This window comes from Sciurus carolinensis, chromosome 2, assembly GCF_902686445.1.
Source record: "Sciurus carolinensis chromosome 2, mSciCar1.2, whole genome shotgun sequence".
Classification (NCBI taxonomy): domain Eukaryota; kingdom Metazoa; phylum Chordata; class Mammalia; order Rodentia; family Sciuridae; genus Sciurus; species Sciurus carolinensis.
This window is the reverse complement of record NC_062214.1, coordinates 191,550,277-191,693,908: the sequence shown is the minus strand read 5'-3', so window position 1 is coordinate 191,693,908 and position 143,632 is coordinate 191,550,277. Positions and strand designations below refer to the sequence as shown.

Below are 143,632 nucleotides of genomic sequence, written 5' to 3'. Positions count from 1 at the left end.
GGTTGGTGGGGTGGGGTGAACTCTCTCACCCTCTCCATAGGCCTCAGATGGCCGAAAATGCTCCTCTGCAGGCTTGTTTTCTGGGCCTTAGTTTCCCTTGCAGACCTCTTGGCTGTGGCAGCCACCAGAGGCAGCACTGAGCGTCCCTGGTTCTTAGGCTGGTCCTGTTCTGAACCTCTCAGCTGGATCAGGGCTCAGGCCCATCAAGCTGCCAAGCCACAACCACCTACTCTCTGGCTTCAAGGAGGGTTAGCCAGGCCACAGCATTGCCCCGAGCAGTGGGCACACCTAGCAGGTAAGAGACAGAGGGGCGCAGGTGGGGTGATGAGGAGGAACTCACAGGGCGCTGGAGGAGGAGGAGGGCGCCATACGGGACCTGGGTCTCCAGAGCAGGCAACACAGCTCCCTTGACCACAGTAGCTTGGGGAGCTGTGGGGTGACCCTGCCTGGGGGAGATTAAGAGGGAGTAAGTGGGGAGGAACCTAGTGTGCTGTTATTGGGTGATGGGGCACTTTCGATGTGCTATTATCTGGGTGGGGAGCCCGGTGTCAGCTGCAGAGCGGGCTCTGAGCAAGAGAGAGGAAGGGGGCTTCGCTCAGTGGGTCCATTCAAGGGTCTCGCCCGCTGCCCGTGTGTGGTTGGATCCATACATCCCTGGCATGTCCCAGCTGCAGAGGGCCTCGCAGACCGCGCAGGGTGATGGTTGACTTGCCTGCTGGGCTCCAGGACTCAGCAGTCAAACGCCATCCAGTGGAGGGCTGCGGAGGAGGAATTTGGAGACGTGGGAAAGGAGGTGAGCCTCCATAACGCAGCTCTGCCTCATCCAGTCTGCTGAAGGCTGCAGAGCAGGAACTGAAGTTCCCAGAGGAGAAATTCTGCTTGAAGACAGCAGCATCAGCCCGGCCTGAGCTGTCTGCCTGCTGGCTTACCTTACTGAGCTCAGCCTGCTCAGCCTGGCAGTGACGTGAACCAGTTCCTTAAAATAAACTCCACCCCCTGTGTCTTCTGTATATACCTCTCTACACACACACACACACACACACACACACACACATGTATATGAAATGTTGTCAGCTCTCTGTGGATTCTGCATCTAAAGATGCAGGAGATCACTGATGGAAAGTGTTTGAAAAACCCTGCACCTGCCCTGAATGTGTACAGACCTTTTTTCTTGTCATTATTCCCTAAACAGCATAGTAGGACAATTATTTGCACAGCATTTGCACTGGATTAGATATCACGAGTAATCTAGAGACCATTTAAAGTATGTGGGAGGATGTGTGTAGGCTACATGCAAAGAGTTTGGTACTTAGCGGGTCTCGGGACGGACCCCCCACAGACATGGATGTACATGTACATCAACTCACACAGGTAAGATGTCTGCATCTCTGCGTAGCTGCATAAGGGTACGCAGGGCTGTCTTTGAGGGAGGCATGTGAGCCCAGTACATACCGGTGAGGTGCAGAGTCGCTCTTACTGGCCGGCTATTCTGCAGAGCTCCGACTATCACACCTGGTCTAAAGCCTTCACTGGACCCATGAGAAGACAGATGAGCCAGTGAGGACAAAGGACACGCCCAGTCACACTGAGCTGGGAGCTGGATTTGGCCTCTCGGCTGTCCTTCACACGGTGCCTTCTTGGAGACCTGTAGCAGCCAGAACCCCGCCAGCCGCAGGGCCCTGCTCCCGCCTTCCACCTCCTCAGGTTCAGCCCTGTCATCGCCTGCGGAGCTGATGATGCCTGTGTTACAGTGGATTGGTTTTCCGTGTCTCGGAACTCCAGCCCCCCAGGGAAGGAGGTGGCACTGCATGCAAGACATTGTCCCTGATTCCTGTTTCCTTGAGATTGTGCATAATTTTGATCATTAACTTTGGGGCACTTTCTCAGACCATCCAGTCCCCTGGGGGACAGTAATGACATCTGCCATGCATGAAATGTGTTTCCAGGTAGAAAACTCCAGGCGAAAGGGTGTCCAGTGTTGGGAGCTGACCCAGATTTTCAAAGAGCCCGAGAGGATTTGCTGCACTTAAAACCCTGCATTTGGCATTTCCATCCTCTCTTGTCAGGGAAATTTTCCTCCTTGTTCCCTCTCTGTCCTCACCCTGGAAAGCACATCCTGTCCCAGGAGCCTCCACAGTACCCATCAGGCCCAAGGCAGGAGCCAGGTCTCTCCTTCTGCTGGTACAGCCAGAGCACTGGACTGGTGTCCACTCCCCACCCTTAGCTGGGGAATTTGTAGGAGTTAATCACCCTCTCGGCCTCCATGACTCATTGCCCTCTCCTTGGTCTCCTCATGGGCCTGGGTTTACCCTGCGATTATAGTTGTCACATGTTTTGACAAGTTACCTCTTGAAGAAATCAGGCACATGGTGGTAGAGAGCTCAGATCTGGCCAGAGGTTTTGGTCTGAATCCAGCCTGACCCTTATTAACCAAGGGACCTTGGACTGGTTCCTGAGCCTCAGTGTCCTCACCTAGAAAATGGGCAAATCACATGTGCTACCTCTGAAGGCTTTGCAAGAACCATGTGACTAATGTGCTGGCGACCAGTGAGAGCTCTTGTCAGCCTGCACAAGCAGGGCGTCTCTGTCTCCGTGAATCGTGGTCCTACACAGGGGGACTCAGTATTCACATTTGCATGTTTGGTGTCCAGCCTGATGCAAAACGATCTTTTAAAAATGCTGAGCAAATCATTAAAGGAATGAAAATACCCATCAGTATGCATTAACAAACAAAGGGAGCTGGATAGAAATCTTCCTAGGGGTAATTTTTGGGGGTGCTAGAGATGGAACCCGGGGTGTTCTGAGCTACATCCCAAGTTCTTTTTATTTTTTTGTTTAGAGACAGGCTCTTGCTAAGTTGCTAAGGCTATCCTCAAACTAGCAATCCTCCTGCCTCTGCTGCCCGAGAGGCTAGAACCGCAGGCACGTGCCGCTGTGCTCAGCTCTTAGGGATGATCCTGACCTGAGGGTCAGACACCTGCTCGGCAGAGCCACTCAGTCTGGCCTGCAGAGGTCCATCTAAGCCCGGCTCCCCGTGGGGCTCTCCAGGGGTTCCACAAAGCTGCAATTTCTAGATCGAAGCTTTAGCCCAACCTCTCCCAACCAGCCGCCTGCCAATCCCTCCTTTGAGCCTGAGGAAATACTCCTAAACAGCAGAGTCCCTCTGCAGGAAAACCTTCTCTGTACTGTTCCTTATGGGGGCGAATACTTGCAGACAACTAAAAAATACAACTAGACACTTCACACAATGCAGCAAATGAGGAGATGGCCACAGCTGGTTTAGAACACCAGGAACCCGGAAAAATAACGTCGCACCATCGGAAAGGCTGGACGCTCAAGAGAACCAATCTTTGTCAGCCTGAGACAGCCCAGGGCGTGGAGTGCAGGGGCTCGGCGTGGCAGGACTGGGGGATTCTGGGCATGGTTCTCCTGCCTCTCTCATCTTCTTTATTGCTGGCACAGAGCTGCGTGTGCACTGTGTACAAATCAAGAGTAAAAAAGACACACGTTTGTTTTTAAGTACGAAGGGTATCAGCTGGAAGAGTGGTGTTCTTTGCTCCAACGCCAAGGCTGGGGAGGTATTGGCCTGCAGTGTGTGTGTGCGTGTGTGTCTGCGAGGCGTGCACGTGTGTGTGGTACAAGATATCTGTGCACGTACATACGTGTATGTGTAGACTGGTGTGTGAATATGCATGTGGTATGTCCCATGAGGGAATCGTGTACGTGTGGTGTGTACGTCTGGGTGTATGTGCCTGCCCACGTGTGTGTTGTGTGTCTCTGTGTATTTTCTGTGGCATAGGTGTGTGTATGATGTTTGGTGTGTATGTATATGTGCGCTGTGTGTGGTGTGTGTATTGTGTGTGTGTGGCATGTGTGTATGTGCATATGTGATGAGTGTGGATGTGGTGTGTGTGATGCATGCATTATAGTACTTGTGTGCATGTGTCTTGTACCTTGCATGTATGTGCGAATGTGTGTGGCAAGTGTGATGTGTATATTACACTGTGCGTGTGTTGTGTGTATGTGTGTGATGAGTGTGTATGTGTGGGTGGTGTGGGTGGTGTGTGCATATCCATGTGATCACACGTGTCCCTCACCTCTGCCAGCCAGGTGCCCTGGTCCTTAGTCTGCCTGGGCGTGGAGGCTGCAGCCCTCTCCGCTCCTCCCTGGTCTCATCCACTCTCCCAGGTGACGCCTCCCAGGCTGCTGCTGCGACGGTGTCGTCATTAAACACACAGAGCGTCCTGCCTATTCTTAGCTCTGCAGAGTCTAGAGGAGGAAACTATTCTGCCCCTGCTCAGGAAGAGCAAGCTCACGCAAGAGAGTCCCCACAGGAGACACGGGTGTTACAGAGCCCTGTGAAGCACCAGGCACCAGGCATCCTGCACAGAGGTCAAGAGGTCAGGCTCGCTCTCTCTCTCTCTCTCTCTCTCTCTCTCTCTCTCTCTTTCTCTCTCTCTCTCCCCCCTTTGCTCAGCCTGGAGGAGTACCAAGATCACGACCCTTACAATAAAAGACCTAGACTTGAATCTCATCTCTGCCACTTCTAACTTGCCCTGACGCCTTGAGGCTAGGGGCCAGTGCCTGCCACTGACCTAGGCCAGCTCCACCTGTGGGCCCTGCTGCTTACAATGCCTGGGCACTCGAACACCTGAGCCCAGAGAGGCGAAAGGGAAACACGCTAGTCAGGGCCAAAGCCAGAGCGAGGGAGGAAGTCCTGAGTGTGGTGACAAGGTGCCTGGGTGTGAGCGAGTGGCACCAAGCTCTCCAGAGAGTCTCTTTCAGTTGGTCTAATGCCCCCAGACCCGGGGAGAAGTAACTCAGGCATGAAAAGTGAGCACTTTGCCTCTGCTCCTAGACGGTAGGCAGAGCAAGCAGAGTTTTTCCATCCGTCCTTCCTTCCTTCCTTCCTTCCTTCCTTCCTTCCTTCCTTCCTTCCTTCCTTCCTTCCTTTCTTCTTTCCTTCCCTCCCTCCCTCCCTCCTTCCTTCCTTCCTTCCCTCCCTCCCTCCCTCCCTCCTTCCTTCCTTCCTTCCTTCCTTCCTTCCTTCCTTCCTTCCCTCCCTCCCTCCCTCCCTCCCTCCTTCCTTCCTTCCTTCCTTCCTTCTTTCCTTCCTTCCTTCCTTCCTTCCTTCCTTCCCTCCCTCCCTCCCTCCTTCCCTCCCTCCCTCCTTCCTTTCTTCCTTCCTTCCCTCCCTCCCTCCCTCCCTCCTTCCTTCCTTCCTTTCTTTCTGGTACTATGGATTGAACTCAGGGGCACTTAACCACTGAGTCACATTCCCAGCCCTGTTTGTGTTTTATTTAGAAACAGGGTCTTGCTACGTTGTCCAGGGCCTCTCTAAGTTACTGAGGCTGGCTGAGAACTCACTGTCCTCCTGCCTCAGCCTCCCGAGCCACTGGAATCACAGGTAGGCGCCGTCATGCCCGGCTGAGCAAGTCGATTTTGAGGTGTCTGTCAGTGTGGAACAGTCAAGCCTGGGTCAGAGTGCACAGCAGGTGGGCACAGCCAGCACCTTGAGATGCTGCACTCGAGCAAAGAGGGCCGCAGGGAGGGAGGCCCTGAGGTACAGACCTGAGCAGACCCGCAGCTGTAACTCAGAACGCCCCGTCTGCTGTCCACAGCAGTGCTTGGCGCCTCTCCAGCTCCAGCCTCAGAAGCCCCGGGAGCTGAGTTCCCAGGGACTCGGGTCTTTTATCCCCCTTGCCCCTCCTTCCACGAGCTCTGCTCTCATAAGTGCTGTGTGCTTCCTGATTTCTACCTGCTCGTGTCTCAATAATTTGTATATATGTGTATGTGCGTGTGTACATAAGTTACTATGGGAATATCGTGTATCACTTACCACATGGATGACAACTTAGGCACTGTCGTCTTTGTGTTTTTTGCTGGTTGAAATCTTGCTGAAGGCTATGCAGATGTGGACGCTGTTTTCTCCTCCATTCCCCCAGAGGTGGAAGCCCAGGTTACTCCTGGTCCTTTGCTGCTGTAAGCTACAGGGTAAGCTACATCTCCACGGTGTCTCCTTGGGTGCTGCGGGTGCTTCTCTGGGGGTTGAGGTGAGGGTGGAGTTGCTGGTCCCTGGCACACCCATTCTCCACCATCTGCTCTCCAAGTGGGGGTTCCCAGGCCACCAGAGCACTACCGCGTAAGCACCCCTTTGCTCACATCTGTGCCTGTGCTTACCATCAGACTTCCTCATGCTGCCAGTCTGAGCAGCGATCAGAGTTGTCTTGTGTCAATTTACGCTTCCTGGAATATTGAACACTAGCTTTCTGATCCAGAACTAGTAACTTAATTTTTTGTGCCTTGGTTTCCTTTTCTGAGGGGGTTGTGAAGATTCCCTAAACTGACTTGCACAGTACTTACGTTGTGAAGGGCACATAGTAAATGCTCAGTGAATGTCAGCTAAGCACGGCCAGTCCATGTTTATTGGCCTGAAGTCATTGTGACAGGGAGCTCACTTCCGAGGCACCTTACCCACGGACAGGTAGCAGTGGGTGGCAGAGTCAAGTTCAAATCCGGTAGGCCTGCCTTTGAAGGCAACCTGCTTTTAAATGGAGTTTTACAATGTACAAAGTAATTTTCTGTCATGTAATAAAAGAGCTGGAGGGTGAGGAGGGGGATGGTGTCTTCCCTCCCGCAGTGTCCCCTTCTGTGGCCATTACCCTGTCCTCAATCCTGACTCAGGAGACAGAACCGATGTGTGGGTTGGCAGCACAAGTCACACTCCCCTCCCACAGAGGAACACGGTCTCCTGAGAATTTCAGCCCAGGTCAATTTGTGCTGGGAGACAGAGAGGCAGAGAGAGAGAGAGAAAGAGATAGAGAGGCAGAGGCAGAGAGAAGGAGAAAGAAAGGTAGAGGCAGAGAGAAAAAGAGAGAGAGGCAGAGGCAGAGAGGAGACAGAGGCAGAGGCAGAGAGGAGACAGAGGCAGAGGCAGAGAGGAGACAGAGAGGCAGAGGCAGAGAGGAGACAGAGAGGCAGAGGCAGAGAGGAGACAGAGGCAGAGGCAGAGAGGAGACAGAGAGGCAGAGGCAGAGAGAAAGAGACAGAGAGGCAGAGGCAGAGAGAAAGAGACAGAGAAAGACAGAGGCAGAGAGAAAGAGACAGTGAGGCAGAGGCACAGAGAAAGACAGAGAGGCAGATGCAGAGCAAATAGAAAGAAAATGTGGAGCTGGTTCCTAGCCGCTCTCCTGACGCCCGACCCCGTCTTGGTTCCCGGATGTCTTGCTCACCCCACACAGACGCCTCCTCCACCCAGGCCGGCTTGAGTGACTTTCAGTCCCTTGCAAATCTATGCACTTGCTCGAAACTGGAGGTGGCAGGGATCTGTGGCCCCTAGTCCTCACTCTGCCCACGGGCAGTGGGGACCTCCAGGCAGGGGCAGCTCTGTGTGGACAGCTGGGCTAGTCCAGTGACCACTCCAGTGACAAACCCGAGGAACTGCAGAATGAAGCTATTGCCGTGGTGGAGTGCGGAACAGACATTTAAACGCTCAACTACTAAGATAAAGGAGTTTCATATTTTCATGTGATGCTGACATACAAAGAAGGATATAAAACGATATTACCTGGGCTCATGTTAAAACATACCTTGAAAGCATTTCCTGTAGAGACCTTGACTATGGAACACACGATGCCTCCGATAATGCCCCCTTGGTGTCAGGGCCACTGGGAAGGATGGGGTAGAGATGACCAGGCTCTCAGAGCCAGGGAGACGCAGGTGGCTCTGCTGTGGAGTCTGCATGAGGTGGTGGTTGTCGCCTGCCCTGGATCCACGCCACCCCAGCCGCTGATGTTTCGGCTGCACTCAGCCAGTTTATCTCCTCACCCTCATCCGTTCCTTTCCTACCAGCAACAGAAATCGAGCACCCGCTGGCAGTCTCATTTTTGCGTGTCTGACATGTTTCTCGCAGGGTTCTGGGCAGTGGATATAAAGGTGACTGAGACCGAGTGTACCAGTTCAGTCCTCGAGGAGGACGCACGTGACTCAGACTTGCTTACCTTGGAGAGGCATTGCTAGCAGAAGTGGACACCCAGAGGGTGTTTGAGGACCCAGAGGCTCCGTGGCGTCACACTCACGCTTCTAAGGTCCACAGTAATTCTGGACACACACTGAGGCCTGCTCAAGGCTTGCACACTTCTCTTGCTCAAGGAACCTTTGGACCAGCGTGGACCAGCTAGTGGGTGGGTGTGGGGAGAGTTTGTTCTTTCCCACCTACTCTACTGGCAGAGCCCTTGTCCAGCTGGACAGGCTCCCAGGCCCTATTACCCCTACCAGTAGGCACCTTCTGGGCTGCTCTGGGTTCACTACCCATGACCCCTGAGAAGGATGAGGTGAGCACAGTGGATTGGACCCATGTGTGCCTGTCCTCAGACCTGGAATCCATTTCTCAAAGCTCATCCTGCTACGTGGTGGGGACACAAGGATGGCAGTATGCCGAGCCAGTGTCCATCCTACCAGCTGGGGGAGGACACATGAACCCCACTCTTGGGCCACCAAGACTTGTCCTGGGGTTCTGAAAGATGGCTGGGAGTCTTGGGCTATTGAGGAGCTGGTGAGAGGCAGGCAGGATCAGGTGGGCAGGCTTTCCTAGGACCCTCATGGGCTGGAGTTAGGGGTGTGGATTAGGATGGGATAGAGGGCAAGTTCAAAGTCACAGGATGACCCAGAACTTGGTGCTCTCCATTCTGGCTAAGCAGAGTCAGGATGGTCCTCAATAGCACCCTCATGTGATGAGGTCTGTATAGTTACAAAACCATGCTTCATCTTTGGAGCCAGAAGATCCTCACTTGACCACCTAGACGGGGTCCCATGCAGGTGGGAGAAGGCCCAAGCCCCCAACTTCACTTGCTCCTTTGCATGAGGAGCATCTGCAACCGAGGCCCAGGGCTGGTCTGTGACTCATGCTGCCGCTTTGCAAATCTGATGCAAAGCTTCCTGTTGTGAAGCTCTTCTTAGCAGCGTGCTCCTTCGCTCTGGGGAAATGACAGCCAGTGACTAATGTGTGGATGCAAAGGTGTTGCCTGGAGCGTGCTCCGGGGGGAAGATTAATAGAATCAATATTTGTCCTATTGCTGGGTTTGGGGATGGGGAGCTGATTTGAAGCCAACCATGAGTCACACTGTTTACTTCTCTTAATCAGACGAAGGAAGCGTGGTCTTGACTCTGACCAGCGAGCCCCACCAGGGAAGGTTCCCCTTTGGTCTGAGGACTGCTGAACAATAGGAGTGTCTCAGTGATGGATTGTGCTCCTGCCCTTTTTCCCCATCCTCTCTCCCTCTTTCTCTCTGCTGAGGCAGCATTTCATGTGGACACCCTACAAATACCTGTGCTAGGCATTATTAAGGATACGAGCAATATGGATTCATTATTCCCATTAAGAAGAACATTTACCTCACTGGGAAAGGCTGCAATGGCACAGGGGAGGTTTGCTCATGGGAGATGGTGATGCCAGCTCTGAGCTGCAGGTGCCTTTCAACCACGGCTGGGTAATCTTGCCAGGGGAAGCAATCCTTGGCCTTGGCCCATGGGAATAGGCCTGGGAAGACTCGGGTTGACGGATATGTGGAAATGGTGTGAGCTGAGCACATTCTCTGTTGCTGACCCATGTTGGGTGCTGGTGACGTGGATGAGTTAGGTCAGCTTCAAGGAACCCAAGCAGGAGGGCAGTGTCCCAGGTACCACACACAGTGGGAGCAGGCAGGTCCTGCTCATCCTGAGCACAGGGACTCACCTTGTTTCTGGAAAACACACTCTGATCTCTGGTTCTTAGAGTCCTCATCTGTAAGGGGATAGATTGGACTTTGTGACCTGTCAGACTCAGTCTGGTAAGTTTAAATCCTTGAGTTCTGTTTTCAGGAACCAATGGTTGCTGTCCAAGGTGCTGACCGGTAAAGGCCAGCCAAAATCAGGGTAGGGTTTCTGGCAATTTGAGACCCCTGAGATCTGTTCTGGGCTCCCCTCTACTCCTCACCCAATTCATTGACCTCCTCCTGCCAGGCAGGCAGTGGAGGCTGAAGGCTGGGCATGAGCCTGTGGTTTTCCTTGTCCATCACAAGCCATCACAAGAGGAAAGCAGGTCAGAACTTGGTTCTCTCTTTTTGGTCAAGAAAAGCTGGGGTCCAGGTCCATGAGACCTGGGCATGGATGAGGGCATTGGCTCAGGAAGACCCAGGATTTCTCAGTCTAGCTCTGTTCCTCAGATTCTTTTTCTGTTCTCAATGTGCCAATGCTAGATCTAGAACCTGGGTCTCCTGGTGGCACTGTGGTTAAGGTACTGCCTCACCCTAAAGTCACACCTACCCCATAGATTTCCTACTGAGAGACAATATTGCTTTCCAGCTCTGTGTCATATGCTTCCCATGTTACTCAACAAATCAGTGCAATATACAAGATGGAAGCCTCAGATTGGCAGTTCACATGTGGGATACCTTCTGGAACACCACGGGTCAGCCCTGCCACCATGTGTCTGTGCTTTAGGAATTTCTGTTTATTCCCATGTCATGCAAGTCTTACCTGGGGGAGCATGGAGATGTTACATGTAATTATGGTGAATCATTTAGCAAACAATTAGGGACCAAGAATAAACAAGTCCCTGTTTCCAGAAACCCTCTTTAATCACTTTGTGCCTCCTTATGACCCAGAGCAAATATTAAGATAATTAATCACTGCCAATCTGTCAGTCATAAGGACTTCATTTCCAATTAATTATGTGCAGTTGCTGCTCAGTCCAGGAGCAGATTGAAGTTTCGTTCAAGGTCACCTCTGAATTCTGATTCCTCTTTCTGTGGGCAGAGATTCAAAGTAGTGCAGATTCCCGCACCAGGACTCCCTATCCTAGGCTGTGCTGTCATTGGCTAGGAATTCTTCACCATCTTGCTATTTCATCAGAACATCTCTCACATTACTTTTGTGTAGGCTTCATGCCTGGAGGAGGAGAGATTGCCTAGTGATTTCCAAGAGACCAGGTTGAGGTGCTTTGGGTACATCCAGGCTTCTTGGCCAGTTGGAGGAGTCTGGGAGAGTCATAAATATTTAAAAGAAGAGTGAGGTGATGCCACACCATGGAAAGCAGGTGACTTCTGGGCAGGGAAGTTTCCAAGAGCTGAGGATACAAGGGGAGACCCCAGGACTGGCTTGATGTGCTGGAGACTCACTGGCACTTACACAGTGCCTGGTACCTGGGGGAGTTACTCAACATTACTCTGGGTGGCTGTACAGCAAATGAACCAAACAGCATGGAACAGGTGCAGATAAAGCTCTTGCTTCTGCTTCACGGTTTAGAGCACGTGTCACCTCCTGGGGAGCTTTCAGTGATGCCCTTTTCTGCACTTGGTGTCCTCCCTGAACTTCCACATGCCTTCACCTCCTCCCAAACTCAGATCCCCATCTTTAATAGTAAAATTTAAATTAAACTGTGCATATTAAAGCCCCACTTATGAAATGTGGAAGTTTGAGCACGGATATTTAGCTTTAATCCCTTTGGAAGTACCATAAAAATGACAATAAAGGGATTTTTAATAGGGTCACAGAGAGAAAGAGATGAAATAACAGCAGATTTTGGATCCAGTTAGATCTAGGTGGGAAGGCGGGTGGATGAGAGATAACTGACAGGGCAGATTGGAGACGCAGGATCTAATCCAGGTACCCTGAGAAACAATGGGTAAGCATCACAGAATTCCCCAGAGCCTCTGGAAGTGGTGGCACTGTCCTTTTAGAAGTGTGTGTGTGTGTGTGTGTGTGAGTGTGTGTGTGTGTCTGTGATTTAAGTCTAGAAATGGGAAGATTGGTTGAAAGTTCAAGAGGCATTTAGACATCCAGTTTTCTCTTGCCATTTCTGTTGCTGGGCCTGCTCCTTTCCCAGGCTGGTGGGAGAAGAAAAACGTATTCTCTGGAGAGGGTGAAGACTTGGGAGGGACTTGGGAGTCCAAGTCCAAGTCCAGACTTGGGAGGCCCAGGGTGCCATGCTGAAAAGTGGATGGACTTGGTGGCTGCCACATGCTGGAGAAGTATCAAGGGGGCTGGGGGAGGGTCTGTCCACTGTCTGTAAAGAATTTGACAAAAGATATAAAACTGATTAAAAGTCAGTCTGCTGCTTTGCACCCATTAAATGACTATTATTATTATTTCTTAAAAAGTTAATGTTGGTGAGGATGTGAAGAAATCAGAATGCTTTTCATTGCTGGTGGGAAAGAGTGTAGCGATTCCTCAGAAATCAAACAGAATTATCACAGGTGCCAGCAACTTGATTCTGGGGATATGCCCAAAAGAATTGAAACTGGGGACTCCGTGAGATCTTGGTACACCCGCATCCACAGTGGCACCATTGACAGTTGTTGGAGGTGGAGGCAACGCAAGTGTCCACAGAAGTGCCAAAAGTGTTCCATAAAACACTGGGAAGGCCACTCGGCATTACAAAGGCATGGCATTCTGACAGCGTCACTACATGAAGACACCCTGCTACATGAGCTAAACCAATCACGAAGGGACAAGGATTGTAAGATTCCACTTCCAGGAAGCACAGAGAGCAGCAGGGACACAAATTAGCATGGTCACCAGGGGCAGATGCCACGACTAGGAAGCCACCGTTTCAACGGGTGCAGAGTTCCAGTTTGGAAAGAGGGAAAGGTTTTGGAGATGGATGGTAGAGATGGTTTTCCAATGATGGGGATGGATGTATTTAATGCCACTGAACTGTTCCTGCAAAAATGGCTCAAATGGTGGGTTTTGTGTAGTGTGTACTTTACCACAATAAAAATAGTCTGATTTTTATTATCATCATGCGCTGGCAATTCTAAACAATGTCTGTGATAAAATAGTCTTCCCTGAAAATACCTTTTGTTGCTCTGTGGTTTAAACAACTCTGTGATTACTGCTGAGTTTCAATGATATAGTTGCAAGCCTCGAAACAGCACAGCTTTATTATTTGCTCCATAATAAGCATTTTATTCTATATGGAAGTTAACCGGAAGAGGCCCCGGCTGTGTGCGTTCCCCTGAGGGTAAGCTGCTAACTCTCAGTTGTGATCCTGCTTCTTTGGGTGTGGCATGGGTCCCTGTCCTCGGTGCTGCCTGACCTGCATCTCTAGAGGTGACACAATGAACAAAGAGAGCACTGAGACTACAAAGAGGCAGAATTCAGTCATTTCCCTGTTGCTGTTCTGTGCCACCTGCAATACAATTAACCCTTAAAATCGAAATCAGTAAATCAGAGTGTGAACCGAATGCAATATTTTGGTAAATGTAGATTTCAGTTCTTTTATGAAATATTCTACTGAATTTGCACAATATATTTAAAGTGAAAATTTATTTGTTTGTTCTTACCATTTTATTTGTTTGAAAACTTAGGCGAGGACTGAATTTGTAGTTCAGTGGTAGAACACTTGCTGAGCATGTGTGAGGTCTTGAGTTCAGACCCCAGTACCACACACACACACACACACACACACACACACACACAACAAATTAAAAATGATTAATGCTAATCCTTACATGATTATTCCTGAAAATAATCTCTTCCTATTGAGAAGGGAGTGATAAATCTGATCTGTGCTGGAGGAGGGCTGGGTATAGCTCTGGTTGAAAATGCCAATCATCTGACTCCTTAGGTATCCAAGAAGAGATTAGGAGAGTCAGGAAATTCAACCATCCCAGGAACAAAGAACCAAAGACACTAAGAGCTGGGATTTCCCAGGGAAATTTCATAACCCACTGTCTCCAACTGTCTCCAACCACAGCAACAGCCTTCCAGTTAGCTTTTCAATGACTGTATGAATCCTACCCATCAGTGAAGAAATTTGGGGAGTGCATTCCATATTAAAGTTAACAGACAAACCAATAGCCACGGAAGAAGCAGAAGCTTTGGAGAGGGGGATAACCTTCAAATCAATTTTCTTTACTCTTAACAAAATCATTGCTATCTTCTCTCATAAAGAGAGAAGTGCCTGAAAGAGGAGCTTACTGCAAGAAGGACTGTTCTATAACCCAAGGGCGGAGCGGACAGAAGGCAGAAAGCTTGGCTGAACTCCGGGAAGACGAGAGGCCAGGGAAGACGGTGTGGGGAGAGCCCGGGTTGCAGCGCAGTGTCCAGGAAGGAGCAGCTGGGCCATGGAGGAGTTCTCCAGCCACAGAGGACCTCCGCGTCTTGCAGGAAGGTGCCCACACTCAGTCACTGGCCGCAAGAATGAGGCCTCGGAGTGAACGTGCAGATGGACTTAGAGGGGTAGCCACTGGGCCAACAGCCAATTGTGCTCCCCACAGCAAGACACCGGAGGGGAGCTTTTGTGTGGCCACCACACTGAGGAAAACAAATGCACACACATGGCTCATTTCAGCATAGCTTTCCTATAGTCGCCATCATGCCAAAGAACTGCTGATCTAAATAAAATGACCACACAATCAAGCTGTGAGCATGCGGGCAGGAAGTGTGTGCATGGTGGGCACAGGGGCTGGCCTAAGAGGCTTCCGTTCCGTAGGAGAAAGTCAACAGATGAAACCCCAAGTCAGACACCATGAGTATGTTATTAACATGAAGGTGAATGTAGAAAGAATAAGTCCAAATAACTGAAAGTGATCACCCCTGAGGAAAAGGAAAATGAGAGAAGGGAGCAGAGGGTGGAGATGCCACAGTATGTCTAACAAAAAGCTAGATTTAGTGAGTCTAGTCAGGCGCCTGACGGAGAGTGAGTACAGAGCAAATGGTGGTGATGATGATGGAGATGGAGATGATAATGATGAGGGTGATGATGATGGTGATGGAGGCTGTATTAGTCAGGGTTCTCTAGAGGAACAGAATCAACAGGAGGTATGATTATAAAAAGGGGATTTATTAGATGAGCTTAAATTTATTAGATTTATTAGATTGACTGTCTACAGGCTGTAGAGCTGGAAGAACAAGTACCTACGCAGTCCAAGAGGAGAAAAAGAGGGATCAACAGTGCTACTCTAGTCCAAGACCAAGGTTTCTGGAAACTCCCTGGAGAATCACTGACAGAGCCCGCTTTGGAGGAGTGAAGAAGTGAATCCAATGTCCTTAGACAATCGAAGCAGCGATCAAGAACCCGTTCAAGAAGAGCCGAGCTTTTGTCTGCTCTGCTTCCTTGTTCTCCCAGTTTTTATTCCATCCTATTGGGCAGTGCCGCCCACACTTAGGGAGGGGCTCCACTCCAGTTCGCTATTCCACATGCCAGTCATTCCTAGACACGCCCTCATGGACACACCCAGAGGCCTCTTAATCATCAGCATCTCTTAATCCAATCAAGTTGACAATTTAAATTAACCATTACAGAGAGGATAAGGATGACGATGGTGGTGATGGTGGCGATGATGGTGACCATGAGGGTGATGATGATGGTATGGAGATGATGGTGATGGTGGTGATGGTGGTGATGGTGGTGAAGAGATGGTGGAAGAGTCAAGTCACCTGGTGCTTGACCTGCAGTATTCACCCCATTTCTCCTTTCAAGGGTGAGCCACTAGCAGTGGGTGCTCATTTTTAAGGATTCCTGATGGAGTGATCAGAGACCTTTAGTATCCATCTGCCTCTCAGACCAGCCACCTTGCCGGGTGCCAGATCTGATGTTTCTTTCCACATTAATTTTACAGCGTGTGAACTCCTGCCTCCTTCCCTCCCTTTCCTGAGCAGGTGGAGTCTGGGCTGCTGAGCAAACCTCTTAATGGTGCAGGTGCATTTTCATAAGCAGAAAACACCGGGGGACAGAGAGGCTGGCTCAGGTGATGTCAGCTCACAGATGGGGCTGGCAGGTAAGTGGAGCAGAGCTGGCTGCAGCGTGACTGCTCCAGCCGTGCCCGAGGTAAGGAGCCTGGATGGGGGGGTGCAGAAGAGGCTCCAGGCACACCTGGACGTCTGAGCGGAGGGAAGGCCTGCCCTGAGTAGGTCTGGGCCCTAACTCCCCCAGCCCCCAGCTGCAGCCAGACTCAGGGGGAAACTTGGGAAAACTGATCAGTTCTGTCCATCACTATGGCTTCAAGCTTCGACCACAATTGCCCATGGAAAGCTTGAGCCTGCATGTGATGTGACTGACTGTGGGCAAAGGCTAATGACGACAAAGTGCATCTGTCACCTGGAGAGCAGGACACGGGTTCTAAGACCGGCTCTGCTGCCGGCTGTGAGTCCTGGAGTCTCCTTCCCTCTCCAGGCCTCGGCTTCCCTATCTGTAAAATGGTGGGTTACCTCCATCAGTTACAGCTCTGACGAATTTCTGTGGCACGGTGCCCACCTGCAGCAGACCTGCCACAAACAGCTTGGTGTGCATGAATGGATGCAGTGGGGCAGCCGCTGGCATAGCTTTGGATTGGTCCTTTCTGCCTCTTGAGTGTAAGAGACAGAGAACGCAGGAAGGACCGAGAGCTGACTGGGAAATTCAAGAATAAACAGAGGAACCCTGAGCAGGGCTTCCTGGGGGTTGGGAAAGACCAGCTAGCAGGCAGGGTGTAGGGAGGAGGCACAGCCGAAAGGGGAAGGCAAATGGCTTTGGGTTACCATGGTAACCGCAGCAGGCAGGAAAGGGACGGAGAAGATGCCAAGGGTGGCATTTTTTCCTTCTTTTTTTAGACTGGCTTTCCATGAGGGAGACAGAGGAGGAGGTAGTAAGACAGAAGGCCTGAGAGAGGGGAGATTTGGAGGCACGATTCACCTTTAAAACGGGGGAAATCCATCCCTTTTTAATTCAGCTGGCGATCCTGTTTAGTGATGGGCAGGCAGAAGCTCCGGGCAGACTGAGCGCAGCAGGCACCAGCTCAGTCCTTTGCACACATGGGGGTTACTCTCCACTGTGGCTGCCACCAGGAATGGCGGTCAAGACCCACTTTGCAGACAGGGAAACTGAACCTTCCATGGGACAAGCGCCTACATCCAAGGGCAACGTGGTGACAGGTTGTGTGGACGTTGGGTCTATCTGGCTCCATGGTCTTGGCACTGAAGTCCTCTGCCAAACAACCATGGTGAGACCTGGTGCCAGGATGGTTATTCTCATTTCCTTCCTGAACACTTTCAGGTGGGTCCCTGGGTGGTGCCACATGAAGACACAGCTCCATGAGGTTGGAGGGAACTGGGTGTTGTCACTAGTGTTCTCCCTGTTCCCTGTGGGGGCGGGGAGGCCGGCACCATGGGGCCACCAACACATCGGCTCCCGAGTGCCACTCAGCAGTTGTGCCCCCTGGGGCAGTGCCTCAGTTTCTTCTCCTGACAATGGGGACAACTGTGGGGCCTTTTCGCAGGGCTGCAACAATGACTGAGGTGCTGTTGTCATAGAGCCCGCTGGCCGAGGCACAGCCCGTGTGCAACACACCTCAGCCCGTCAGAGAAGGACGGGGCCCAGAGAGAAGGGCCTGCCCCGGAGCCCCCGGGTGAGGGCTGCACGGTGGCCAGGGCTGGCCTCCAGTTCTCAGTGGCTGTGTGCCACGCTGCACCGTGGGCTGCTGACGCCTGCACCAGACGCAGGACCTCAGCCGCCTGCGCCAGCTTCAGGTCACAGACTGAACAGGACACTCTGGGAGCTCCTGACCATGTGTGTGTGTGTGTGTGTGCGTGTGTGTGATCACAGGCCCCATGGGTCCCGTGGGTGGGGACCCACAGCCCACCTCCCTTGAGTTGAGATTTCATCTCTGCAAGTTCCCAGACCTTCTCTACACCGTCACTCTGCCCTAATTCGGTCATTGTCTCTGACTGCCTACTTAGCTCATTGAAGAAAGTAGCTGCTCTGGTCACAAACAGGGCAGGGGTCCTGAGGGGTTAGAATCAAGGACAGAATTCCTGGCAACCTGAGGACTCCAGGAGATAGGTCTGAAGGGAGGAGGAGGGTCACTCAGAGGGACCCTGGAAGACGGGCATACAGGTTGAAGAGGGCATTGAAATAGGGGAGAGTTACGGTTCCTGAGCACATCCTGTGTCCAGCCTCAGGTCTGGGGCTTCTGCACACGTCCACTTGCTGATTCTTTGTGGTGGTACTTTTTATCCCCATTTTGCAGGATGGGAAAACGGAGGCCCAGAAAGAAAGACGAGCTTGTCAGTCAGCAGGCTTGCGCATACTGACACCTGTGCTCCAGCCGCCAGATAGACTTGGAGGGTCTTGACTGCGCTGTCCTCCTGAATGTGGAATGGAGGCATCGGTCTTTGTGACATGTTTATGGAAGACCAGGGGTTGGATTCTCCCCAGAAACAGACTGCTGTTTGTAGCCATGGGTTGCCTGGGGTGAAAGGTGAGGAAGCCCCCTTCTCCCTCCGAGTCAGCGTGGAGAGCATCTCCCGACGCACTGGAGGGGAGCAGAGCGTGGTGCACAGCTGCAGAGGCTCCACGCAAGGCCCAGCGGTCATCTTCTGTGGGTGGATGAGTCAGCGGGCGGCCGGCTGCAGCAGCTTGGTGGCCCCTCTTTGGGGTAAGAGTGTCATATTACAGGAAGGTGTCAAGCTCTGTCTGCAAAACTCGCCTTGGTCACTTGTAGTTTGGAAAATATTTGGTGCAATTAAACTAGAGTCTGAGCATCAAATTTCTTGGGGAAGTTGATTTGAGGGGGGTGCTGTTTTGTTTTTTGGCAATTTCTGCAGAAAGGAACGACAGTTAAAGGGGGAATTGTTGAGAGAGAAACCAGAGATGTTCCGAAGAGTCTTCGGTGTGACATCATTTCAGGGATGAGAAACATGAAGACACCATCTGGTCCAAGCTGCCACCTAGAAAGTGTGGAGACTGAGGCCCAAGGAAATCCAGGACCTTCTCAAGGTCACTCAGCCACTTAGCGACCAAGGCAAGCCTTGGGTCAGCCTCCCTGACTCTGAGCCCTTGACAGAAGGTTTGAGAGTCTGGGGTTCCAGGCAAAGAAGACAGACTCTTTTGAGTCTTCTGGGGTCACCAGATCACCATTAATGACCAGGGAGTTACTTGGACCCAGCTGGTCAGTAGCAAGACAAGAACCTGGGTCTCCAGGTGTCCAGTTAGGTGTCCTGACCATTACTGCTCCAAACTTGGCACATAAGCCACCAGCCCAATCTGTCAGCTTGTCCAAAAGGAGTTTTCTAGCTCATAGCGCTGGATAGGTGGCAGGATGGACTTCTGTCACTCACACTTTCCCCCCTTTTGAGTTGACCAGATGCCAGCTTCTCAGCTGTTAGTGGAATTATGACTGTTGCCCAGATTCAGTCACCAGGGGCACCCATGCAGGGCTTGATTTCTAAGAAACATAAAGAAGCAGGCCCGCGTGGAGTCCTTTCCCGTGAGGACTGTGAGGCCTGAGCCCCAGGGTGCTGCAGCTGCGTCCTGCCCTCGCCATCTGCAGTCTGCACATGGAGCCCGTGAGGCCGGGGTGAGCTGCGAGCTGTGCAGGAGAGCATCTGGCCCCATTGCTGGGCTCGCAGTCTCCACGCCTGGTCTTTGTCCCTCTTGGAGATTCTGCGAGCTCCTGAAAATCTTCAGTAAGTTTCTCTTTCTTTCATTTAAACTCGATAGGGCAGCCCTGTTGTCTGAACTGAAGATTCTGATGGACACAAATGTCCATCATCATCGCCATGGCTGTGTCTTATACCTCGGATTTCAAGTGGCTTGAGAAGAAAATTTCCCGCGTGTTCTATTTTGTTTTATTTTCTCACTTTATATGACATTGCCGACACTCAAGATCTTGAGCTATGCATGAAGAGCAGACGCTCCTCGTTGATTTCCTGGTTTCTGGCTGACCAGGGAGAGGGAGAGATGAAATTCCCTTGATAGATGATGTCACAAGTAAGATTTCTCACCCTTGGTGAGTGTTCCTATTGGGCTAATTTCAACTGCATGCAGTAAATGACTCATTAAGAACTGACTTCAGCAAGCAAGGGCATTAATTAGTTCACAGGGATCCAGAAACAGGGTGGTCAACAGAGGCACTCAATGGTGTCACATAGAGGTCCCAGGTCCTTTCTGTCTTTCTGCTCTGTCATCTTTGTGAGGTTGCTTTTGTTCTCAGGCTTGTCATGAGATGGCCGCGGCTCCTGCAGACACCACAGTTGGACACCAACATTCAGTGGTACCAAATACGGAGTCCATTTATGTCCTTCCTTTTGAGATGCCCCTTTTGGAACTGATGACACATTTTCCAGCAGCTCCTCAACAGACTTTTCTCTCCTGTTCCATTGATCAATAAATTGTGTCCTACATCCTTTCTTGAATCCATCATGGAAGGTGAGTGGGTTTACTGCAATGGTCTGCATCATTCTGGATTTGTGCCCCAGGACTGGATAGGCTGTACCTCCTTTTTTATTCATGACCCCCCCCAGAGCTGGAGAAACACAGAGGCTCATTTACAGGGGTGGCCAATTGCCTCAGTGTGCTGGCCCTTGAGCTAGAAGCCAGCTATTGCTATCCCCATGTTCTTGACCTTGAAACTCAGGAAGTCAAGAAGTGATTTGCAGAAGACATCAGCGCTATTTCATGGGAGAGTCGGGATTTCAATCTGACCGATTGCACATTTGGAACACTCCATGGTGCCCTGTGGGGAGGGCCTTCTACCTACAGGTCATGCAGAGGTTTTGCTAAAGCAAGAAAAACTTCAGCATTGAAATAACTGGCTAATTGGAGAGGGAGGTGGAAAAATTCCCTTGCTGGGTTTAACTTTGTATTTTAATAAACAGTTTAAAGGAAAGAGAAACAGCTTCCTGTTGGCTGTTGAGGAGCTTCGTCTGTGCTGCTGAAATATTTAGTCTCCTGTAATTGCCCACCATCCCTCAGGCTCGGGCACACCGCTGTGCAGGAGGGAAGCACTCAGCCGTGAGTCAATGGCTGTGTTTGCAGGAAGAAAGGCCCGCCAGTGGGTGAGTGGCTCACTAATGGCCTCCTTGGGAGGCTCATTGGGGATTTATTTCTGGGTGGAGTTAATTTTTCTTTAGAGGGAGGAATCTTAGTCGCTTCTTCTGGAAGGTGGGATGGGTTTGCTAATTTTCTTCCTCTGTAGTTGTTTTCCCCAGGCACATGGGCTAGGCTTGCAAATTGCTTTGGATTTGAAGGCAGTTTATTATTTCTCTAATTCAGAAAAACTCCATTTATTTGAACTCCTGTGTTCTGAAAGTATCCACTGTGTGTTCATTTCTATCAGTCCCAAGGCTCCACTGTCAGAAGGAGAAGATGCTGATAATGTAGCCCAGGCCAGTCACAGTACCACGTGGATGAGGGACTGCAGGAGTCCACAGGGGGCCCTGCTCTTACCAGGGGAGGCACAGGGGAAGGAAGGGAAGGCTTTCTGGAAGAGGTGATGCCCGAACCAAGTCAAGCAAAGGAAAAGTATTTCAGTCCCTTTTTCTTTGTTGCAGTGCTGGGAATTGAACCCAGGGCCCTGTGCACACTCAGCAAGCACTCTGCCACTAAGCTCCATCTCTAGCCAAAGGAAAAGCATTTCAGAGATAGGGAATAATGTGGAGAAAAATCATGAAGGCTACTCTAGTCCTGCTCCACCCCAACCCCAGGCATGCTAGGTATAATGGTAACAAGAGCAAATACGAACCCTTTTATAGGCTTTGAACTGTCCTGAGTGTTTAACCTTTGGACACTTATCAATTCTCACATCAACCCTGAGAGAGAGGCATTTAGTATGCCATTTTATGAAATAAAACACCACCACCAGCACAGAGAGGCGAAACCAAGAGCTAAGTTAGATCTGTAGCAAAGGTGGCTGGAGCTCAGTCCCGGTGCTGTGCTCCCATGTCCCAGGTGTGTTTCTGCAGTCTGTCTTTGCTACTGCAGCAATGTTTACATCCTTGATATGAGTACATAACATTTAATTTCAAAAGACAGGGATTTACATTTTCTTCCAAACTCTCCATGGGTTGGTTTAGGCATCTAAATTTTGAGACCAGACTCTCAAGATTAGGACTCATACAAACTCATACAAAGATTTGGAGAGAAAGGATCCACAATTGAAGGTGATCAGAGCAAACTGACTGGGGACCAAGTGGCTTCTGAGTTGGGGAAAGATCTTCGCTGCTATGGATCTCAATACATGCTGCAAAGGACTTTCTGATAATCCTTTGGTTCTCTCTGCTGCTGGGGAGAATAACAATAATGTTAACTAGGAGAGAAACTTCCAGTTCACCAGAACACCCCCAAGGTCTCTTTGGCTTCTGACTAACAATGGCAATGGTCATAATCACCAAGTCAAAGAAGAGGAAGGAGGCTCAGAGAGAGGAAATGATGTAGGGGAAGTCACAGGGCAAGCAAGTGGCAGAGTCAGCCCAAGAAGCAGGACCAGGGAGTCAGGAGCTTCTCAGAATGGAGGAGAGGCTATGCATGGGGAGTGTTGGGCGCCAGGGGGAGGCTGAGTGGTCCAGGAACTCTCAACACTTCCCTTTTGGATGCCAAACAGTTTGTGTAAGATGGGGCCATCTTGTGTTGGGTCTGTTTCCTTCCAGGGCTGTGGAACTGTCTCCAAAGATAGGAGATCAGAAGACCATGGAGATGAAGGCCTGAGAGCTTCTAAACCCATAGCTGGCAGAGCCTAGAATTGAAAGGAATTGAGAGGCATCAGTTCTTTTTTGAATGGTGATAGCTTCATCCAAAATATTCAAGCAGAGAAGCTCAGGAGTCAGGCAGGTTTGGATTCAAAATCATGTACTTGTTCTCTGTGAGGTTCATTTGTGAAATGAAGATAAAAGAAAATCTATTGTACATATTAATCAAAGTGGTACATGTGAGGGGTAGGACAATGTCCAGTGCAAGTAAGCACAGATTATGTTAAGTGACTAGTTGCCACGTGTTGTCTGGTGCATCTGAGTCGCCTCACCCTGTGTTGCCTGACAATTGTGCTGAGAGGTGCTTTCCACCATGCTAAGAGCTCGTGAACACAGAAGGGTTCCTATTCTAGATGCCATTCTACCCACCTCTAGTATATACTGAACAGTTTTTAAAATAACAGGTAGTTACTGTTGATCAATTACCATGAAACAATGGTAATTGATTTAATAATCACAACAACAGTATTAGATAGGTACCACTTTGACTCTGTTTATGGATCAAGAAGTCCAGAGAATTTGAGTAGCTCTCTCAGGGTCTATAGAGCTAGAATTTGAAGTCAGGTGGTGCGCTGTTTCCTATCACAATGATGGGTTTTTAAGAAGAGTTTTGTTGTAACTGACATTCATACAAGTTTCCTTCTTGTAGCTGTGATTTACCATGCGGACATTAAGCAAGGGGAAAGGCCCTTGGTGGAGTGTCTGATTGGGGACACACTGTGCTTCTTCCAGTTCCTTCTCTTGACCTAGGATGGAGGCTCTGAGTAGGCATGAAACAGATCAGCACCCTGGAGAGCTCCCCATGGTTTCCCAGAACGATTGGCGTGCTTGTGCTGATGGACACCCTGGATCTATGATGACAAGACGGCAGTGTGTGGAGGGACTTTGCATGCTCAATTTTGTTTAATCCACACAACTACAGAACTATAGGCATGTGGTTATCCTCTTTTGCCCAAGCAAAGACTGAATCTCAGAGGCGAAGCCGCCTCTTCTTTGTCACGTAGATAGTAAGTAGGGAAGTCAGGGTTGAATTAAATCTTGACTTCAAATTCCATGCCTCCTATCCTAACACATGATGCTTCAGATTGCCCTGGGAGACAGGTGTACCTTTCACCCTGGCCCCCAACCAAGAGCCCCACAGGAACCCACTCCTATCTGTCAGAGCAGAAGGTAGGTCTGCACTGCTTTTCCTGGTCCTCTTTTCTGTCACTGTGACCACACCCCAGAGATTTTCCTCTTGGACATGACCCTCCACCAAAATGAGGGACTTGGCTCTCATATATATATATATATATACATATATATATTATAGATATTTATATATATAGAGAGAATATTTATATATAGAGAGAGGTAGAGAGAAAGAGAGAGAGAGAGAGAGAGAGAGAGAGAGAGAGAGAGAGAGAGAGAGAGAGAGAGAGAGAGAGAGATTGTTTTTGTTTTGTTTTGGTTTTTTGGTGCAGCCCTGCCAGGCACAAGTACTTGCTAAATGAATGACTGACTTAGAGAATGGATGAATAAATGACTTGCCTTCAAAGGCTCTTTCTTGGATGCTTAGGTGTCTCTTTTTTCTGTCCTTCTCCTACTTCCTGAGCTGCTGAGAACTTGCTGTTTTGTTTCTGACATTCTGATAAAGGCAACGTGGTGAGTGGGTGGGAAGGAAGGGTTCCCCAAGGGGTTTAGGTTCAGTTGACCTGTGGGAAGAGCAGTTGGAGAACATTGTAACTGGAGACTAGTCTGTGTCTTGTGTGCGTATTAGGATACTCGTGTCCCTTCATTAACTGTTGAGCACCTATTGTATACCACGGATTGACCTAGGGACCAAGGTGATGCTGCAGGTACCCTTGGCTTCTTCAATTTCCTTATATACATGCTGCTCTCCTCTGGAATACTGTGCCCTCCATTACCTGGGCCCTGTGCCTGGGTGATTCCTGCTCCTCCTTTGGGTCAGAAAACAGACGGCTCCTTCTGAGGACTTCATCCACTAACTCCCCAATCTGGAGTCAGTGCCCACTGGGTCCTCATCACTGGATTTCCCCAGCATTGCATTTCTTGACATCTGCATTGTAATTCTCAGTTCCTTGTCAGGAGTTGGGGGTTGGGAAAAGAGGGTGCTGGATGTTGGGAAAAGAGGGTGCCTGGCGACCCTATGGTAGGCATTCAATAGATTTTTAACTGAATGGCTCAAATAGAATACATGGATGAACTGTTGAAGTCTCCAGCTGCACAAATGTACAGTGGAAAGTGCAGAGGACCTCCTTTCCTTCCTGCCTAGACAGTAGACCCTCACTCCATTACGTCCATTATCCTGCCTCTTCTATCTCAAGTGGATAAACATTCCCTTCCCAATGTCTACTGAGAATATATTACTTGCTAGGTATTATTCTATTTCCTCCATGCACCTTAGCTTATCTGACCCTAAGAACATCTCTCTGAAGTAGATTCCATCACTCTCTTATAGATGAGGAAACAGGTACAGAAAGGTTAGGTAAGTAGCTCAAGGTCACACACCTTCTATGTCAGTCAAGGTCATGGTAGGAAATTGCACACAAAAAATTGAGGAAGTTTTGATAGAACGACTTATTAGATTGAATCTTTGAAATTTATAGTATCTGATCATTTTGACCTTAAAAAATGGGAATTTTATAAGCTTCAACCTCATATAACTGCAGGGATGGGGTTTAGGGAGAGCTTCCATGCCCTGGGACAACCACCCCAGGAAGTTGCACCCACCACTGGGTCTGAAGGGTGAGAAGAGGGAATGGTCCCAGGGCTGGAAGAGAGGTCCACATGGAGAGGTCACCTAAGAGAAGTCAAAGGATTTGACTGAGCCCACAGTCGTCAGCAGGAGGGAGGAGGCCGGGGAAGTCCTGAAGTCTGCACGGGCTTTCCTTTGGGTGAACCCACCTGGAATCCAGAGGTCCAGGGCCTTAGCTGGTGGAGTTCAGTGGGTTGGGGCACAGAACAGTGGGGAGGGATGGCGAGCCATCTCAAGAGGCAGACAGGAGGCATCTCAGAGCAAGTAAGTGCAGAGCTGGGTTCCAGGCAGCCTGGCCCCAAGGCCCATGCTCTGGACCACCACCTTTCACTTAGACGTTGGTGGGAAGAGCTGTGTCTTAGAGTCACTGATTCACCACAATCTCCTCTTGAGGATATCCTCTGAGCTTCTCAATGAATTATTCACCCTTTATATTAATATTTGATTTCTTACAAAAGAGCTGGTTTGGGGAGTACCGCTGTGCAGAGCAGAGCCAGCCTGAGCCAGACCACAGCCTGCTCCCGGCAGGTCTGGTTCACCTTTGGCAGCTAAATACTTCAGAAGGTAAATGAGGGCCGATGCCACGCTGCCTAAATATTTTAGAAGTTGAGGTTCTGAGCAAGAGGACGACACACTCATCAACCATTATAGCATCCAACCATTTGAAGGCAGGTCACTCACACCAAAAATACCAACTCTGGTAAGAATTATGTGCGCCTGAAACTTAACAGTACCTAAGGTGAGAAAACTATGAAGTTAAAAACCTGAAAACAGCAGGTTCTGAGGCAACACGGTGTTACCAGATAGCGCAGGAAAGAGACAAGAGTGTTCATCCTGGCCCTTACACCACAGGTCTGCCTGGGACTGGGAACTGCCTCACTCTCTCCCTCTTTGGTTCCAAAGCTTAGGACAGCTGCCTCCTTTAATCCCATGACCCAATCCTACCCATTCTCCAAGCGTCATCTCTTTGAGGAGGCCTCCTACAACCTTCCATCTTATCCCAGGCACCGTGAAGCTTCGGGGATAATAGGACAGTTCCATGTCTGTCTCCCCAACTACACTGTGAATTAGCTCCTCCCCTGGGAGGTGTGCACGTTGCAGCCATCTCTGGAGCCTCATAGCCCAGCATAGTGCCCGGGGCATTGGGCATGAATGAGTGAATGAGTCACAGAACCTGTGGTCCCAGAGGAAGACTCACTGAGAGTCTGTAAGAAATTCCATGGAATCTGGCCCCTCATCCTAAGGATTCTGCCACCTCCCACCAGTACCACAGGCTGCAACCAAGCCTTGAATACATGGGCCTTGGGTGGACACTTAACCGAATCACAGTGACTCCTTCTGGGGCAACCTGCTGATGTCCATTCCGCATGTGGTCTTGGCTCCTCCTGTTGCTCCTGTTTCCTCCTGTCTTCCACCAGATGTGGTGGAGGCTGTTACCTACTCGTCATAACCCATTTCTCTTTCCTCTTGGTCTCACCTCCAGTTGTCTCCTCCCAGCCTCAGTTGGTGCTGGGTGTGACCTCGGGGCTGTGTTTTAGCCAGTGGGCTGGGGATGGATTGACATAGTGATACATAGAGCTGGCTCACACTGGCTTCAAGAGTTGGTTGTCAAATTTCAGGAATGTCGTGAGTTGGTTGTGACCTTGTGTCAGCTGGAACATGCTGGGGCAGGTTACATCAAGGAAATTGGTAAAGGCCAGCTTGACCACATTTTTCCCCCTACAGGAGAGCCGGGTGTTCACCATTGGCCAGCACAGCACCACACATAGCTCCCCCCAAGACTGACTCATAAAGCCCTCCCACATATGATCTGGGCTCTTTCCCTTTCTCCTGAGGGATGGAGGGAGCCATCAGGACTGAAAGGAGTCCAAAGTTGCGAGACACAAGGAGCCTGGGACCCAGAGAGCTCATGTGGAAGTCCTCTTGACCAGGAACAACCACTCCGAACTAGGATGCAGGAAATGAGCTGCACGGTGGTCAGCGCACAGGAACTCAGGTCTGGTCTGTTGCTGTGGTCGCATTCCTAGCCTGGACAGCCTGCCGGCGTGTGGGTGGGAGAGCACAGTATGCATTCTGGCTCTGCTTTGTTAAGTTATATGGCCTTGGTGAAGTTGCATGATCCAGTTTTCCTTTTCCCCTCCCTGAAATGGGGATGGTGCTTGTGGCTGCAGAGGAGATTGAGCAGGATGCGCTTAGCCCAGGGGCTGACACAGGGCCAGAGAAGGCTGAGGGCAGGTGTCCATGTTACCCTCTGCAGAGGGTTTAGCATCTCAAAGTTGGTTTTGCTTCCCATCTGGCTTTGCTCCTTGTGTCCGTCTCCTTGGGGAGACTCAGGGTGGGGAGGCTGCAGCTGGGGGCTGGTTCTGGGTGTCTCCCAGGTCCCTGGTTGTGACCTGGTAGTGTCCCCATCCTGCCGTCATTTCTTATGACTGGCATAGTAAGACATGGCGCCATCCAACAGTGGAGAAGGCAGAACTGACTTTCCCAGAGGAAGAGGGGTTCCCCAAGTGACTCACCATTGAGATGAGGTGGGCCCTGGGATTTAACATGCTGCAAACCTGATTTCTGACTCTCAGGCTTTGAGTCTGAGCCTCCCCAAGTGAAATTAGGTTCAACAGGAGGGCACTGTTGTACAGCATCACGGGTTACGTCCTTGTTGGACCCTCAGCAGGAGACCTCTGATGGCTCTGGACAGGGCATTTCTGCCTCGCCTCCAACAAAAGGCTGATCACGAGCAGAAAAAGGAAATCAATCAATGCGCAGGGGTAGCAGAGAGTTTCCTTCAGGCACTCTTTCAAATCAGTTAGTTTCAATAAACGTTTACTGACCACCTACTATGTGGTGGGTGCCATCCTGGGCACTGAGGGTACCACAGGAAACCTGGGCTGGGTGTGCCACAGGGATCTCACCGTCAAACCAAGAGACCAGGTGAGCCCGCAAGTCCCGAAAAGCCAAGGCCAAAGGGCTGCTGCCCCCAGGATGCAGAGACAGAGCACAGAGGGGCTCCGGGAGGAAAGGTCGGGAAGGTGGACTGGATCCAGCACAGAGGATCACGAATGCTGGACCCAGGGTTTTAAAATCACAGACAGTTTTGAAGCAGATTAAAGAGCTCGGTGGGAGATGGTTGTCGAGGGCAGCCTGGGGTGAGGCTGAGCAGGGACAGCGGGGAGGAACAGGAAGCAGCAAGGTCGGGCTACCGCTGGGAAGCAGGTGACGTGGCTACCAGATGCTCCAGTGGGCTCCAGATTCTTGTGCTGGTCTCACGGAGAGTTAGCAGGGGGTCCCCAGCCTTCCTGTGCCTCAGCCTCTCTCTGTTAAGATCCATTTTATAACACTGTTGTACGGGTCAAATGAACACTGGTCCTGAAAGCCCAGGCTCGTCTGCCAGCTGGGGCTCCCATGTGACAATCTGCTTAGTGCATGTTTCGTGGCAGGCCCTCTTCTAGGCACTGGGCTAAAGCTATGAAAAGGCAAGTATGGTCACTGGCCTCTCTCCTGATAGGGACAGACCATTAGCCTCATCTGGATAGCATCTGTCCAGTGCTGATCACTTCCTGTTCAAGAAACCTGACATGCTTTATCTCAGCATCCTCATCTGCATATTCAAATGAGGAAACTGAGGCACAGAGAGGTTAAGCAACTTGACAAAGGTCACAGAGGAAAGAGCAGAGGCAAATTTAATCTCAGGCCTGTTCTGATTCAAAGTCAAACACTACATTAGCACAGTGGGCAGTGACAGCACATAAGAAGGCCCCCCATAAGGAGTTGGGGGACAGGGGAGGCTTCTCAGAGGACACAGTGTGAGCTAGGATCCGAGGGCTATTGTCTATGATCTGTTCTAAGTGGCTCATGTCCCTACATCATAACCCCTCTGAGCTTGGGAACGCATCCTGCATGCCGTGAGTCATGGGTAATGCTTTGTCTCTCTGAGACACAAACAAAATAATGCATTCTAGAATAAGTCTTAGCAGGCGGGAGAGCAGGAGGAGGAGAGGGAGATGTGCTTCTGAGGCAGGAGAGGGGTTTCAGGCAGCTCTTTTGCTACGATAACCGAAAGACCTGAGAAGAACCCTTTTAGAGGAGGAAAAGTTTATTTGGGGCTCATGATTTCAGAGGTCTCGGTACATAAAAGGACAACTCCAATGCTCTGGGCTCAAGGCGAGGCAGAAGGTCGTGGTGGAAGGGCGTGTTGGGGGAGGCAGCTCCTCGTGACAATCAGGAAGCAGAGAGACAGCTCTCGCTCACCAGGGACAAAATATAAACCCCAAAGCCAGGACCCTGTGACCCACCTCCTCCGGTCACATCTACCTGCCTACAGATGCCACCAGTCATTATCAGGGACTAACGCGTGGATTAGGTTAAGGATCTCATCACCCAGCCACTGCACCTCTGAACTTCCTTGTTTTGTCTCACACATGAGTTTTCGGGAAAACCTCATATCTAAACCATAACAGGGGCATATGCAAAGGTACTGAGGCAGGGGACGCCTGGTCCCCTGGGTGGGCTCTCCTCACAGTGGGCGGCTCCCCTTGTGGTTAGAGATTAACATGATGGGGACGGATGTGGCAGCTTGGCAGCCAGTGGGGCTCCAGGCCCAGGAAGTTCTGTGTGCTGAAATCTCCCACTGGTCCCTAAGATCCACGCTCTACTATCCCCCTTGCTGACCTGCATGGACCATCAACTGGGGCTCTTGTCCCCTGGCTTCCAGGTGGTCCACCCACGGGAAGTTCCAGCAGATGACGGAGCCGGAGGGGAGGCGAGTCTCGCCCCGCCGCTCCCACTGGCAGTGCGGTGGCTGGCTGAGCCCCCACGGCTCCTGTGTGGCAGTCCTCACCGCAGAGACTCTGCCCGTCAGGGTGTCGCTTCCTCTTGCCCCTTCAGCCCTGGCAGTGACACCACTAGGACCTTGGGGTGCTGCATCCTTCTGTCCTGTTTTCCTTGATTGGCCCAGACCTTCCAAACAGACCCCTTTGTCTGCAACCAGCTCTGCAAGGCACACAGAGCTCAACGGGCTTGGAAAGGAGGGGAAGGAGGACGGAGGCGTCATGACCTCGGCCCCTCCCCATCCGCCCCATCCGACTGGACCACATCACAGCCAGCAAGGAAGCAGGCCCCAGCACCAGGAGGAGGCTGCGAGGAGCTCACCACGGACGACAGAAGGTCCAGCCCCGGCTGCTGGAGTCGGGCTGTGTTACCCAGGAACTGTGGGACCCCAGCAGGTCAGGAATACCCCACCCTCTCCCAGCTCCTATCCAGCTCTCTGGCCTGGGCGGAAGTCCAAGGAAGAGCCCGGCTAAACCGCTTCCCTCCCAGGGGGCACTTGCCTATGTTCTTCAGAGACTCCACCCCATCCTAGTGTGGAGGTCAGAGGATCTCGGACCAGAGTACCTGCCTTTTTCTCTGGCTGTCCCCAGCCTCCACGGATAGCAGTCAGTGCCACGAGGTCTTTATGGGGACGCCACTGTCTCCATGGTGGTCTTTTTGCACAGGACATGGGCTTGTGTGGACTGTCATTCCAGGGCTGCTCACACAGCTTGTAGTAGACACGTTTCCTGCGTCCTGACAAGCCGAGGCCATCTGCTCCCCATGGCCACCTTCTCTGGCTCATGCTGACCGTCAGTCAGCTTGACCCTTGTCCTCTGGACACTGGTTTCTTTTTCACTTACTTCCAGCCTGCAAGAGACCCTGTGACACCCCGAGTCATCTCCTCAGGATCCCTCTTTGTCGACACCCCTGCCTCCTGGGAGACTCAGTCTCGTCAGGTCCTTCCCAAAGAAACGCTCCCTGTGAACCTCATTCCGAGGCTCTGTCCTCCTCAGCATGACTCTGAAGGCACCTCCCTGGCTCTGATGAAGTTTCAAGGAAGCAGCCTATCATGCAAGGCCATGGGGGGCCTTGACCTTGAGAGAGTCACTGTTCTTGGTTATTCAGAGTAAAGACTGTTCACTTGTCACAAGCCTCTCAAGTGGGCCCATTGCCAACACTCCCATTCACAAGGCGGATATTCAAATCCACAGAGGCTGAGCACCTGGCCAAGGGCTTCTGGTCAGTAAGTAGTAAAGATGGGATCTGGAGCTGGAGAGGAACTGGGGGCCTGGCTCCTGGCACTACACCACCTGTGGCGGCGCCTTCCTCCTGCCCTCTGAGTTCCACACGGCTGGCTTTGCTCCAGCCCATCCTCCACGCACTCCACCCTCAGCTCCGTCCTCACTGTGGCTCTTAAGTTCCCATTGCCGTGGGATAGACTGGGCCAAAATTTTGGAATTATAACTCACGGATGGACACTTGCAGGAGTTGGCACCAACGTGGGTTTGGGAACAAATCTGCTTTTTTTTTTTTCTATACCCGGAAGTCAGCAGGCCAAACTTAAAAGCCAGTATGACCTCTCCACTTGGACAAGGAGTCCCAGAGCATAAAACCCAGTGGCCAGCTGTTAATAAAAAAAAAATACATCATGTTACTTGGCAGGCAAGCGTGACATGCTTCCAAGTGACGTCGGAAAAATGGGCTGCGTCCTCTTCCTCCTAGCTGGCAGCTGTGTCCTTTACAGAGGTATCCAGCCTGTGGCCTACCTGTTAGGCATCGGGTCTGCCACCTTCCACCTGTCCTCGGTGTGGCTGGTGTTTCTCATCAGGTGGTCCTTTGGGGGTCCTAGTCACCATTGCTGCCTGAGCCTATTCCCCAGCTACAAAATGCAAAGGGTGGGCTAGAGAATGCGGAAGGTGTCCCTGGCCATCACAGACCGCTAAATCATGGATTTGTGCATGCCGGACCCGAGGGGTTCAGATGCTGATGTAGGTCCACAGGCCACCAAGCAATATGGAAGCCAGGATCTGCAACCAGATGTGGAGAGTTTGGGTTCTTGGGATGTCCCCACATTCCAACGCACACAGACCCTGACGGTGTCAGAAGAGATCCTGTGCAGATGTCTCAAGGCTGATCTCCTTCAAGTGCAAGTGATTTAATGACAACTCTTTTGTTTTTTAAGTTCCCAGGACCACAGCCCAGGAAGGGAGAGGTGCAGCTGGGCCTCCACGGACTCCTACCCCTCTGCACCTTCTCAGGTGTGAGAGCTTCACTCTCTCAGACGGGCTTCCTCCCGCAGCCAGGAATCAAACGATAGGATGGAGAACAGAGTGAGCACAGGGCCTTTCATGGAGCTCCCTGGCATCAAATTACATTCTTTCTACCTGTCAGCTCTGTTCCATTAGCAGATCTGTTAGCCTCTCTGAGTCTCAGTATTCCCACCTGTAAAATAGGAACAACATCAGTACCTACCTCACAAGCTTTTCTTAGATCCTCTTGAGGGTTGTTGTTCTAGCTCTGTGATGGTGGTGGTGTCTGCTGGCTTTTCACAACTTTGCAGTTCAAGGGACTCTTTCTAATCCTTATTTCTAATAGCTCAGCTTGGATTGGGTGATGAACCCTGGACCATTCATCTCTGGACCTGTGGGAGAATATTCTGATCAACTCCTCTGTGAGCCAATCAAAAGTAAGGGTTTTTTTTTTTTTTTTTGGTTTTCTTTTTGTTTTGTTTTTTGGTGGGGAGAGGTAGGATCTGGAAGATGGCAGATCCTGCTGGTCTCATCAAAAAGGAGAAAAATATCATGCCTAGAGGAGTCCTGGTTTTGCAAACAAGATTCTGGAGGCCACTATCCGACATAGTAGCAGATCGCCAGGTACTAATGGGACAACTTGCTGAACACCCTTTACAAGGTAATGGGCGGAGCTCTGGCAGCGTGTTCATGGGGTCGGGTTTTCGTAAAAGTGAAATATTTTACCCCCTGCTGTTAATACTGCTGTGTCTTTCTCATGTGATTTCCCCTCCACCACACATCCCTCTGTAGCTGGTGACTCGAGCATCTGTGAGCATTTTTGGTATCTGGATAGATACTGAGATAGGAACATGTTTATTTTGAGTTTCGTGAAATACATTTATGTCATTTACAGTCGTTTTCATATGTAGTTAAGCTGTTGCCAGCAGAAAGAGGCTTCAGGAGAATTGCCACTCATTTAATGAGTCACACAGCATCACAGGCCATAATCACAAGGCCAGAGATGGGTTCTTTTCAGTTACATGTGACAGTAGAATGTATTTTGACAAATTATACATACATAGAGTATAGCCTGTTCTATTCAGGACCCCACTTTTGTGGTTGTACATGATGTGGAGTTACCCTGGTCATTATGCTGAGATTCCATCTCACTCCAATCAGAATGGCAATTATAAAGAATACAAGTAATAATAAATGTTGGTGAGGATGTGGGGAGAAAGGTACTCTCATACATTGCTGGTGGGAGTGCAGATTGGTGCAACCACTTTGAAAAGAAGTAGGGAGATCCCAAAAAGCTTGGAATGGACCCACCATTTGATCCAACTATCCTACTCCAAGGTTTTTACCCAAAGGACTTAAAAATCAGCATACTACGGTAACGCAGCCACATCAATGTTCATAGCGGCTCAACTCACATTAGCCAAGCTGAGATGGGTTTTTAACAGGAACATTATCAATTACACCCAGTGCCAGAGGCATGTGATGATGGAGGAGAAACAGGTTTTGAAATAAATACACAAGAAAGAAGTTTATCAGGAAAATTTCTAGAGTCTCACAGTTGGAAGATCTTAAATACTCATGAAAACTTGACTTTTACTTTTAAAAGACTAGGTGTAAAGGGAAGAACTCCACATTGCATTTTAAAGATGGTCAAGTGCTGCATTATGGGTGACCTCTTAGAGACCCTAGTAAAGAATTTTAGAGATCCTGAAGATTCAACAAGAAGTAAAATCTACATTCAAAGTGTGGGTGTGCAGGTGGCATTTCCAGGGTGATGAATGACATCGTCAATCACATTGTTGGGCATTTGTTCAAGTCTTTGGCTTACTTAGAACAATTGGGATGTCTTTATTACTGAGTTGTATAACATCTTCACATATTTTGACGACAAGTCCTTTGTCGGATGAATATATTGCAGATACTTTCTTTCAGTTCATGTCTTATTGTACATTTTCTAAAGATGTCTTATGAATGGAAGTTGAAATGTACTGAAGTGTAATTTATCAATGTATTGTTTTACAGTGAGTGCTGCCTAGGAAATCTTCTCATCCCAAGTTTGGGCAGACATTCCCTTACATTTTTTTTTTTACAGAAGGTTTGCAGATTTAGCTTTGACATTTGTATTTGGCACAACTAACTATATACAAATTCATTTTTAGCGTGAGGTAGAAATTGGGGTTCATTTTTTCACGATAAAGATGCTCAATTGAGTGAGCACTATTTGTTGAAAAAACTAATTTTTCTATTAAACTGCATTGGTAACTGTGTCAAAAGTGAATTGGCCTATTAGATATGAATTTATTTCTGGATTTTCTGTTCTATTCCATTGACATCTTTGACTTTTTTTTACACCAAGACCACATTTTGTTCATTGTAGCTTTAAAGTGAGTCTTGAAATTAGGTGGTGTTAGACCCTCAGACTTTGTTCTTCTTTTAAAAAACTGCTTTGGGGGCTGGGGAGATAGCTCAGTTGGTAGAGTGCTTGTCTTGCAAGCACAAGGCCATGAGTTTGATCCCCAGCACCACAAAAAAAATTAAAAAAAAAAAACAAAAAAAAAAACTGCTTTGGCCATTATTGGTCCTTTGGGTTTCCATATGCATTTCAGAATCAGCTTCAGACCAGAAAGGCAGTTGAGATCTCATAGGAATTTTGTTGACTGCATGGATCAAACTCAGAGAAAACTGAAATCTTAACAATAGTAAGTCTTGTGATCCATAGAATGTGGACTATTATCCACATGTGCAGATCTTTTAGAATATTCTTAGCAAAGTTCTCTAGTTTTCATGCACAGGTCTTGTATATGTTTTTAAATTTCATTCTTAATTGCTTCATATATATATATATATATATATACATATATATATATATATATATATATATATATATATATATTTGCATTGGCATTTGGTTCCCAAATTTTGAGGCAAAGCATTTAGTTTTTGATCGTTAGGTATGATTTTTAGCTATATTTTTCCTTTTTAGACATCCTCCAGCATGTATAAACCATGCAACTATGAGAAAGTTCCCTTTATTTCTACTTTGCTAAGACATTTTTAAAAATCGTGAATGAGTATTAGATTTTGTTGAATGCTTTTTCTGCATCTATTATGATAATCTCATAATTTTCTTCCTTCAATTTGTTAATATGGAAAACTACACTGACTGATATCCAACTGTTAGATCAACCTTATATTTCTGGGCTAGACCAAACTTTGTCATAGTCTATTATTTCTCCTTACATATTCGTTAATTTTAATATGACTTGCATCTATGTCTATTATGGTTTAGATGTGAGGTGTCCCCCAAAAGCTCCTCTGTGAGATAATACAAGAAAGTTTAGAGGTGTGACATTGGGTTAGGAGAGCTGTCACCTCATCAGTACATTAATCCACTTGAGTGGATTAACTGGGTGGTAATTGTAGGCAGGTAGGGTGTCACTGGAGAAGGTGGGTCACTAGGGACATGCCTTTGGTGAGTGGATTCTCTGCTTCCTGATTGCCCCGTCCTGAGCCGCGTTCCTCTCCATATCCCTCTGCCATGATGTTCAACATCACCTCAGGCCCAGAGATTTGGAGTCAGCCATCTATGAACTGAGACCCTTGAAACAGCCCCAAATAAACTTTTCCTCCTCTATGTTGTTCTTGTTAGGCCTTTTGGTCTCAGGGATGGGAAAGCTGACTAAATGTCTGTGAGAGATATGGATGCATTTCTTTTCTGAAGTCTTGATCTGATTTTGTATCAGGGTGATGTTGGTCTCATAGGATGAGCTGGGAAGTGTTCCTGTCTACTTTGCACAGTTTGGGTATTATCATTGCTGGTGCAGAGACCCAGACCATGACATGAGCTCTTCTGGCTACTTCTGCAGAAATAAAGAGGAAGCCAGGGGGAGGTGAGCTTTGGCCAGTAGCTGAAGAAGGATGTGGCTAATTCCTGGAGAACAGTCTCCTGTTTCGTCCACTCCACAAAGATATACTGCTGAGGAGCACACGGAATGATGGTGTTGAAATATAGACAATGCCCAAAACTTCCCATCTTGCCACATTAGCCATGACACACACCTGTGCCATCTCAAAATCCTCTCCTCTGTTTGTTTTTCTTGTGATACAACACAGAGCTCAAATCTCTAATCTCTGAAGAGCTTGTTGAGCTGCGTTTTGACACATCTCTCCTCCTAACCTAATATTTAGCTTTTCAATTAGACAGACCTCTGCCACCATCCCAGGTGAAGTTACACTCAACTTTGACAGTAAAAGAATTTTGACATATTATTGAACCTGAATCTCATATCCTTACTATTATTCATTAGTAGAAAATATTAAGCACACATCTGTTTATCTGTTTTTCATCTATCTTTTTAATTACCATGGTTAATAGCTAATAGGAGCATAGAGTCAGTTCCCCCAATACTATTACACATAATGGTTCTCATCACCTCAAGGGACTAGAATTCATGACAAGAAGATGAAGGATCAGCAACACTCAGGATTTAGTCCAAGATCAATGGCAGTAAGTGGTAGAGTTGAGGCTTCCATGCAGGTTTTCTGGTTCCAAATCTCATCTGGATTTCTGGGTGACCTCCTGGTCCTCAGAAACAGAGGGGTGGAGTCCTTGGTGAGGAGCAAGAGCGGGTTTTCTGCCACATTAATGGCTCGCATTCCCACAGACAATGGAATTATCCCTGACTCTTCTGAAGGAAAAGGTGACCGGCACCTTCCGGGGGCCAAGCCAACATCAAACTAGAGCACCCCCTTGGAGATGAGTTCACACGACTCTTTCATTTGGAGGATCTCAGAACTTCAGAACCCAAAGTCCTATGGCAGAATCTTTAGAACTCAGAATACCAACATGGACTCTTTAGAACTGGGAACAAAGCTACCAAAGAAAGAACGGGCCAAACACTGTCAGAGACTGGCTGGGACAATGATAGCGAGAAGGGAAGGGGGTGACAGTGCCCGGGGGGAGGGGCGGCTGTTCTGACCGGGCTGCCTGGATGAGTCTCTTCCGGAACTGACCAAGGGGTCAGGCATGCCAACCACGTGTGGACTCCAGTGAGCTTCAGTGACCCACCAATGTCGATCCTGGGATATGCAGGTTTGTGCAGATATGCCCCAAGGCAGCCTTCAGGCTGGTGGTCTCAGAGGGAGAGAGGGACAGGACACATCTCAGCAGCTCTGATTTGTGGCTGGTCTGGGATGATGGGTCAGTCATGCCTTTGGTCTTCCACAGTAGAAGTGGTCACTTTCTGGTTGAGAGAAAGATGGTGGCTTGGGGATAAGGGAGAGAGGAAGAGCAGACCTTGGATCTTGCCAGAGTTAGGGCTGACTCGCTTCTCTGATTGTTCTTTGATTCCTTTAGTCCCAGTGAGACCAGATTAGCAAAACACACTGTCTTTTTACTTATCACCAAGTAAGTGCTGAGGACTACTCAGCCAATGCCCACACCTTCCTGCTCCTGGCTGGGAGGCGGCGGTCTCCATTGCCCGAACAGGATGTAGATGGGTGCTGTCCAACTGGTGAGTAGGGGCCACAACAGAGTCGGTCGCCAGCTTTGAAGCCAAGTCTCCAGGTCCCTGGCAGGCTGCTGACCCAACTGGTAGTGTGATGACCTGCAATGGCTCCTGGAGTCATCCAATCCAGACTCTGATCACATTCTGGAAGTTTTCCTATTGTTCTCTAATAGAAGTGGGAAAAGCGAAGAAGCCTACCTCTTAACCATCTTGGAGAAAATTGGTGGATATTACATGACCTTGTTTCTCATGGCAACAGGCGCTCATCTTCTGGAAGAGTGTTGTGGTTTTGTGTCATGTTTATGAACAAGAAAAAATATGAACAGTCTGTTCATGCCATCTGCTTCCCTTGGAAGGGAAGAATCGTCACGCAGTGGCGTCCGAGGGACTTCCAGCCCAGAGAGGCTTTCTGTAGGTGTGCCATCAAGGGTCCTGCCTTTAGGGAGGTGGAGTTGTGGGGTCTTCCAGGAGAGCTGGCTCAGAAGAGGATTCAGGACTTGGTCCCTGGACTTTTCGATTTCCAATGGGAGGCATTATCACTGCCAGTCTTGGCTGTAGAAATAGCTATTAGGAAAGTGCCTAGGTGGTTAACAGGGTTGATTCTGTGGAGAAGAGTGAGGGGAGGTGGGGGTCTTCCTGACGTCAGAGTGCAGTGGATGGAAAGACCCCTGGGCTAAGCATGGTGGTGGTGGTGTTCAAGGGAGAGAAAGAGGGCTGAGGCCCTGGGTTTAGAGGTGAGCAGAGGAGACAGGAGTGATAGAGGGAGGGGGGCCCAGGATCGGGAAGAAGAGAAAGGAGAGAGAGGGAGAAAGAGAGGCGGGAGGGAGAGGGAGAAGGAGAGGAGAGAGACAGTGAGCGACCAACTAGCGGGAGTCTTTTGCTCGATTTGACGCACCTGTCTGTCATGTGCACAGGGATGCCCCCAATAGCACCCGCAGGCTCCCGGGCACTCTGCTGGGAACTCCCTCTGTGTTGTCTCATTTCATTCTATCACGGCCCCTGACCCAGAGGGCCTCACCTTCCTAGAGATGAGGAAACCCAAGTGACAAAAGTGACCCATGCAACCACCAGAATGCTGGGGTCCAGAGTCAGTCTCCTGGCCCAGGTGGGCTCCCTGGGATCCATCTGGATCCATGGCTCCAAATATGCCCAAACATTTGGAGACTCCCAGCAGGTCCCACTCCAGGGCTGCCAGCCTGGGGTCGGATGGCCGGGATCACCCGGGTGTGTGTTGCCAAGGGGCACCCCAACTATGGGCTGAGTTTGGGAAACAGGGATCTACCAACCTTACAGCTTTTTGCAAATGACCCCTGAGACCACTTTAAGCAATCCTGGGGGAGGCCAGGGTAGTACTTGGGACACTTTAAAAAGCAAGACTGGATTATGGCAAAACACTGACAAGAAAGAACCACACGGCCCGACGGTAAGAAAGCAGGGAACTCTGAATGGCGTACCCAAAAGGAAGCCCAGGCAGACACTGCCATGGGCATGGGAGCATGCCCAGAACTGCTGACGAGAAAGCTACCTGGGAGCAGCGTCCGCAGCATCAGGCCACGATTGCAAATCACACTATGGGGTCAGGGTGTCCATTCAAGGATGTCATCTCGATTGCCTTTGGACTCCGCACTGACAGAAAATGGGGTGCTGTCTACTGTAAAATGACAGGGGCAGCGAAGGAAAGTGTGCCTGCCAAAAGTTTAAGATGTGGAGAATGGTCTCACCAAACAGATGCACAAGCCACACTCTGATTCACACACTGAGCAGTGGCTGCCTCTAGGTGGTGAGATCTTGGGATGAGCTTCGTTTTAAAAAAGGGTTTGTATAGAATTTTTTAAAAATTGCAATTTTTTTTTTTTTTTTTTGGAACCAGCAATTGAACCCAGGGGTACTTAACCACTGAGCCACATCTCCAGGCCTTTTTAAAAATTTTATTAAGAGATAAGGCCTTGCTAAATTGCTGAGGCTGGCTTTGAACTCGGAATCCCCCTGCCTCAACCTCCTGAGCCACTGGATTATATGCATGCACTACCATACCCAGCTTAAAATTATAATTCTCTTCCGCCTGTGATTAGGTGTGTGTGATTTACAGAAAGGCAAGTGTAGGACAGAGTTGGTCAACTTCCCCCTTTTGTGGCCACTGTGAGGTGTCCTCGACCTCCCTGCAGGAGAGGGCACCCTGCACGTTGGAGGAACCAGGCCAGAAGAGGCCCCAAGGCTTTGTGCCTCGGACTTGGGGACCACATGCCTGCAGGCTGAGGATTCTCGAGAAACATAGAAACAGTCAACAGGACAACCTTGCAGTCCATCATGAACTAGGAGCTTTATTTTTATTATTTTTTTAGACCTCAATAAAGCATGACTCTTGAGCTTTGTGTTTGGGACTTCATTCAGTTGGGTCCCAGTTGCCTTATGGGTTAAAACAAGAGAAAAAACGATCTTAGGAGAAGGGTATCTCTGCCCCACCCCCTCCCATCCTGTAGAAGCTGTGTGATCCTCAGACCCTGCTCTTCTTCACAGGGTCCCGATCCCTCGTGATGAACTTGAAAGTCCTTGGCATCCTCTCCCTGCCACTGAGCCTCAGGCCTGTGAGGCTCTTTCCCCGGGATTTAAATATCACTCTATGGCTGCAGAGGTGGAGGCCAGGGTACCTGCAACCCAGATGAGTCAACTCACCATTCTGGGTTGCACCTTCTGCATCAGTTAAATGAGATGGAAATACCTACAGAAGGGGATGTGGGGGCAAATAAATGAGATCAGGGACCTGAAAACTCCTGCAGCACCTTCCAGACAGTGTCCGACTGCCTTCACGTAGCTACTGGAGCTCACTGTTCCCCGGGCACTTACCGTGAGCCAGGCCAGGTGCCCGTAGCTCGGGATGCTCTGTCACCGTGAACCTCAAAGCTCTTCAAGGCTCTCCACGTTGGTATGGTGCCTGCAGTCACTTGAGTCTCAAGAGGCAGAGATGGGACCAGGATCAGATGGCTTCCGGCCACAGGACAACGCCCTGCTGGTCAAGGCCACTATACTGCATACACAGCCAGTCGCGTGCCCGCACTGTCCCCCCCACACACTGCAGGATCTGGGGCTTTCTGAGTGGCTTTCCTGGAGTTGAAGTGAGAGGCATCAGTTCAGCCACACTCCTTGGGTCAGCTGGACCGTGGTGAAGAAGTGGCAGGTTTGAGGGGAACTAAGTGTTGTGAGACCCAGCTAGCCAGCCCGCTCCAGCAGGTCAAAGCCACAGCTGTGGCCCGCGGGTACTGGCGTTTGCACCTGTAGGGAGCTCTTCCTCTGCTGTGCCAGCTGTGTGGCTGCAGGGAAGTCCATTCACCTCCCAGAGCCTTTTTCTTTATCTCACAACAGGAGAAAAAGTGCACAGGTCTGGTGGGATCGTCTTGTGCCCCACAGCAGCATGCTAGGCATGGGAATGGAGCCCAGGTTGCTACGTGTTGCCCTAGTTGGTCAAGGCCAGGCGGGGCTCAGGGAGAGGCTGCAGCTGGTGGCCAGCCCTTCCTGGGCAGCCTCTCTCTCCAACTCTCCTCACAAGGGCTTCAGATCTGAGGAGGCCGAGAGTCCTGCGTTCCTGCTCCCTGTGGAACGAGACCTGAAATAAGACCCATGCGTCAGGGGTAAGGCTGCCCCTGCTGGGCTTGGCACCGCACTGCGGGCCGTCTTTCCAGGCTGTGGATCAGGACCACCCGGAAGAACCACCAGGGAGCTATTCTGAGGATCGCAAAGGCAGTCGTTCCCCTCAATAAATTCCAAATTAGCACACTTGAAGAAAATCACTGGGGTTTCTACGTCCAAACCAAAGCACTGTGCTAACAGAATCACATTCAAGTTTTTTTTTTTTTTTTTTAAACTAAAATAAAAAATAGAACTAGGTAAAGGAAACTGGAAGCAAAGAAAAAGGACACTGGTAGTTTTTTCCATTGCACCTTTATTGTTTATCTGTTCACTGTTGGGAATCACATGGTCTTTCCAGAATCACACACCGGTCAGAGAGGCCCTCTCCCCGACAGTTCTGGTTTTTCTAACCAGCCTTGTGTCCTAATTTGTGGGATCCCAGGGGCTGTTTACTTTTACCGGGAGGGGAAGGGAGGTGTGCAGAGCTGGACCTCAGCGAAAGGATGGGCTTCCGAGCCTGACTCTCCTGGGCCCTCCTCTCCGCCATGTCCTATCCTCCAGCCGTCCGGCCCTCGCTGAGCTGAGGAACCAGACAGAGGGGGTCGGAGTCCTGACTGCTCCCTGGCCATGAAGTCTCGGGGACTTCTCCGGATCTCTCTCTTCCTCTATGACACGGGGGAAAGCCTACCTCTTTCACAGGGCTACTCCGAGGATTCCTCGACTCGTGTACAAAAGGCCTGGCAGACAGTATGGCCTATGTACACCTTAGCTTCCTTCCTTCTGGAGAAGACAAGATATATGGTCAATTAGTGTCAGGACCAGGGGCTCAGGGGCATTTGCTTTCCCTTAGCAGAGCCCAAGAAATGACTCTCTAAGGGTGGAATTTCAGGAAGGAGGGACAGATGGGAGGCAGAGACCTCCTTGGCATCATTTGAACCCAACCAGGCAGACTGCTGCTTCCCCTGCCCACCAGCAGAAAGCATTCTGACCCTCACTTTAAGGCCACACCACTGCAGGCAGGCAACGGCTCACCGCAGGGAACCAGGAGAGGGTTCTGTTACTGCACCCACCCCTGCCAGGGAGGAAGTGGCTTCGGTAGGCGTAAATCAAGAACTTCACACAGCAACCCCTTAGGGCAATCACTGAACCCCCTCCCACTGCCCTTGAAAGGTCGCTGTCACAAGGTGTCCTCGCAGTGGGTTAGGGTGGGTGTCATTTACACCCGCCAGCTTCGAAGAGGACCCCGGAGTCTCGCTAGGGCAAGACTCGTGGGCCCAATGTTGAGCCCCACCCCCGCTCTTCCCACCGCTCAGTCCCAGAAATCAAAACCTGGTAAACAAATGGTTACGAGGATGGAATAATAATGCTGCCAGTGAGGCACCGGAAGATTCTGTCCCATAGTTGATCTGCAATTATAGCCACACTCTTCTTGCTCAAGGGTAGTTCTTTAAAATCTCTTTACAGCTGATTGATCACTCGGCCAAGGTTCATGCATAATTCTCGGTACGGATAGGGTGCATCTATGGCCTGCATGCCCACGATCGTATTATATCTCCAGTACAACGAAAAGTCGCTCAACGGACACTCTTACGACATGCGCCAACAAAGACCATGGCTGGTAGTATGGAAAATGTCCTCCTGACCAGAGAGAGGGGTGGGGTGGGGCGGGGGCTGGTGAGTGCAAAGGTGAAAGACAACATGAGACAAGAGGACCCGAACGGAGACCGAAAAGAACGTTTGCAGTTGGGGAACAAAGCAGTTAAAAGCAAGGAAGCACTATGGATCCGGAAGTGCCTCTCCAAATATTTGGTTCATGCTAAAAAATAGAGCACATTTATTAAAAATATATATTTATAAACCTTGATATGAACAGATACACACATCAAGCCAATGAAAAAAAGAAAAATAAGTCATCTCCGCGGTATCAAATAGTTAGACCTCCTGATGAATGGGATGCCCGTCCGAGGCCTGCCCCTGTGGTCTACTGCACTCGACCGCTCATCGAGATCCAACGAAATGCTTGTCCAGGGAGACGCGCGGCTGAGCTGCGCCTGCCCCGCTCATCTTTCCCAACACGGCGTCGTCAGCGATCCGGGATGATGAATTTCCGCACCCATCCGCTCGCCGCCGGTACTGCAGGCTGGTCTTCCAAGCCTCCCTCTGGGCCCCCTGCCAAAGACGCTGAGTTCCTTGTGGCGTGAATGAGTTTTGTTGGGTTCATTGTGCTTTAGTGTCTGCTTCTTGCAGCAGGATCGGTTTATTTTGTGACCTTTTGTAAAGTCCAAGGGTGCATTTGATGGAGCGGTGAGTGTTGGACAAGCTTCCTGTCCTCACGGCCTCTGGTCACTGACCTGTGAACACACAGGGCTCCCGTCTCACGGCCATCCCGAGGCGCCGAGGGCACTCCAGAAAACTCACAGGGTGGTGTATATGTAGACGAAGATGATGACGATGAGGTTCAGGATGGTCCCGATGATGCCCAGCATGGCCAGGACGCTCTCCTCTTTACTCTCTTTCTCTTGGCCTCCTCTGTCTTCGTCATTTCCACTGGTGATTACCATCGTGGTTGCAAATGTCTTTATCTTCCGCGCCAGGCTAACCTGTATGTGGAGAAAGGCAGCACACAGGTTATCATTCCCCAGCACCCTCCACACGGCCGGGCGGGATGCAGGGCCGGCGAGCTCAGGCTGCCGGTGAGACCGGAGCAGGGCGACCGAGGGCACATCCACCGAGCCCAGCTTGGAGACCGTGCTCTTGGCCACTGAGAGACGGCAGAACGTGGCTTACGGACCTGGGGGTGAGTGTTCTGACACTGGGGTGACTGTGGAGCCTGTCTTGTTCCCTTTTCTCGACATGGAAACTGGAAAGCTACCCAGCAGTCAAACTGAAACTCAGGAGCTCCCCACTACAGCGAGAAGGTCACACACTCTCGCCTGCCGTGTCCCCGCCATGGAATGTGCTGTCTTGTGTGCTCAGGAAGGGTGCAGAGGTGTCCCTGTCACCCATTCTGGAATATGGCACGATATGGGCAGGGGCAGGCCAGACCCAAGGGAAGCGATCCATTGAGCCCAGAGAGGCTGTCAGAGGCCCAAGCGCAGCACAGAAGAGGCGGCTCCAGGAGAGACTCTCTCGGCCGCTGGTGGGATCAGGTACCGTCGTTCTGGAAAGTGTGCTGGCTCTCCCAAGAAGTGAAGAGATGCATGTGCTACACCCAAGAGGTGGCTTTGCTGCTGCACACCTGGAGACGTGGCGGGAAAGCTCCTCCCAGGTCACCTGCCATAGCAGAGGACCGGGAGCTACCCGGTGGGCACTCAGAGCTGAGCAGAAGCCACCTGGCTTTACCACGAGGGACTGTTCCACAACAGCGAGATGGATGAGCTGCGGCCACCCAGGACAGCGGGAGGAAGCCCAGACCCCAGGGCAAAAGCACCCCCAGCAGAGCCCGAGTCAACTCAGGAAGGCCCAGGGCAGAGCCAGGGCACACTGCGGTGGACTTTGAGCTTTGTGCAAATCAAAGGAGGATAAACACACAATCCGGGAGTGAGTGGCTTCCTCCAGGCAGAAGCTCAGGGGTGCTCTGGGGACACCAGTGGCCTTCAAAGACACCAGTCGCCTTCCACCTGCTAAGCTGGGTGAGGGCGCTTGGGTGCTCCTTGTTATTTTAAACTGCAAGCAGGCTTTGGCTTCTCTTTTGTGTGTCTGATATATTTTGCAATCACCAAAATTAGTTTTTATTTTTCAAGGTAGTTAATGTGTCCATCCAGGCTGTGTGGTGGGCAGTCGGAGCCTCTTTTTCTACCAATTACTAATCCAAACCACATTAAAAAGTACTCGAAGGGATGGGGTGGGAGAGGTCAGGGCCCCTGGCTGCATTTCCTCTGAGCCCATAGTCAGGGGGTTTTTCACCCTTCAAGGGTGAAATGGTTAATTTATGTGACAACTAGACTGGACCACAGGGTGCCCAGATAGGTGGTCAAACATTGTTCTCTGTGTGTGTGTGCGCCTGCACGCGTGTGGGACACTTCTGGATGCAACTGACATTTGAATGGGTGGGCTGGGAAAAGCAGATGGTACTTCCCAGTGTGGGTGGGCCTCATCCAATCAGGTGAGGGCCTGAAGAAAACAAAAGGTGGACATGCTGAGGGGAAAGAATCCCCCCTGCCTGGCTGCTTTTAAGGGGGGACATTGGCTTTTTCCTGTCTTTGGACTTGGACTTTTGAACTTCAGTCAGTTCTTCCTTTGAACTGGAAGGACCTTGAAGGAACTTGCCACTGGCTCTTCTGGGATTCCTGCAGCTGACTCAGCCTGCAGATCTGAGGGCTTGCTGCTCTCCCCAGTCACGGGTCAGTTGCTTATAACAAATGCCTCTGTACAAGCATGCACACACACGTCCGCCTGCACACACACTCAAACACACACGTACACCACCTGCGGGTTCTGTGTCTCTGGAGAACCCTGACTAGTACCGGGGCCAAGTGATATCTCAGGGAATGTCCAGGAAGGCCGGCGCATGGCTGGGAAAGGAAGCACCTGCGAGGGGGCTGGCCAGGCCCTGCACACAGCTCCGGACCTGGAACACTGCCCACGTGGACAGACACCTGTATGGACACACACACGCCCGTGAAGCCTGGGGAGCCGAGCAGACGGATGTGCGCAGGTGAGTGAGTGAGCATCCCCAAGGCAAGTTTCACGGCCCTCCCAACTTTAGTTTGCTAGACAGGCTCTGAGGGGCTGCCTGTTCTTGCAGCTCAGCTAAGATAAGCCTCTGCTCGGTTCTCTTTCTCTCTTTCTTTCCATTATCACCTTGGATAATTTTCACCATGCATAATGAACTCAGAGAAGGGCACAAACTTGAGATGTGCAGGCAGCTTGGTCCATCTGCTTAGCACCAGGATGGAGGAGCAGACCAGCTCAGCACCCCAGGGGCCTCCCCTGATGCCCCCGCTAGGCCTGTCCTCCCTCTTCTCCTCCTGAAGCCATCGCCTGGCTTCTAACACCAAAGGACAGTTTTGCCTGGCTTCTAACACCAGAGTACCGTTTGCCTGGCTTTAAATTTTGCATAAATGGAATTGCATGGTATGTTCTCTTAGGAACCTCATTTCTCTCCCCCAACGCTATTTTGTGAGACTCACCGAAGTTTCCGTGTGGAGCCGCACGCACTCGCTTTCTCTGATGAACACGAACAGGGTCGTTGTTTGGACATGCCCATCATTCACCCATCTATTCTACTGCTGATGGGCATCTGGGATGCTTCAAGTTTGGGACTTTTGAGTCATGCCACTGTGTGCATTCTCGTGCGTGTCTTCTGGTGAACAGTGTGTACGTTTGCCCAATAGGTTATGCAAAGATTTTTGACATAGCATCCTCCCACTCAGCCCCCGAGCTCCGCCACACCCACCGCTTGCATCTTCAGGGCTATACTTGCTTAGTCACGCACACGCCCCTCCTGGATCCATTCACCTTTTTTTTTTGGTGCATTTCAAAGTAAACTGCAGATAGTATTACCCTTCCCTTTAAATACTGCAGCATGCTCGCTTCAACTAGAGTCTAGTGTCCAGAGTTCCTTCTTTTGATGTAAAATTTAAACGTGTGCAATTTCCCATGGGTTTCACACACCCAGAGGAAGGGCTGGGGCAAACAGCACATGTGTTTGTAGCAGATACTACTAAGCAATTTTATTTTATTGTGGTGTTGGGGATACATGCCAGGGCTTTGTACATGTGGCAAGTGCTCTACCACTGAGCTTCATCCCCAACCTACTAAATAGTTTTGCAATTTAGTGGCACCTGCTATGGGTAAGTGCAGGTCTGATCACCACTCCACCCTTAATTTGGTGACTCTATGGTCCAGACTTTGCACAAAATCCTGAGAAGGTGTAAGTACTCTAGACATCCACTCCCTGTTCTGCCCCAAAGGTCTCTCCAAACACCAGTCACCTCTTTATCTGGGTCTCTGACCTCTCACCTGCCTTCTTAGAAAGACTGAGTCCTGAGGAGGGGAGTGTTGGAGTCCCCACCTCCTTGCAAAGTGCCAGTGTGGAGCAGGTGCCTGGGAGGCCGTGCTGAATGGGCAGTAGGTACTGCGAGGTCTCTGGCTTCTCCCTGTCTCTGCAGGGTAGGGAGTAGATGGCCAAGGTCAGTCTTAAGAGATGCAATTAGTGCTGCCCTTATAACCAAAGACCCATCATTGCAGTCACTCAAGCACAACAAAGTGCCTGTCACAGAAGCTGCTAGGTTTCAAGGCTTAATTTAGCTTCTTCCCTGAATTAACCTGAGATAACTCTGACTCAGGAGGAAGTCGCGGGATAATCAGGTCAGCCGTGTTTACATCCCGAGTCCTCTGCAGCAGACCAGAGGCCCGGAAGAGGCCTTCTCCAACTCACAGGAGAGCTGCAGCCCAGGAGCTGGCTTCCAGGTCACTGGGGTCATCAGCTGGCTTTCAGGTGGGTAGTGGCTGCAGGAAGTGGACATCGACAGTCGTGTGGGCAAGGCAGAGAGGATGGACGGGGATGGAGGAGACAGGCAGGGAGAGCAGCCTGGAGACCAGGGTAGCGACAGAGATGGGGGAGACAAGAACAGCACTAAACAAAGACCAAAGGCCAAGCAACATCTGCCGAAGAGCTTGCTATGGAGTAGAGATTCCTTGAGGCCCACTCTCATCCAATCATCCCTTCTTGCCAGGGGTTGGGTGAGAGATGAGAGGGGTGAGTGGTGAATGTCTGCAAAAGCTTTCCAGTTTGTTTTTAGAGTGACAAAAGTGTTCTAAACTTAGATTTTTTTGGTGATGATTACAGAACTCTGTCAGTATGCTACAATTGAATTGTATACTTTAAATGGATGAATTTTTTGGTCTGTGAATTACATCTCAATAAAGATGTTAATTTCTAAAAGAGCATTTGAAAAGGTATCTAAGCTATAAAGTGCCTAGAAATAAATCTAACAAGAATGTGTAAAATATTTATAAGGAATATTATAAGATTTTACTGAAAGATATAAAAGTAGACCTACATAAAAGGGAAGATACACCATTTTCATGGAATGCAAGATTCAATATCCTAAAAACTTTAGTTTTTTTTCCTTAAGTGATTTATAGGTTCATTGTAGTTCCAGTAAAAATTCCTGCAAGAATTTTGGTGATATTTGACAAGTAGCTTCTAAATGTATTATCAAAATGCAACATTCAACATATTTACTAAAGAATAAGGTGGGGGGGCTCGCTTTGTAAGACAGCAAGAATTATTAGACAAGTCTTAGACAAATAGGCTGAATAAAGTAGAACTATGCACACATGATTACATGGTCACTGTTGATCAATGGGGTAACAAGGGTCTTTTGATTAACAGTACTGGAGCAATTGAGTATCAATATCAAAAGTTAATAAAGTCAAATCAATAGCTCATCAATTCCAGATGGATTACAGACAACTGCAGGAGAAAACTTAAAAACTTTTAAAGATGATAGAAATGAATACCTTGGGGATAGAGAAGGATATCTTAATAAGACAACAATGTTCAAACTATATGGGAGACTATTAGTCAATTCAATAACACTAAGTTTAATATCTGTTTATCAAACAATGTCATAAAAAGTGAAGCATTAAGTCACAAACTGAGACATATGCATATACATACATATATACATGGTCTAGCGATAACTACATGATAGAGATATGTGATATGCTAAACAGCTTCTATATATCATGTTAGTAACATAGCCATAAGAAAATGATATATATCTAATATAAAGCTAAGCAAAACCACATCCCGGCACTTTTGTAAGAACTAAGTAGCCATAAAGAAGCTAAACCTCAGCCATCAGAGAAATGGAAACTAAAAGACAATGAGCAACCGCGAAACCACCAGATGGGCAAGAACTAAAAGTCCAACAAAACCGCAGAACACTGACAAAGGACGTAGAGTAACAGGACCCTCAGATAGGGCTGTCACCCAGGAAAACTGGATGACAGGATGTCGCAGAGCTGAGCACACTCAGTACCCGGTGACCCAGCTGTGGAATCTAGCACAAACCCTGGGCACACCTGCATGAGTGTGCCGGCGTGGAGGAGCGCTCACGAACAGCAGTGATGGTGTGAGTAAAATGCTGGACAGCTGCACACATGCCTTCAGGGTTCTGGGTCTACTCACGTAGATTCTCATGTTGGGACGATACACAGTGGGGCGAAGGAGTGGAGCCCTGGACCGCGCCTGGCCAGGGGGACCGCAGACACAATGCTGAAAGGGAAAGCACACTGCACAGCAGCGGAAGGGGCTTCTGTTCCCAAGGAGAAGCCAAAAGGTGTTTTCAGGTACAAGTCTGATGAAGCCACCAAGAAAACAAGATAACGATAAACCCGAAGCCGAAGTCCGGGCAGTGCTCCCTGCAGAGTGCTCGGCGGGGTTGGGGCGGTGGGTGGAGCGGGGATGCTCTGGGAACCGTCAAGGCACCGGGAATGTTTCCGAAGCCGGCAGGGGGCGTGTGGGCACTAATTATTTCTCTTGTATTTTCGAAAAATGCTCCTTTTTTCTATATGATAATTAATAAATCAATTAATAATTATAACAATTAAATGATTGGTTAACTAATAATAGAATGATACTGGCAACAAAAACAAAAAACTAATTAGTAGAAACAACTTTACAAACAACAACAGGTTCTAGGAACTGGCCTATTTAGTGTTTTGCTAACTGCCAAAAAAAGCGCGGTGGCACAGGCCTGTGATCCCAGCAGCTCGGGAGGCTGAGGCAGGACGATGGTGAGTTCAAAGCCAGCTTCAGCAACAGCGAGGCGCTAAGCAACGCAGTGTCTCCAAAAAAATATAAAATAGGGCTGGGGATGTGGCTCTGTGGTTGAGTGCCCCTGAGTTCAAGCCCTGGTTACCCCCACCCCCCGCAAAACAAAACAAAACAAAACAAAACCCTGCTTTGTAACCAGAGGAGTGCTACCCTCCAGCAGAGACAGCACCCCTTTTGCACCCGAAGTGTGGAGGTGAAGAAACGCCCACTTTCAAGCACAAATCTCTGCAAGCTGGTCTCCAGATAAGCTCACTGGGGAGTTTTTAGTGTTGGGCCTCTTTACAGGGTGCATCTTGGGAAATCAGGTGAGCACACAGTGATACACACTGGGGTGGAGCGCATGCCCAGCGCCCTGTGGGGCTCCTGGAACCGCCTCCGGTCAGGCTCACAGGCATGGAGGGTGCTGCGCACTGGCCAACCCAGCGTCCACGCTCTCCTTTGTTACCAGAGTCCCGATTTCCCTCTGGAAAGTGACCCTTGCCAACAATGCTGCCAGTCAGAGTGCCAGGGGCACGCCCTGGATCCTGCTACTCACCAGGCACGCTCTGGAGCTCAGTCCTGGGGATGGGGACACACGGTGGGGATCTGTGAATGCCGATTCATCCTAGCCAGGGTGCTCAGAGGATCCCAGGGCTGCCGCGCCTGGAGCCCGACTGTCTTTGCCCTTTTTAAAGCTCGTTCACCGTAGCCTTCTGCCCACGACTGCCCCATGTATATTCCTGCTATAAAAATAAGATTTCTGCCTAAGGCAGTCAAAATGCGACTGTCACCGATATCTGCCACATGAAACCAAAGAACTTTCACTCCTGCGGAAGGGTATCCACCTTTGTTTGATTCCTTGTTTGATATTTGAAGTCTCCCTACTAGAACCTCATTCAGTGCTAATGGAGCCTTCTGAATACTTTCCATCATTCTGGAATTCACCACCTCTCGGAACAGCTCATTCCTCCTGCTGACAGCTCCGTCAGAAGGTCCTTTCCTTTAAAACAAAATATCCTCCCCACAGCTTGCGCCCACTGGAAATATTCCTAAAACTAGGAACTAAAAATAAAAACAAGTTCTCATTATCTTCCAAAAGGCAAGGCTTCAAATAATTTATCTTGGGGAAATAACCAATTTGGCATAAGATAACATCTGGGATCCAATCTTGTCTCCATGGTTTACCAGCTGTGCCATTTGAGCAAGATCCCACTCTGAACCTCAGTTTCCTCATCTATAAAGTGGGGGCAATACTTAGCTTGTAGTATTAAAGATAATGGGACACGTGGCCTAGCTCCGTGAATGGCAGCAGCTGGGATTAAGTGATGGTGGAAGAGATGATGGTGACGATGATGAAGATGATGGAAGGTCCTTCTCACAGCCCCAGGAGCCCTTCTTTCTCCAGCTAAGCACTCCCTGCTCCCTGCTTGTCCAGAGAGTCCTCCTGCTCAGGACCCCTCTCCTGGGAAGGCCCATCCCAATACATGGCATGCATAAGGAAAGGTTTTTCAGCCCAAATGGGGCAGGATCCTCTCTTCCCTTCTTCTGGATGCACATCTGTGAATGCTGCCGGGAACCACATCCACTTTGGGGCCCACCGCATGGTGCCTTGGACTCATGATACAGCAAAGCCGCAGTGCCCCCTTCCTGTAGTGCGCGGTGGGTGTTCTGCACCCCAAAGCAGGACTTCGCATTTGCATTCCATTTCCAAGGGCTGACTCTGCCCCTGTCCCAGCCCGGAGAGATCATCTGCCCAGGCAGTTTTGTCCCTACACGGCCACTGTCCTCCCCACCGCAGACAGTCCACACGTGGGCTGTCCGCACCCTCCATGTTGTCTGACTGACTCATGTTCCTATTGTTTATTAGGTTTCCAGTTTAATACTAACTCATTAACTGGCACTCTTCTGATACGGTTTGCCTTCTCCAGTCCACCCTTGTCCATCCTTTCTCCCAGGATGCCAGGAAGTCCAGTTAGGACTCAGGTCTACCAGGTCGCAGCGCCCTGTGGGGCTCCTGGAACCGCCTCCGGTCAGGCTCACAGGCGTGGAGGGTGCTGCGCACTCACCAGCCCAGTGTCCACGCTCTCCTTTGTTACCAGTGGCCTGGGCGCTGTGCCCCCTCTCCTCGATTGTGGGGTCACCTCTTTACCCCTTCTTTACATCAGTGTCTCAGAGCTGCTTACTGCAAATCAGAGTCGGAGATCGTCCCTCACGAACCACTCAGTGGTCACCAATAAACCGAGATGGAAAAAAAATCATGGGATTACAACGCGGTGATACCTCACGCAGCAGGAAAAAATCCATGGAGACAAAGAATGTGTGGCCAAAGGAGAGAGGCCTGCTGTGGAGGGAAGACAGCATATTAAAATGCAAGTCCACTCGCGACTGCAAGTGGTGTTTTTAAAGCCTTACTTGTATGGGGACAAATGGCTGAGGGAAATTAGGAATCTTTTGCAACGAGGGTGATGATGTTATTTGACTTTTGTCACGTTCAAAGCAATCGATATGTAAGGAAGGGAAACTGGGAAGACTGTTTTCCTGCAGTCCTGAAGCACCCACCCCCGAGAGAGGGGAACAGGCATTGGGTGCTGGCATACGGGGAGAGATCTCTGTGTCCGTCTGTCTGCTGGAGATGCCGGAATTGAGCCAGAAGCAGGTCGTGGCTGTGTGCAAAAACAGGTCCGTGGCCCTTCTCTCACGCAGTAGTGCTGTTCAGGCTGAATGGGAGCCGATTTCAATGTCATTTAATTCTAGCACAAAGTTATGTTTTCAAAATAATGCCCATCTCGGAATGCCATCTTTGCTCCCCGAAGTGTTGAAAGGTTCCACATGTTCAAGAGAAGGAGGGAGGAGCCGTTCCAGCCAAGTCTTCCCATTGCCTGCTCTGCGGCTGCTCAGCTCAATTGCAATTCCAAGTGCTTCTCCATCTCGAGGACATTTTCATATGTGGGATGAGGCAAGTTCACTCTGATCCCATTTACAAGGACAAGCTTCTGCCTTGAAACCTGAATAGCTACTTAACAAATCCAGCGGGTGATGCTGGAGTCTTGAGGAAGCATCAACTTTTCCCCCAAGAGGAGACGCCAGTGACCACCAAAAACATAGCAGCTCCTGGGACCTGAGACCCAGGCCTCCAGTGGATGTTCTCTGAGCACTGCAATGAGCCAAGCCATCCACTGGGCGATGGCATATGCAAATGAAAGACAAGAACTTGAGGGTGATGCAAACGCAGCACTCCATCCACGTGAGCAGTGAGCAGGACACTGCAGGAACCCAGGCTGGGAGGTCTGACCTGCAGGGGGACAGCAGGGAACCACCCCTTGCAGACAGGTTTGGGCTGAGGTGGACAAGGGAGGAAGACTAGCTCAGTGGGTGGTGGGAGAAGGGATCGGGTGGGAGCCAGGCAGGTGCAAAGGACAGCAGGTGTGCGGGATGTCACAGCACATCTGGGCCATGTAGCATCATAGACAGGTGACTGAGGCAGGGCTGGGGCCGGAGGGGGAAGCCGGGATCAGAGCTCATAAGCCACAGGAAGCAATGCTGGCATTTATTCAGTGTATGCAACGGGCACACGGATGTTCACTTCCTATTTATTTTCTCAGTCACATGCATTCTATTCTTTTGTATGCATGAGAGACTCCATAATAAATTTTTAAAACTCAGTTCGCTTCTAAAATCAAACCATAGTAAGTAAAAGTTGCTGACTTGCTGTGCAGGACGAAGCATCTGGAAGGGTGGCCACTTGCCCTGCCAGTTCTGCACCACGAGGTCTTACTCGCTGCCCTCCAGGCTTTCAGGAAATGAGTGGGGAGCTTCTGTCCAGGCCACAGACTCCCAGTGCCCAGGAGAGTCTCCAGCAGGGGCTGGTGGAGAGTTTTCCAAAGCATACACTCCTCTACAAGGGTCTCACACAGCTCAGGTGGCCTCAGAATGGCATGGGTGTCAAGGGAGACCGCAGCCAGGTCATCCCTGGTGATTGACATACAGCAGCAATTTAAACAAAGAACTCTCCAAAAACTGAGCAAGGATGTGACCCCAGCAGCTGATGCTCCCCAGACGCTGCCCATCTTCTGCCTGGCACTGTCCCCTCTCCTCGGGGCACTTGCCCGCACACTCTGCCTGGCTTGCAGGACTGCTGTTATCCTCTAGGCTCATCTGTGGGCAGCTTCTCCAGGGATCCCTTCTTCAGCCACAGCCCAGCATCTCCTGCCCTGGTCAGCAAACACCCTTCCCTACTAACCCATAAGTCCTTCGGGAGGGACAAGCCTGGGCCTGAGACTGGTCTGGAGCAGCCACAATGTTCAGGTTACTGAGAGAGTGAAGGAGCTAAGTGGACGGTGGTCAGATAGGAGGGGGGAAGGGCAAGTGGACAGATGGTGGGATGGATGGGAGGAACTCAAGAGAGCTTGGGGAGAGTACTTCGCAGGTTAGAGGAGGGACAGCACAGGAAGAAGATGAGATGGGTGACAGGGACAGTCTACCGCCCCAGATGTGCCACTGTAAAGACAGAAAGGAGAACCTGTGTCACATAAACGTACCCTCTTTCCTGAGTCACTAGGCGGGGGCCAGCCGGGCGGGGAGGTGGCCCAGTTGTGTGTGTGCACTTGTGCACACTCAGGGGGGAAAGCAAGGGTCCTTGGCCTCCGGGCACAGTCGAAAAGACACTCTGACCACCTCTGACATCCTCCCTCTCTCACTGTGTGGCCCACTCCCGCAGGGCACTGGCCCAGGAGTTAGCAGAAGGGGGACAGAGCCCGACAGGTCTCCCTGGGCTCAGTCTGCCCATGCTTCAGTGCTGGTCCACATGAGGACCCCCAGGGCCCTCCCTCGGCAGGCTTACTTTCCTTCTCACTGTGAATTCTGACAAAAAGGAGGGTTAGTTGACTGTGTGGAGTAGGGAAAGTTTAAACACTGGTATAAAGAGAAGGAAGTGCTCCCAACGCCGACGCTTCAGGGCGAATCATCAGTACTGCTCTTGCTGAACACAGCACATGGTTTTCAGCCGCGGGAAATGTTAATTCTATTAGAGTAGACTTCCAGGGGGACACGCGTCATCAGCAGCTTTTGGACAAGACTGCTTGACCCAAATGAAGAGTGGACATGAGACCCAAGCCAGAGGTAATGTCCTCCCCTGATGGCAAAGCCACCCTGCCTGCTGGCTGCTTCCACTGGGCCATGGACCCCACTGGCCAACAAGTAGACTCCACCTCAGTGCCCAGGACCAGCAGGAAGTAGGGAAAAGAGCTGGGGACGTGGTTCCAGCTTGGCCCCAGTGAGCTATGCTGCCTTAAACACATCGACCCCCTCCTGGTCCTCATCAGGGACACAGAGACTCATGATGGACTCCCGCTGGAGAGCGGCAAGGTCTCTTCCCACTCCAACAGTGCAATGGAGAGGTGGGAAAAGCCACTCCTCTGAGAAGCAAGCCCAGCTTCTTCCTGAGGTTGTACAGGACCTGATGAGGTGGCACACATGCAGCTTCAGGGAGGAGTCAGCATCTGCCCTTCTGTGAGCCTAAGGGCCAAAGTGCTTGGTTCAACAGGTCACTGCCTGCAGGACCTGGAGAGTGTCCCCATCTGAGCAGCAGTGTCCCTACCTCACCCCTTGTGCCTTCAGCTGACTTTCAACAAGAAACAGGTGTTTCCAAGAACCGCCGGCAGGTCTGCTTGGGGAAGCCGGCAGAGATTGACGGAACCCCACGAGCACCAGCCTTCCCATCTGTCCATCTGTCCACCCTCCCTGGACTCTCCTGGCAGGTAACAACCAGTGAGAGGACAGGGCACGTGCAAGTGCGTTCACTGCAGCATCATCTGCAGTGCGAAGCCCCGGAGCAACGTCAATGCCAGATGGAGGAGAGGGAGGCGTAAACCAGGGCCAGCCACGGAGGCTGGTGCAGATGTGACTGACGGGGAAGGAAGAGCCCTCGGATGACCTGGAGAGTTCCAGGACACACTGCTACCCTCCGGGGGTAGGAAAGCATGCGTAGGTGTGTTGCCAGTACCACACTCTGAGCGGGGAGGGCTGGAGGATCAGGCGGGCTCGGTGGCCGTGCACTGCCCATCTCTGCACAAGAAAACCAAATTAAGACAGGAACTTTAAAAATACACACGTCCTCTCCTGAGTGCAAAGAAATCAGCCGTCAGCACGGGGCGAGGAGCGGGCGCTGCTCTCTGACAGGCAGCAACCTAAGGAGCAAGCTGGAAACAGACGGATGACCCAGAGGGAAAGGGGTGGGGTGAGGGGACAGGACGGGTAGCAGGAAGGAGGGAGTGTCGCTGCCCTCCTTGGGACTGTCTCCAGGAAAGCATGGCTCTTCACAGACCACACACCCACCCAGGAACCAGTGACAACCGGCCAAGATGTGGCTGAGCTCCCTGCTGGAACGTGAGCAGGAACAGGTAGATCGGCCAGGAGGCTCGTCAACACCACCACACTGCCGCGAACGGAAGGACAGGGCCGACCGAGGGACTCTGGGAACTGGCTCCGCTGGAAGGCGTCAGGCCCCAGAAACCAAACGGGGGCACATGGACTTTGCTGCCGACTTCTCGGCGAATGCGTCTTCACAGGGCGCAGGTGAGCAAACCTGAGGCTACCTTAGTGCGTCCTGGAATTAAATGACTACATGTCAGCTGACAAAGCTGGGTTTCTCCCTGTTGGAGAAGGAAATTGCAGAAAGGGAAAAGAAACGAGGCTTAAGCTGTCGGCCTGGAGTTAGAGACACCAGCATCAGCTCACAGGGTCTCTATCCCGGAAGGCGGGAGAGGGACACAGGCGAGCCCGCACACCTGCGCTGTGCCTGGCCTGCACTCTGGCGTTGCTTCATGAGGACGACTCCTCACACCCTTCACTGTTGTGCAGCCATCGCGGAGTGGCCTTGCACAGGTGAAGGGCTGGGGCACTGTGAGGCGACACCAGCTTCAGCCCCATGTGTGGCTCATCACTGATCAGAACGCCGTGATCGAGCCATGCAGGGTTGCAACTCCCAGCTCTGACCCTGGAAGCCCGCAGCAGTGACAGCCTGGGGGCAGTGTGAGCACCTGGCACCTGTGCTGGTTTTGTATTCCCTTCGCCAATGAAAGGAACCAGCGCTCCTGAGGGAAGCGGTGGATTCCAGGCTGAAGAGGGAAAAATACAAGATGAGCCTTGGAGATCTTGTGATGCCAGAAAGCAAGGACTGCTCAAGAAAAGAGGGGGGGAAGGGCTGGCTGGAAGCCCCAGCGCAAGCCTGAAGCAGCCCCTGGTGGCCGGAGCCGGGACAATGGGAACGGGAAATAGAGAACCTCAGTACTGGATCCTCCATCTTCACTGAGAGAAACAGTCACACAATAAATAAATGGGAGACGGGTCCACCCCTTCTTATAGTAGAATTCCAATTAATAAAGGCCGGAAATGAGGGAAATAGAAAATCACCAGCAAGTTAACACCACAGTGGTGTTTATGGCTCCCGTGACCTACTGGAGGATGCTAAACCAACGAGCGCAAGTGGAGGAGAAACAGGATTCACATGGTCTCCAGGGTCACCTCCAAGACGGTTATTAACAAGGGAAAGGTAGTCACTTCACAGTGAGGAAGCCTGGCGGATGCCTCCTTAGCCAGGCCATCAAGATCAACATCTCCCGAGATGACACGCTGATGCCATCGACTCTCCGTGAGACACTAGGAGGACACGGCAATCCCTGGGGAGGATTCTGTCCCCCTATGCTCAGCTGCAGTCCAGTCCTGACAGGACCTCAGACAAAACTAAGTGGAGGGACACTGTCTGCATTGGTCGACGGCACTGCAGGACGGTGGCCTTCGGTGTGTGCTGAGCACCAGGGATACATGAGATGCTAACCTGAGGGAAGTAGGGTGAGAAAACTCCGACTTCCGCACCTTTCCTATAAGTCCCAATCAGCCACCCACCCCAAAAGAGCTAGCGTTTAAGTTTAGCATTCAATTATTTCACGAACACTTCCTCCAAACCACCAGGGCCTTTGCTAGGCCCTATTCAAGACATGCTATGTGTAAATCCCTCCATGCTGAAGGGTGGGACAGATGCTGAGGAGTCCTGGGACTGAGTTGGCGCTTCCAGGGACCTTGAACGGGAGGGCTTGGATGTCCGTCATGGCTCTGAGTCAGCCCTTCATTCCGGGAACCCAGAACTGACGGGAACCTTGGCCTGTAGACTCCCAGCCACGGCAGCCGCTGCCCCTCCCTGGCTGCTCTCTGCAGAGCCTGCTGCCCTGTTTCCGGAGCTGATTGTAACCCGGGGCCTAGAGGCTGCTCCACCATCTCTCTGGGGCTCAGCCCCAAGAGCCTTGGCTCGTTACCCCAGAGCCCAAGGTTTTCTCCAGGACAGCCATGTAGACCACTTTTTAGGGCCAGGCCTCTGGCTTAGCTCCTGTCCCCAGCACCTGCTTGGTGACCCTGGGCTGACAACATTCATGCCTGTCCCCCACCTCCCAATATCAAGTATCCTGCTCATGAATCTGCCTGGCGGCTGCAGCTCTGCTCCTGGGCCTCAGGGTGTGGCTGGTGGCCTCCCAGAGTACTGCCTGTGCCCACCTCTCCTTTCCCATTGCTGTCCCCTTGCTCTGTCCATCTGCTGTTGTGTCCCCACTACATGGTGTCCTCACAGACCCCACATATCTGCTGCTTGCCCGACTACAGTCTGGCTGCCAGACTGACTTTCCCCAGCTCCCCAAAGAGGCATGTCTGGCCTAAGCCCACCACCCAGGCCACATGGCTTGTCTCCAGCAGCATCAGGCAGGGTCAGCAGAACCCACATTATGTGGGTCAAATGCATCTGGACCCCCAGGGTCTACAAAATCCGCCCTCTCACCAGCCTCAGGGAATCACAGATGGCCACAGGCCCTTGGACCTTCTCTCCCATCGAGAGACTGGGATCTTTCCCCTCCCCTTGGAGAGAGCTCCCTGTGGGTGTGGGCTTGCACAGGTTTCTCGGCCCCTTCTTAGAGCCGGTATCTTCCACTTCCTGTGTCTGGGAAAGCTCCCCTCTAGGGAAGCTGCTGCCCTCTAAGAAGTGCCAACTGCTTGCAGAAAGATGCCCAGCACTCCCAGGGGTGCCAGGGGGCCCAGCCCTGGTGCCAGATTGGCCAAGAAGGAGACTTCAATGGCTCCAGCCCCAGCCCGAGTTCATGGAAGACCCAGAGAGAGGGCCCCAGCCCATCCAGGCACCCAGCAGGGCAGAGCAGAGCTAGGAAGAGATGGACTTTGGTCAGCCCCTGTGCTGGAGGGTGCATCAGTGGGGGATGGGGACCTGGCTAGAAGAGCTTTTGGCTGCGACCCCTAGGGAAGTGTTTTCCCCTTCAGCAGCAGTAGGGCCTTGATAAAGAGGCAGATGGAGCCTTCTCAGGGAGGTGCAGATGATGAACATCCATTTTCTCACCAGCAAGGTGGAGAATGATTCTCTGGGCAATCGAACACGGACTGTGTGAGCTGATCTGTGCTCCAAGTCTGTCCCCGTGTATGGCGTGGTGGGGCGGGGGGGTGGCAAGAGCATTTATTCTGGGATCCTCATGCCCTTGGCTCTGAGTTCTGCAGATCGGAGGGTCACGCAGGGTCTCTGGGTGCCCAGTTTGGTTTTCCCTAACAAGAACAATCCCACTTGGCTGTGCTGACTTGTCACCTCTGGGACACACTAAACACAGTCCTCAGCCCCGCCCTGCCCCACGCTGCTGGGCACTTCCCAGGGGCCAGACGAAGTTCTGAGCATTTTCTAGCCACTGACAGTTTCATCCCTGCACGGACTGAGAACCCAGCGGCCTGAGAACCCAGCGGCCGTGCATTTTATAAGGAGGGAGGGAGCTGGTGGGGAGGAGGGCACCCCCTCGGATCTCACAGCTGGTCCCGCAGCTGGCAGGGTGTGAAAGCCACCATTCAGACCCACGCAGCCTGGTGACGAGGAGCGGGGGCTCTGAAGTGCCTTGCAGTGGTGCTTCCAGCCTCAGTTTCCCTGCCACAGGATGGGAGCACAATCCCTCCCCTCACTGCCATCTGGTTAAAGGAGAGGACGGTCACCGGGACCGCTGCCTCTTTCTCCTTTCCTCTCCCTGCCACGCTTAATGTATTTCTTGTTTTCCCCAAAATCCCATAAAGGAGAGGATGATGGCTTTGGAGGAAATTCAACCTGCGGTCTCTTCAGATCAGAAACAGGAGCTGAAGCGAGTGGGAGGGAGCGAAGACCCCTGGCCCTTGGCAAGGTGGAAGTGCCGCAGTCTCTGTTCTCAGTCCCCAAGGTCCATGCTGAGAGGTCTTAACAGAACGTGGAAGGGACTTGGCCAGGTGGTCCCACTCCATCTCATCGTGACCCGGCACTGAGTGTCCCATTTCTACAAGCCCCTGGGGAGGCCCAGGCTGAGCTTAGGGCACAGAGGAGGCCCACAGCAGAGGTGTCCCAGTGCTCAGGCCTTGCTGAGCACACAGCCTGGCCACACTGCCTGGCCGAGCCCCCGGTGGACCCCCAGCCTGTGTTTCCTGAATGGTTTTCTTTGGCGGGCGGTGCCCATCCGCAGCTCACCTACTCAAGAGCATTGGCATTTTAAAGGGATGCTTCCGACACAGCCAGACCGCTGGGTGGGTTCTGCCACCTCCTGAGATACGGAATCTCATCTTTGCCTATGAATGCCTCCACTGTTGCTGTGTCCAGGCTGGAAACAGCAGGATTCTCAGCTCCTGAGTGATAACTTTTGGAAGAAGCTGCTACTGGTGAAAAGAGAAGAGTCGGGCTTACTATTTGTATTTGTCCAGAACTAAGAAGGTAGGAAAAGGATTTTACTATAAGCCACCGTCACAGAAAAAAACACGAGAGGCCACCTCTGCCTACCCACCCAAACCACCTTCTCTCCTCTCAGCCACTCCTATATCAGCTCCACCAGCGCCCTTAGTCTTCTTTTAAAAAGACCACCCCAGGGCCTTTGCCCTTGCTGCTTCCTGACTTGGAAGACACCTTGCCCACTTTCCTACCCACTTCCTCCACATCTCCTAGGCAGCCTGCCTACAATGGCCCCTATTCCTCTCCTCCCCATCTACATCCTCCATTTTCTTCGAAGTGCTGAACACAGCTTGAAAGTAAGTTATTTTTTCGCCTCTCCCCCACTCTGAAGACGAGCTACCTGACAGCAGTCTTGCCCCTCGCTGCAGTCCCAGTGCGGAGAACGACGTCAAGCACGCTGGAGACCATCAGTAAGTTGTGCTTTGAACAAATGAATCTGGGTCCACTTTCCAGAAGACCAAGGGGTTGCTCCCTAGGGCTGAGGGATCTGTCCAGATGGCAGGGTCCTTAGCCTCTGGCCGTCAGGAGCCCAAGTCCCCTGGATTAATCCCAGTGTGCAATGCATGTTTCCTGGCTCTCTCCCTTGACGTCTTATCCTGACATCTACAGGGGTCCCGGCACCCTGAGAAGAGCATCCGAGGGCAGGAGCAGAATCCCCGGCCCTGATGCTCAGGGAAGGAAGGAAACTCTAAGCTTTTCCAATCTGACCTCACTGAGTCCTCCCGCCAGCCCTTAATAATCCCACACCAAGGCTCCCCGGCATCCTGTCTGAGTGTCGCAAGGGCTGCAGGGGCCGCCCCCTCCCAAAGCAGCTCCCAAGCACCTGTGGGCTCCGGTGGATGGAGAGGTCTTCTGCTGAGCCCAGCCACAACATTTTGTGTCTTGGCTAGCCTCCCCACTCCACCGAAGCTGATTCCTGGATGTCTCCTACCCATCCATCCCAGGCTTCCAGTTATAAAATAAAAGAGACAATGAATGATTCCCGGAAATAAAATGCAGGTGGAAATACACTGGAAAAGAAGGCAAATAAGTACATAAAAAGCAAAAAGCACCTAAAACATCGGACGTTTTCAATCTTGTCTCGTCACACATAAATGGCCATATTTTAACCTCGTTTGCTTGTGCATAAAATGAGGATGTGGATCAGGCGGTTTCCCCAAACTGAGGGTGTGCTGCCTCCTCCCGATTAATGCCAATAGCATTAACTTGCCCTCCAAAAGAATCACTTTGAGACTGCCTGGAATCATGGGTCACCTTGTCATGTGGTGTGAGTTTCCTGGATTAAGGCCTACTAGGCACCCAGCATGGAGCCTGCCGCCTGGCCAGCTGGTCAGCTCTTCCCCAGCACCGCCATGTGCACGCGCTAGGCACTGTGTCCTCTCCAATTAACTAACCCTCTGCTCCGCTGGCACGAGACCTGCAGGCGTGCCCCAGGGCCCTGGCTCTGTCTGTGTCCTTAGCCATGCCCTGCCCTCCTCACTGGTTCTGCCTCCTAACACCCAGCTCCTGCTGCCCAGCCCAGCCCAGCCCCAATGCCATCTCTGCCCCAGTCCGCCTCAGTCCCCGGGGCACAGTTCCTCATTCCTTCCTCGGCAACCACAGAGCCGGCCAACTGCACCATCTGCGAGGTAGCTAGCAAGGGCCTGTTGACACGCCCATTTCCTCCAAGCTGTAGGGCTCCGGAGGGCAGAGACTAAGTCTAACTGCTTCTGCATTCTTCTCACCCCGTGTCTAAGCACAGTTTTATGCTCACCAGAAGATTTCATGTACATTTGCTGAATAAATGAAAAAAATAAAAATAAAGGAATAAATAAAGCCCCCCAGGAAATGACTCAGCTTTGGATCCTGTGTGACCTGAGGAGATTCCCTACACTGGAGGACTATGAGGAACTTCCTTTAAATGACTTCATAGTTTCGGGGCTGGGGATATAGCTCAGTTGGGAGAGTGCGTGCCTCGCAAGCACAAGGTGCTGAGTTCAATCCCCAGTACTGAAAAAAAAAAAAAAAAAAATGACTTCCTAGTGTCCTCTCTGTAAGCCAGAATACTCCCAAGGAGAAGGTTCTCAGTAGCAGACGATGGGGTAGAATAAACACAGGTGCCTAAGGTGAGTAGTTAAGCCACATTTCCCTGTTCCCCATTGCTGAGGGTCTAAATGCTGTGTCCCCTGAATATCCATGTGTTGGGATCCACACCCCCAAGATGGTGGTGTCAGGAAGGGGGTTCTGTGGGAGGCAGTTAGGTCATGGTGAGGGGCTCATGAATGGGATTGGTGCCCTCATAAAAGAGGCCTCGGAAAGACTCACCCCTTCCACCCTTTGAGGACATGGCTAGGGGTGCTGTCTGAATCACAATGGGTCCTCCCCAGACACCAATTCTGCTGACCCTGATCCTGGACTTCTCCAGAACTATGAGAAATAAAGTTCTGTTGTTTATGATCAACCCCGCTACATGCTCAGTTATGGTATTTTGTTATAGGAACGTACAGAGATTAAGACATGTTTACTGTCTGAAGTCAACAACCCCCTGGAATTCTTCCCACAGTAGGTGGGGCTGTCCTAAGCAAGTCCTGGGTCCCAGGAGTCCTTCCAGTGGGTGCTTCCCCACAGTTAGCCAGCTGGCACACCGAGGTTCCCCAGGAAACCCAGAGCAAAGGGCCTCCTGTTCTGAGAGAAGCCCAAGTCATTGGTGGGACACCTGGGTGGATTCTGAGGCCTTGCCTTGAGCAAAGGACACTGGGCCAGAGAGAAGAAAACAATATTCCAGGAGGGGTCGACATGTCTCCTGAAGATCAGGAAACTCCTCAGAACTCGGGCACACCTCCTGCTGGGCTGGCAAAGACTCTTAGAGCTGGGTGTGCCAAACTTCCCCACAAGCCTACTGCAGGAAACACCAGCCTTCGTACAGTCAGCAAGGTGGGACGAGTTCTGGGCCTAACATCTAGATGAAATCTGTCAATCTTTTGGGAAAGAGTAGAAATGAGAAGCTTCAGTTACCAGCTATGCATTTCCACCTCCATGATCTTGGTCAATCACCCAATCGTTCTCAGCCTTTTCTGAGTCTGCGGGGGGATGGATTCCAGGACCTCTGCGGACACCCAAACCCAAGGATGCTATTACAGTTTGGACATGAGGTGTTCTCCAAAAGCTCACGTGTTAGGAAGTTGAGAGGTGAAGCGATTGGGTTACGGGAGCCTTGACCTAATGTTGCATTAGTCCACCTACATGGATTGACTGGGTGTGAACTATAGGCAGATGGGGTGTGGCTGGAGGAGGGGGGGTCACTGGGGACGTGCCTTTGGGGCACATAATTTGTCTCTGGAGAGTGAAGCTATCTCTGTTTCCTGATTGCCATGTCCTCAGCTGCTTTCCTCCTCCACACCCTTCCACCATGATTGTCTGCCTAATCTCTGGCCCAGAGTAGCGGAGCTGGCTATCTGCGGACCAACACTTCTGACACTGTGCACCAAATAAACTTTTCTTCCTCTATATTGTTCCTGTCAAGTCTTTGGGTCACAGTGATGAAAAAGCTGACTAAAACAGATGTTCGGAATCCCCTAGATAAAATGGTACAGGATTGACTTAGAACCTACAAACATCTACTGCAAACTTTAAAGCATCTCTAGGTTACTTATAATACCTAATAGGATGTAAGTGCTATATAAATTATTGTTATACTGTATTGTTAGGAAAGAAAGACAAGAAAAAATGTCGGTTCATACTCACTGTAGACACAACCATTGTAGGCCCACCACAGAGTACCCGATCCACGGTTGGTTGAATATGTGGATTCAGAATCCCTGGACACAGAGGCTGACTACATTTATTGCCAAAGAAGAGACTCATCACAGTTGCTAGACTTTTCTCAGCCTTTGGATGAGCAGGAATAGGAGGGATGAGCAGCATGAAGAAAAAGATGAAAATAAACACAAAAACTGACCTCTGAGGAGACAGAAATAATTCATAGAAAAAAGTAAACACAACACTAATTAATATTTCACTATGTAGCATATTTGTAGCCATAAGGCAAAAATAGATTCTAGGAAAAGAGGTGATCCGGGAACAAGACATAGTTCTCAGAAGTTAAAAATACCAATGCCAACATTGTGCTCAAAAGAAAGAAAGACTGAAAACGAAGTCAGTAAAATATAGAATGAAGAGCTAAAAGGTAAGAAGAGAAAAGATGAGAAAATGTACACAGGCAAACAGATTCATCCTGGAAGGTTTAGGTTCAAAAATGGAGAATGGGGTCAAGAGGAGATTTAAGAAAAATCGAAGGCATTAGGACCTCCCAGAGCGAAAGACTGTTTTTCAGTGTGAGGGGTCCACGGTGCGTCCAGAGCAATGAAGGAATAAAGACCCACCCTGCAGACTATTCTCAGGCAGCCTATGAATATCAAGGAGCAGAGGGATCCCTCAAATCTTCTAGGAAAGAAAAATGGAAAGTCGGAATCTGCAAAGAACCAAATCAGAGCTCTTGCCAGCAACAAGGAAGCTCAAGTTTTCAGGATTCTAGAAATCTACTCGGTATGCACATAAGATGCGGCTCATTCAGACAGTCCAGGGTCCACACCCTTTCCTTAGGGAGTCAGCCCGACACACATACACACTGGGAGCCACGAAAGGGAACGCGGGGAACGCAAGGTGAGTCCCGGGCAGGAGGCTGGGGGAGGAGGCAGAACTCCTGGTGGAGGGACAGAGAGCCTCCTGGAGGGAACCAGCTCCCAGGGCTCCACAGGACAGTGGAAGGAAAAGGGCAAGTGACGCCAGAAAAGAAAAGAAAAGAAAAAAAAAAAAAACAAAACAAAAAAACAGAAAGGCAATTGGCCATCCCAGGGGAATGTCCCGCACAATAAAGTCACCATCCAAAGCCGAGGCAGACTAAAATAGGGCACCATATTAAGTCACTGGAGTGTGAGCAGAGAGAAGGTCCCAGGCCATTCTGCTCTGAGCTGTCCAAGGATTCTGATGCTCATCTCCAGAGAAGGACCTGTCACCCAGCCGTGGCTTAACCCAGCACTGGATGCCTCTGTTACACCAATGACACTATCGAGCCGTTTTCAAGTTTCAGATTCAAGCTGTGAACAACACACACGGTAGAGAACACAAGACTGATGCAAATGGTCATGACCCCTATGTGACATCAACCCTAACGCAGGAGGTGAGTGGCATCCAGGCTGGGAAGAAAGGCAGGACAAACAGTAGGGCAGGAACAACCTCTTCTCACAAAATGAGGAGCCAAAAGTCCTGGGAAAGGACGATGGGGAAGGCTCGCATTTCAAGATATAAAAGTCACTGGTAGAAGCACTTTATAAACAGATAGGAGCCGGGCAGGAGGAGAGGGCGGAGGGGCCAGGTCTTACTTTTCCACATGAGGAAGACCAAAAGGCCATCCGTCCGCTGTCTGGATGTGACTCCTGGTTCATGCAGAATGAGGACAGGGTCACGGTGAGGAATAAATGAATTCATACGAGGAATGTCCCCAGGGATCGCTAGGAATAAAGCAAGCATTCCACATCCATCAGGAATTTCATCATATGCCTGCCTCTCCAATTTGATGTTACAACATGTATGCGTTAATTAAGAGGGAATTTTAAATATTAAATAAATAACACACCAGGCAGAGCTATTTGAAGGACTGAACACAGTGGTGTATGTAAGCCTGAAGTCCCAGCTACTTGGGAGGCTGAGGCAGGAGGATCATTTGAGCTCAGGAGTTCGAGGCCAGTCTGGGCAACAAAATGAGCTCTTGTCTCAAAATAAATAAATAAATAAATGAATAAAAAACTCACATCAAGGAATAATCTGTAAGGTACCATTTTAGTGACAGGGAAGGGGAGCTTGCCCTGGGAACTGTGTGGCCTGGAAAACGTGGGAGGACTTCTGAGGACAGGAAGGTTCCTAGAGAGAGGCTAGAAAGAGATCCTGCCCTTGGCCCTGTTGTAAACTGTAGAGGGCTCCACATATCAGCATGTGAAATCTACTATATCAACATGGCAAAGCGTTACAGTTTGCAAACCGAAAATAAGCGCATGCCTATCTGCGGAGCCTGGGCACGTTCCCCAGCCTACCTGCGAGCAGGATCCAAGTTGCTGCCCTACAGAGAGAAAGCAGGTGGCAGAGGCTTTCTACTTCCGTTCTGGGGGAACGGTCTCTAGGGTCAGGAGGGCCTGGGCAGCCCCTGGTTTGGCCCTGGCCCTTTCACAGAAGTGCCAGCTTCATTCCGAGGCAAACAGGACAGAAGGTGCCTTGTCCTAACCCCAGAGGTGGGCTGCAGAGACTCCCTCTGCCACAGACCAGGTCTCCTTGGCACAGGGGTGCTGGCACACATCTCTCCCTCAGCTGGGCCAGCTCAATCTCTATTTCTGGGCTCCTGCCTTGGTTTCCCCAAGAAGCCTGAACACTGAGTGCTGACATGCTGCCTGGCTCACCCAGGGCTCTCCTGCTAGAAGACTGGCCTCTGGGGCCCGTTCCTCCTGCTGCTGGCTGCAGAACTCCCACTTTGGCCCAGGAGGCAGAGGCTGGTGTCACAGGGAGAGACACCAGATGTGCAGCCACACAGGAGACTGACGGCTGGCACGGCCACTCACTGGCAGTGTGACCTCAGGAATGTTTCTCAACCTCCCTGAGCTTGGGCTTTCTCGATGATTCATTGATTTATTTAACAAACATTTTAGCAAGTGCCTGCTAGGTGCTGGGAATCCAACAGGTGCGTAAGGCCTGGTGTAGCCCACAAGGAGCTTACCAAGGAAATTCAAAGTGGACACTCTGATGGACAGGCACTGTGTGCTACCCATGCCCAGAGGCGAGCAGCAATGGCTGCAGGGATACCCAAGGTCAGGGAGAAGGCTGGAAGGAGGAGCAGAAGCAGGAGACTGTTCTGGGGAGGAGACAGCATGTGCCTTTGCTCAAAGGAGGGAGAAACTGACCTGAAAGAAGTTCTGAAGGTCTGGCGCTCAGGGTGATAGTGGTGGGAGAAGGTGCCAGAAAACTATGCCAGGAAGATCAGAGGCTCTGAAGTTCCTGACGGCCACCTTGGGAGGCCTCTAGCTCAAGGGTAAATCCCCACTCTGAAAAAAGGTTATGAGGTGTAGTAAGCTCCGATGCCCACGGGCGCTGACCCCTGGGACCTGGATTCTCAGGTACTGGGAACCACCTCATAAGGCCCAGGGCTTGACCTTCCCAATGCCTGGTTGCTGGCTTGCCTGGATCTCTAGCTCTCCACCTCCTGACACGCACACAGGCACACGTGCACGTACACGCACCAGGCAGGCTTCGCTTAACATGCTCTGTGGACGCGGAGTGAGGATGGGGCTCCAACTCCGCATCGAGCCTGCACGCGAACACGTGTGTCTTGGCCCGATCTGGCCTCTGCCTTCCCACTGGCCTGGCTGGCGCTCTCCTCCCAGGCTCAGAGACAAAGCCGTCGCGGCTGCCTGGCTGCCCCCTCCACGTGGCCCATGGCTACTCCTCCTTCAAGAGCAGCTCAGCCGGCCCCGCCCAGGACACCTTTCGCTGTGGGTGCTGTGCTTCCTGCACTTTCCTCTTCTCGCATGGCATCGGCCACCAATCTCTGGATTCTGGCCGACAGGCCTGACTCCTGCCTGGGCCCTATGGGTGCCCTCGGCTGCAACCCAAGGCCGGCAGAGAGGAGCTGCTCTGCGGACACGTGCAGCAGGGGTGGACCCCAATCAGTGGCCTCGCTCCAGTGCACGTGCTGCAAACCCGAAGGGAACCCTGCCGTGGCCCGGACCCTACGGTCTGCATGCCGCCCTTCCCCACGACCACATCTGTACCTGTGCCATCTGCGTGCTGCCACATCCCACGGGAGGTTACTGAGCGGTGGGTGGGCACCTCGGTGACGGTCCCTAAAGTTCTACAAGGTACAAAGAGAAGCAGGCCAACTTGTAGGGAAGCTTGCTTTCAGGCACAGCCTTGGGGACTTTCTGCTTTATGTAAAAACTGAGGGATCTATAGACCCAGGGCTCTGCACCTGCAGAAGGTCACTGGCCTGGTTCCAACCTCCTTTCTCAGTCAACTGGTAACAAGGAAAAAAAAAACGTTTCCACGAGCTCAGTGGTGGCCAGGGGCCCCTGCACATCCTGCTGCTCTGCGGGGTCTGAAGACCTGATCCTCAGGGTGATCCTCTCCCTAGCTGCCCTTTCCAGCAAACCAGGCTGGCGGTTAAGGCGCCGGGCAGGGAACCAACAGGGCATGACTCCAACATGGGCTCCAACAGGGCATGACTTCGTCTAATTTGTAGAGCTCATTTTGGGGTCCCCAAGCCCTTGCACAGATGTGGCACATAGTGTGTGTTCAATGAGAGCTCGTTAACACAACTGCGCTGGTTCTTCCCTGAGGAGCGGGATTTCTGACAAAATGGCATTTTTCACCAAAAGGAAACCTACGCCGAGAAGATGCATTCTTGCAAACCCGTTCAACACCCCACCGTACCTGGAGAGCACACCTGGCTCAGGGCTGAGCCAGCTCACCATCACATCCGCACCCTCTGCCACTCTTCCTTCTCCTGGGAATCCGCTGACTTCCCCGCTCACAAGAGGAAATTGTCCATCAAAACAGCAAATTCAGCTGCCACTTGGCCTCGCGGATAGCCAGTGTGTCTCTGTGTGCCTGGCACTGACTGGAACCACTACCTACTCATCTCCACGGGGTCCAGTCTCAGGTCATTTGCAAATGATGACACTGACCCAGCAGAGCAGCACAAGTGCCCACACAATGCAGCCACGCCAGGACCTGGGAAGGAACCCCACCCTGGGTGCAGCATCGGTGGGGAGCTTTCAAAGTTCCTGGATCCCAGAGCCCACCTCAGACCTGCTGCAGCGTAACACAGTGAGGGACCTGGACATTAGCATTTGAAAATGTCCCTGGCAGGACTGTACAGCCGGGCTGATCCAGCGCTTGAGCGAGCTGTCCTGGGCACTGGGCTCCTCTGTTATTGTTACCTGAGCACCTACTATACCCCTGGCACTCTGCTGCCTGCTGGGTAAATCCTGGGGTCTTTCACCAGCAGCCCATGACCTCAGAGGTCATCAGGTAACTTTGGGAATCAGGGTCACACACAGGAAGTGAGGACAGATTCAAGCCCTCAGAACTGCTGCCCTGGATCCACTTTTAGCAAACTTTTCCTTAAGAGCCAGGGAGTCAATAATTTTAGCCAGGTTGCTCCAGGCTCCTGTCTCCTAAAACCTCGGACTCCCGTCCTCCGCACGTGGTTGATCGGGGCTGCCTCTGGTGCTACCCATGGGGCAGACTGGGATCCTTCTACCACATTCCCATGCTGTCCCCGCCCTTCCTTACCCTTCACAACGCCCTCTCGGGTTTCCTCTAGTCCCCAGCAGAAGACCCCTCACCAGATTCTAGAGGGCCCCTGCTCCCTCTCTCTGGTGTTGAGAAAGGAAACTTCCCCACCACGTGGGCCACTGTCACCTCAGCCTGGAGGGACAGAGAGCACCATGCCTCTTCAGGCATGTGTTGGCAAGGGCAACACATTTCCTTAGGGACCACCTCTTCGTCCAGGTCCACCACCTGTTCCTGCGGGCAGCTCCCATGGAGACCAGGTAGCATCGTCCCTGGGACAAACAGAGGCACCATCTTGGACTCCGTTCCTGGGCCAAGCACCTCCCAGGCTACAGTGCGGGCAGCTGGCACTTCTCAAGGGCACGGTTTTAAGAGGTGTCATATCACTGAATGCCACAGCGGCCCTGCACAGTGCTCAGAGCGTGAAAAGACTCACCCGAGGGACAGAGTCCCCAGGCTGTAGACACATGAAAATTCCCATGTGCCTGAAACCGAGTTGGACGGAAACAGACGCGGCCAGGCAGCCCTGCTGTGGCAACGCTTGGCTCCCGGTGGGGAAAAGGAGTCCATGGGCGGGAAGGCCTGAGCTCTGGGTGCTCCCCCAGGCACAGCAGGCCCTTGGTCGTCTGAGGTCCAAACCACACCTTGACTTGATAACAAGCCAGGTGCTGCCGGAGGCCCCAAGGAAGGGGACATATGCAGCCAGGTGTGGCCCTGCTTCTCAGTACACACTCTGCGTCCAAGCTGCCACCCACTCACTGTGCCCAGGCGTTGGCAGCATCCCAAGCAGATGCCAGAGCAGCACAACCTGTCCCCATGGGCTCCAAGCGGCAGCACAGACTCCATGCCCATGCTGGCAGTAGGACTGGAGGACACAGAGCCCACCAAAGCTGGACTAAGGTGACCTGAGAGGGGACAGTGAAGCCCTACGGGTGGGACAGCACTGACTACTCAGAGAACCTTCTGCCCGAAGGCCCACTACAGCCCCCTCCCCAGTAGTCTCTCCATGTAACAAGTTGAACAGCGACTCCCCCGCCCCAAAAGATGTTCAAGTCCTAGATACTGGCACCTGTGACCCTGCATGGAAACAGTATCTTTGCAGATGCAATCAAATTACAGTGAGGTCCTCCTGGATTAGGATGAGCCCCACATCCAAAGAAGGTGTCTTTATAGGAGAAAGCAGAGGGAGCAATGGACACAGAGACACAGGATGGTCATGTGAAGATGAGGCTGGGACTGGGTAATGCATTCGCAAGCCAAGGGCCACCAAGGACAGTGGCCACTGCCATGAGCCAGAAAAGGCAAGGGAGGCTCCTGCCCGGAACTTGCAGTGAGCATGACCCGCCCACACTGTGGATCTGGACTTCTGACCTTCACTACTGTTAGGCAGATTTCTGTTCTTCAAGTCACCTGGTCTATGGTGCTGTGACAGTGGCCCTAGGAGACTCAACCCAGCTAGGACCCGACACAGAGCCAGGGCCAGAATGCCCTCCCACCTGCAGGCATCCTAAGAGCACCACAAGACGTTACCAGCGCGACTTGGCCCCAGGAAGCGCTGGTGCACAGTCCTGCTCCATCCCCGAGGAGCTGGGTCACCCTGGGCAAGCTCTCCTCACAGTTCGAGCCTTTTTGCCCATTTGTCACTTGGGGCCACTAAGTCCTGCCCACACAACTGGCAGAGTAGCTGAGCCATGAGAGGGCTTCACAAACAAAAGTCATTGTAGGAATCCAGGACTCTCAGGGAGAGAAGGCAGAAGTCATTCTAAAAGCCAGTGGTTTCTCCAAGAAAAGAATCAACATTCAAAGTCAAGGTCATTCTCACGTCCAACCCAGCCTGTTTCTTTGGACTTGGAGATGAGTAATGCACAGGGCTCCACTCCAGACTCCTGGAGGGCCAGGCAGGGACTTTGGCTGCAGCTGGAGGGACAGGTCTTCAGAAACCAGTCAGTTGGCGTTTAACCCTTTGCTCTCTTTGAAGTGTTTGCCAGCACCGATTTCTAATTTGCAAATATTAGCTCAACCTCCACGATGCCAAAGGGCTATCTTTCTACCTCACAGACTAGCTCATGTCACTTCCCTGCACCCCAACCTTGGCTGGCTGCAGACATATGTCAGCCCTTCTTGTCCATGTTCTGCCATTACCGCTGAGTGACCTCCAGGACTCCTACTTCCTGGGTCCCCTGTGTGGGCCACAGACCATTTTTAGGTGCATGACCAAAGTCTTAGTAGTAAAATGAGAAACTCAGGATGCTGTACTTTGATTAATTATCTTTAATTAATCAATCAATTAATTAAAAATAATGACTTTAAACAAATTCTAATATTAAGATCTTCCCATTTAAAAAAAATCGTTACCACATGAGGGTGAAACAGAGGGAAAATTAAAACTGGGAAATCTTGTGCAATTCCTCCATTAAACAAATGTCCTCCTCTGTGTGTCCACAGGCTGGTCATAGCCGCCTTGAAAGTCATGAGGCAGGTCTCAGGCAAAGAGGTGGTGAGGGGCCACTGCTGTCTCCCACCCTACAAGTCCCTTTCCAGTACTCCTGGCCTGATCACAGCTGGAGAGGCAGCCTTCCCGGCCGTGAGCCCACAGAGCAGGGGTGCCTCACCCATGCAGGCCACTCCACTGTCTCCCCAGAATCAAGGTAGGTCCCTGGGAGACGGGGAGAGTTGTGAGGTCAGGAAGACAGAGGGTTAAGGCTGCCATTTTGGGGTGACTGTTATTTGGTCATGTGCTCAGAGGATCAAGAAAGCCAAAACGAGGAGAGAGGCTGGGGGAGATGTCAGGTGGCAGAACTGGGGCTCCAGAGAGGACAGCCTCCTGGTCTTCCTTTGATGGCTTTCCTCTGCACACGTCCCTGTGCAGACAGATAGCACTCCTCACTTTGGTTTCCTTGAAACGCCACTTCCTTATCAAAAACTTACTTTGTCTATAATCATTTGTTTATTGAGTTTTTGGGGGGAGGTTTTCTGACTCTCTAAGTTCTCTGAGGACAGACCCCCAGTGGCCCTTGTGAAACACCGAACCCTGAGCCTGGCTGCTCAATAAAAAGTGCTTCCTAGTTGGATGAGTGGGTGCTGATAACTGGGGATGGCTGGTTCTTGCCCCAAGATGGGCGCTTTGGGAGCAGCGCTGAGAGAAGCCACCTCTAAGCTACAGTCTGCAGCTTTCGGGGCCTGTGAGAGAGGGCCATCACCGGCTCTGCCTGCAGAGACAAGGCGGAAGCCAGGTGGGGGTGTGGCTCTGTGGGCTCACAGGGAAGATGGCCTTCTCACAAGGTGGGTCCATTCGCAGTGCAGGACGGGAGCGGAGACAGTCACAGGAGCAGTCAGGGACTTGCTGGGGTATAGAGAAGATCCCAGAGGCTGACAGTCTGGGGAAGGAGCCTGGCCTGCCCTGGGGCAGGGGGAGAGGAGGGAAGTGGTGGGCAGCGAACAGAGGCCTGCAGGGGGCGGGGAGGCAGGCCCCAAGGCAGGCGGGGCCCAGAGTCCATGAAAATGCTTCAGTTTCTTTTAAAATCAAAAGAAAAACTAATGAATTTGGGATAGAATTAACAGTGGCAGATCAGAAGGCGACGCTCACCATGTGTCACAGGACCTAAGTTTCTGATTTTTTTTCCTAATGGAGGAAGGTGCCCATGAAGGCAGATGTAGTTAGGAGCCAAGTGCGGAGGCGCCGTGGGTGGAGAGGCGGGCGAGGCGTGGTCTGCCCCGGAAGCTGCCCCCAGGCCTCTCCAAGCAGAGCAGCAGCAGAAGCCCGCTCGCTCTCTTCCCCAGGGAAGAGCACGGCCCGTATCCGCAGCTTTGGTTCCTCAGCTGGCCGCAGGTCACTAAGGTCTCCCTGGTGGCTTCACACAGGCTGCAAATTCAATGCCTGTTGGAGTCTAACTGTCCTTGCCCTTCAATATGGGTTGGCCTTTGTCACTTGCTTTTAACCACATGGCGCAGCTGGACTGCAAGATGCAGATGGGTCCCAGGACTAGGTCTATCTGGACACAGGTGCACTGGAGCCCTGAGCCGCACAGGGGCGGAAGTGCAGCTGGGGGGCGCGGGTAGGGTGGGGCCACGTGGAGAGACCGCACAGAGTGATGGACGGGTCTCAGCTGCGCTGGCTTCTAGTCCCCGCCTCCAGTCCCCGCCTCCAGGCTGTGTGCCTCCTCCCAACCCGGTTGGCCAAACATGTGAGTGAGGCAGTCTTCCAGATTGTTCCAGCCCCAGCCACAATCTGCCTGTGATCTCACGTGAGGCCCCCATCAAGAACCACCTTCCTGAGCAAAATAAACCATACTAGCATGTGAAGTCACTCTTCAAAGGCATATTTTGTATGCAGCAATAAGTACTATTTAAGGTTTAGTTTCTTCATCTGTGAAACAGGAATAATAACAAAAGTAAATATTTTATGGAGCTGTCTTAGAGAGTCACTGACATAGTGAATGGGAAGTTCTTTTTTTAGTAGGGTCTCCACCCAGGGAATAAAAGCTATGATTATCATTAATTGCTATTATTATGACCATTTTTTCAGAAGACAGAACAGGACTCAGAAAGTCTAAAGCAGAATATTCAAGAACCAAAGAACAAGTGAGAGCATGGGCTTGGTCTTAAATCCAGATTTGTCCAAGTCTGCAGCCCGGCTCTGAGAACAGCTTCAAGTAACAGGCGCACGCCCTGCAAGCGGCTCGGCAGCAGTCAGAATCTTGACGATGCACTGCTGCTCCGACAGAGGCACAGAGGCACAGAGTCCCTGTCAGTCAAGTGCAGGAGAGTCAGGGAGGTGTGTGGTCCTTGCCACCCCCCACCAAAGGAAAAACAAAACAAAACGGAAGGAGCTGAGGTCAGATGCCCAAAATGTCTTAAGAAAAAATCGCCCTGAATATCTGCCTGCCTGGTGTCAAGGCATTTTCCAAACTGTTTTATCACCCTCATCCTGGTGGGTGCTCATCCCACGAACCTAGTTTTTACAGCTATGATCTCAAAATAAGAGTCCATAAGGTGGCAAAAACTATGAAATTTGTCAGCAGGTAAATTACTTCACTCCAAAACTGCAATGCCATTGACCTAGTCCACAGACTGGCCAAGTCTGGGGCTCATAACTTGGGAAGATTGCAGAATACTCCTTCCTGCTCCGCAAGGCTGCGATGGGCACATTTTATGAGCAGGAACTGTGCTTACAGATGTGCCCAATAAAGTCCTGAAGGTTTTAGGGGTTTGGAGTCAGCAGCAGACCTGTCATCACGGCTCCCACTTCCAAGGGGGCTACTTGAGGAGGGTGAGGCAGCTGGAGAACCGGGTCACTGGAAGGCTCAGTGGGGGTCTCCACACAGCATCCCCCATGCAGTTGGTTGCTAACCGTGGGGGGCAGTGACTCGGTTCAAGAGGGCCCAGTCCCTGGAACGGGATCCAGAGGACGCACAGCTGAGACCAGTCACCAGCGGTGATGTTGACAGATGATCTGGGCTAACCACAAGGTACACAGAGCACCCAGGCTTTCTGGGAACCGATGATGCAGTCCAGGCCCCCAGGGCCCCAAACAGAGAGCTCACCTCCTCCCGGCCTGCCCCATCCTGGCCAGCATCGGCTTTGCTCTGCTACTTTATTATTTCCCCACTTGCATTAAACACCCACACAAGCTTCAGGAACCAAGGAGCAAACCAAGGGCCAGGGAGCTAGGGGTCATGCCCAGTCCCTGGCTCAGGGCCTGCCTTCCAGGAGGAAGGGCAAAGCAACAAGGAGAAAGCCACATCCTCCATGCCCATGGGCAGCAGGGCAGCGTGAGTACAAACTGTCCATTTCCAGGTGGCCTTGTGCCAGCACCCGGCCCTGGCCAGCTTCAGAATGATGGGATGTCCTTTCGCCATGGCTCTCGTGCGACCTTGGGCCGGTTGCTTCCTGCCTCTAAGCCTCGGTTTGTTGACCTGCAAATGGGACAGACCCGTGGTGCAGCCCCGCCCCCTCCCAGGCCCACATCCAGGGCAGGGAGCCCTGCAGAGGGAGGCAGCTCCTCACGAGCGGGCAAACTGCCTGGGAGCTTTGCTCCTGGCACAGTGTGGCCATTGCCTGTCACTGCCAGGGCCACGCTCCCCAGAAAAGAGTTTGTGGAAAAGGCTTTTTTCCTCTTCTCCTTAGGGATGAGAAGGTGAAGGAGGAAGACAGGGAACAACCACCCGGGCCCCCTGGGACATGCTTCCTCCTGTCCCATCTGTCCAGCCAGCACTGCAGAAGTCACCTGCCCCATCAAGCATGTCAGTGTCAAAGCAAACGATCCCCCAGCAGTGGCTACTTGGGCTCCTGACTCCGACCCTCTTCTCCTGCCCATTTGGGCTGCCACTGGGGGAGGCTGGCTGGCGATCGTGTGCCCTGGATTCTCAGCTGTGGATGTAGGTCTGGGAGCGTTGTTTTTAGGCCAGGAGCAGCCTGAGTGCACCTGCAGAGGCACAGGGAGACCCATGGCTCGGTGAATCAGGCTGGGACACTGCCCGCTCCATTTCCTGTTGGCCGGAGTCCACAGTGGCTGTGCCAGAGCCAGCAGCTACCTCGCTTTCCCTCCTGGCCCCGGCAAGGTCGGTGGAGCGGGTCCGGGCAGCAGGGCGGGAGGACCAGACAGTGCTAAGACTCTCAGCAGATAAGCCGCAGCAGTGCAATCAGAGAATCGGCGCCTGGAGGTCACGCCTGGACAATCATGCTCATTCTCGCACCGTCATCGAACATTTTACACATCTTCGCTATTCTATAGTGGAGAGGTTACTGGGGATCAGGAAACAGCCACCTGCTATCATCTTAAAACCCACACCCTCCCTCTACTACCTCCATAGCTCCCGGTTACTCATACGACAGAGCACACTTCTTAGTCTGGTGTTCAAGACCCACTCCCACCTGAGCAGGACTGGCCAGTCTTGTCTCTGTGCAGCCTCAGTCACTGGCACAGCCCCACAGTGCCACTTGTCTTCTGTCCCCAACACTCAAGCCTGTGCCCTTCTGCTGACACTTTTCCTCCCACCAGAAATGCCTTTCCCCTTCACCTTGCTTGGCACTCAAGGCTCAGGCCAGGTGCCCCACCCTCCAATTCAGACCCATCGTCCACCCTGCCCTCTTGGGGCTTGTCTGTCACTCTAACTAGCTACAGGCTGTTCTACCGCAGGCTTCCCCAGTCTCTGCATCTGTCAAACTTGGGGACCATCTCATCTACCTTCATCCCCGCACTGCCCTGGCTCAGGGCCTCACAGTGCAGGCGTGGTCAACGTGGTCACCATGAGTGTCACAAAGAAGATGGATGCCAAGAGGAGAATGCTTCCCTCTGAGAGTCATGGGAAGCGCCTGCAATGGGGGAGACCCAGGAGGGTTCGAAATGTTCTGGTCTTTTTCAGGCTGTAATATTGCTAGGCAGCCTGGCCCTTGGGAACCAAATACCAGCTCCAGGTGCTGACCACACATCCCATCTCAAAGACTCTGTGCCTTCCCAGTTAGGAGCTCGTCTCGCCTGGCCACCTTCAGGATGGCCACCAAGCAGTTGACATTTCTGAGTGCAGTTTGCTTAACCCAGGCCCCAGGAGGGCAGCTGCTGATACAAGGCAGGACCCCTCTTCCCTGGTAGACAATAGAAAGGCCTGGGGCTGCTCTGCAGACCTCTCTGTCCCATCTGCGCAAAAGCGAGAGCAAGAATCAGATTTAAACCCTTGCAGATGAGCATGGAGGACCCTCGATGGCGCCTGGATGTAGCGGGTGGCCTGTGAATGTGTGGAAGGAAGAGAAGGAAGAATGGAGCAGCCACTCGGTCACAGGTGGCTGAAGAAAAAGTCTAGCTCAAGAGGGGCGCGATCTATTTCTAAAACTCCCTCTGAAAGAGGCTTCTAGAGCCACATGGACGATCTGGCCCAACGATGAGTCACTGTGTGCGCACTGCCTGGAGTTACACGGGGGCTGGGAAGCCCTCACTGGGACAGTGGGCCCGAAGTTGACACCTGCCCCAGAGTTTAAGAGAATCAGTCTCTATGGGAGGAAACGGCAGCTCCTCGGGGCCCAGCCCCAGCCCCAGCCCCAGCCCCCACCACCTCAGGCCCAGGCTCCGCGGCTCTGGGTGAGTGCCCGGTGGCAGGGTGGTCTCAGAGCTGGAGCAGAGGTCAGGAGCAGATGAGGGGAGGACCCCATCAGGTAGGGCCTGAAGGCCCCTGGCTGCTCTCAGGGACGTAGACGCACTGGAGTCCTGCAAGCGGAGGACAGAGGTGATCCTTTAGGAGGCCCAGTCTGGGTGAGGATGGAGAGCAAACGATCGCAGGCAGGGAGAAGGGGAGGGTGGGGTGCCATGCTCCCAGGTGAAGGGGAGACCCCAGCATGGGCGGGATGTCCCACAAGGAGTACCCTGGAGCAGGACTGGGTATCGGTGACCAGCTAACAATTCCCGAAATTCACGGTGCCTGACGTGAGTATGCAGTGGGACTGTGTTAAAAATAGATCCCAGGCCCTCACCCTCAGAGGCTCTGACTCAACAGGTTGGCGACAAGACCAGGGATGGCATTTTAATAAGCCCATGCGGAGCTTCCACAGAGACAGTTCCTGGATTGCACTTGGAAAAACACCTTCCAGTGACCCCATCTTGGCCTAGACAAGCATGGAAATCAGCCAAGGGCCAGAGTGGCCTGGTGGCTTGTCCCCAGGCACCCAGCTGAGAGAGGCAGAAGGCAGGACTAGGAGGAAACCACCTGATGACCAGCCTGCCTCCGGGTTCCATGCAGCAGCCAAGTCCTCCCCAAGCCTGGAGGAAGAGCCGTGGTGAGTGACTCCTGCCGCTGTCTGTGTCCACAGGAGCCTCAGTGCCCAGCAACACCTAGGCCAGAGCTGGTACTCAGCACGCTTCTGCTGAAGTACTGACCGCTGACGTCTGTCTGCTGAAGAATGGGGGGTGGTCCCAGCAATCAGGACCAGAGAGAGGCATGCTCCAGGGGCGGAGGTGGCACCAGGCACAGACGGGCAGCGCAGCACACAGAGGCACCTCGGGATGTCCTCAAGCAGGCCCGAGGACAACCAGCCCCGGGTAGAAGCCAACGCCACAGGGGATTTTCAGATGGAGGTGAGGTTGATCTTGTCGGCAAAAGTGACGGAGGAACAGCCTCCCCTGCTCCTTTAAGGAGCCAGGTGGATTTTTCCACTCCTGCTTTTCCCAGGGAGAACACAGGATGCCGGTTTTCATTTCTACCTTCAGACTTTAACACTGCAAAGCTGGGCTTACTTTTTTTTGAAGTATTCAATAAAGCCCTCTCAGCAAGAGAACTGTGTACATTCATAAATCACTTTCGGCTTGCACGCGATACTCTCTGCGCATATTCATTGTTAAAAATCTCAGACCCGTCAATAGCGATCATTAAAAGAAGATGACTGTGGTTGTCATTCATTTTCTGAATTAAAATAAGTCAAGAATCCCAGGGGTGGGGGCACCTCCAGGCCCATCTGAACCTGAACGATTTCTCGGTGGCAGAAGAAGCAGCATGCTGGTCCGATCGCCAGGTTATATGAGCAGATTCAGGCTGAGAAACCCAGGATGATGGGGAAATGCCCTGGGCAGTCCCTATTTGCTCCTTAGCTTCGTGGTGCTAAATGAGGCGCACACAGCAGCTCATCACAGATTATTAAGAAAAGGCATCAACTGGGAACACATCAACCCTCGCAAACACCACCACCTGACCTTGCAAACAGTTCCCACATTGCTTGTCCACTGAGGCATCGAACAAATACTAAGCCACACCTCAGTCTACCTAGAGGGGCCTGCCAAGGGACAGGCTTTTAACCACCTGAGTCTCCACTTGTCTTAAGTCACACACGAAGAGGACAGGAAAACATCAAAAAAGGTTCAGTGGAATGTACTCTGTGATTAGTGAGGCTAGAAATGGATGTGAAGTCATTCCTGCTACACTGTGTTCCAACAGCTGTTCAAGGTGATCGCAGATCAGAGGCTGTGGACCTGGCCGCCCCATCTCACCTTCTCAGATGCCTCTGCCGAGCTCCTTTCTGCATTTTCCACTTTTTAATAACCACACATATTACCAGTCTGCCCAGTGCTGAAGCTATTAGGTACCCATTCTCTCCAAGTTTAGGAGGAAAAGATTCAGACTTTATAGGTCTCTCTGGGGACATACAATATTACTCCTCTTTTACCATATCAAAAAATTGTGCTGGTTGCTATGATGTTGGTATTTTACAGATCGCCATCCCCTTTTCTAACCCACTCTGTCTGCCTCTTCTCACGAGTCACCTATCAGGGAACTTCAGCCTTGTGGCACATGAGCATTTCAGGAATGCACGGCGGGCAGAGGCAGACTCCGTGAGTTAAGACACCTCCATCACAACACGGGCAAGGCTGGCATCACAGTTGGAGGTATTTTCAATGGCTGGTGAAAATAACCTGAGTGTCAAAAACTAGAATGTCAAGCCGGGTGACGTGCTAAAGTGTATTTAGTGACCTCCCTTTACTCTCTGTAAATTGTGCTTTGTCAATGGAACCCAGGAGTCTCCTGTCCTGGGTCTGGCTGATACTCAGGCAGCTCTGCAGACTCCTCAGTAAGGAACTTCTGAAGGCCACCCTCAACCCTTGATGTGCCGGCATCTCTGTCTGATAGCTTGCAAAGTCCTTCACACCCGAATCTCCTCCTAAATCCTGGAAATTCCTAAGCGCCTGGGTGAACCTTTAACACCTTACGTGTGTCCCTCCCACCTACTTCTCTGGTGTGTTTTTCCACAAAATTCACTCAATGGCATCCTGGAGGAGGACAACTGGCCTCTGAAGGCTGTTATGTAACTTCCACTCTATGTTCCTTCTTAGAAGATGCGGGCAACCAGCGCCTTCCAAAGCAACCCAGGTGTCATTCTGAGATCCCTTTCCACCAAACCCCAGGACCATGTAGAACCTAAATGAGTTATTTTAGCTTCCCCCAAAGAACTACCAACATCAACTCTTTTAAGGTTATATTTGGCTTAGTTCTGAATCTCTTTGGGAATGAACACATTTGAAGTTAACTGAAATCTGATGTCCTAAAACAAAACAAAACAAAACAAAACAAAAAACAAAAAAACAAAAAAACCAGTGAATTTAGAAATCTACCAATAGCCAAGTAACCCCATATGTTCCCGACATCAAATCTGCATGCTTTCGTCAGTGCCAGGCATTATTTAGCAATTCAGGACTAAGGACACAATTTGGCTATGGGACACACTGCAGCACTGAGAGAACATGGTGTAGCCCTGGGTGACTTAAACCCTAGCAGTGTATTTAAAATCTTGCTGGGCTCTGCCATTCTCTGATGGTGAGAGCTGAGCCCAGCTTCCTCATCTGGCACATGAGGCCAACAATGTCTGCCTCTCTAAGTTGTAAGACAAAATGTGGCTACTTCCTCTCACCCTCTCTATCTGAAAATGACCTGGCCAGGAAGCCTGGCCCCAGGCAACGGACTGCGCAGGTATCAGAAGGAAGCTGGCAAACACCCTGCTGCCAATCCACGCACGTCTCGCCATTTTCAGTTTCAGCTAAGTTCAGGGCTCTAATTAAAGTACTTTTCATTTTCAAAACAAATGCAAACAGCAATTACATACTTCCCCTCCTTTCCTTCCAGGAATAGGCTGAGACTGAGGTGGAATTCCCGAGTCCCTTGGACTATGAGGCTAGACAGATAGAATGTCATATTCTTTTTACCCCATTGACCCAAATTACATAATGGTTCCTGTGACTCTGGCCACATGGATCCCAGAGAGGGTCAGGGCTCATTACGGTGCTCTCAGATGCGTGGCAAGACTCCACCGTGCAAGGAAGCCCTGGCAGGGAAGCTGGCATGGTCGCCTTCAGGATCAAAGTCCCATCAACACACATTCAGGGTACTGAGACTCCACAGAGGGTACAACAACACACCTTTGATAATGGCCACTTCCTCGTGGTTTATATGGATGCCTAATTGAAAATGTTATATAATCTTAACATACAAAGCATTCTGGAGCTTTTAAGAACGATTTGCATCCGAATTGTGAGGACTCTTCAAGCTTAGAGTTGGAGGAGGTCTGGTACTAACACACACACACACACACACACACACACACACACAGAGGCACAAACATACACACCCATTGCATATATGTAAACCCAGACCCAAAGAAGGAACAATCTGCCCAAGACCCAGAGCAAAGCAGGAAGAGGGTCAGGATTCAACTCCAGATTTCCCCGCCCCTGGAGGCTGTTCTTTTCCTCTGCGGCCCAGGTATCCAGGCATGTAAGGATGCACAGGCTGCAGCACTTGAACTGGGACCTCACAGCTTTGAGCAGGCCAGCCAGGAGCAAGAGAGCTCATGGTCCAAGCTCCTGAGTTAGAAATGGCAAGCAAATGCCTTGTCATTGCCATTTATTTACAACACATGCCCTCTTTTGCTCCCTCAAGAAATCTAAGCACTCCTACCAAATTTTAACATGCAGTCACTCTGGGTATGGTGTGGAAGAGCCTGACTTTAAAGACCTTCCTGAAAAGAAGCATTTGTTTTTGCCTAAACGTTTTCACGCTGGGAGGAAGAAGAGCAAAAAATGTGAGAAAACCAACAAATTAAAAATCAAGAATCAGGAAGGGGAGTAATAATTTAATGTGGGATTCAGCTTTGGATATTAGTAGTATGATATATGATCTGAAAATGGTTATTTCATAATTTTGTTACCATTTTCCAAAGTAACTTAATGGAAATTGTTTCTCTGCATTCATTTTTACTGAAAACCTCACCAGTGAATCACAAGGAGCTACAACACAACCCTGGGAGATAAACAATGTCCTCACACAGAATGCATTATGTTCCCTCCACAGACCCCACGAGCTTGTCAAAATTGAAAGCCTGGATCTGGTATTGTGAATTTCAAATAGTCACAAAACCCGCTGAGAGCTGAGTTTCTGGGAAAAAGGTGGCATATGCCCATTTCATTTGGGATTCAGTAACACTTTAAAAGGTTCATCAATCAACATCTTAAAAAGAACGATGACAACCCCATTAACAGCCCATAGGTCAAGTTGATGCATTCAGCTGTAATTAACAGTCCAAAGCCAAGTCAGGAGACGAACATCCGAGTCGTCCACTTTCCTTGTCACAGCTCTCTAACCAGGCTCCACCTCTCCCTAGCATCACCAGCAGATAACAGAGCTGGGAGATTAAACCATCTCTTTATTTGCTTGCACTGACTGTTCAGGCTGAGAAGGTTTTACCTATGCAAATATGATTGATTCTTTCTGAGAAGGACAGGCCATGCTGCTTTCTAGCCTTCAGGGCATCTGGTTGACACCTTTCATCCGTTCTTAGGGACAAATGTCATCTCTCCAATCCAAAGGTCTAGCCTATCCCATAACCCCAATATAGTACCTTGGGGCATTTTATAGCCACCGTGCTTTAGCCAAATAAATGATGCACTAAAGCAAGACAGAGTCTTTGCCTCCTTCCATCTGAACCTGAATTCCCAGCACCTTCAACACCAAGTCCTCTTCTTGAAAATCTCCAACCTACTCAGCACAGGTCTCAGTCCGTTCGGCTCATGCACCCCAGCTCAGGTCTGCACCCCATTGGCTGGAACGGACCTGAGAGGTCATCAGCCCAACCTTGCTCCTTTTACTAACAGGGAAACTGAGGCCCCTATGGCAAAGGCCGTTGCCCTGCTCCTACACCATCCCGGTCCTGCGGTGTAGACAACGGAGCTCAACACTTCATGACTCAACCAATGAAACAAGTCACTCAGACCAGGAACAAATGGTTCCACCGGGCTTCCCCCTTAGGATCAACTTAAGTGCACGGGCACAAACAGTTAAAAGCTACAGACCGGGAAAGGGGGGGGGTTTAATGCATGACTGCATTAAAGCTCCCCTCCTTTGGACTGAGAAGTGTGAAGTTCTGTTGACACAGAGGGATGCAAATGTGAGCCAAGACTGGGGTGGCCCCTGTGTGGTGGCCATCTGGGACCAACCCCAGCTGTTAAGTAACCATCTTCATGACTTACACAATCAGGGCAGGTAGTCTTCATTAGCCCCCACCCAGGGAAAGTTTTCAGATGCGGTTGTGAGCATGCCTTAGGAACACAGCACAGAGGGGCACACAAGATCGGAACCAATGCTGCCCTTTCCAACCTTCCAGAGGCCTGTGGAACAGAATCCAAGGAAGGAAAGCACCCAGGAAACACTATCTTCCCTAAGAGAAGTAGGCTCACACTTGCAGTACACCTTAGGGATCAGCAGTAGTGATGGAGAGATGAAACAAAAATACATACTATCAGCCATTTATTCCATCTGATAGTGCAACAACTACCCCCCCCCCCCTCCACACACACACACAGACTCTGGAGCCAGAAGCAGCTAGTAGAAGAAATGGGACAAGTGTGTTTGTTAGGAAGGGCTCAGCTTGGTGGAGGAGCAGAGGAGCATCTTGGTTTTCAGTCCTGGTCTCCCGTTCTCTACCCTTGTGACCTTGATTAAGTCATTCAATATCTCTGAGCCTCAGTTTCCTCATCTGAGCCATGGAAAAAAGGGGGTCTTACTTCCTGGGGTGATTTTGAGACACACTGCCCAGCACAGCCTGGACACCCACTAAACATCAGATGTCCCCCGAAAGATAAGTGCGAACCCAAGTGGCATACATATATCGTTATCTAGACCAAACAGGTCTCTCGCCTGCACGGCAAGCCCGTATCTGCCTCCCCAGGTCTTGAGGACTCCTAGGCAGTTCAGCTTTCAGGCGGGATTTGGGAGCTGAAGATACTGACGGATTTAATGGGACGCCTGATGGTTTCCAGGCTCTGGGTGGGAGCGGGGAGGGGGCTCGGAGGCGGCCTCCAAGTCCTGCGAAGGGGCTTTGTTCCCGAGGCGAAGGGCCTGGCTTACCGAGAAGAGCATCCGGAGGCGGGCGGGGGGCGCGCGGGGCACGCAGCAGAGCCACAGCCCGGCCCGGGCCCGGGGCGCCTGAGCCAGAGGAAGGCGAGGAGGAGGAGAAAGAGGAAGCTGCCGCCGGCTCCTGCCTCATTCTCCCGGGCAGCGCTGACTCGCTGGCCGCCGCCGGCTGGGGCTGGCCGCCGGGCGCGGGACCCCGAGCGCGCTGCTCATGTCCCCGTCCGCCGTTGGTGAGGTGTGCGCGCAGCCGGGTGGTCTCCAGGCGATACCCAGGGGATCCTCATGCCCCGCGCCGGGGCTCGGCTGGAGGACCTCGGGGGAGCAGCGCCGAGGGAAAGAAGGAGAAAAAGAAAGCGTGAGAGCGCGCAGAGCTGCGCCTCGCGGGGCCGGGGGCGGGCGGGCACCAGCAGGACCGCGCCGCCCCACCCACCGCGCTCGGATCCCCGCGCTGCGCGCCCGGCGGGGCGCCGAGCCCCAGAAACTTTAGCACATGGTCAGTCCGGCGGCCACGATGGCCGGAGCTGCCCCGCGTGTCGCGCGCCCCCCATTCCTTCACCGCCCCTGCTCGGGACCTAGAGCGCAGCTTACCGGCTGCGACCGCGACCGCAGCGGCGGGTCGCCCACCTGGCCTCGCGCAGAGCAGTGCGCACCACCTGAGAAGGAGGAAGGGGCTGGCGGTGTTGGGGTCCCTGCAGGGGAGGGGCACCTCGGCGGCGGCGATCGGTGCCGTTAAGGCATCCTGGGAGGGGGCTGCGCGCGTGCCCGGCGGCTGCAGGGCCAGATGGGGGAGGGTCCGTGCGCCCCCAGCCCCGCGGCGCAGCTGCTTACGACGCGCGCGGGCTTCCCCAGCCCCGGGTCTGCGGAGCCAGCCTGTTACCTAGCGACTCGCTCCGGGGAGCCCACGCTGACGCGCGCGACGGGCTGGGCTGCGGCAGCCGAGGGGAGGGGCGGGGAGCGGAGGGGAGGGGGAGCTCCGGTGAACGGGGGGCGGGGAGGGAAGGCCGGCGGCTGTGGCCGGAGCTCCTCCCTCTGCCTCCACTCCGCGCTGGGGAGGGGACCTGGGGAAGACGTGGCTTCATCCTGGCCCTGGAGGATGAGGGCCGCGCTCTGGGCGGGGGTGGGTGGAGAAAGGCACGGTGGTACTCGTCCTCCTGCGCTGGGGCTACAGCAGCAGGTGGCGGCGATTTGGCGGGTCTCGGAAGCCCGGCACCCACAGGCCCTCGGAGCCCGGCCCCTGCGGGATCTCAGCGAATGTGGCTGAGGGTGCGTGGGTGTGTGTGACACGCTTCCACCCACGTGGCATATATGGGGACCTCCGGACGTGGGTGAAAGAAGCGCCTCCTCCTTCCTCTGGTCTCCCTCCCTCCTTCCTGGACATTTTGCTCCTGCGCTGACTTCATCATGGAAGCTCAGGTCGCTTAGCTCCCAGCTCTGAGCTCCTCCTACCTTCCAGAGAACAGGAGGGTGACCGAGTTTGCAGGCAGCTGCAACGTGATCATACCACTACCCCGCCCCGGGTCTAGTGACACTTCCCCTTCCCACCCCAGATATCCATTTGCCCGCCCTGGGGGCTCTGTAACCTGCCTGGGCTCAAATCCAGTCCCTCCAATTGTTTGCATTCCTATTATGTTTTTAAGTTACTTAATATCTTCAGTAAAAGGGAGTCTTTGTCCCCAAAGTGCATAGCTAATAATGGTGCCCAAGACCCTCCTTGAATATGAGCTCGCATTATAAGGCAAGCACCTCTGCTGATTTTCTCTCCAGAATACACTCCAATGCCCAGGTGAGAGGGGAAAGGGCCTCCAGACATGAGACAGCAGAGGGACCACTGGCTCTGCGGAGGAAGGAGGTAACTTACCCAAGTCCACTGGGTGCCCCATAAGCAGAACTGGGCACAGAACACAGACTTCCTGGTTGGCAGATTCCGAGACCTACCACTGCCCACCTCCAACAGCTGGGTGCAAGGACTATTCCTTCTGCATTTCTCAGAAGTCCATCCACATACAGAAGTGCTACCCCCTCCATCCTTGCTACAGAATAGGAAAAGCACCTGCCACCTCACCCACCTGCCACCCTACCTCAGGCCACACCCTTCCCCAACCTCTTGTCTTATTTGCTGTCTGGTATGGATGTGGACAGACAGGCAGAAACTGTTCCCTGAAGAGGAGACTCACTCCAGCCCACATCCTTGCCCAGCAGCTCAGCAGTGCAGAGCCCCTCCCTTCCTGAGGGGATTTAAGAAGTGCCAGGGACTGAGTAGTTTTGTTGGCCCAGAGGTGGAACTTTTCCTCTATTTATGTACTTATTTTTGAGATGCCAGTAACCCCTACAAACCCATCCAAACAAAAACCAAAGTCTAAAGGCAGGAGTTTTCTGAAGAAAAGTACTTTGTGTCCTAGCCCTCTGTCAATGGTTTCAACATTGCCCAGTGAAACTGGGAGTAACCCTTGGGTGTTTTATAGGTAATGGCAGCTGGCAGAGGGTCCATACAAGCTCCAGAAGGATTATTTGCTGGAGCCAACTAGGCAGCCAGCTCTTTGTTCAGTCCTGACTTCCCATTTGCAGGTGTGATTTGACATCTAATTTGGTCAGGGAGTCTGCTGCTTCTAACCAATGAAAACCCATAACTTGTATTCCCTGCAGAGTCCTGTCTGGGCCCCACTATTCCAGGAGATGAAGCAGTCTGCGGGGAAGAGAAATTTGATGGTGTGAGCATCTCCGTCGTAGGTTACTGAGGTTGTGCTGTGGCAATGGCTAACACTTCCATTCAGGTATGTGGAAGTGTAGGGAAGAGGGCAGCATTGCCGTTCCTCTTGTTTTCCTCAAATAACTGAAGTAGAGAGTGCCCAAGTCAGACAGGACCAAGAAAGCTTGTGAATCCCTATGGACACATGGGGATTGTCCATCTGCAATGCAGTGAGGAACATCTCCTGGGACTTGTAAGGAGCATCCACTTAAGTCAGGCACAGTGTTAAGCACTAGGTATGCAGAGGTGGCTTGAATAAGTTCTCTATCTTCTGAGTCTCAATAGGGACATTTATAGAGGGCTTAACCTATGCCAGGTTCTCCAGGTATTGAGAACTTTATCTACAAGAAGCTCATTTTAACCTCACTGAACCTTGTAAGGAGATCCATTTTCTTTTCTTAACAGGGAAAACTCAAAAAGATTAAGTTTTTGGAGACTATCATGCTATGTGAAGTAGGCCAATCCCAGAAAACCAAAGGCCAGATGTTCTCTCTGATATGTGGATGCTGCCTCACAATAAGCAGGGAGGAGGGAAGAATAGAAGTTCATTGGATTAGACAAAGGGGAATGAAGGGAAGGGAGGGGGATGGAAATAGGAAAGACAGTAGAATGATTCAGACGTAACTTTCCTATGTTCAATATGAATACACAACCAGTGTATCATGCACAACCACAAAAATGGGAAGTTATACTCCACATACGTATATGTCAAAATACATTCTACTGTCATGTATAACTAGTAATGAATAAAAGAAATTTTTAAAAAGGTTAAAAGCCAGGTGTGGTGGTGCACGTCTATAATCCTAGCAGCTCAGGAGTCTGAGGCAGGAGGATTGCAAGTTCAAAGCCAGTCTCAGCAAAAGTGTGTCACTAAGCAACTCAGTGAAACCCTGTTTCCAAATAAAATACAAAATAGGGATGGGGATGTGGCTTAGTGGTCAAGTGCTCCTGAGTTCAATCCCCCGTACCCCCTCCCAAAAAAAGGTTAAGTTTCCTAAGGCAAATGATACCCAGTCTTTCTGATTCTAAAACCCAAGTTGCTACAACCATACTGTACTTTATGCCAGGCTGAAGACAAATTGGGGCAATAATAATATAGATAGTACCTACTTGATGTCAAAGACTACAATGAGGTGTGTGTATGGGGTTCCCAGCATAGTTCCTGGAACAAAGTAAGCTCTCTGTGAAAGATAACTGTAAAGCCTGGGAATCAGGCCCTTGACATGGTTTTGAACTGATATGTTCTATCTTCTTCTTTTTTTTTAAAACCAGTAACATAGTCCTTTATCATCATTAAGTGCTTTGTATTTAATACAAAGTATGTACTTAATACTGTATGTGTTACTTTGGCAGTACAGTAGATTTGTTTACATGTAAGTAATGTGTTATACAACTTTATCATGGCTATGATGTTTTTCTATCTTATAGAGGTTACCAGGTGCTAGTCTTAGAAGCATAGAGTAAAGTAAGTGACTGTCTGTCTGCAGGGACTGCAGCTGGCTACACAGAGGAGGAGGCATCTGAATTGGGTCTCCAAGGGTAAGTAGATGTAGGGCAGGTGGAGAAGGCAGGTGCAAGAATGAGCTGACCAGGAGGAATATGTCGGGGAACCACACAGAGCTGTGAATAAGGAGCTGGAAAGACCCAAGGTAGGAAAGCAAGAGGTCTGGCAGATGCAGCAATCCTAGGGCTGCTGAGAGATGCAGGGGGAGGAAATGCCCTGAGGCTGTGGAGGGGCTGCCCTTCTCCTGAGACCTGAGGGAGACAAGGAGGGAGGGATCTGGTGCAGTTGATGGTCCCTGTTAGTGCTGGTTCCGTCCTTGAAGGGACAAGCAAGGTCATCTGCTGAGCTTGGCCTTTGGGGTGGGGCACAAATAGAGAGGGGGGACAGAAAGCCAGAAAAGAGGGTCAACCTCCAGACAGCAAAGACTTAGTGATTGTGTGTAGCTCACAAGGACAGTAGAATAATGATCCTCACCAATCGCCATACTTTGCAGGGACATGGTGAGGCATGTAGTACACTACACCAGTCACCGTGTGTGTGTGAGAGGCCTCAAAACCTGTGGAGTGCACTGTTTGCATGAAAGGCATAGATAGCACAAATTTCTCAGTGTTTTGCAGACTTGAGTCTATCACTTCCGCATCTGGGCATTCATTCATTTGGTAAATGTCTATGGAGACCTCAGCACTTGGCTGAAGTCAAGCACTTAGCAGTGACCTTGTTGTAGGTGCTGTGCTCAAGTTACTCAGTCTGGAAGGGGAGAGGAACTAGTCAGCAGAGTGGTGTGGCCAGACCTGGACCAGATCTGTAGTGTCTGAGGGTCATGTGGTTGTACAAAAGAGATCCCCTTCCTAGGACCAAGGGGATTGAGGGAGGCTTCCTAGAAGAAGGGATTTCTAAGATGAGTCCTGAAAGATGAGTGGGAGTCAGCCCAGAGAAGGGAAAATGGTTTGAGGGGAGGGAGAAGTTTCTAAGTACAGGAGCTGTGCTTCACTTGCAAAGACTCAGAGGTGAATTATGGGAAATTTCAATACTAAGAAACAAAGACCATGGAGAAAAACCAAACCTTGTTAAGATTTAGAGGAGAAAAATGATGTATAGTTTAGCCAGTTAGGTGTATGATGTAGGAGTGAGGTTAGAGGAATCCAAGATGGAGGGAAGAATTCCCTAGAAATAGCCTAGGAAGAGTTGGAAGCATCCCTCCTCTTAAGACTTATCATCTGTTTTTAAATTTTTTGAAGGGTCTCCATATTGTTCTCACAATGGCTGTGTTAATCTATGGCCCCACTCCACAGTGCAGAAACTTCCTCTTTCTCCTGGTCCTCACTACCATGATTTTATATTTCATTTTTGCTGTGTTGTTGTTGTTGTTGTTGTTGTTTTGCAATAGGGTCTTGCTAAATTACTAAGGTTGACCTTGAACTTGTGATACCCCTGCCTCAGCCTCCTGAGGTGCTGAAATTATAGGCATGCACCCCAGTGCCCAGCTGTCTCTCTCTTTTTTATTTTTTTAAAAGTCACAGTTATTCTAACAGGTGTGAGGTGATATTTCATTATAACTCTAATTTGCATTTCTCTGAGCATTAGCAATGTTGAATATTTTTCATTTGTATGTCTTCTTTCAAGAAATGTCCATTTAGGTCTTTTGCCCCTAAAATAAATATAATCCAGCAATTCTACTACTGGGAAACTATCCAGAAGGAATAAAGTCTGTGTATCAAAGAGACGCCCGCAATCCCATGTTCTCTGCAGCATGAGTCACAATAGCAAATGGCCAGCGTATAGCCTCAATCTAAGTGTCCACCAGCCTGTGAATGGGAAAAGAGAATGTGGTTCATATGCACAACAGAACAATATTCACACATACTAAAGAAGGGAATCCTGTCATTTGCAGCAGCCTTGGTGAACCTGGAGGACATTATGTAAAGTGAAATGAGCCAGGCACAAAAAGACAAACCCTGCATGATCCCACTCAGGTGGAAGTGAAAGAGGTTGGTCTCCTAGAAGTAGGATGGTGGGTCCCAGAGTGGGGAGGAGCCAGCACAATGGGCTGGGGAGAGCTTGGTTAGTAGGCACAAAGTCATGCAGAGGTGGCTGGGGAAGTCCTGGTCCTCCACCAGCTGCAGAGTGGCTACTGTTGACAGTGCTGTATTGACTACCGGAAGAGAGGATGGTGGGTATTCTCACTACAAAGAAGCGTATGGGGTGATGGATATGCTAAATATGCTGGTTGGATTATCACAGAATTTTGTACATGTATCAAAACATCCCATTGTACTCTGTAAGTATATACAATTATTATGTGTTTGTTAAAAGCAAAATTTTAAAAATCAGTATCTCTACTTGTCAACAACTCTTCATTTTCTTTAAGTGCTTGGCTTGCTCTTGCCCAAGCTTTTCACTCCTGCCTCCTGTGCTGGCTTGCTTCACATCAGTGGAGTTTCCGTGGGACGAGCCCTCAGTCTCAAAGCTGCCTGGAACCCATGACTGGAACCTGGGGCCTCCTCCTGGAGGGCTGGCGCTGGACATTCCTAATGATTTTAGATGACTCTTTGAGGCTCACGGGGCATGGCCTCCTCCTGAGCATACCCAGCTCTGCTGGCATCTCCAGCTCCTGTAAAGGAAGAAAGCACCACCCAGGGACAGGCAGAGCCTACCCAGCAGAGCCCCTGGCAGCAGGGGACAGGAGCGTGACTGGTTGGGCTTGTCTGCATAGTCACAGCCTCCGGCAGGAACCACAATATGACCCATCTGCATTCATGCTGATAGGACAGTTTGGGTCATGACAAGGTCTGACTGCTGGTAACACAAATGGGTAAAGTGAAGGAAAGAGGAGCCCAGCATCTCTGCAAGAAGGGAGGCGGTAGGGTCTAGAACCTTCCTTTGCAACTGAAGGGTTATGGTAAATAATATTGCTACAAGACTGCTCCCCAAGAGATGGTGTGGCTTGTCAGGAGGGAGGGGAAATTGGTCAAACATTAAACCTCTCCCAGTGCACCCTTTCCTAATAACAATGGACCCTAAAGGAAAGGGGCAGATACTGACCTTGACCTTCCCCCATGTCACATTCCTTCCTAAATGGAAGTCCAGCAAATAACAATAGGCAAGGTTTGAGTACTCATCCCTCGAGTCGGGTTGTAACCTGTACAACTAGCCCCTGACGGTCAAAACTGCATAAATATGGCTTCCAATGATTACATCATTGTACCCTATAAAACCAAAACCCCCTCTGTAACTGAGGACCATTTTTCGCATCCAGAAAATGTGCCCAGACAGTGCCCAAGTCCATGAAAGAAAAAAGGCATCTCTGAATCCATTGAGATCTGCTTCCCATCCTTTTGGGCTTATAGCAACACCCACATCAAAGAGTTGGTCAAAATAAAATAATCTGTCGGCCCCACTACAGAGGTGTAGAAGATGAAACTGGGACAGGAGCACATCCGAGGCAACTGGGCAAAAGAAAAGAGATGACTTGGAATAGAGGTGTCATCATCTTCAGTTAGCTGACCAGATATCTCGTAGGAGAGCATTTGACTAGCTCTTACGCATGCCTCCAAAACATGCTGTTGCTTTTTGTTTCAGAACAAGGAAGAACATTTAGCACTTGGAACAGTAGTGAGCCAACTACAGCTCGCTGACTGCTTTTGTAAACAAAGTTTTATTGGTGTACAACTGCCTGTTCATTTGTATTGTTTATGGTGCCTGCGTGCTACCAGAGCAGAGCTGAGTAGTTGCAACAGAGATGGCAAGACCCACTAAACCTCAAGAATTTGCTGTTCAACCCTGGGCAGAAACAATTTGCCCACCCCTGACTGAGAGCAGTCCAAATACTAAACGGGCTGCTTTGGTAGGTAGTGAGTTCCCCATCACCTGTGGTATCTAAGCAAAAGTTTGGGAAGCGGTGATGTTGAAGAAGACCCAAGAGAAATATAGATTTCCTTTGAGATTATGCAAGTTCAGCAGTTAACGATAATTATTCAAATTTCTTTGCTTCCCGACAGTCACACAGTAAATAATCCACCCACAGAGCAGCCTCAGCAGGATCTCAGGTCTCCAGTTTCTTGTCACTGGTGCAGATGCCTATTGAGGAGAGCAATGGCTTTCTCTGCCTGTTTAATAAGACAAGATAGATGTACAAATTCAGGAGTTCTCAAGGGTGAACATCTGCTGCAAATCTTTCCCCACCCAAGCCTCTCTCCCTGGAAAGAGGCGCTCATGTGTAGTAAGCTTGTTGATGAACAACTCTGAGGATCATCTCTGGGCGACCATTGTACAGGTGGCTCACATGATGTTCTGTGTGTTTGCAAGGGATTAGATTAGGTATCTGCAAAATTAGTTTCACTGGGCTTCTATTGGAATTCAGCTGGCTCTCTGCCAGACCCTGAGCTGGACAGAGCCCCTGCCTTTGAAGAGGTGGCCACCCAGGACCCAGTCGGCTTGACCAGAACGTGAAGAGTTCCTACTGGAGTCCAAAGACAGGGCAGGACACGCAGGCAGGCGCATCTGCCCGGCAAAACAGCCATACTGTGCAATGCTATCGCCAGAAATTTGCTTTCTTTCCCAGTGGGATCACAAAGAAAAGAAAAATGGTTTCTTTGAAGAAAAAGAAGTTTGTAACCATTTCACTATCTTTTTCTCAGCCAGACTGGATATAAGCAGGTTCAGTTTTCTCATCTTAGACTGTCTTGCAAACACCATGGGTTGATGGAAACAAAAGAAAGTACTCTCATGCAGTCATCCACAGCCTGGGTGTGAAAGCAAAGCTTTCCCAACCAGAAAAGGAGAACATCCTTTTATGAATAGCGCCAGCAAAGACCAAATTGATTAAATTCTGTTCTTAGTGTCTTTGTACAAAGAATAGCTTCCCTGTTCCTAACTGGCCTGGTCCCATCCATACCGTGATGACTTCCAAAGCCCTCGGAGCATTGAGATTTTATTCCTTTTCCCATCAAAGTTAAGGGACAGCAACAACAAACTCCTTTTACATCTTTACATTTCCCATTTTTCTCGCTGCTGCTTTTGTTTTTAGGGGACGTTAGATAATCAAGGTATTTAGCTGTGGGCTGCCATTGGCAGGATTCCCCAGCTGAGAGGCTGACACCCCAGAGAACTTCCCCCTGAGAAGCATGCAGGAATTACTGGGGCCCTGACACCTAATCATGCTCAAAACCTGTCTGAACCCAGTTATGCTTGCTCTTCAGCTAGGAGAAATCTTGGTATTGCTCTGTTTGTTTAGAATTTTAAAAGACTGTGAAGGGTGCCAGGGAATTCTTCCATCTGGCCAGACACAAAATAAGCATCGTAAAAAATTCTGCAAATTTTCCATGCCTTCTCGGGGATACCCTAAGCCAGTTACGCTGTTCTCTTTTATTCCTGCTGTTGTCTGTAAGAGAGATTGCCTGAATCTCAAAGTCAAGCCTCGTCTCCAGCTTCACCCTCCCCGTGGCCTCCTGTGGGCGGCAGGACACACAAACCAGAGCCTCCCTAGTCTTCACCATCTCCTGTTGCCGTAGCTCGATTGAATTCTCACATGAGACTTGATTCTTGATTTTTTTATGATAACTCACAGTGTAAGGGGCATAGTAGTAATGGCCTTGTCCCCAGTTAATTATAATAAAATGATTCTTAGATATTTTATTATAATTGCCCGGTGCTAGCATGCAGAGTTTGGGCTCCCAAGGTAAAATTGGAAAACATTGTTAAATTAATTGTTCCATGTACACTCAAGCACACATCGCTCTAGTCCAGAGATTAATATTAATGTAGTAATTCATTTCTGCTAGGGAGATTGTCCAATAAAATAGACATTTTGATAAAATTGCTAAAAATGTGAACCTCATTCTCTCTTAGTCTCAGCTGTCCATAGATTAATTGCTCTAAGAGCTGACGAAGACTCTCCAACGGCAGGGAAGTCACAGGAATGAAGAGATGGCAGGCCACAGAGCTGAAATGTAATCAGAAACCACTTCTCAAGCCTGCCTCCTCCACGGCACCCCGGCTGCCCTGCCCTCTGCTCCTGTTGAAGCGAACCTTCTCCTGTCCTCTCAGCCACTTTGAAGGAGGGAGTCTCTGCAGCACAGGAAAGGTGGAAGTCTCCCCACATTGTCTCTCCAGTCAAGATCTTTGCTAAGATTTTATTTATTCCCACGAATCCGCCTAAGGCCAGTGTAGCCATTAGAAGCTCTGCTTGAAGCCAAGTCGACTTCGAGTTCCTGCACGAGGCTTCTCTAAGTGAACCATGGAAGGGAAGGGCTCCAGCTTGCTGCTGGGATGGACATAGCTCCTGACACAGTCGCGCCGAATCACTCCAGTGACTATGGGAAAAACCCACCCGGGGTGCTTCATTGAGTAAAGAAAGCTGGTCCTTGCAATATTTAACCCCTGACACAAAGCATGGGTCTGTGATGTGATTTCTTCATCATCATCATCATCATCATCAATACCAGCATCCATCCAGCGTCTACTCTGTGCCAAGCATTTTCCCATTTATTATATTCATCTAAAATTCACAGGCCCACTGTAAGGATATTCTATCATCCCCATTTTACAGATGAAAAAGCAGTGATCCTAAGAGCCCAAGTCTACTTCCAATCTTCAAAAATCTAAACCTAACCTGATGAACACTTCATACGGTAAGAAACCATCAATTTAACCGTAAGAGCAAAATGTATTTACATCAGACCAGCCGGAGACTTTCAGTAACACAACGCAGCAGCTTCTGTTATATCAGTACCAAAACCGCAGAGCTTTCAAGACATGGCTTCTCACTTCTCAGGGTAACAAACAGCGACTGAAGGAGTCGCCTCTGTGCCTTCTGTTAAACTACTGCTACTTTCACCATTTACCCACTTAGAACACTTTACCACTGTACCTACTTTTGGACCAAGAAAAAAAATGTTCTTCTATGTCTTATCTGTTTTTTCCTAAAGTACTGAGTTTTAACTATCAGCAACCTTGTTATCTCATTGGGATTCATTATGTTTTCAGAGATTATTGAAAGTGCACGTCTGAAGAGTACCTGTTCATTAGCTTTCAATCCTCATCTGTTTTTGTAAGTCCTTCCAAGATCCTTCACTAACTGCACTTCTCAGAAGCTTTTACCAATCTAAAGCAAAGGGCTGCTACCGGCTTGAGTAGAATAAGAAAGGTAGATGAAGGCAAAAACAGTGGAGATGAGGATGTGCTTATGGCATTTCCCCATCCAGCAGTTGCCATCTTAAAAGGGGAGAGCATCCGTGATTTGTGTGCACGTGCACACTGGGCACTTAATCAAATGAGTGGAGAAGTTATAAAAGAGGAAGATGCAAGAGGTAGTTCAGAAAGCAGCAGGCAGCGCTGGATCTCTGGGGGCGACTCCAAGTTAATACTCCTCAGGGGAAGGCAGACCAAAAGCAGGAAAACACAAATACAGCAGAATCTGCCCCACGGACTTAAAATCTGTCACATCAGCATAGAGTATAAGTTTATCCTGTTCACTTGAAGTCTTGTAACTGGAGAGTGACTGGTGTTCAAAGGTTGTAATATGCACTGGGAATTAAGTATGCTGGAGAACTGATTTAAAAAGACAACACCTTTTTAAATATTTACTTGAAAATGCTGCCTTAAAAAAACCCAGCACAACATTGCCCTTCTCTCCCCTGACAGAAGGTAGACCAATTAATATGTATCACAAATCCAGCCACACAGTACAGGACCCAGGGATTTCTTTGGTGCAATGTGATTAGCAAGCCTGTGTGGTCAGAGCCAGCTGAGGGCGTCAAAGCATCTAGAAATTTCCTAGTGCCCTTATTCTGGAGCTAATTTCTAGGAGAGGTTCATGGGGCCATATTGGTTCTTCTGGTAGGTGACCACCCACGCACAGCTTGTAAAAATCTATTGGAGGTTATTTCTCCTTTCCGCAGTGTTTTTTGTGTGTTGGCAATGACAGTGGTGTCAACCATTGATTGGACACCTACCACTAGGCTTGCAGAATGCTGGAATTCCTTGTCTCCTCTTATTTAACCCCTAACCAAACCTGAGAGGTGGTTCACGTGTGATCTAACCTAAAAAGAAGAAAGCTCAGGAACAAAGACATGTTAATAACATCCCCAACACAGCACCTGTTATCTTTTGCTCTGTGACAAATAACTATGTAGTGACTTACAACAAACACACATTTATTATCTCACATTTATTATTGTGGGTCAGAAGTACAGGCCTAGCTTAGTTGGATCTTCTGCTCAGAATCTCTCTGAAGGCTGAAATTACATCAGTCAGGGCTGGGGCCTCACCTGAAGGTTCAATGGGGAAGAATCCACTCTGGGCTTTGTTTTGTTTTCACATCATTGGCACAATTTGTTTCCTTGAGGGATACTGACCTAGTGCCTCACATCCTAACTGACCTTTGTCCAAAGGCCACTCTCAGTTCCTTGTCACATGGGCCTTGCCATCAGCTTTCTTCACCAAAGTATGCAACTTAAGAATTCAATAAAAAAGAATCCACCATAAAGGTGGAACCACGATCTAATAAGACATTACACCAAAGTGACATCACATGACCTTTGCTGTGTTTTATTGTCTAAAAGCATGACCATAATCGAGATAAGGAAAATTTCCAAGAATGTGAATACCAGGAGGCAGGGATCACTGGGACATCTTAGTACCCATTTACCACACCCACCCGCCTAGTGCCAGCAAGTATACTGCCTGTCTCCAGCAGACCTGCCTACTCTCGGAAGCTCAGTTCCAGCCCCGCTTCATCCAGGACCCCATCTATGGGTAACTTCAGTCTTCCTTCTTCTGTCTTTGCCTGTGGATCCTCTTAACACTTTAGCAGCAGACACAGCAGCTGCAAAACATTTCTGTTGTCAACCATGTTTTGCATAAGCTGTTTGGTGGTCTCCAAAGACACTTTCAAGGAATACTTCTCCTCAACTGCGCACCATGCAGCCCCAGGGTTCTTCAGAGTTTCCTCAGGGATCACATTTTGGAGAGAAAGGGAGGACAGAGTTATGAACCCAAAGCTCTCACACCCACTTGAACACCCATCTTCTTCAGTTTTATGTTTGATTTTACTTGAAGGAAGCTTCTGTGCCTAATAGATAGTTGAAAGCCACTTGTCAGAGAAGCAATGTTTTGAGTGATACTAAGGTTATACAAATGCATCCCAGCACTGCAGTATTTCTTTGGGAAAATACACTAAAAAATTCAAATTTGACCCTATGTACAGAAAAGGATTCCCAAGAGTTACCAAGATGGGATGATGAAGGGCAGAGGTATTTATTCAGTATTTTCATCTCCTTAAGAGAAAGTAACCCTATATGTGTCTTCTGGGGTCTTCTCAGATGCATTCTTCTCTTCATTCCCATTGCCCCAACTTTATTTCAGGGATCCAGAACTCCTCACCTGAATACCTCAACAGGTTTTCACCTGGCCTTCTGACCTCCAGTCCATCATCCACCTGGTAGGCCAAGTGAGCCTCCTAAACTTTAAAAGAAACCTTGCAACTACCTACCTCAATCCCTTCAATGGCTTGCCCCAAGACAGAGGCGGAATCCTTGACTGTTCAGGAGGTCTGCTATGGAGAGCTGTCACTCATCAATGTCCAATGTCTTTTGAACAACCTCTCTAGGCCTTGACAGTTTCCACATGATTCCCACATTCCCATAGTAGAATGAAGAACGGCATCCACAACATTTCCGTTTCCTTACAATTAGGATGCAGGCATGTGACCTGGGTTTTTCCAATCAGATTGTTCCTGGGAGAACTGGGTGCAGACATGCTGAGTGGAGGCAGTTCCAATCATAGCCCAGGGGTAGTCTTCTGTCAGGCATAAAAGCAGAAAAATCCATTTCCTCTGGGACAGTTTCTGGAATCCAGCCTGCGATTATTGGTGCCCAGTGGTGAGCACTGGCCGTCATGATGTTTGAGTGTGATTGTCATCAGCCAGGGCTGCATGGTTTTCAACTGCATGTGTCCTAACCCTGTGAGATACCTAGTAGGAGTGTGCCATTTGTCATTAGACTAATACTAGGTCTTTTATGTCCCAGCTCTGTCTGACAAATTTCTTCAGCCTTCCTCTTGGCACTTCTGCACATGCTCCAAGCTGTGATCTGACTGGAATACAAATATTTGAAGTCCACCAAATACCTCATTCCTTCTCTTAGCTCCTGGGCTTTTCCACATCCTATCCCCTGTGTCTGAGACATTCTTAACTGTCCCTTGTTTACCTGGAGTACTCCTACTTGGTTTTTGAGTCCTATTCTCAAGTCTGTGTTAAAGGTCCTAATTGACCTGTACCTCCACTGCAGCACATACATGATTACATTTTTTTTTGTGGTGCTGGGGCTTGAACCCAGGGCCTTATGCTTGTGAGGCAAGCACTCTACCAACTGAGCTATATCCCCAACCCAAATGATTGCATTTTAATAAGCAACTTACTTATCTACATCCACCTTCAAACTATGGACAAGGAATGTGTTCACATTGTTCCCTATTTACAGTGAGCACCTACTGTTTTCTCTGCCCATTATTGTACTTTCTATTATTCTGGGAAATGTTTTCTCTAATTCAATTACCTAGAACAGGTATTGCTGATTCCCACCTGCGTGTCTCAGTGGTTAATAGGTGGGCACTCATGCAAGTTTGGCCAACAGATCTCTTCATTAGGTACCAAAACCTGAGATGAGATTTGGGGGTTTTAACAGCCATGTCCTTCATGTAATTTATTTATTGTTTAACAAATTAACACAAACTTAGTGGTTTCAAAATTTGTTAACTCACAGATTCTATAGAAAAGGGATGGGGGTACAGCTTTACTGAGTCCTTAACCTCTAACCCCATCTGAAAGTTGAAATCAGGGTGTCAGCTAATGTTCCCAACTCACCTCAAGACTCAGATGGGGAAGGATCCTCTTTCAAGTTCACATGGTTATTGGTAGAATTTAGGCTCTTATGGTCCATGGCACTGGGGGTGTGGCACATTGTTGACTGTTGTTGGCAAGAGGTTGACTTCCATTCATATCTGGTTGTTGACTGAAGGCTACCCTGAATTCCTTGCCACATGGGCACCTTTAGTGTGTCTGATGGCTTCATCCAGGTCAGCAAGCAAAAATATGTGAGCAAAAAATATGTTCAGTTTTATATAATGTAATCACAGAGGTGATGTCCCCTCACCTTTGCTGTGTCCTGTTGGTCAAGAGCAGGTCACAGGTCCTGCCACATTTGAGGAGAGATTACTCAAGGTTATTCATGCTGGAGTTGGGATAATTGGGGACCATCTTATGTTCTGTCTGCAACATTCCTTCTTGCTTAAAGTCAGTTTTGGAAGAAAGAAGAAAGAATAAAGAAAGAAGATCTGGGGAGTGATAGATTCTTGTCACAGTCCAACTGTAATCCTACAGGTTTGATTTCACCAATAATACATAACCCCTTCATTTTTACATTTTCCCACAAAAGTCAGTGTGCTATGTGTTCATTTGAACCAAAAAGTTTCAAACTCAGATGCCATTGTATTTTAGTGCCTAGAACAGTGCATAGAATATGAGAGGTGCTCTTTAATGATGTTTCATGGAATCAAATTGGAAATCCTGCCACATGTTCAAATAGTTGGGCAATTTTAAGTTACCAAATCATCAGATGTTGGAGCAAAGGACCATGTTTTTCATTTGCTTATATTACATTCTGAAGAAATTGAGGATGAGAGAGAACGTATGAGTAATTTGTCCCTAATCACACAACTAGGCACAGTGACAGACTCAAAACCCTGACTCTGAGTCTGGCCCTCCCAGGGTGAACAGACACCCCAGACCCTAACATTGGAAGATGTGTGGCTCAGCACCATGGACAGCGGCCACAGGACTCAGCACCACGGACAGCGGCCTCTCAGGGTAAAGAGACACCACCAGATCCTAACATGAAAGATGAGTGACTCAGTCACAGGACTGCGGCTCTCCATGCATTTCCACCTTGACGGGCCAATGACTTCCTGAATCCATGAATTAAGAATGAAATAAAATATCTGGTGTATCAAGTAAAAACTGAGCAGGATGAAATGATTAGTTTTGACATGATTTACAATCTCTGTATCTGAGAATTATATAGCACATCCCTTTTGTGGCTGTGAGGGATATAATTTTCTTTAATGCTTATCAGACAGGAATTTAGTTTAGTTGCTGTTTTCTAACAGGGGTTCAGTAATTCTTGATAATCAATTTGTTTCAGAAAGAAATCAGCATTCTTGCAGTTCAACATTCTAAAAATATGCTCTAAGAAAAAATTATTTTATAGCCTTATGCAGAATGCATGTCTTTTTTGCTGAATAATGTTCTTTGTTTCTGCAGAGTCATGTGCCTTCCCCACTGGTTTGGTTCACATAGTCAAAATAGTTGAAAGGTTTTGCTTGCTCTTTTTAATATTTGAAGGGCGTCAGCATGCAATTTGGCACAGTTGGAAGTGGCCTACAAAGGCTTCTCTTTACAATATTTGAAAAAAGGTAATTTCTCAAATTTGCAGGTTGTAGAAAACTGAACATAAATACTTTCAGCTGAAAATTATTACCTGTTTTTACCATCTCTGATTCTGCAGTTTTAAGGCACATTGAGTGGAATGGTAATTTGTAAATATTAAGGCACTGAACAAAAGCTAGTTGTCCTTATTAGCAATGACAGTATTATGGCTGTACAACTTATTATTAAGAGATGTTGGGGGAAGATATACATTTTTGTATCACACACACACACAAGGTAGCTGCAAAGAAGATAAATTATTTGGGTTTGAGTACAGGAAGTGGGGAGAGGACTGTTATAGACTTATTCAGTGGAGTTCACTAGAATTAGCAATGGGTAGGTCTTTCTTTCCCAGCAAATGTTGAACTCCTTGAAGTAAAAAACTGTGCTATTCATCTTTCTGTTAGCCCCTTCCCCATGTCAAGCACTAGACTCTGAACCAAGGTTCTTTGCTTTGAAATGAATGCCTTTCTGAGCTAAGTCACTCACACTAAGTAGTTCCATGTTGTGAAAGAGCTGAATTTATTTGTTCCACCAAATTACCAAAATGCCTCCTGTGGCTTTCCCCTCCTTTTCTTCCTCCTCCTCCTCCTCCTCCTCCTCCTCCTCCTCCTTCTTCTCTTGTGAAATATCAGTGGTTGTTAAGACTCAACAATGCTAATTGGAAATTAGTCTAGCTCACAGAGAAAATCTTTAAATGGCAGCCATGAAGATAAAGCATTATAAAAGAATATGCAAAAGGGGTAGTTATTTTATTTTGCCATGTAACATTTAATTAAAATTTTAATGTAGGATTTTCAGTGAAGGGAAACTGTTTTGAATGCTTCTAAATGGAGTTACATTTTTTCAAAAACAGAAGACCTTTCTTAGCTTTTTACACTGTAACTCAGTAAAGTGAAATTATTGTTCCAACTTGCTGCTACCAAACACGACCTCAACCTCACTTTTTTGGAGAGGAGAGGGGCACCCATGCAGCTTAGGCAGGTTTTTGTCATTTCTTCTCCCCCCTCCTTTTGTCAGAATGGACTCTCAAAAAGGGGCATGAGATTTCTTGACTCTGCCTCTAATTATTAGTGTGACCTTGGGCAAGAGATTTACATAAGTCTCAGTTCACCTGAAAAATGAGGCTCTTCAGCTTGATTCAGAGGCTTCTTATGAAAATTAATAAATTAACACAAAACAATTTGCAATCTTTTCCTCCCTCCCCTTCCTCCTTTCCTTCCTTCCTTCCTTTCTCCCTTACTTAAAATAGTTTTCCATGTTTCAGAAAAATATAACCTCTTTGAAAGCAGGGAAAAGAAGAAAAGAGAATTAAAACTGAAGTTCATCAAGTTCCAGGTCTCCCAGGTTGTTTTTGTCGGCTTCTATAGGGTGGAGGGGAGGAGTCAGAGAAGGGTACACAGAGAGACCTCAAACTGTGCTTCTGAGAGGAGACCACAGCCTCCAGCCTGGCCCAGCCCCCAGCCCTCAGTGAGACTCTGGGCAGATCCCATACTCCCCACACCTGACCACAAAAAAGAAGCCTGAGGTGTTTCCAGTAGAGGAAGGGACAGGGATCAGCTGAAGGAAGTCTTCAGGAGAACTCCTTGGTAATGGTGTGGATCATGGTTAGCACATTCCTTATGAGTGAATTAATTCTATAGTCAGTCTAGTAAGGGTATTTCTATGAAACTTCAAATTTTACCCTTCTCATTACTTTTGTTACATTTGACTTCGATTATGAAACACTTAAAAGATAAACCTATGACTTACTACATTACTTCATTATTAACCTGAGCCATTCCTGTCTTTCCAATGAGCTCTACAGGCATAAATACCTGAAACTTGAGAACTGTTACATGGCTTAGAGAAAACCTATTCTGGCTCCCTCCTCTTGCAGAAATGTGAACCAAAACCCAGAGAGTGGTAAGTTAGCAGCAGGGTTGGAACTATAATTGGGGTTCCTGTTCAGAGCTCTTCCCACAACTCCAAACTGCTCCCAGCTCTGAAATCTGTTCCCATCTTACATGGTGGCAACAGCTTTGCTTCCAAGACATCATCATCTGCTTTGTGAACCAATCACTCAGGATACTGCTCTTCCAGGGAAGAAACCACTGATGGACTGACTGAGTTTCTCACTGTGGTGGACAAACATAGTTCTGGTTTGGTTTTTTAGGGGTGGATTCTACTTGCTTAATTTGTTTTGTGGCACCTCAGAAAAAAATCCTAAAACTGAGCTGAATTCTATGGGGTGCACCTGTAATCTCAGCAACCTGGGAGATTGAACCAGGAGGATCTCTTGAACCCAGAAGTTCAAGGTCAGTCTGGACAACATAATGAGACTCCATCTCTAAAAAAAACCAAAACAAATCAAAACAAAAAAACCTTTAAACTAGTGATATCCCCAGCTTCTTATTTATGCTTAAAGTTTTAGAAAGAACAAGAGAACTGAAAGCTGTCTTGCCGGGATCTGGCCCTGGCTCTTCCCCTAGCTCTCTGTGTGAACCTATATGACTTTTCATATATTCATTTGATCAGTTGGTCACTAAAGCTTTGGGCCATATCCTAGGTACAAGGAACACATAGAACATGGTCTCTGTCCTTGGGCAGGGCAGAGGGAAGTGGGGGAGGGAAGTGCTTGAGTGCATGGACTCACAGAAGGCTTGGTGAAATCGTACCCTACTGGGGGAGATGTCCAGGAAAGACAAAGTTGAAGGTAAGAATGTGGAGGAAGCAGGTTGATTTCAAAAATGGAATGTGACCCTATGTAAATGTATGATTACACAAATGGTATGCCTTTACTTCATGTACAAACAGAAACAACATGTATCCCATTTGTTTACAATAAAAATAAATTTAAAAACATAATTAAAAAAATGGAATGTGGCTCTCCACCTGCATTCCCTTATCCATCCATTCATCCATCCCTTCTTCCCATTAATGCGTATTAGGCATCCCTTACGGGTCACGGAATAATGATCTTGAGCGGAACCACATCATGGCAGGTGGGCTCAGGGGATGCAAGTGATGGGTTCTGGGTGGGGTCAAAACCCCCTGTGTAGGATTAGGAGAAGGAAAACCTGGAGAAGTGGGCAAGACTTTGTCCCCAGTGAAAACCCTGGACAACGTCCTTGAGAAATTGGAAGTATAGCTGGAGAATGGGGAGGAAGGCTCACGGGAACAGGGCAGGGGTGACTTCACCCACTTGAGTCTCTGGAAGATAATTTTGGTTCAAGTAGGGGAGGAGGGAGCAGGACAAAGGGACCAAATAGATGTGATATTGCTGCCAGGGGAGATATCAGCGTGAGCTGGGTAAGAGCAATGACTGAGAAGATAGAGGGGCTATTATTGAGCAGTAGTTACAGAGTCTTATTTCATATGCCTTTTCTCAAGGGAGAAAGTTGAGAGATAATGTCTCGCCCATGATCATGGCCCTGCTCAGAGCTATCCTATACCACACAGGCACTTGGTCCTGGGAAAGCTGGGTCCTGTGCTGGCTCCAGCACCAGCCAGAGAGGCACGTTCCCTTGAGCCCAGCCTCAGCCTCTTCATCAGTCACGCCTGGGACCTGAGCTGTGGTTCCTCTGGCTTCAGCTCTGTCTCTGTCTGTCCCCTGGGTGCCGACAGCTGATCCTTGCAGCATCTGCTTGTACCAAGGCGTTTGGGTTTTACAATGTGGGCAGTTTTAATAGCCCCGCCCCTTCAGGAAGGCAAAGGCTGCAGCATCAGGGAAGCCATCCGAGGAGGGGGCAGGTGGGGCACAGATTCTGATGCAGAGAGCATCCAACTAGAGGGAAAAACCACCTCCCACGGGCAGAACAAGACGGCGCTGGCTGCCTGAGGCCAATGGCTGTCCTCCTGGGCCAGGGTGTCCCACGCTGAATGGTGACTATGGAGAACATCGTGCTATTAAGGTGACAACCTCCCTGGCCAGGACATTTTCACAGAGTGGAGGAGAGGAAGGAAGAGATGTCAGGAGAAAGAATAGGTGCCCGAGCGTCAGCAGGAGCTTGATGGTGAAGGCCTGGAAAACCAGGCAGAACCTGTGAACAGACAGCTCGCCACCCGCCTCCCATTCTCTGGAGCCATGTCACTGACGGCCCAATGTAGTGTCATGAGCACTGGCTTCCACTACACTCCCAGAACTTGAACAAACCTTGGGCAAGTGCCTCGCTGGGCCTCAGTTAGGCATCTGTAAACTGGGGTGGATATGGGACCAGCACCTTGCGTCTGCTGAGAGGATGCAAGGAAATTGTGTAAATCCGAGTGCAGTGCTTGGCATGCAGTCGGTGCTCAATAAAGGCTGGTTCTTATTACTGTTTTGGAGGGGCTCAGGGGTCTTTGGTCTCCTGGCCTATCTGGTGTTTCACATGGAATGCCTTCACACTGCCGGACCCTTCAGAATCCAGAGCCGCACCGTGACCAGCCCTGAAGTCCTTTCTCTCTAACAGGCAGCTGTCGGTTTCATACATTTTGCAGGAGCCTCTCCTTTAGAAAGTGGGTTTTCAAAAATCAACGCAATTTAGATTGACATACTCTCCCCTTGCCTGCTACATGTCCATGGGCTTTGCATGGCTGGGAGGAAAATCAGCCAGGGTTCTGTGAGTATGCTTGCTGAGGAAATCCTTGGGCTATAAATAGTGTGTGTGTGTGTGTGTGTGTGTGTGTGTGTGTTTACATGATGGACTCATCTTCTCTGATCATAAAATCCATGGCTTCTATTTATAGCCACAATGTTTCTCGCTAGTACTGAGAGACTTTAAAAATAGGCTCCAGGAAATAAGACGTGCTCGGCCAACTATCTCAGTGCAGAGGCAGCAGAAGGGGCATGCAGAGCGGGGGCTGGGATCCAGGGTCTTTGCATTAACCCCATGCTGTCTCGGAGTTCTTGGTTCCAGGCTCCCTCAGGTCCTGAGCCTTCAATTTGAATTATATTTGCTTGGATGAAGAGATGTACTCATTCACTCATCGAGAACTGGCTCAGGCCAGCCATGCTGCTATGCTTCAGGGAAATAAACGAAGGGTCAGGGTGGTAGTTCTGAGGCCCCCACAGCCCAGTGGGGGAGACGGATCTGCAAATACATACGAGTCTATGACGAGAGAGTGATGGGCACCATGGCATAGTGACAGGGTTGTGGCAAAGGTCTGGGAGGCACCAAGGTATGCCTGGTGCTACCCTGGGCAACAGGAGGCAGAATAATGACCCCGGATATACCTGGGTCCAAGTCTGGCACAGGGACACATGCCTGTAATCCAGCAGCTGTGGAGGCTGAGGCAGGAGGACTGCAAGTTAAGCCAGCCTCAGCAACTCCGCGAGACCTTGTCTCTAAATAAAACATGAAAAAGGGCCAGGGATATGGTTTAGTGGTTGAGGGCTCCTGAGTTCAATCACTGGTACAAGAAAAAATAAAGGGTGCCTGGTCCCCATTCCATGCTCTATGTCAAACAAATCACTTTGAGGATGTATCGAATCAAGGATCTTGAGGTGGGAGATCATTCTGGATTATCTGGTGGGTTTAATGTGGTCACAAGGGCCCTAAGTAAAGGGAGGCCTGGGGATCAGAGGAGACAGAGGCAGGGAGACAGGGATGCGCCTGCGGAAGCAGAGCACTTGGAAGACGCTCTCCTGTGGACTTTGAACCAAGGAACATGGTCCTAGAAGCTGCAAGAGCCGGGAACTGGATCGCTGCTGACGACCCCTGGTGAACCCAGCCCTGCCCGCGCCTGGGTTGCACCAGCAAAAGCGAGGGTGACCTCCCGCCTCCAGAACTATAAGCAAATAAATGTGTGTTGTTTAAAGTAATTTGTAGTAATTTGTTTAGAAACAAATATACCCGCCAAGGTCACATTTTAACTGGACAGTCGCCATGAGCATTGTTGTTCCGGGCCACCCAACGTCCACCCTCTTCTGCAGGAGCAGGCGCCTGGTGGCTCTTAGCTGACCCCTCCTCAGCGCAGCCCGTGCTTCCGTGAGGTGGGCTCACCCGGGCGGCTCGCGGAGGTTTGGAGTTTATTTAATCATGAAGGATTCCCAAGGTACCTGGGGCAGGGGTGCTGGGGAGGGATCCAGCTCATCATCTTTAAACACCCCTCATCCAGTGGGGTGCAGGCACGTGGCATTGTCCCCGGAGACAGAAAGAAAGCAGCCCTGAGAGAAGATCAGAGCCAAGAGGGAAACAATGAACGAGCCAGTGCAGGGGCTGCGCGGGAGGCGGCAGGCGCTCCAGGGAGGCGTGGCCCCACTTCCGTCTTGGCGGGGACGCTGGTTCAGTCTCACGGGCTGGACGCAGAGGGGAGAAGGAAAATCTCTGCTGTGCTGCAGGGCAGGGCAGGCCAACCTGCATGGTTTGTCCCCCGGTGCATCCGATTAGCCTACCCTAGGGACAGGGCCAGCTGTGGTGTCCGCTGAGCAAGTACAGGTGGACAGAGGGAAATGCTCCGCGGTGTCCTAGGAAAGGTACACAGCCCTGCTGGCTGCCATGGACACCCACCACTCCGACTTCCTTATTTTAAAAAATCTGATTTGTGGAACCTGAAAATCTGATGGAAAGGAACCTAGTTTAAAAATAACCATGCACTCCCGGCCTCTTTATCTTATAGTCCAAGCCAATGAGATGTAAGCAAGAGTTTCGGGAAGTTCAGGCAAGCTCCTCAAAGAGAGCCAGTTCTCCCCCTGTGTTCCTTTCTCTCTTCCATGATCCTACATGGAACACAAAGGTGATGGCTGGAGCTTTGGCACTCATATTGCGACCATATGAAAAAAGCAAAAAAAATCAGTGTCACTGGCCCTGAGCCAGTATTAGCCATCCCCTGTTCCTGAACTTAACTTTTTGTGAAAACAATAAACTAGTATGGTTTTTATCGCCATCGCTGGGGTTTCTGCTGTGTCACCCAAATACACATCCCTCAGTGGTAAGCACTGATAGGAGAAAATGCCAATTCCAGTGTAACCTAACAGCGTGGACACGGCCAGGGTCACTGCAGAGTGGAAACCCAAAATAAGAAAAAAGGTTTGGAGAGCACCCGGGACTCCAGCCACCCCAGGCCAAGAACTGCACCTGCTCGGGAGCTGGGTTTCTGAGTGTAATCACACACTAATTCCCCCAGTTTGGTTTTGTTTGTTTACAACAGCTTTATTGAGGTATAACCGATAAACAAAACCTGCAATATGTAATGTGTGCCGTTTGATGAGTTTGGACTCACACGTGAAGTCACCACCGCCATCAAGGCGGCAAAAACACCCATCGTCTCCAGAAACTTCCTCCTGTGCTTATGTTTGTCTGCCTTTTGTAGCAAGAACACTTGACATGAGCTCTACCCTCTTAAATTTTGTAAGTGCCTGACACCGTGTGGTTAGCTCCAGGCGCAGTGGCAGATCTCTAGAACCTACTCATCCTGCATAACAGTAACTTGTACCTCTTGGTCAACAAGTCCCCGTTTCCTCCTTCCCCCAGCCCCTGGGACCCACCATCCTACTTCCATCTCTATGAATTTGGTGGCTCCAAGTACATCATGTAGGTGGACTCGTGCAGACCTTGTCCCTCCGTGACTGGCTTATCACCCTTAGCATCACCCTAAGGGACCCGTCCTCCAGGTCCACCCATGTTGGTGCACATGACAGGCAGCATTTCATTCTTTTTGAGGGATGACTAATATTCCACCAGGTGCATGCACCACTTCTTTGTCCATTTATCCAGCAGTGGACATTAAGATCGTACCAGTGTCTTGGCTGATGTGAGCAAAGCTGCAGTGCACACAGGGGAGCAGATGTCACTTGGAAACCCTGATTTCAGTTCTTTTCAATACAGAGAAAAGGGCCTGGTGGAGCTTCAGCAATTACACAGTATCCGCAGAGTCAGTAATTGCTTTGTTTTAGAAGGGAAAAAGCAGCACTGTATTCAATGAACATTCAAGAAAACAGATGACAATGACACCCATTTGTGCCACTTCCATCTTTGGCCTTGCCATTCACGTTTAGGCCCAGGTCTCTTACACCAGTCAGTCTGAAGTTCCGCTGCCTCTGGGTCCTCAGCATGGATGCGGAGGCCACCGAGACAGGCTGTGCCCATAACTCACCTCCTGACCTTCACCCTTGAGAGCCCGGAGAGTGAAAGCGGAGTTCAAGACCTTTTGAGGAACACGAGCCCTGGCCTGAACTTCCTGTCTGTTGACTCAACGTTCTCCTCTTTCCCTGGTTGACCTCCCATTGCAAGAAGAAAGAAGTCTCTCCTGGAGGTGAGCTGAGTCCTCTGTGACTCCCGAGCCACTGTCCTTCACCCACGCAGACCTACCTGTCGCCCTACCTCTCCAGCCACTGTGCACCCCGCCTTTTCTAAGGAACCGGACAGTCTCTCGCCACCAGCTCACTCACTGCCTGACGGCTGCCATCCTTGAGGTGTGTCTCAGCAAGACAAAGACAGCCACCAGGCAGAGGGTCAGCACCCTCCTGTCCAGACAGCTCTTGTTGTTCCAAACAGCGAGGAAGGGCAGGAGCCTCGGCCACAGGTATTTGCTTCTCTGGGTAATTCACCTCCCGCAGCTCTGCGCTCAGGGCTTTCTGCCTATTAAAGGTTTTGTTTTCACATCGCCCCAGAAAGTAATCTCTTTGAAGACATTGCAAGTGACAATTAGGGATTCAATTTAAGATAAAATCCAACTGCAGGTGGTGCTGCCAAGTCAAATAACTCAAATGAGGTGACGACACCTGACAGGCAGAGGGGGCATTTGCACAGAGGAGAGGTTCTTCTTAAAATCAATTTTAAGGCACAACCTGATTTCAGAACCATTAGCATTCCCAGAGACACAATTTTATAATTGAAGAAATACAATGGGATACCTGTCAGATGCAAGTGGTAGAGTTAATTCTTTGTTAAATTCTGTATTAAATATGGGTACAGATCAAATCACTGATTTCTCATGGCTTCTTTACGCCGTTCAGAGGTGAAGGCTGTCGTTGGTATTGCCGGAGTCCAGTCTTGCTGCACTGCAAGCTCCGCAGGACGATGGGAGGCAAGTTCCGTGGTCAGGGCTCCATCTGTCTCCAGACCAGCTGGGTCTCGTCACCCTGGATGGATTGCTGCACCGCCTCTCCTGACTATTGATGCCAGGATTCTGTCACGATGGGTGGACCATCTTGACTCAGAGGCAAAAGCATTTGAGCTTGGCCAGTCTTGAAAAGTGGGTGGGGTGAGGATTGGAGTTGGGGGTCAGTGGAGAAGGAAGACACTGGGGTGGGGGGAAGGTCTAGCCAAAAGAACAACAGCAAGAACAAACCACAGGGTGGGCGGTGTCCCAGGGAGGTCGGGTCTTGTGTGGCAGAATGTTCCAGAGGTTAGGTGCTCTAGTTCAGGAGACTGGGAAGGACAGCTGTGTGCAGCATTTGCTTCCTGCCATGCTTTGGAAGCACACATTTTTTCCAGCCCCATTTGTCAGAAGCTCCAGAGTTACGAGGTGTTTGACCTTTATCTTATGCCATTTGAAAATGCTTTTATACAATCAGGTCAGCACCAGCACTTGAACTCTTTCTTTAAAAAAAATGTATTTTATTTCAAACTAGCCAGCTAAGATATCGCTCCCAACCTTAAGTGCAAATATGACATTTTCTACTAAACAAACTCCAAGCCAAACTGCACTTGTCACAAGGCTGCCCTTCCTAGCACTCGGGCCTTGCTGGGATGTTGTACCTTTAAATGGTCTCACTTCAAGATTTCTGAAAACCTCTTCTTTTCTGATTCTGACAGTCCCCAGGTGTGGTTTTGTTATAATTGAAGCTACAACATAAAGATACAATGTCTGGGCTATTTGGCAGAATAGAACTCTGTTTCAATAACACTTAAAATCTCCCTGTGTTGGTCTGTTTGCTACTGCTGTAACAGAAGACCACACACTGGGTCACTTATAAAGAAAAGAAGTTTAACTCTCGTAGTTTTGAAGGTTGAGAATTCCAATGTCGAGGTGCAAGTATCAGTCAAGGGCTGTGTCATTCCATGGTGGAAGAGGGAAGGGCGAGAGAAAGAACTTGGCGATGCCGAACTCACTGTTATAAGGCCATTCTCACGGTAACTAATTCACGTCCATGATAACGACGTTAAGTCAATTCATTCACGTCCATTCACCTCTTGTTAGGCCCACCACCCAGCACTATTGCACTGCAGATGAAGCTTCTAACATATGGACTTGGGGGGACACAGGAAAACCAGAGCACTCTCTAAGAATAGTGTTGTGGGTTGAATTATGTCTCCCTGAAAGATGTGTTCAAGTACTAATTCTCAGTATCCATGAGTGTGACCATATTGGGCAATAGGCCCTTTGTGAACACAATCAAGTTAAGATGAGATCATGCTGGATCAGAGAAGGCCCTATTTCAATGTCTAGAGACTTATGAAAGGGGAATTCTGGACACAGAGACCACAGGGGAGAACACCATGCTAAAATGGAGGCAGAGATTGGAGCAATGTGTCTAAAGCCAGGAACTTCAAGGACAGTGAGCAACCACCAAAGGTAAGAGAGAGGCAAGGACAGATGCCCCTTCAAAACCATTAGAAGGCACTGACCCTGCCCTTGAGCTTGGACTTCCAGTCTCCAGAACTGTGGGAGGATAAAACTCTGTTCTGTAGTTTAAGCCATTTAGTTTCTGTAGTTTGCCCTAGAAAACTAAGACAATGGGGACACTCTGAGAGGAGGTGTCTTGCCTAGTGTCCCGGGCAGTTCGTCCCCGTGTGCATGGGCCTCTTCTCTGACATCTTGGTTGTGGGTAAGCACTGACTCACCTCTCCGTGAGTTTTACTAAGGGAAGGAGCAGGAGAGTGAAGGCCATTGCCAGATGACATGAATCCTCCAGTCAGGACAACATCCCTCCTTCTGTCATCACTGTGTTCTTGCCTAGCTGTCTGACGAATTTTCTGTCATATACTAAAAATAGTCTCAGCACTATAAACTTGGCAGGGTCTCGTGATCCCAGGGATGGATCGATGCATTCCATTTTCCATTCATCTGCCCAGTTCCCATTCAGTCTGTTACTTAAAGAATGATAAGGAGGAAATCAATGTGCATTTTAGCACCATGTCTAAGAAATTAGTTAATATGAGAAAATCTTGTCCGACATACAACTCTTGATAAGATCCATTTTCTGACTCTCTTCATAATGCAGAATTTTTTTTCTAATGAGTGACTCTTTTTTCAATTAGAGGATTCTATTTAGTATTGCAAAGACTTCTCTGAATAGTAATATTTCATATAAGCTCCCTTGATCAAATTTCCATGGACTTTTTCAGAAGGTTCTCAATACCTGATCCAGATAACAGCACCATGAAGAGGAAGGACAAAACCACATTTTTGGAACTCTCAAATCCAGAAATCCCGAGCAACAAGTCTGACTCCCATTCTGCCACCTGTGACACTGGACGCAGGTCAGGAGAGGGGCAGTGGGAAGGAGGGACAGAGTCCTGGAGTGGAAGCACTCTGGTGTGCGTGAATCCAGGCTCTGCCATTTATCACCTGTGTGGTCCTGGTCATTGAATTAACCTCTCAAGACTCAATTTTTTCCTGCTTTATCTTGCAGAGTTACTAGTTCTCCTGAGTTCAGTGGAACACCGTACATGTTGGGCGGAACTGAGCAGGAAGGAGACCCGTCGTACTGGAAGAAGGGTGTGCGTGAGATCCAGGTAGAAGTCTGTGAAATGTAAAGGTTGTGAAATTGCACAGCAGGCCAGCCTGGAAACATCCCATGTGCCATGGAAGTAGAAAGAGAAAGAGCCAGATTGGGGCCAGGAGATGCGTGGTCCAGAGGAGGAAGGGGAGGCGGGCGTGCGGGGCTCACGTTCTTGTGACCTCGTGAGTGACATGAGCCAGCATCATAAGAGGGGGTTGGCAAGGGTGCTGGAGGGCACGCTTAAGACCAAGTCCTGTGGACACCATCCTTGCTGCCCCTCGTAGGGGGCTCTGCCTCAGGCAAGTGAAGTAAATAATGACCGGAAGGAAGCATGGTGGTCTTAGGCGCTCCTCTGAGGGGAAGGGTTTGGGATGGAAATGGAGCAGCAGCTGATGGAAGATGGAAAGCAATTGTTTGAGGAAGGGGCTTCACATCAGGAAAGGTTTGGTCACACACACGCACAGAGGGAGAGAGAGAGAGAGAGAGAGAGAGAGAGAGAGAGAATGGATGATGTCCAGGGCTCCTCAAGAACGCCTGCTGGTTCTCTTCCTGAAATGACTGCAAACTGGAAACAGAAGGAAAACGTCCTTTATAGGTAAAGTGGAAATAAAAAATTCTATGCTTTCTTAAATTAGTTTAAAAAAAAAACTAGACATTTTTAAGGTCCTTATTTTTCTCATTTAAACTTGCCAAATACTAACAGATTTACAAAGGCAATTAGACAAACGTATAATTAGAAAAGCATCAAAGAATATGGGTAGTCCAGAAATAGACGTGGGAATTCAGAATATAGTCAAGAGAACGTATCACATGAGTTGAGGAAAAAATGACTTTCTAATGAATGAATGTATGAAATAATTGGCAAAACATCAGAAACAAATCCTTACATCCCTTTTTATAGCAAAATAAATTCCAGATGAAAGAGAACGGGAATGCAGAGAACAGGATTATGGGGTGACGCCGAGGACAGCGCCAACCGTGATCACAAACACGCGCTGACTCCTGGTTGCAGCCTCCAGCACATCAGGGCTCTGGTGGACCCTGCAAAGCTGGCTTCGTGTGCTGTTGCTCAGAAGGTGCTTTCCACTGTCCTCCCACGGGGTCCCCCGAGCAGGACTCTGCCATGGGAAGTCGGAGTTCCCACATGAGCAGATTGGAAACGGAGGCACAGAGAGGTTAGAACCCTCCACTTGCCCGCTGCCAGTGGGGCAGATGATCCAAAACCCCAGGTTCTGACACCAGAGCCCTCGCTTGTTTCCTTGGTGCGTGTGTATGTGTGTGTGTGTGTGTGTGTGTGTGTGTGTGCACGTGCACCCGCACCTACACAGCACAGGTATATTTCTGATCGATTGTAGTTTTCCATTTTTTGTTTTGGAAAACAAATGTACATGAAGGCAGAGAGAAGAGTGTCACAAACCCCCTCAGGGCTTTAAATAGCCATTTAAAATAGCCGTCAGAGCCAATCCTGGTGTGTGGTTGGTTTTCGTTGTTGTTTGTTGTTTTTGTGTTTTTGGCACTGCGGATTGAACCCAGGGTGCTTAAGCACTGAGCCTCATCCCCAGCCCTCTTTGGTTTGTTCCTTCGACACAGGCTCTCTCTCTCTCTAAGTTACTCAGGGCCTCGCTCAGTTGCTGAGACTGGCTTCGAACTCATGGTCCTCCTGCCTCAGCCTCCTGAGGCCCTGGGATTACGGACATGCTCCACCACTCGGCTTCACCAAAGCCGATCCTGTTCCGCCTGTTGCCACCCATTTCCCCCACCTTCAGGGTCTTCAAAACAGGTCCCAGACTCCACGTCCCTTTATGTGAAAATGTTTCTGCATGTGTCTCTAAAAGACCGAGACCAACCACGGCTCCATCCTCCCTCCAAAAATAATTCTTTCTTAACAGGAAAGGTTTCCAGGCCTCCCACTTCGCCTCCCTCTGGAGCCAGACTGTTTATTGAGGTTGTCTGACGCGCTTTCTGGTCTCTTCTACCCAGAAGCGTCCCCCTCATCTCTTTCGCCTTCGCCCTTGCGGCTTAAGTGCTGGCGAGGCGGCCCTGGCCCTGTGGCTTTCCTCGGCTGAGTTCTGCTGACGGCGACATGATGTCGCCGCACAGGTGCCTCTGTCCTCTGCCAGTCTGCAGACCGCCGTCCAGGGTGGTGAGTCCATGGGCTTTAGTGAGTTCTCATGAGTGATGTGTTTTAAACTGAAGGGAAGAAAAGTGACAAAGGAAGGAGGGAGGGAGGGAGCTGGAAAAGGAGAGGAGCGGAAGGATGGAGAGACGAGGGAGGAGGGAAGAAAAAGAGCCAAAAGCCTTTCAGAAAACAGATGTTCCTGCCTAAATCTTTCCAGTTTCCTCCATCTATGGCATTCTTCCCCCATCTCTCCCACTAAGTCACAAGCAAAATTATAAACTGGGGGGGAAATTGCCATGCTTCCAACAGTTAACAGCCTTGATGGATCAGGAATTCCAATAAACTGGAGCGAATAAAGCGAAGAGCTGGCAATGGTGGGAACCTCACCATACGTGCCCACTGGGCATCCCCTGCTGTGCCCCAGAGCCAGGCTTCCCAAGGACGTTCTCAGCCCATGACTAAGCCAACAGGGGTGCCAAGGGGCCCCTTCTGCAGAGGGGAGCCTCCGTGAGGGAGGAGGTGGACTTGCGCACTCCCCAGCTGGTCCTGGTTGAAACTTCCAGGGAGCCAGAGGCTCTGCCCGCCCAGCCCTCCCTTCTCCCTCCTGGAGTCTGCGTCCGTCGGACGGCTCTCTGGGCCCCTCGCCACGTCCCAGGTCGCTCTCTGGCATGTCTCACATCACTTCCACATACTCCTCTCAGAGTTCTTAAATGGATAACCTCTCCACATTGCAGCTCTCAGAGGAGAATGAGGAACATAAATGATATTTTAAAAGTCCCATTATGGAGACATTTAAATTGGTCAAACTCTAGCTCAGAATTCCGTATCTAGAACATTCATTTAAAAGGAACATGTTAAAAGAGAAAACATTTTCACCTTGTTTGATAAGAGAAAGTATTCAATAAAATCTGTATCCTTTTATAATTAAAAGAGACTCTTAACAATACAGAAGTAGAAAGAGACTTCCTTAATATGAAGAAGTGGTTTCTGTAAGAAATTGTGAGAGCCAGGTACCATGGCACATGCCTGTAATCCTAGCTGCTCAGGAGGCTAAGGCAGGAGGATCACAAGTTCAAGGCCAGCCTCAGCAATGTGAAAACTAAAAAGGGCTGGGGATGTGGCTCAGTGGTTTAAGTGCCCCTGGATTCAATCCCTGGCATCCAAAAAAAGGAAGAAATTTTGAGGAAGGGTCAGAGATGGTGTCTGTTATGTCCAGGATCACTCCCAGCTCAGAGACACCTGCTGTGATCAGTGCCCAAGAAATATGCACTGAATGAACGATCCCCAACTTTGATTCCACACCATCTTCTGATTCCCCTTCTTACCTCCATGTTAGCCAAATTAAAAGAATGTAGTTGCACTTAACTGAGCAACTGTGTGCTGAGCTGGGAGTTTGACTCATTACTTTTCACTGTTGCCACAACCCCAAAGGGTGGAGATCATTTTCCATCTTATAGGAGAGGGCGTGAGGCTCACAGAGGCCTGTGCTTCTCTTGCAGATGACAGCTAATGAGAGGTGGCTCCTGGATTTATCCCACGGGTCTATCAAGGAGGCCTTACTCTCTCCTCCCCGTCACAAGCCCCTGGAGCTGCCCTAGGATGCCCAAGGCCTTTACTTAACCCTGCATTTCCTGCTACCTTGCTACGTGTTCTCCTGGATCTAAACGTGTGCTGCTCTTCCCTGCCTCTTGAGTCCCCTGGGAGTCCCACGCTCTCCAACTCCCTTGCAGTTCTAATCAGTGTTGACTCCACCCGCTGGAGCTGGGTGACAGGGACACGCAGGACTCTTGGTAAAATTGGCACCTGCTCCTTTTTAACAGGCTCATCCAAGGGTGTGAGCTCGGGGTCTCTGTTCCCCACAGCTACCTGCAAAGAGTTGAGTAGGGGGCTGGAGCCATAGACGACACCTTCCCTTGAGCCCCAGGAAATGGAATGCCAGGTCCTCTGGTAACAGCCTGCCCCGCCCCAAACCCCTGCCCTCTTGGTAGTATGAGCAACAATTTGGAGGGAGCAAATCTGATCTGCAAAATTGTGGGGTAGGAGAGTCCTCTGACTTCTTCATCGTATTCTAATCTCAGTCTGTCTTAAAAACATGGGTGAGTTCATTACAACTGCCAACAACACAGGTTCAACGCTCTGCCCATGTGACACGCTTGGCCAGGGGCACAACTTTGGGTGGGAAGCGCAGAGTTCCGTCTTCTGTCCACACACCTCCCACTCTGCCCAGTCCCCGGCGATGTGACCAAGCCCTAGAGTTCCTGCCCACCCTTAGGGGACAGGTTGTGCCCAGGAGTGTGTGACGGCTGATCCCAGCGCTCCTGCTTGCCAGATGTAAGGTCCTGAACAAGTTAATCTCCTGATGCCTGTGTTTGCTCATCTGCAAAATAAAGATGATAAGAAATGATAGCCATCTGGCGTGGTGCTGTGGATGTTCAGTAGATGAATAGGCACAAGGAGAGTTCCCAACACAGTGCCTGGTGTGCAGGAAGCACAACGGACCTGGCTGTTCCTGTGTGCATCAGCAACCTTCGGGGAAGCAACCATGCGGCATCGTTTGGAGGGGCGCAACGGGACGGTTCACAGGTGAGTTAGAGTAACTCTCCAATGGGTGAAGCGATGAAGAACTCAGTGAACAGTGAATGACTGGGTGAGGGTTGGGGGCTTTGATCTCGTTCCACCCGATGGGAGCATTTAATGGGAATTTATTCACCACAAGTTACCAACAGGGTGTCTTTTAGGCATGGCGGTTTCCCAACAGGATGGATATTTGGGGGCAGGGGAGCTTGTTGGGTGATTTGATCTCCAAATGAAGATAATCTTAGACACAGAGGCATGAAGCCCTCCCTGCTCCATCGCAGGCTAAGTGAGGCTTGTTTTAGGAGGGAATTCCAGCTATGACCTACACACGTTGAAGCTCCCAAGGTGGCTTGTCAGCTGACAGTGAGCTGAAGTACCCAAGTGAAGGCTAACGGCGCAGAGACAGAAATAGATGGCCAAGGGACAATTATGTCGATTTGGCATTTTCTGCCCTGCCAGGGGCACAGTGAAATCTGTACTATCTTAGGATGCCAGAGATGTTGTTTGGCTTGGAAAGACATTCATTCCGTCTCCATCCAGAAAGTCCCTGCTATGTGCTAGTGCTGTGCCTGAGGTTAGCAATGCAAAGGTGACACTCGTGTAGCCTGTCTCCTGTCCTGGGTCACAGAAAAGTGAGGGAGAGAGACAATGATCCAACATTTCAGAGTATTGAGGCAGGGAGATGTGAACTGGATTCTTATGGATACAAGACAGGTAGGCAGTTCTTGTAGGGTCAGGAAGGCTGCATGGAAGAGGGGCACCCTTGAGCTGAGGCTCAGCAGATGAGGAAGAGCTTGCCCATCAGGAAAGCTGAAGGACCCTAACAGCTTCTCCATCCCACTCTCTCCTCCTCTCTACACCTAGGCAATTCAAGAAGGAACACAGAACAAGACTCCATTTGGAGAGCGGTCGCGTAGAGAAGGAATTCTGGTTAGGACTCTTTGGAATTGAATTTACCTCAACTCTTTGGAATTGTTTTACTCAACAGCTCAGAAACTCAGCTTGCTCGTCCGCGAAGTGGGGATTGTATTGTTCCCATGCAGGACTAGATGCGGCAGAGATGGTGAAGGTATCCAGTGCCATGTTGGAGAGCCACAGGGGATTGTGGAGCAGCAGCCATCATGGATGGGATGAGAAGTTGGTGTCCATTCATGGTCAGACTCCCATCTCAGCTCATAGAGCCAAGCTGTGGATCAGGAGTGTTGTCTTGGAGGACCTCCAGGGGAGACATTTGGATCTCTGCTAGCGACTTCCTTCCACCTGCCCTTCCTCCCTGGGACCCACCAGTCCAGGGCCACCGAGGCTGACTTTCCTCTTCAGATCTCCTGCATGGACCCGGTGTTCTAAGCAACTTTGCTCCTCTGAAACAATTACCCTCAATCACTCGGCGCATCAGCATGTTTATTGCATCTTGAAAGGTTCTGTCATTTCCAGCACAAGAGACGCCCGGGGGAGGAGCCTGGAGAGGAGGTTGGGAAGGAGCGTAGTGGATCTGAACCTGGGCTTGGTGAACAGGTTTCAGCCAGCCCAGAGGTTCTCTCTGAAGACGGGAACACCGAGGTAAGGGGAGTGGGAGACGGTCCTACAACAGGAGTCTTCAATAGCACACTACCTGTCCCCAAGCCAGAGTCCTGGGTGGCATCCCGATCCTCAGACCAAGCTGGTGAGGAGGGAAAACAGGGGCTTAATGAAACTGTGAAATTAAAGTAGGCTAGGCCTCCTAATAACTAAGGCCAGTGCATGGGCCCTGCTGTGTGAACTGTGAAGCAGCAGGTGACCTGCTTCTCCATTTTACCTCCTTGACAGTCTCCTCTTCCCTGATTTCCAAACGTCTCTTCCCATAGGTTCCCTCCTCTTCTCTGATCACGATCTTATGCTAATGAGCAATGCATTCGCATCACTTCTTGAGCCTCAGTTTCCTAAAATAGGACTGATAATACCTACTTAAAAGTGCAGTTCTAAAGGTTAAAGGAGCATGTATGTGAAGGAAGGGTCTTGGAAACACCAAAGTGCTGTTTAATCCTTGGCCATTTTCGTTATTTCTGTTACTAACTCAGGGCCCAAGAAAGGATGAGGTAAGTGAGCCACTTGCTTTGGGTGCAAATATCAAGGGTGTCAAAATACTTGGTAATCAAGATAAATACTATTTTAATGCACTATTTTTTTAAAAATCCAAAACAATGCAAAGAAACATGATGACTAAAATATCAAAAATTTACTGTAAGTTTAAAGACAGAATCTGACCCCGCCTTGCATCCTGCCTCACATGATCCCAATCTTATGCCAGACCCTCTACCCTCATTCCCTTTTAATGTGTGTATTAGTTGTTTTCTGTCTCTATAACAAGGTAGCTGAAGTGGAGTAAGTTATAAAGAAAAGAGGTTTATCTGGCTCATAGTTCTGGAAGTTCAAGGCCAGGGTACTGACATCAGCTTAGTTCTGGTGAGGACCTCATGATGGAGGCATCTCAAGGGTAGGTGATCCTGAGGGATCAACCACATTGCCAGACAGGGAACCAGAGGAAAGGAAGTGGCCACAATTCTTCTTCTTCAACAATCCTCTGAAAAGAACTAATTAGGGCCCCGTGGGAACTACCTCACTCCCTCCTGAAGACAGGGCCCCTAATGACCTCCTCTGGGCTCCTCGTAAAGGCCCATCGCTTCTCATATTGCCACACTGAGGTTCCAGCCTCTAACACAGCGAGCTTCTGGGGTCATGCTCATACCAGATCCAAACCACAGCAATGTCACACTGTCCCCACCATGAGAAGCCTCTGCCAGCTTTCTGTCCTCCACCAGCATGGGCCTGACTGTGAGGCACGTAAGGCACTCTGGTCTGATGGGAGCTCCACTGGGAGGGGCCTGCTGACTTGGTACCAGGATTCTTCATTTTCTAGAAAATCTCTAGAAAAGAGCAAACACTCAACTAGTATTTATAAAACAAGTGAATAAGACACAGAATCCTCTAGTTGATGAGACTGTTTTCTAGAGGACCTGGGTTCATGATTCTGGGACCACAGGTCAGGTACATTAGAATTGAACAAGTTCACCTGTGGACGGCCTGTAGAGGGAGCAGGCTTCTCCTGGATGGAGGGGAGGTGAGGGACGCGCTGCAGTAGAAATCTAGACTCGTCCGGGCAGCAGGGGCTAGAGTTGGAGACAAGCTGGTGTTCAGCTTGGTACACATGTGGGTCTATGTTCTGACCTACACCTATTTTCTTGCTCTGTCAGCTGAGAGGGTGGAGAAGCAACAGACACTTCAGCAGCAATGAGCACCACAGGGCATCTGGACCTTGGTCTCTAATACCCCCTCCAATAAATGTAACCACATTCCTTGGAGAGATGACTGATTGCAGGACTAGGGGAAGACAGGTTGAACTGGAGCATCCTGTAGTACCAGAGAGTAAGGAAGCTTCCAGCAAACATGCAAATACACACACACAGTGATGTGCTAGTGTCAAAAAGACACAGGAGCCAAATGGAAGAGCTACCAATGGTGCAAACTGGAACAATTTGAGAAACAAAATAAGTAATGCAGTGTTGAATTACAACCCAGAGTACAAAATAATTATCCTTGGGTCAAAAATCATCTAAATTCATGCTTGCACAAATAAGTGGGAGAGAAAAGCCAAATCTTCCATGCAGAAAAATTCCAAATAATTCAAATAACTTACTTGGATAGTTCCCCCTGCCAAGAGGTAGAGTGGAATCTCCTAGTCCCTAAGCCTGTGCTATGTGGTAACTTTCTTCACAGAAGCCCGTTTATGCAAAGGGAGGAAGAGTGACGTTATGTTGGAGAGACTGACATCCCTCCCTCTGCCAGGTGCTTGGGGTAACATCAGCAGTGACCGGACATGTTGATAGATGGACCTTTCGTATCACAGGATGCTTCTGGGTCTTCCTCCCAATGACGGAGAGGCCTGATCATGAGGAAAACACCAGACACATCCCATCTGAGGGACATTCTCCAAAATACTTGACCAGAACTCAAACCCTCAAGCTCAGAAAGAACAAGGAAAGTCTCAGGAACTGTTGCAGTCAAGAGGAGTCTAAAGGTAGTGTGGTGTCCTGGACAGGATCCTGGGACGGAAAAGGGGACACTAGGTGTGATGGTTTAGATATGTGGTGTCCCCAAAAGCTCATGTGTGAGACAACACAAGGTGCAGAGGTGCAGTGAGTGGATGAAGTGAGTTTAATCCGGATTAATCCTCTGATGTGGATTAACTGGGTGGCAACTGTAGGTAGGTCCGTGTGGCTGTAGGAGGTAGGTCACTGTGGGCGTGTCTTTGGAGTTCATATTTTGTCCCTGGTGAGCGGAGCTCTCTCTGCTTCCTGACTGCCATGTCGTGAGCTGTGTTCCTCCTCCACATCCTCCACCATGATTTCTGCCTCACCTTGGGCCTAGAGCAATGAAGTTGACCATCTAGGGACTGAGACGCCTGAAACTGTGAACACCAGATAAACTTTTCCTCCTCTAAAATTGTTCTTGTCAGGTCGTTTGGTCACAGTGGCAAAAAACCGACAGGAATACCAAGGAAATGATGTATGAACTTGAGTTGATATCAAGGTGTCAATATCGGTTCATTAATTATGACAAATGTTTCATATTTAGGTAAGATGCTGATAATTAGGGAATGGGCTGGAGGTCTATAGGACATGATCATGGGGAAAACACCAGACACGTCCCAACTGAGGGACATTCTTTTGTAAGTCTGAAACTCTTCCGAAATCAGAGTTATTTCAAAAAGACAGAAATTCTCTAACACAGTAGCATAGTTTGTATATGTTGAAAGGTCAAGGACATGAATGGTACAATAAATATCATTTTCTTTTACTTTTTAAATTTTTAAATTTTTTTGTTCTAATTAAAATATCATTTTTTTTAAAACCAAAACACCCTCTGCCTCTGGTTGTTTGGAGCTACTGCCAGTGAAGCTTGAGGGGACGTGCATTAGTGGATCATTCGAGCCAGTCTGGTGAAGGCTGTGTAACAGGAAGCACATAGGATCTGGGCGGCCAGCAGCCAGAGGACTTACCCACAACCAAAGGGCAAAGGGAAGAATGCCCGGAAAAAGGGAGATCTGAGCCAAGTGTTTGGGAATCAGAAGCTTGCTCAGAATGGGCAGTGGCGGGTGGGGGAATCTCCTCGGGGGCACAGATTTGGCTTATGTGGTCCCCCAATTCACCCCAGGCCTCCAACCTCACACCCCTAATCAACCCTCTCTGCTTGTGCTGCCCCTGGTGGGAGTGGCTGGCTGCCCTCCTATCCTCATTTCTGTCCGTCTTTTCCAACATGCTTGTCCTCCTTGCTTGGGCTCAGATGTTCACTGCCCTGCTAGACAGACAACCACCCAAAGGCAGGACTCTGTCTTCTTCATAAACACCCCTTCTCTGTCACTGCTAAAGAGTCACTTCCTGCGACACCCATTGCAAGGTAAGGAGACTTTATTCAAGACTGTTGCAACAGAGGAGAACCATCAGGCTCCAGTCCAACGGGAGCAGGATGAGCGGGGGTGCAGACCACACCCAACCCAAGAGTGAGGCGTCAGTGGACGGGAATCATGAAGAGGAAGCCTCGGGGCGGGGGAATTCTTGAAAAAACCTCTATCACAAAAGCAGGTCAAATATCAAGGTGGGGGTGAGGAATTTGATCAGTTATCCAGGGGGATCCATTTTCAAATCCACATTCTCTCCACGTGGATTTCAGCATTCATAGTAAAACTGAGCTCATCGAGGATGGACACAAAGCTGAGGTCAAGGCTAGTCAAGAAGAGGGCTGAGGCTGGGGAGATAGCTCAGTTGGTAGAGTGCTTGCCTTGTAAGCATAAGGCCCTGGGTTCGATCCCCAGCACCAAAAAAAAAAAAAAAAAAAAAGAAGAGGGCTAGGAGCAGGCTAACGATGCTGAGTCCAGGAGAGTCTGTTGCTGAAAGCTCTGTCCTTGTCCCCAGTGCCAATCCAATAACGAGGACATGGTTTTGAGAAAAAGGAAAAAGAAGGTTTATTGCTTTGCAAGCAAAGGAGAATCACAGGGGACTCTTGTCCCAGAGGCTGTGATTCTGCCCATCATGGGGAACAGGGGGGTTTTAATTCGATTCAGAGAAAATAAGATTAATGAGGAGATCAGGAAGGAGAAGATTGGGAAAAGAAGATCAGGGAGGAGAAGTTTAGGGAAAAGAAGACCAGGGAGAAGGTCAGGGGAAAGGTTGGGAAAAAGAAAAAACTCCATGTAAGTTTCAAAGCCACAAGGGATAGAGGCAAAGCATCAAGTGAACCTGCTACCAGTCTTTGTCACCTGCTGGCTTGGCCCATCACGTGGTGGTCTGATCCAGGCAGGACTCATTGATTACAACGAAAAGCAGCCCCAGCCTCAGTGAGGGAAGGGTCCTCAAAGGCACAAGGCGCATTCCTCACTATAGGCCCAGCTCACAGGTGGCCTTGGCCGCCCCCAGCCTTCCTTCCCTGGGCCCTCCTGGCCCTCCTGCACGCTGCTCTTGAGACGGCTCCTCCTGTCACACACCACCTTTCTCTTCTGTCTCTCACGACTGCTGACATCGCCTCCAACTGAGCCCTCCGGAAGCTCTCATGGGAGGGCCACCGCATCGGCTCTCCGTGACCCAGTTCCTCTTAGTGAGAGTCTGAGCCATGCTTGCTCCAATCAGCGGTGGCAGGTTTGGGGCCCGTGACTGCGTTTTGCAGAGGAGGTGAGCAAAGCCAGTTGAATTGGGAAGGGCAGCTGGGAGTGGGAGGTAAACTGACCTCCTGTCCCCGCAGGTCTTTCAGGAACATCACTGTGAGTTCTGGAAGAGGGACTGGGGCATCCGGGGCTGACCCCTGCTTCTGAGACAGGAGTCCACAGCTGGGTGACCTCTTCAGGCTTTTGCTTTGTTATGACTGAATGTGGGGACAATGATGAAGAATTAGAACGCTGACCCTGCACGATCTTGAGGTCACATCCCAGGCAAGGAGCTGGCCAACTGCCAGCCATTCCTGCTCTGTCACTCCCCGGTTGCGGGGACTGGCCCAGTCACCCACTGTATGCCCATAGATTGAATTAAGTGTCATGGTCTGTTCTAGCCACCATAGGTCCTGTCCTCGGCCAGCCAGCAGTTAATAAGTCATTCCACTGAGCTCACGAAGGCCCCCTCGGTCCACGGTCAGGTGTGGAGAAGCAAAAGTGGGGATGGGCATTAGCTGACTTCCTGGGTCCTCCTCGGCACCCACATTGTCGGTTCCTCGGCTATCAGTGCTCCCAGGACGCCCCTGTGAGAGAGAACCAAGAACAAGAGTACGAGCAGAAGAGGACTTGTTAAGACAAGGAGGAAAGTGGAAAACCAAGAATGCAATTGTCACCAGAGAAGGAACAGGCCCACCTGAGAGGAGGGGAGGAAAGTCCCTCGCCCTTGTCCTTGTCACTCTTCTCTGTGGGGAGATGAGGGGTGGGAGAGAAAAGTCATGGAAGAGATCTTGGCTCGCTCTATGTGGTGTCAGTTACACCAGGTTCAAGTCTTTACAGCCCAGGGCCGGAGACCTCACCTGTTCTGAATTTTGGTTAGTTCAGCTGAACAATGGGAGAGTCAAGGCCTTTCTCCTGCAGCCACCGTGGGAAATCTGCTACACTGTATGGGAAGGCAACATCCGCTGGCCCTGGTGCCTGGTGACTGTTTAATGAACTCGACCTTCTCCCTCCGGCTGGGAGGCCCAGCAGTCTCGGGGTGGATGGAGCCTAGTGCCGGTCCAGTTAACCCTGCAGAGAAGGAACCTGAGGCCCAGGAGGGACAGGGCACCCGCCTGAGCCTCGGACAGGGCCTTGCTGCTGACTGCACAAAAATGACTCAGGACCACAGAATAGGGGACCTACGCCCCGCCCAAAGCAGCGGACACAGCCGAACCCTGAGCGGTGGTTTGAGGTTCAGAGGGCCACAGGACGGAAGCCCACAGGGCGCACTGATGCCTGGAGATCACACCCCAGAGCCAAGGCAGAGCCTAAGGTAAGGCCACCTTGGTAAGGGCCGGCCCAGGGACCGGCCCCTCGCTGTCAGTGTCCACTCTCGCCAGCTGCCTTCAGGGCCGTTTGAACCTGAGCAAATCCCTCGTGCATCTGCCTGCTCAGCATCCATTCCTTCCCTTTTAGTGACAGCACCCAGATTTCCTTTGAAAAGTATCCCTTCCCATTTTTAATCTATTTTAATTTAATTTTTAATTTCTCGATCTGATGATCAAGATGAGCATAGCACAGAGACTGGCCTTGGCAGTCTGGTCCAATCAGAGCATGACGAATCCTCCGGCTCTGGTGATTGGTCCACGGATGGGCGCACAGCCCAGTCGCACCGTTCAGAGCCAGGTATGCAAACTCCTGGCACAGACCACCTCCCTTCCCTGGTGGAAGGAGAGGGTGTAAGCCTGAAGCAGCCGCCACAAGGAGCACCTGCCTAAGAACAGCCCACCCGGGGAGGCAGGTCTGGCGCCCCCAGCACACAGCCCTCCTCCACCTAGCTTTGGAGAGGAACACGCAGATTCCCCAGCTCTGGGTGACTCTGCCAGTGGAACTGGATTCTGTCTTTGGGACCAACTCTAGCTTTGTTCCAAAAGGTACCCTACTGCACAGCCATTGTGGCCCCATAGAAGACGTGAGGATGGTTCTTACCCCGTGTTCTTGCAGTAGCTCTGAATGATCTCAGTGCAGTCCCTTCACCCTGAGAAGTTACACGTTCTGTATGAGAGTGTTGATGGTGGCATTTCCTGTGCACGGGCTCCCTGCAGACAGCATGAAGGCGTGGGCAGTGAGGGGCTGAACATGTGCCACCTGGAAGCCTCATCAGGGAAGGACTTGTTCCCCGATGCTGGGTGCACCATCGGTTGAGAGCCTGTGGCTGTCAGTCCCTGGGGAGAGGCCCCAGGTGCGGGGAGCAGCCTCCTGTGGGGCAGGTGCTCTGGGCCTACCTGGGTGGCCTTCAACTCCTGCTCCTCTTCCTTCCCCTCCTCCCGGAGCCGAGCCCAGGGCCCTCTGTAATATGCACTCTGCAGGCTCAATTCCTGAGCCAGCCCCTCGGAGAACCCAGGTGCTGCCACAGACTAATTCTTTCTCTAGTGGGGGGGCCAGAGAATCTGAGGGAAGGAAGGGGCGGGGTCAAGCTCTGACTCAGTGGCAAAGGGTAGGGCTATGGTTTGGGTAAGTGTCCACCAAAGGCCCATGTGTTGAAGGCTCCGTCCCCCTCCTGTGCCATTCTGGGAGGGGTGGAATCTAGGAGTGTGGCCTAGTGAAAAGAAGTGAGGTCATTAGAGGTGTGCCCCAGAAGGGGATGTTGGGACTCTTCCCCCTCCTCGCTCCTTGCTTCCTGGGTGCTGCAGGGTGAGTAGCTTCCTCTGCCATGCACGTCACCGTGTTGTGCTGCCTCACCACAGGCCCAAGAGCAACAGACCCATGTGACTATGGCTCAAAACCTCCAAAACTGTCACCCGAAATAAACCCTTCCTCTCTCCAAGTTGATTTACTCCAGATCTTTTCACACTATTGGGAAGCTGACTAACATGGACCAAATGCACAGGGGACTACGAGAGGGACAGGTCTGTCAAGGCCCCATCCCTGCTCAGGACCCTAGCGTTTAATTAGGGAGAGACTAGAGAGGCAATGAGGGGGTAAAGACAAACAGACGCACACAGGGAGAAAAAGTGGGGGTCAGGTGAGGAGCCAAGTCCTGGTGAGGCTTGACTGACTCTGAGCTAGCTCAGCAAGTTTATTATATAGGTTTCATCATCAAAAGGTTAGTTGTGGGAAAGTTTCAGCAAAGCAGGCATTCTGAAGGATGCAGGACAGGTGAGACCTTAGGGTCAGCTTGGTTTGCTCAGAATTCCCTACCCCTGGGAGAAGGTGCTGAACTCAAGGCCTTGACTGAAAGAGACCCGTGTCTTCACGCGTAGCCACCCCTGGTCAGTGTGACCATAACCACTGGGGCATCTTGACCTGCACCTTGGCACAGGCAGCTCCCAGTGCAAATGCCACCATGAGAGTCAGACAGGCCATGATTTAGATCGCTGCTATCCACAAAGGTCCAAGAGGTGCCACCCACCCCGCCTCCAAGTAGAGCCCAAGCTAAGCAACGTCAGGATCCGATACTGACTCTAACGTGTTCCTCTTTTACTATGTTGCCCTTGAACCTCAGGAGAGTCTCTTGAACCCAACATCTTCAAATTGATTGACTTGTGATGCTTCCGATCCATATTTGAACAAGAATTTAAAGGTTCATCTGCCCAGGAGAAGAGCTCAACCCTGGCCAGAGGTGGTGGGAGAAGGTTGGAGCAGCATCCAGAGAGGAAAGACCTCACAGCGGGACAGCTGCCAGCCCTGAGGCAGGGTACCAGCTTCCTGTGGTCTGATCCCAAAGGTCTCAGGCCAAGGAAGTGCAGCATTGAGGAAGGAGAAACTTTCCCAAAGACTGGGATTTGGAGACATTTAAGTGAACTCAGACCCAGGAGGAAGATGGCCAAGGGGTGGGAAGGAAACCAAGGCTACCTGAGGAAGGGGCACTCCCGGCAGGAGGCCAGCTGGGCTCTGTGTCACAGGGAGGACAGGAGAGGCCATCTCCTTGGCAGCTTGGGCACAGCACAGGGCCTAGAGGACCATCCAGAGGGTTAGACCAAGGCTAGAGGTTGGGGCCTGGACCCAGCAGGCCTGGGACTCACTCTGCCCCCAGGGGAGGTGTCCACTGGGGTGACGGCGTTGGGGACTGCTGTGGTTCCAGTGATGGTGTCCCCTCCAGAAAGTCACGTTGAAACTCAATTCTGAGTCATGCAGTGCCGAGGTGAATGAGATCAGGTGCTTATCCGAGAGCTTGACGGAGGGAGTTTGCCCCTTTGTGCCCTCAGCCTCCTGCCACAGGACACAGCATGAAAGATGCCATCTTGTAAGCAGAGAGCCGCCCTCACCGATGCCAGCTCCTTGACTTTGGACTTCCCAGCCTCCAGAACTGTAATAAACTCCTGTTCTTTATAAACGATGCTGTCTGTGGTATTATGTCATAGCAGCACAAATGGACTGAGACAGGGTGAAGGACTTGGGCACCCTAAAGGAAAGGGCTGGGCTATCATTTCTTCAGTTCAAGCCTAACCCAAAGGCTGCAGACCGAGAGTGGCACCTGGACCAGACTTAAGCGCCCCAGCCTTTCTGTGACCCAGGTGCCTGGGCTAGCCTCCCAGCCCCTCGGGACAGAGCACCTTGCTGAACACTGAGAATCTTCAACAAAATTAAGTCAGGGATTTTTCAAGCATGTGATGGAACCCTCACATCAGCCTAGCCGAGCGGAGGTGGAGGTGAGGGTCCCCATTTCCCAGGTGGGAACACTGAGACGCAGCGACACCAGCCGGGTGCCAAGATCACTCACAGTGCACGGGGCATTGCTGGAGCTCCCGCCCACCCCGTCCCCCGCCTGCAGCCCCCGCTTGCGTCTTTTCCGTGAGCTCCCGTTAAGGCTGTGAGCGGAGTCAGCCCACTTGCTGAACGCAGCGGAGGCCGTGCCCTGTGAGCGACGGCCCCCATCACATTTTCCTATTTGGCCACTTCCCTCTCCAGGGAGCCAGTGAGGCCCTGGGGCTCTCATTGCAGCGTTTCCCAGATGAAAGGGCCCAGCCAGGAGCTTGCAGACGGGAGCCTGGGGCAGACAGCAGGAGGAGGGGTGGGAGAGGGAGTTCAGGGGACAGCTTCGGAAGCCCCCTCCTCTCCCTGCCAGCCCGTCCTGGGCTCTGACTTCATCTGGGGAGAGACTAGGCCGGAGGAGTGGCTGAGGCCTGTTTGTGGAGGCATGGGGGGTGGGGCACACGCAGACTCTCTCTGCTGTCATAACCACCACCCCGTGTGGGCCACAGGCTGCTCTTCCTTTTGGAGAGAGCCCAACTTCAGAGGTCAAGGAACTTGTCCAAGGCCACCAATCTACCTGGAATAAAAACCCCTCCTCCTCTAATCCAGGGCCTGCAAGTCCGCCAACCCCACCGGCAGTTTGGCAGACCAGGAAGGCCCCTGGGCTCTTAGCTCATGAGGAGATGCGCACAGTGACCTGGGGCTGAGCCACGTTTAGTTTGCCAAGAACCCCTGGGTCTCGTAAGGCAAGAAAAGTTGACAGTGGCCCTTCGCTCCGTGCTCTGTGTGGAGGAGCCCCAGCAGGAAGGGCAGCTCTGGCCGGGGCGCAGCCAGCCCCACCCGGATCTCCAGTGGCAGAGCTGTGGCCTATGCCACACCCGGCCCCGTCTGGCAGCCCTCAACTCCAGGGGACTTGCCGGGCATGTTTGATGAGTGACAGAGGATTGCTTGGCTGATGCCCTGTGGGTCCCCGAGCTCCCGGGCCAGGCACGGAGTCCCTGTGCACGTGTCTGCACAGCGGGCCTCACACAAGTGGTGTCGAAAGAGAAGACTCCGGGGCCGCGTTGCCTGAGACCTGTGCCCAAGCAGGTGGCTCTGGTGCCACTGCCACGTCCCTTCCCTAGTGACACAGTGGTCTGTCCCGGCTTGGCTTCCCTGAAGTTGGAGTTGAAACCACCAAGTCCAGACAGATCTGAAAGGGGCCTGGTTTCCCTGACTGAGCTGCAGGTCTCCCAGGAGCAGGAGCTGAGATCGGATCCGCAATCCAATTTCCTGGTGACGGGAGAGCAAGATCAGCCCAGCTCCCCTGAGGATGACCAGGGCCTCGGAGCCGGGGCCTCGGAGCCGGAGCCGGGGAGAGGGCAGAAGGTCTGACCTTTGCTCTTGAAGGGCCCTGGCGATACGCTGGCCACTAGAGCTGCCTTCAGGACGCTTCCACCAACTCCTCTGAGAAAGCAGAGGTGCCAGTGCGGTTTCTGCCTCTGATGGACCAGGCAGGGCTGCTGACTTTCTATGGCCGCTGTAATGAGTCACCTTCAGCTGGGTGGCTCAGAAAACCAGAAAGGTCCACGTCCCGTGTCTGGGTGTTGTCAGGGCTGTGCCCCCAGAGCTCCAGGGGCGCCTCCCTCTTTCCAGCTTCTGGGGCTGCTGGTGCTCCTTGGTTTAAGGCTGGGTCACTCCAGCCTCCTCCTCTTCGCACAATTCCTTGTGTGTGTGTGTGAGTGTGTGTGTGTGAGTGTGTGTGTGTGAGCATGTGTGTGAGTGTGTGAGTGTGAATGTGAGTGTGTGTGTGTGAGTGTGTGAGTGTGAGCATGTGTGTGTGTGAGTGTGAGTGTGAGTGTGTGATTGTGTGTGTGAGCATGTGTGTGAGTGTGAGTGTGTGTGAGCGTGTGTGTGAGCCTGTGTGTGTGTGAGTGTGTGTGTGTGTGAGTGTGTGAGTGTGTGATTGTGTGTGTGTGAGCGTGTGTGGTCTCCCTCTACTTCTCTCATAAGACACATGTGCCGGCATCAGGACACTTGAGGACACCTCCCCATCCCAAGACCTTTGGCTTAAGCACATCTGCAAAGCTCATTTTCATAATAATGACCACACACAGGCCTGGGATTCGGGCCTGACATCTTTGGGTGGCCGTTAAGAAAGGGCTGAGTTCTCTCTGGAGGATCAGGGCAGGCTGGACCATGAAGGGGCCTCCGAGCTGGGTCTCGGGGGAGGGAGGGGGTTGCGAGAGGAGGGCACTGGCCAGGGGAAGGTAGAGGCCCGGGTTGGTAGTTGGAATGTCGAAGTCCTCCGGGGCTGCCAGCAGGCTGGCTGGGGGGGAGGACACACTGCTGAAGAGGGATCTGCAGGAGCAGACGGAGCGCTTTGCCGGGGTCCTGCCCCGGCTGGGAAGCCGAGCCCCCGCCTCCAGCTCCTCACAGGACGCTTTCGGCTGCACCGACCTCCTGCGTCATTCTGCTCCTGGACGCGCCTTCCCCAGAGACCGCTTTCTCCCAGCCCAGACTCCAGCCTGCCATCCACGCTCATGGGTCCTACACCGGTTCCCAGTATTTTCCCCATGGGTGATCAGGGACAAGCAGCAGGCGCCTGCCTGAGCGTGGAACCCTGGGCCAAGGCTGCAGGTGTGCCCTGGCGCCACTCTTCCCAGCGGGGTGATGCGCTGGGTGCACCATCGCCTGGTCCCAGCCCTCCCGTCGCCCTCGCCAGGGCTCTCCTCTGCGCCAGGCTGCCTCCTGCCCCTGGACTGGGCCACCTGGTTTGCTCTGACTGACAGCATTAGGTGGAGAGCGGAGGGATGGGGCTTCGCTCAGAACCTGCTGCCTGCTCTCCTGTGCTCCTGCGGCCACTAGTGAGAGGTACGTGCGGGATGGCCTGCAGGCCCCAGAGAGGGGAAAGACATGCACAGCCAAGTCTGGGTTGGCCACGGACACATGGCTGAGAACGGCAGGATCGCCTCACTGAGCCCAGCCTGGGTCAGAGCTGTCACTCAACCAGCCACCTGTGCAAAACAGGTGGTTGTGTTAAGCCACTGACCTTTGGGACTGGCTTTTTTATGTGGCTATAGCTAATTGACACAGGTGACTTTGGGGAAGTTACTTAATCTATCTGTGCCTCATTTTCCATTTGTAATTTAGGAATTAATAGTCCCTGCTTCATGAGATTTTCATGAGCATCAGATCAGTTAACTTTTGTTAACTTACAAAGGCTCCTGGCCCTTAGCAAGCTCTAAGTAAGTACATGTTCAATAAAATATACACCTTTTTGTTTGTTGGAATAATATCCATCCTTCCCATATGATTCCATGGGGTTCCATCAATACCTGCTATCTACTAATGTCCCCAGAGACTAATTCAATGCCTGGCCCATAGGATTTGAAACTGGACTTTCTTACCCACTCCTAACACTTTTCTGGATCATAAAGTTAAATATGGAATTTTATTTTTTTTTACAAAATCCACCCTTTAATGAACATTTACTAATTTTTCTGCACAGGGTGAAGTAACTTTTATACATCAGAAGTAGCAGGAATTGCTAAAGATAAGGAAACTGAGGCCGACGGAGCTAAGGAACTTGCCTGCAGATGCATAGCTGGGAAATGGCAGAACTAAGATTTGATCTCAAACTTGAGACCTGAGCTCCCAGGTCCCTCCCTTCAACCCTCTGTGTGTCCCTGTTTATTGGTGGCAAGACAATACTAACATTAGGGAAGGCAATGGGAGGGGTGGCGGGTGCCAAGGAAGGGCTCAGGTCCCCTATCCGGCAGTGGGCCCTCAGAATGGAATCTTTAGTGAGCAGATTCAGTTCCCTGCGGCCGGAGGGGCTGGCGGATGCTGGCTGCAGGAGGAGGCCCAGCGTCAGCAGGTCCTCAGAGGTGCGGCCTGGCCTGGCGGCCCCTCGGCTCACCAGCTTGCTCCTTCTGGAGGTGGTTTATTGGAGGTGGTTCCCCGAAGGCCCTTCCTGAGCAGAGCATGAAGGCGGCAGAGATGCTGATGTGGGGTTTTCTTCCTCGGGCAGGCGTTGGGAGGGACAGGAAGCCCATCTGAGTCAGCAGGTGTGGGCATCCAGGAGCTCTGGGGCCGAGGTGCCCAGAGCTGCTGAGACAGGCCATCGGGGTCTCTGCCTTGGTGGACCCCCAGGGGTACCAAAGCAGGAAATTCCCTTCCTGTGGCTTCCTGCCTCCCTCAGCAGCCCTTTGCCACCCACGGAGACCTTCACGTTCTCCCCCGATCCCTCCTGGGGCCCTCCAAGGAGGCGAGGCTGAGGCCCGGGAGCCCAGCTCCAGAGTCTAGGAGTCCAGTGCCAGATGCAGCCTGCCCTGAGCAGACCGTGACACACTCAGCGTCTCTGAGCCTCGTTTCCCGGTGTGGAAATCAAGGTCTCCGGCTGCTCTGGGGACCATGGCTCGGTGGCCGCCTCCCACGTCCTGGGCCCAGGACAATGGGCTCCTTATCACTACCTTAAGAAACCACCAGAGACTGCAGGGTAGACGGACTCCTCGTTCCACAGATGAAGACATGGAGCTCAGAGAGACTGAAGGGAAGTTGCTTAGAGTTGCCGCAGGTTGGACCCTCAGGCCTCCAGAGGCAGCCACTTTCCTCTCCCCTCCATAGACCCCCGATTTTATCCAAGGAGCCCTCTGTCTCCACAGGGGCGACCACATCCCTGGATCCAGGGCTTGGTCTCATTATCTCCAACAGCAACACATGGCACTCGGGGGCAAGGCCATCCGTCCAAGTGGCTTGTGTGGGGTCCTCTGAGCAGATGCTCTTGCTCAGCCTGACCCCGTTTTCTCTGGGCAGCCATCTAATGCACTTGAGGAGAAACAGCCTTTGCATGGCGTCAATGTTGAGCAGAAAGAAGGAAGAGCCTGAGTCTCTGGTGACTTTATCAAGTCTTGAACCAACCCCTCCTGAAGCCTACCTTCCTCTAGACTTTCTGTGCAGTCAGATCAATGAGCATTTAATGATAAAGATTTTTCTCTTTTATCAAGTAATTTAACAAATGTTTATTTAATGACTACTAAGTATGTAAATAATTAATATACAGGATTTCATTTTATTCTCATTATAGCCTCAGATAGGTTAAGCAACAGAAGGAAAGGTCACAAGCTATTACATGGCAGAAACTGACTTGAAACATGAATCTCTCCGAGTTCAGAACCACATTGTAACATTGCATGCCACTCCAAAACCTATGACCTTCAAGCTTTAGCTCCAGCCCAGGAAGATCATTGCAACCTATAATACCAGACCAGTTTCAATCATAGCTTTACCTTCCCTATATACACCCTAAAAAAGTTGTGATTAATACACCAGGACCTATCAGGAGAACTCATCTTTTATCATGAGATCAGGTGAGAAAGGCCAACTGAGAATTCAGAGATGGAGCAGGGCTACTTCTCCCATTTCCTTGGAGAAGGGGGAGGGGCTCCCAATGGCTCCTTCCTTGACAAAAGGGTGGACTCTTGCCCAGCCCGCCTCTACCCGTCCCATCTCATCCTTGGGGAACTACATTCATCAGTGCAAATTCATTGAGCACCTCTGACATATCAATCCCAGTTCTAAGTGCCAAGGAGAAAAGAGGGAAGCAGGTCCCCTGCCAGGACACGCAGGTGCTGGTGGGAGCACCTTGGGCACCATGTTTTCTGGGCACACAGGACTCCTGGCTCTCCAGCCCTGTCCTGTTCTCGCCCGTCGTGCTGTTTTTCAGCAGAGCATCTCAGGGGACAAAGAAGACTGGAATATACCTTTAAAAATTAAGAAATTATGCAGGCCAAATGATATCGCTAATAAGTGGATGATGACACATAATGGGGGGTGGGAGGGGTTAGGATTAGGGTTAGAGTTAGGGTTAGGGAGGGGGGCAAGAATGGAGGAAGGAAGGACTGTATAGAGGGAAAAGAGGGGTGGGAGGGGTGGGGGGAAAGGGAAAAAAATAACAGAATGAATCAAACAAAAACAAAAAAAAAAAGAAATTATGCAACATAGTTACTAAACTTAGGCTATATTTTAAATGTACACATTTACCAACAATTCAAGAAAAATAAGTTTGGATACACAACATGACATTCAACTGTACTCTTCATAAAACCGTAATTTATTAAAAGTTTATTTATTCTCTTTTTCTACCACTCCAGCTTAAAGTCGTATTCATCATTAAGAGCGTGGACCTGGCACGTGAATAGAAGAGCAGATCAGTGTCACAGAAAGAGGCCAAACTACATACTGGAACTTAGGACAGGCACTGGTGAGTTTTTGCAGAGTGAAAGTTTGTAATTTTCAGGAAATTCAGCATATGAATTTTCCCTTTATGAATCATGATTTTGGTGTCAGGTCTAAGAGCTCTCCCTTCCCTAGATCCTGAAGATATTCTCCTGTATTTTGTCCCCTAAATTTCTATAGCTTTACATTTAAATCCTTAATCCATTTGGAGTTCAGTTTTGGACAGGATGTGAGACAGGTCAAGGTTCACTTATTGGCCTCTGGCTATCCCACCGTTCCAGCTCTATTGGTTGTGAAGGCTACTGTGTCTTTCTTGAAAGAAAGGAGGGAGGTCAACATCTGTCCCTGAAGCGCCCCTTTCCATCCCCCAGAACCAAGCCAAGTCAGGGGAGTAGGGGAGCAGTGTCACCTAATCTTAAGGTTCGGGACCCCAATGCCCAGGAAAGTATTATCTTGAAGGGTTCCTTGCCCCTCTGTGTCTCCCTCCCTCTCATGCCAATCACTGTAGCTAGATAGTAAGTTCAAATTAAGTATATTGTTTCTTTTTTCTTTTTTCATTAATTTTTTATTTGTTCTAATTAGTTGACAGTAGAATGCATTTATACATTCTGATGGATCATACAGGAATGGAGTGTAATTTTTCATTTTTCTGATTGTACATATTGTAGGATCACACAATTTTTTTTTTCAGAATTGTTTTAGTTATTTTTTCCTTTGTCTCATGTGTATGTGGGGGGGATTCATGGAGATTGAACCCAGGGGTGCTCTACCACTGAACTGCATCCCCAACCTTTTTTTTTTATTTTGAGACAGGCTCTCACTAAAATGCCAAGACTGTCCTCAAACTTGTGATCCTCCTGCCTCAACCTTCTGAGTCACTGGGGTTACAGGTGTGTGCCACCTGCCCAGCTTAGTTTCTTTGTCTTTCCATGATTGGAATTGCACTAAACCTGCCTATCAGTTTGGGAAAAATTAGCATCTTTACTATGTTGAGTCTTTCAATCTATGAACATGGTACATCTCTCCATTTATTTAGATCTTCTTTAATTTCTTCAATCAGTGTATTGCCGTTTTCAGCATACACATTCTATACACATGTTTCTAGGTTTACCCCTAAGTATTTCTTTTATTAAATGATTGTAAATGCAGTGACCACTTGTTCATTGCTAGTTTATAGAAATGTAATTAATTTTCTTTGTTTATCTTCAATCCTGTTTTTTTCTTCCTTCCAGATATCCCTAAATTTCTTCTTCTGTAGCTTCCTTTCTGTTTAGAGAAATTTCCTTAGTCATTATTTATGGAAGACCTGCTGATGACAAATTCTTTGAATTTCTACTCATTTGAAAACATATTTATTTCCTTTTATAAAAGGATATTTCCACTGGATATAGACTTCTGGGCAGACAGTTCACTTTTCTCAGCACTTGAAAATACTGTGCCACTTCCCTCTGGCCTCCATAATTTCTGATGACAAATCCACTGTCATTCTAGTTGCTTTTCTCTATAGGTAAGGTAGTTTTTCCCCGCCTGCTTTTAAGAATTTTTGTTTGTAAAAGTCCAGGAATTTAATTATGACATGTCTTTGAGTTTGAGTTTGATTTCTATGAAATCATGTCTATGATTTCTTTGAGTTTTTCCTGTTTGAGATTTGCTCAGCTTTGGAATTTGTAGGCTCATTTGTCTTGCCAAATATGGGGAGTTTTCAGCTGATAAAAAAAATACATTTGTAATTTTATTCTTTTTCTCCTTTTTTGGGGGGTGGACTTCAATGATACAAATGTCAGATCTTTCATTGTGGTTCTATTGGTCCCTGAGCCTCTGTTTGTGTTCCTACAGTCAATTTCTCCTCTGGCGTTCAGGCTGGTAATTCCTCTTTTGCTGATTTCCAGTTCATTGCTTGTTCTTCTGTTCCCTTTGTTTTGATTTTCAGCCCACCCATAGTTATTTTATTTTGGTTGTATTTTTCAATTCAAAATTTTCTGTTTGATTCTTTCTTTATATATTTTAATTTTCCTAAGACTTTATATCTTTGAATTTTCCTAAGACTCTTTCCTGAGACTTTCTATTTTTTATTTGTTTCAAGAATGTTCATCACTTTTGTCGAATCACTTTCATAACAATGCTTTAAAAGCTTTGTCCCAGTTCTAACATCTCTGTCATCCCCATCTTTTCTCCTCCAGTTTGTAATCTTTCTGGCTTATGGTACAACGCGTGAATTTTTATGGTGACCTGGATGCTTGTGTTATACAGTGAGACTACAGGACCTATTTAAAGCTAGTGATATTGCTGAAGCAGGGGAGGGGAACTCGTTACCTTTGGGTAGAGGTAGAGTCTCAATTCCACGTTTGGCCTGTGCTACCCTTGAGCATTACGCTGGAGGACTGGAAGTCCAGGATCCCCACATGGCTGTATGGACACTGTGGGGAAGAGAGCCTCCTTGACAGGGGTTGTGTTCCTAGCTTCTGACTTGGTCACCTCTGATGCCAGCAGGAAGTGTTGGGGTGCCTTGTTATGACACCACAAGGCTAAAAACCTTGGCTCTGCACTCAGCACTTACAGGCCTAAGTGAGGATAAGACTTTCAGAACTTTCTCTGCCGGGTCTGGCTAAAGTGGAGCGATGATTATCTGACTGTCTTCCTGGACTGGTTCTTTCAAGGTTTTGATTAGAGAAGACAGGTGTGTGTGTGTGTGTGTGTGCGCACATGTGTGTGTGCGTGTCCTCACTGTGTGCTGCTACTGGTGTTGCTGGGGTACTGGCTTCTTCAGGTCCCTTCTGGGATACATGAGGCTGAACAAGACCCCAAGGAACTCACCACCATGCTACTCACTGGGTCATGAGGCCTCCAGCCCATGGGTCACACCCCTGCCTGTGTCTTATACAGAATGGCTCAGGCGTCTGCAGCACCTAACAGGACCAGGAGGGACAAGCACGTCTGCTCCTTCTCAGAAGTGTGTGCTCAAACACAGAATGAAAGAAGACAAGGAGTCGAACAGAGTTAGTGTGACCGTGTGTTTACGTGTGTGTGGATGGATGTGTGTATACGTGTGTGTGTGTGTGTGGCTGTGTGTATACGTGTGTGTGTGTGGTTGTGTGTGCATGTGTATACGTGTGTGTGTGTGGTTGTGTGTGCATGTATGGCTGTATGTGTGCATGTGTGGCTATATGTGTGGCTGTATGTGTGTGTGTGTATGTGTGTGTGTGTGTGTGTGTGGCTGTGTGTGTGTGTGTGGTTGTATGTGTGTGTGTATGTGTGTGCATGTGGCTGTATGTGTGGCTGTATGTGTGTGTGTGTGACTGTATGTGTGTGTGTGTGTGTGTGTGTGTGTGTGAACACACCCTTTCTGAATGGTGAAGCACAGAACAAGGGCGACATGCTTGCCACCGGGACTTGGGTGAGGGAGGAAACAAAGCTGAGCTTCCCTTCATGTCCTTCAGTCACCCCTCAGGTGTGAGCCCTGTGTTTGTCACATACTCCAAAGAGAGAGAATATGAGTCCTGAGCCAGCGCGACGCACACTTTCACTTTCCCCACGAAGGTCTCTGCACCGTAGCCCAATCTTGAGTTGCGGGATGAATTGCGTCCCTCCCCAAATTCATGTCAGAGCTGACCTCCCGGTGACTTGGAATGTGACACTATTTGGAGACAGGGTGGAGAAGTGAACTCGAGGCCATTCGAGTGGGCCCCAATCCAGTCTGACTGGTGTCCTTATACGAAAGAGAGGTTAGGACGCAGACATACACAGAGGGGAGATCTTGTGAGGACACCAGGAGAAGCTGGCCGTCTGCTGGCACCTCGACCTCAGACCTCCAGCCTCCGGGGCTGCAAGGAAACACATGCCTGCTGTTCCAGTCGCTCGGAATGCGGCTGCTGCTGCGGTAGCCCGCTAACCCCGACTCCAACCCCACAGGGAGGCGACACTGAAGGTGTGACACTGGGACCTGTGAGGCCTGAGACAGAGGACCCTCTGGCCACTGTGGTCCAAGTCTGTGGTGGGGATGGCGCCCAGGCTGACCTCTGGGGGGACCCAGCCTGTGCTCCCTGAGGGGAGCGCCAACCGGAATCCAGATTTTCTACTATGGCAACTGAAGTTTGGGGAACATTCCAGATGCAGCTCCACCAATAAACACTGCCCCTGGCCTCACCGGGCTCCTGCGTGTGTTCTCCGTCAGTGCAGGAGAGGAGGAGGCTAATCTGCTCCTCGGCTCCCGGTAAGAGCAGCTCTGCAGGGTTCGCGTGCAGGTGCTTTGAAGAGCACCATCCCATGCGTCATGTGGGGCTCTTATAGAAAGTCCCTGGGGACTCATACGCTCTGGTCCCCAGATCACCCGTCACAGCCTGCGCCTCCTCTGGAAACCTCAGCGTCCGCCCTGCTCCTTGCCTGGCCTCTTTCTGCTTGGTGGAAGGCAGGCCACTGGGTCATCAGTTACAGAAATGGCCTTTCTGTGATCTTCTGCTCCCCTGCCATATTTTTATGGGTTTCTTGTTGGCTGGTTTAATCTGCCCCTTTTCTTCTTTTCCTTGTTGGAGTTGTTTTCGATTATTTTACACGTTTCTGTTGCAAATCCCTCAGCATTGGCAATGTGCATTTATAACTGATGTGCACGTACAGAAGAGAAGATCCACACAGTCCCCTGCCTGATAGTAATGGTGGCATCAAGTACAAGGATGAGGAATGCTCGTTGAACATTTGTTATGTGTGGAGGACTCTGGGGTACACTTGTCATGCACCCTCACTTGATCTTGGGATGATATTATTGTCCTCAGTTCCCAAAGAAACCAAGGCTCTGTGGGGTTAAGACCATGGCCACAGCTCACCTAACTAACCAGCAGCTGAGTGTGGAGTCCACAGCCCCTTCCCTGACCGCTGAGGAGGAGAGGCATGTGGCTCCCTCTGTCCATGGAAGATACTCACCACATGATGGCCAAACATGGGCTCTGCAAGACAGGGCTTTTGCTCCATTTGCTTATGGTCTGACACAGAGTGAGAAGTCACTAGTGTTTGTGCAGGTGACAAATGAATGAATGGGTGATGAGTGAGGAGAATCAGAGCTTGGGGGAGATCGAAGAAGGGAAAAGAATCTTCACTAGTTCTCTCTGATCCTGGTAGAATCCAGAACTCTAGACCGGTGGCCAAGGTTTGCTCCAGGGACAGCCAGGATGGCAGAAGTCACTTATGACTCAATCCATATCTCAGGAGGCATTGCCAGGGGCTGGTGGCGGGGCACCACAAGGGAGAGGGAGCAGAGGAACCCCCAGGCCCCTCTGCTTTGTGGCCTTGAGGGCAGGGACCAAGAACTCTTCCCGAGAAGACTGCCTCCGGTCGGAGGTTCTTCTTGGATGGACGGGTCTGTGAGTGGCAGATCCCTCACTGTGACCATGTGCCTCCCAGGGGTGTTGGAGGTGGGGACGTGGGGGGCCAGATGGCTGAGTGAGGGCTGTGTGCATTTTCAGGGAAGGCGCTCAGAATCACTAAAGGGGAGCCTGTTCTATGAAACTGATCAGAGTGACAGGCACACACGGAAAATGGCAAAGTGGGCCGGCGCCAAAGCAGGTGATGTGGGGCTGCCTCCATGGCTGAGCCCTGAACCCGCTCTGCCCCCCAAGTCAGATGAGTGCACAGCCTAACGGCACCACGTCTCTCGGGAGGCCCCTTGGGATAAAGCCACTTGGCGGTTGTAATTTCACCAGGGTCCCTTCCTCTGTCATGCTGTGCTGCGGGACTCTCTCCAGGGCGCCGGAGAGATGAGGAGATGCGCCCCTGCCAGCCTCCGCTCGCCAGCTTCCAGGTTCCAAGCCGCCTGGAGAAGCCACAGAACTTGGTTCACAGAGGCGCAAACAGAGCCGCAGGGCGAGGGAGTCACTCAGAGAGGTCGCGCTGGCTGTGGTCCAGCTCCCGAGGCCGCTGGAGCTGGAGTGGAAGGAGCGCAAGCTGCGACCCGGGCCGCATCTGCACCAGCTCTTGCCAGGCGGGGCTCCAGAGGAGCGGCTGCCGCTGGGGAGCAGTCCCGTGGGCGTGGCTGCACGGAGCCCTGGCTGGACACATGATTTAGAGCCTAGCGCTACAATGATGTTCTGGGGTGACCTGCGTTACCAGAGAGAAGCCATCCAGCGGGGGTGCAGCCATGAGAGTGGGATTTACTCTCCCTAACTCCATCAGCTACCTCCCCATTATCTGTTAGGGATGACTGATGGTTTTCAGTCCCCTGCAGAGCACCATGGAAACATCCCCACTCATACTCCCTCCCAAAAGTCCTTCCGGATCTGCCCAACTCCCCTCTCTGACTTTCCCTAGCCTGCAGACCACTAGTCTTCCCACCCAGTCAGCAGCACCTTACCCGCAACCGCATGAAAACTCCTACTCATTTGTCAAAACCCAGTCAAAATATTCTCTCTTCAGGAAAGGCTTTCAAGATCTCCCTGGACATGGAGCCTGGCTGCTTCCTCTTGGGTGCTTGAGAGCAGGTAACAAGAGAATGTAAGCTCCCCTGAGCAGGCAGTTTGTTTTATTCTGAGTTGAGTCCTGGATCCTAGGGGACAGGAGCACTCTAAAGATTTGTTGAATCAATGAGTGAATGGACGCCGTGTGCTGAGCCCAGTCTCTGGAGAGTCCCCCAGTGCAGCCAGCTCTTCAATATAGGGATTATGTCTCATTTGTCCCATGTGCTTGGGGATGGCAGGGAGAAGAGGGTTTGTCCTTGGCCTCTGGGACTGGCAAGGACAAGGTTTTAGGGACACAGGTCTAGTGGCAATGACATGAAGCCAGGCACATTCCCCTGAAGAACAAAGAGGCATTTTCCAGCTCCTGGACCAGCTGACTGCAGCCACTTTCAAGACAGCTCAGGAAACAGGCTTGACAAGCCATTCTGCAGGATGTGGGTCCCCAGGTTCCAGAAACAAAGGCTGTTAAATGTCCTGGGGAACACAGAACCAGAGCAGGGGGGTCACCTGGTCCTGCGTCTGGGTTACAGGTTAGGAAACAGATCCAGAGAGGGTCTGCCAGGTCCTGCAGCCAGGTGGCCACAGAGCTGTCAGGTGTCATTTGTCTGCTGTTTCTAGTTGGAAAGTTAATGCTTCCTATTTGGTCCCAGCACACAGAAAGTGGAAGGGCCCTCAGAGACCCATCAGCCCAAATGTGCTGTCACGGAGATGAAAACTGAAGCTCACTTACCAGAGGGGCCGGGAGACAGAGGAGGGAATAGACAGAGGTGTGCCAGACGCAGCCCCCAAGGGCCATGCTGGGAATTTAAATGGACACTTTCCATCTTGTAGTTAGGAAGGGCTTCCTGACACAGGTGACATTTGAGCCGAGATCTGAGTGACAAGAAGGCCCTAGCCAGCTGATGATCTGTGGGAAGAACGGGGTGAAATAAAGAATCAGTGCAAAGACCTTGGAGTGGAGTCAGGACTATTGTCACCGACTGAAGGAGAAACACCCATGGTGACTCCATGCAGTGCCTGGTCTTGGGACAGGTCCCCTAGAAATGGGGCCTGAGAGAGAAATGTGGGTGGGCCAGTTAGAGGGCAGCTCTCAGGAGAACCGGGAAGGAGTGAGGAAGATGGAACACGCCAGGGAGGAGATGGGCCCAGGCGTTGCTCGGGAGGGCTCTCGTGTCCTGATGCCACAGGGCTGTCACCTCAAGCTGCACCACAGAGGCTGTCCTGGCAGTGGCTGGGCGGTTACACCCACGTCAACCAGTCACAGGTGGCGGTGCATCCAGGTATCCTCGGCAAAGCAGAGCCCACAAGTCAGGGGTCCCGCCCCCTGAAGGATACAAGCAAGAGCCGTTCGCCTCTCTTGGGGTAATCGTGTGGTTCTCGTCCTCATGTCTATTGATGTG

General features: G+C 50.4%; 1 long non-coding RNA gene across 1 annotated transcript; it reads right to left on the bottom strand.

Annotated features, from left to right (window-relative positions):
• Positions 1-41,741: 41,741 nt before the first annotated feature.
• Positions 41,742-86,037, bottom strand: LOC124977290 (uncharacterized). The gene is made up of 3 exons (XR_007107134.1): positions 85,756-86,037; positions 85,162-85,479; positions 41,742-44,029 (listed from the first exon to the last, which is right to left on the bottom strand). It is a non-coding gene; the product is annotated as an uncharacterized LOC124977290 (long non-coding RNA).
• Between the last annotated feature and the right edge of the window lie 57,595 nt (positions 86,038-143,632).